Source organism: Gobio gobio (assembly GCF_949357685.1).
Source record: "Gobio gobio genome assembly, chromosome: 21".
Taxonomy (NCBI): domain Eukaryota; kingdom Metazoa; phylum Chordata; class Actinopteri; order Cypriniformes; family Gobionidae; genus Gobio; species Gobio gobio.
Genome location: NC_137117.1, coordinates 3,366,303 through 3,510,481, shown reverse-complemented (window position 1 = coordinate 3,510,481; position 144,179 = coordinate 3,366,303). Strand labels below are relative to the sequence as shown.

At 41.9% G+C, this 144,179-nt stretch overlaps 3 protein-coding genes across 3 annotated transcripts; all 3 read left to right on the top strand.

Annotated features, from left to right (window-relative positions):
* The first annotated feature begins 8,331 nt into the window (after positions 1-8,331).
* Positions 8,332-34,616, top strand: LOC307117665 (uncharacterized protein). The gene is made up of 7 exons (XM_079802653.1): positions 8,332-8,448; positions 9,857-10,404; positions 10,584-10,712; positions 20,756-21,520; positions 21,597-21,735; positions 30,688-30,714; positions 32,140-34,616. Exons 2-7 carry the CDS (start codon positions 9,859-9,861, stop codon positions 32,679-32,681), a joined length of 2,148 nt encoding a protein of 715 aa, XP_079658779.1. The 5' UTR covers positions 8,332-8,448; positions 9,857-9,858; the 3' UTR covers positions 32,682-34,616.
* Positions 34,617-75,156: 40,540 nt separating this feature from the next.
* On the top strand, positions 75,157-133,539 carry LOC307117679 (E3 ubiquitin-protein ligase TRIM39-like). Its single transcript, XM_079802672.1, has 5 exons — positions 75,157-75,260; positions 92,337-92,893; positions 131,255-131,405; positions 131,744-131,770; positions 131,887-133,539. The coding sequence occupies exons 2-5, from the start codon at positions 92,339-92,341 to the stop codon at positions 132,432-132,434; spliced, it is 1,281 nt and encodes a 426-aa protein (XP_079658798.1). The 5' UTR covers positions 75,157-75,260; positions 92,337-92,338; the 3' UTR covers positions 132,435-133,539.
* Positions 111,071-115,138, top strand: LOC307117983 (uncharacterized protein; the record flags this gene model as incomplete). The annotated part of the gene is made up of 4 exons (XM_079803276.1): positions 111,071-111,370; positions 112,232-112,378; positions 112,795-112,939; positions 115,088-115,138. The coding sequence occupies exons 1-4, from the start codon at positions 111,201-111,203 to the stop codon at positions 115,136-115,138; spliced, it is 513 nt and encodes a 170-aa protein (XP_079659402.1). The 5' UTR covers positions 111,071-111,200.
* Positions 133,540-144,179: the final 10,640 nt, after the last annotated feature.

Here is a 144,179-nt window from a genome sequence, read left to right as displayed (position 1 = left end):
ATGAATAGAATGTTAAGTGCTATTCTTGATTGGTCAGGTGCTGCTGGAAGAGATGCGTCTTTAGATGTTTTTTGAAAATGGCTACAGACTCGGCTGCTCGAATTGAGATAGGCAGGTCATTCCACCAGGTGGGGGCAGTCCAGGAAAAGGTCTGTGACAGTGATTTCATGCCTCTCTGGGATGGCACCACAAGGCGTCGTTCACTGGTAGAACGCAAACTCCTGGAGGGTGTGTATGTCTGAACAAGCGAGTTAAGGTAAATTGGTGCAGAGCCAGTGGTTGCTTTGAAGGCGAGTACCAGTGCCTTGAATTTGATGCGAGCAGCTATTGGTAGCCAGTGGAGTCTGATGAAGAGAGGCGTGACGTGCGCTCTCTTCGGCTCGTTAAAGATCACCCTCGCCGCTGCATTCTGGATCAGTTGCAAGGGTTTGATAGTGCATGCCGGAAGGCCTGCTAGAAGAGCATTACAGTAGTCCAGTCTGGAGAGAACAAGAGCTTGGACCAAGAGTTGTGTGGTCTGCTCAGATAGGAAGGCTCTAATCTTCCTAATGTTGTATAATGCAAATCTGCAGGACCGGGTTGTTGCAGTAATGTGGTCAGTGAATTTTAGCTGATCATCGATCACAACCCCAAGATTCCTGGCTGTCCTGGACGGGATAATGGTTGATGAACCTAGCTGAATGGAGAGATTGTGATGAAGTGCTGGGTTGGCTGAGACCACAAGCAGTTCAGTCTTTGCAAGGTTGAGTTGCAGGTGATGCTCCTTCATCCAGGCAGAAATGTCTGTTAGGCAGGCAGCAATACGAACACCAACCATGGGATCATCTGGTTGAAATGAGATGTAGAGTTGAGTGTCGTCTGCATAGCAGTGATAGGAAAAGCCATGTTTCTGAATGACCGATCCCAGTGATGACATGTAGATGGAGAAGAGAAGTGGTCCAAGCACTGAGCCCTGTGGAACTCCAGTGGCTAGATGATGTGACTTAGACACTTCACCTCTCCATGACACCCTGAAGGACCTACCTGAGAGGTAAGACTTGAGCCACTGGAGAGCAGTTCCTGAGATGCCCATCTTCATGAGAGTTGACAGGAGGATCTGGTGGTTAACTGTGTCAAAAGCAGCAGACAAATCCAGTAAGATAAGTACTGTGGATCTGGAAGCCGCTCTTGCCTGTCTCAGTGCCTCCGTAACCGAGAGCAGGGCAGTCTCAGTTGAGTGGCCGCTTTTGAAGCCTGATTGGTTGATATCCAGGAGGTTGTTCTGTTCAAGAAACGTAGAGAGCTGGTTAAACACCACTCGCTCAAGTGTCTTTGCAATGAAAGGCAGAAGGGATACCGGTCTGTAGTTTTCTAAAAGTGCTGGGTTCATAGAGTGTTTCTTAAGCAGTGGGGTTACCCGAGCCTGCTTAAATGCTGTGGGGAAGGTCCCGGTGTGAAGAGAGGTGTTGTCAATGTGAGTGAGTGCAGGAGTAACAGAAGAAGAAATGGACTGAAGGAGGTGAGTGGGGATAGGGTCAAGCGGACAGGTAGTGGGGTGGTTGGAAAGGATGAGTTTGGAGACTTCAGCTTCAGAGAGCAGAGAAAAAGAGGGGAGTGTATGTGTTATGGTTGTTGAGATGTGCGTGTCGGTTTGTGGTGCGGAGAATTGGCTGCTGATGGAGGAGGTTTTTTGTGTGAAAAATTATGCAAAGTCATCAGCTGTAAGAGTTGATGAAGGAGGGGGGGGAGGAGGACAGAGGAGCGAAGAGAACGTTCTGAAGAGTGCACGAGAGTCAGAGCAGTTGTGTATTTTGTTGTGATAGTATGTAGTTTTAGCAGTGGAGACGTTACTAGAGAAAGAAGCGAGAAGAGACTGATACAGGGTCAGGTCAGTAGTGTTTTTAGTTTTGCGCCACTTCCTCTCTGCCGCCCGGAGCCCAGAGCGATGTTCGCGGAGAACATCAGACAGCCAGGGGGCAGAGGGAGTGGTGCGGGCTGGCCTGGATGAAACGGGACAGAAGATGTCTAAGCAAGATGTTAGAGTGGAGCAAAGAGTGTCAGTAGCACTGTTAGTGTCCAGTGCTGAGAACTGAGCAGGTGGAGGGAGTGAGGAGGAAACCATAGTGGATAGACGGGAGGGAGAGAGTGAGTGTAGATTACGCCGAAAGGTAATCAGCGGAGGAGTGCGTGTTGTGTTAGGAGTTAGTAGGAGGTTAAGAGTGATGAGAAAGTGATCTGAGGTGTGTAAAGGAGTAACTAAAGTGACGTCTGTGGAGCAGTAGCGTGTGTAGATAAGATCAAGATGGTTACCTGATTTATGAGTAGCTGTAGTAGATACTCGCTTAAGATCAAATGAGGTCATAAGAGTGGTGAAGTCTGCAGCCTGGGGTTTATCAAGGTGAATGTTGAAGTCACCGAGCAGTACCAGAGGAGTGCCATCCTCAGGGAAGTGAGAGAGTAACATATCCAATTCCTCCAGGAAGTTACCCAGTTGACCTGGAGGACGATACATAACTACAACATGGATTTTAGCAGGGTGAGTGACAGTGATTGAGTGCGATTCAAATGAGCAGTTGCCAGATAGAGAAGGGATGGGCTCAAATTTCCAATCCTTTGAGATGAGCAGACCAGTACCTCCGCCCCTCCCAATCTGGCGAGAGGTGTGTGAAAAAGAGAAATTATTTGAGAGGGCAACTACTTTAACTTACTTTAGAGACATGTAAGCAACATGATGTAACTACCCGTGTACAAACACGAACACATCACCAGAACTCACTACACACCACTGATGCTGCCAATAGAGAGAAACTCACTGTTAACCTGAAATTATTCCAATTAATAATTCATCATTATATTGTCATCTGTGTTCACAGGGTTGACGTGGGCTCAGAAGTTTCCAGGTACAATGTGACTGACACAATACACTCACAATACTGTTTATAATCTGTATTATATACTGTACATCTGAACATGTTTGTTCTGAAGTTGATTGATAATGTCTGATCTCTCTCAGTGGATGTGACTCTGGATCCTGATACAGCGAGTCCATATCTCATCCTGTCTGAGGATGGAAAACAAGTCAGTGATGGAAACATTGAGCAGGACGTCCCAGAAAACCCAAAGAGATTTGATGAGGTTCTTTGTGTTCTGGCAAAGCAGGGATTCAGTTCAGGAAGATTTTACTATGAGGTGCAGGTGAAGGGAAAGACTGAGAGGGTTTTAGGAGTGGCCAGAGAATCCATTAACATGAAGGGGGATATTATCCCGAGTCCTGAGAATGGAGTCTGGGCTCTGGGTCTGATTGATGAGAATCATTATGCAGTTATTGATAGTCCAATGCATATAATCCCTTATAGAGAGAAACCTGAGAAGGTGGGTGTGTTTGTGGATTATGAGGAGGGTCTGGTCTCTTTTTATGACGTGGGCTCCAGATCTCATCTCTACTCTTTCACTGGTCAGACTTTCACTGAGAAACTCTATCCATATTTCAGCCCAGGTGATAATGATGAAGGTGAAAACTCAAACCCACTGATCATCTCACCTGTCAGTTAAAAAAAAAACTAAAAACAAAACACTTGAAATCTGAAAGGATTAACTATGGATGTGCTGTTTTGTTACACATATATTTCCAATTTTTTTCTTCCATTAATACTTAATTTCAAATCTACTATAACATTTTACATGATTTAATATGATATGTTGAATTTCTACAAAATATGCTAAATTTCCAAACTTTCCAAAGTGTTTCTATGATTTTACCTTTCTCTCTCTCATCTCCAGCTGTTAACATTGAATGTCTTGTGAAATGTTGTGTTTTTGGTTTATATTGTAATAACTGCAGCATCTGAATAAAGACAAGTGTTCAATGCTAGTTTGGACGGATATTTCTTGTAAACTCAACAGCTTGCTAATTTTTAACCAAACACACATTGGCTAACGATCTGCTCACATAGACATTACAACAGACAGGATATGAATAAAACATGCGGGATCTTTACTGTTGACTTGAATTGGTTCCATATGACAGTACTGAATTATCATTTAGTGTAGATGTCTCTTCAATCTAGTGCATATTCTTCTAGAGAAGCGAGAGCATTAGAAGCTTCACAATGACAGTGTTTTTGACTTTGGTTTGAGCTCAATATCAGTGAATGCGTGCACCTGAGTGAGCTGACGGCAGTCCATCGATGCCAGGAGCTTCTGAGAGCCGGAGACGGTGGGAACAAACTTCTCCATCAGTGTAACCGTCGCAAGCTTCTCCACATCACTGACACACAGAAAGACAATATCAACTCTCTGGAAGATGTTCACTCTTTAAATATCATATTTAATGCAGTACAATCTATGTTTCTGAACCAATCTAAAGTGCATGAACACGTCACAGCTGAAATTAAACTGCTGTTAAACACTGAAAGTCTTACCCATACGGGATCTTCCTGACGCTCTGCATTCCCAATCCCTCTATACGGAACAAAACGTTCCTCAACACTTGTGACAGCGGGTTCAGGAACGGGATCTTGACTGTCAACTCTTTCCCCAGCACAGCGTCCTCTAGAGGCTGAAACAGCACAAACACAATCAATGATGGAGAGTTTCTTTATGATGAACTGAATCCAAATACGACGCCTTTAGATGTTTCACCAGGTTGAGCATCAACACTAAACGCAATGGATTCTCACACGTGACGTAACCGAACGCATTATATGCTCTGACCTGAACCCCACTGAACATTTCTGGGCTGAATCTGAATCAGGCGTCATCATCAAGTGATTTTTAAGAAGTGCAACTTCTAACTCAGACATTCTGGGCCACAATTATCAGAGAGAAAAGTCAGTGTAATAGTCAAACTCACTCACTCTCTTGTGGTTTGAGGTGGACAGGAATCCGGTCCTTCTTCACGGTGTCTTTCATCGCTCCGGTGTAATTCATGACCAGCTTCTCATACAGCAGACTGGCCCTGCGCTGCTTTGAGCTCTTGTTCTTCAGGACGATGGAGAGTTTGGCGTCTCTACCGATACGAGGTCCTGCCCCGTCCATGACGATCTCAACGCTCACGTCGCTGTCGCTGGACGACGGATACAGAGTCGGCTTGGAGCCGAAGCGGGCGGCCATTTTAGGACAGTATTAAATGCAGATCACAACCCTGACTTGTGCGAATACTGTCATTTTATATCGATAGACATTAAATACACATCAAAAGATTAATAGTCTACATTCTTCTCATTTGCACAGATTCTCAGTGTTTTACTGCTCAGTTTAAATGACTTTACTCCAGAGTGAATTCAGAGATGATGATCTTTGACAGTCTCTGCCCGAGTGAAACTCTTTCCACACTCGTGACATGAATACGGTTTCTCTCCAGTGGGAATATTTATATGCATTTCAAGGTTTCCTCTTTGTGAGAAACTTCTCCCACACTGATTGCATTAGTACGGTTTGTGATGTTAATCCTGGAACACCTAAAAGACTCTATACCATCCACATTGGACTCACACCAGTTTGCCTACCGCAGCAATAGGAGCACAGAGGATGCCGTTTCCATGGCACTGCACTCTATGCTCACCCATCTGGACAGTAAAAACACTTATGCACGCATGCTGTTTGTTGACTTCAGCTCAGCATTCAACACTGTCATCCCATCCAAGTTAATTGCCAAACTTGGAGACCTGGGCATCAACACTTCAATGTGTAACTGGATTTTGGACTTCCTAACTGACAGACCCCAGAATGTTCGATCAGGATCCACCTGCTCCACATCCATCACTCTTAACACTGGTGTACCACAGGGCTGTGTGCTAAGTCCGTTTCTCTACTCCCTCTTCACCTCCGACTGCAAGCCTGTGTATGGAACTAATTCCATCGTCAAGTTTGCGGACGACACTACGGTGATTGGTCTCATCAGCAACAACGATGAGACTGCCTACAGGGAAGAGATCCAGCACCTGGCCACATGGTGCGCTGATAATAACCTGCTCCTCAACACCACCAAAACGAAGGAGCTCATTGTGGACTTCAGGAAGGAGTCAAGAGGCACACACGACACCATCCACATCAATGGAATGGCTGTTGAGCGTGTCTCCAGTTTCAAGTTCCTGGGGACCCACATCTCGGCGGACATGTCGTGGACGACCAACACCTCCAGCCTGGTCAAGAAGGCTCACCAGCGCCTCTTCTTCCTGAGGACACTGAGGAAGAATCAGCTCTCCTCGGCCATCCTGGTGAACTTCTATCGCTGCGCAATAGAAAGTATCCTGACCAACTGTGTGGCAGTATGGTATGGGAGCTGCTCTGTTGCGGAGCGCAAGGCACTGCAGCGGGTGGTGAAAACTGCCCAGCGCATCACAGGGACTCCACTGCCTGCCATCGAACACATCCAGAGGAAACGCTGTCTGCATCGAGCTCGCAGCATCCTCAAGGATTCCTCTCACCCAGCCCACAGACTGTTTTCTCTCCTGCCCTCCGGCAGGCGTTTCAGGATCCACCGGACCAGGACCAGCAGACTTAAGAACAGTTTTTTCCCCAGAGCTGTCTCTTTATTGAACTCAAACCCCCGTTGATCCACTTCCCTCATAAACTGATTACTCTCCTACCTCACATCTGCCTTCACTTTGTTATTTGCACTACTGACTGTTTATTACAGTAACAACTGTTTACTTATGCATTCTGCACCACCATACCGTAACTGGATTATGCTCATTTGCACTGCCGACTGTATTTACAGTAACAATGTTTACATTTGCATTTTGCACCGTACTTCTAACTGGAATATGCAACCACTTTCCACTGCACTTTTACACTTTCTTTCGGATAGCTCTGTCCATAATTTATTGTACTAACTTAATCCACTGCTATATTCCTCATATTAGCCTAACATATTATTGTATACCTCTAACTGTAAAATTCTGTTCAAGTAATAACCGTCTGTATATTTATTCATAGTACATAGTCACCTGTAAATTCTGTTTATAGTAATAGCCATCTGTATATTTATTCATAGTACATATTCACCTGTAAATTCTGTTTATAGTAATAGCCATCTGTATATTTATTCACTGTATATATTCATCTGTAAATTCAGTTCTACTTATAGTAATAACCATCTCTCTACTTATACATATTTATATATATTCAGAACATTTTTATGTCCTGCACTTACGCAACCATTGTATATCCTGCACTTGCTGCTATTGCACTTCTGGTTAGACCTAAACTGCATTTCGTTGCCTTGTACTTGTACTTGTGTAATGACAATAAAGTTGAATCTAATCTAATCTAATCTAATCTAATACCTTTCTGAATGAAACTCTTTCCACGTTGATGGCCTTTGAAAGACTTTTCTTCAGTTCTGAGATCATGAGGTTTCTGACGCTGATGTTTCTCCTCCACTTCGCTCAGTTTTTCACATCCATCAAGTCTAAAAATGATCACAGTAAATTGTCAAAAATCAATTCTATTGTGGAAAATGTAAAGAAAAGAGAAATGAGAAACTAAACCAGAAACTGAAGCGTTTATTTTTACACGCTTAAGGTCAATTCTGTCATGTTTATACAATCAAATATAGTAGAAAACTGCTTTTCAAGACCAAGAATCATCATTATTTGTGTCACTGCCCACAAAAGAGACTAATCCAGATTCACTAATGAATTCACAGTTACTGAACTCAATCTGTTGAGAGATTAATAACGTGTTTTGTCTTAATAAAACAAGAAATAAATGGCAGATAATCAAAATAGCCTCAATTGCAGCCCTTAATAATGAACCTAAAAGCCAGTTTTTACAAGAGTTTTACAGAGATGAGGGGAAAAAAGTGACTTTAAAAGCAACTCGAGTGATTTGAAACCTTCAGTTACTGACATAGCAGACAAATGTCATGAAAAGGTAAAAACATTAAAGGAAGAAACACACCTGAAGGATTAAATCATCATGGCTGTGTTGTTCCTCAGCTGTGGTTTCTCTCTTCATCTTCATCATCTGCTGTTCTCCAGTCTGAACCCAGAGACTCTGTGCAGGTTTGATCGGTGGATCCATGACTGTCACACACACTCTCCTGAGCGTCAGTGTCACAGAGTAAAGTGAGTCCTGTGTGTCTCTGGATCTCTGACGATCTTAAACTACTCAATAGTGCATTAGCGCCGCCACTGGCAGTGGAGAAACACAACACCTTCATCTCTGGAGGATCAGGGCTCAGGTCTCGCTTTCTCCTCAAGTCAGTCCACACTGAGACTCACACACCGTCCAGAGCAAACACAACATTGAGGAACTAATCACAACTACACACATATTCTAATAGTTTCTTACACTGTTTCAGGAACTGCTTCATATTCATGATTATGGGCGGAGCTCTATGACATCACTGCAGGTGTGTGAAGACTTCAGTGAAAGTGAAACTGAACAGATGAACCTGAAGCTTCTTCACAACAACATTCAGAAACTCTGAAATCAACGATCAGATCTGATATTCACTCACAGGTAAGCGATGGGAATGTAAGTTCACTAGTTTAATGTCATGATGCAATATAAGAACGTTTGTCAAATCAAAGTCTGTGTTCATGTCACATATCAGAAACAGGAAGTGTGTGAACTGCAGACAGAATAAACAAAGTTCAGAGAAAATCATAACTCCATTAAACAGAAATGACACTTGGTGTTTATTTAGTAATTGTGTTGTCTTTTATAAAAGAACTTATGATGGTATTGAAATTAAAAACCTGTTACATTTGCTGTTCTGTGGCTCACACATATTTAGTTTCTGTTTAGTTTCTTCAGTTTGTTCTACTCAATAGTATCAGCTGCAGTGCCACAGATGCATCAGAAACGACAGACCAGCGTCTCAGACCAGAAGTTAAAGTGTTAGTTCACCCAAAAAGACCTTCGTTCATCTTCAGAACACAAATTAAGATATTTTTTTATGAAACCTGAGACTCTCTGATCCTCCATAGGCAGCAATTTAATGACCACTTTCAAGGTCCAGAAAGACATTGTTAAAATAATCCATGTGACTACAGTGATTCAACCTTAATTTCATGTTTTTCTTCTAACTCATACAAAAAATGAGTACAAATCTGCATACTAGCCTTTTAACCACTTTGTGTGTATGAAGGGAAAATATTATAGCATATAAGACCTAATATTGTTTAGTTAAATAGCTCTACTTTGCAAGTCAAAACAGGACAAACTATTCGAGAGATTTGTCCACTAGGTGGCGCTTCATGTTAACATTCATCATAGGAGATGCTTCCTCAGGTTCAACATTGAAACCTTTGACGTAGAAAGCATTTTAATAGCTGGCCAACATATTTTGCACTGAACTCTTATATTTGCGCCCTTTTATGATTTCTACATGATGTGAAATGAAATTAATTTTACATTTCCAGCACTGGAATGCATTTTTATCCCTGGTGGCAACTCTCAGACAGATTGTAGCCTAAAGCTTTCAGTGGCAATGTGGATTGATGTGATTGGCAGATGTGTTGCTGCAAATTCAAACAAGAGAACCAATCAAAAGCATCAGAATAGCATCGCTTTACTAAACAACCTTTAAATCACAGGAGACCTCGCGCACATCAAAAACAGGCGAAGCAACAAACTAATATTATTCAACATATCCTAGCGTTTTACAGCAAATATTCAGATCCTTTTTTAATCATTAACATTTTCATAAGTAACTGAAATTTAATTACACTTTTTTTCTCAGTAACTGATAACAGTTACATTTGTTTTGTAATTAAATTACATAACTGCGTTACATGTCACTAGTTACTCCCCAACATGTATTTAACATGCAAAATAATTAGCCTAATATATTCAGTGCATATAATTATCAAAATCCCTCTCTTCAGCCGTGTAGATGATACATTTTCATTACTTATCTTTTTAGTCATGGCGTCCTCCAGTGGTCCAGCACTAAATGAGGAGCTCCAGTGCTCCATCTGTCTGGAAGTGTTCACTGATCCAGTCACCACTCCATGTGGACACAACTTCTGCAGAACCTGCCTGAGCAAGTGCTGGACGGACACAAAGACCTGCTTCTGTCCACTCTGTAAAGACAAATTCAGCAAAAGACTTGATCTTGAGATTAATACAACTCTCAGAAAGCTTGTGCAACACTTTAAGCTAAATCAAGAACCTGAGGTGTTCTGTGACGCCTGTGGTGAAAGAAAGCAGAAAGCTGTGAAGACCTGCCTTACGTGTCAAAGCTCTTACTGTGAGACTCATCTGGAGCCTCATCTCAGAGTCCCACGTCTAAAGAAACACAAACTCATCAATGCTGTGGAAAATCTGGAGGATTATATATGCCAGAAACACGAGAGACCTCTGGAGCTGTTCTGCAGAGATGATCAGACGTGTGTGTGTCTGTCCTGCACTGAAGGAGAACACAGGACTCACAACACTGTTCCTATAGAGGAGGAGAGTCGAGAGAAGAAGGTAAAGAGTTAAAGACAAAACACTTTAAACATCCAACATAAATTTTTTCACTTTTTGAGAATTCAATGTTACCTTCAAAGTTCACAGATGATCAGCAGAAGTCTTGTAATTTGGGCCACAACTCTTTGCTATTGTTCTTAAAGAAGTGTTTCTTGAACTGACTCTCTCTCCTTTTGCAGACTCTTGCCTCCAATGACTGTTTCCTTACTTCATCTCGAACCGTCCATATTTCAAACGGGATGATTATTGGTCTGGGTATCCTGTTGGTAGCAGCATTGATCATCTTGCCTAAACAGTATACCATAAATGTGAGTGATTTTGTGTGTGTGTGTGTGTGTGTGTGTGAGTGCATTGGTTTAAGGTTGTGGGGTGGTTTGGTGTGTCTTCTTGTCTTGTCATGGTGAGTGTGCACTTCACTCGCTTCTGTCCATGTGAGCTGTTTTGTGTGCAGAGTATGGTGTTCGGATTCCGATGCCCAATGGTTGCCCACTGAAGCTAAGCCGTATTGAGCCTGGTCAGTACCTTCATGGGAGACCTCCTGGAAAAACTAGATTGCTGCTGGAAGAGGTGTTAGTGAGACCAGCAGGGAGTGCTCACCCTGTGGTCTGTGTGTGTCCTAACTAATGGGGACACTATACAGTAACAAGTACTATCCTTTGGATGTAACGATAAACCGAGGTCCTGACTCTCTGTGGTCATTAAAAATCCTAGGATGTCATTTGAAAAAGAGTAGGGCTGTAATCCCGGCATCCAGGCCAAATTTGTCCATTGACCTCTGTCCATCATCATGGCCTCCTAATCATCCCCATATACCGATTGGCTTCATCACTCTGTCTCCTCTCCACCAATAAGCTGGTGGGCATTCTGGCGCAGTATGGCTGCCGTCGCATCATCCAGATGGATGCTGCACATTGGTGGTGGTTGAGGAGATTCCCCCCTTCCTGAGACGTGGATAGCAAAAATACAAAAGTTTATTTCTACAATATTCAGCAATGATCATAAAAAAACATTAAAATACTATAGGGCCAGATTAGAAGAGACATATATGGAAGATATTGGAACCAAGAGAAGGAGACCGAGGCTTACCAATGGCAGGTGAGCTAGTTTAGTGAGCACCAAGCTCCTATATCAATATCTTCCCACCTTGTGTACAGGTCTCACACCACACACACGTCGGGTCAGACACAAAACGCACTGCTCTCTGTGACAAAATCCCACCACCGCACGCAGGGGCCTACTAGCGGCCTGCCCTGAAGCCTCAGCTCCTGCAACAAAAGACAAAATTAATCCAAACAGTTTCAAAATAAACAAGATAAATAATACTGTTTAACCTAAATGATCCGAAAAGGCATAACAAATCATAATAACACAAAAGAAAAGAAAATGGCACCTCCAATGAGGTTCAAACTCAAAACATCGAATTGGAGGTGGATAATTACAGCACTTTCACAAACATACAAACTATAAACCAAATCAACGTAACAGATAAAGTAAATGCTAACTAACAGCAGCGTTACACAAAAACAAGGGAAGGAAAACTCTGACAACCCAAAATTAATAAACAAACTAAAAAAAAAAAAAAGGAAAACAAGTATAACAAAACAACAAATCAAAACAAATACATGCTGAAGAGCAAGTGTAATGCCGGACACATAAACCAACCAGCTCGTGCTGCAGAGCAGGTTTAACATGAAACACATAGATCAAGCGACTGGCGCTGGAGTAATTCAAAGTCACCGGAGGAACAAACGTCGACAGAGCAGCTCACGTTGGAGAGTAATTTACAGTCACCGGAAGAACCAATGAAGACAAAGCAGCAGCATCGAAGAATGTTGCCCCACAGGCTGTACTGAACACAATGGGTCCCGACTAGTTCTCCTAAAATGAATTAAAACGTACAATTACTTAACACATAAATGGATGTGCGTGTATAGCGGCCATTACACAAACCTTTGTGTCGCTATAGTTGCAAGTCCGATTGTGCACAAACAGACGTCAGGCCAATAAGGCACGGGAATATAGCGGGAGAATGTTGAACAAGGCAGCCGCCAACAACCCACAAAACAACATAATTTAGCGAATGACCTCAAGCCACACATCTCCATATTACTAAGAAGCCCAACAACATAGCCTGGCGAAACCGGAAAGGCCGGTCCACGGGCAATGCCGCACAATGGAGTTCTGACACACGCGCAGTGCCTTGAAGTCCCCGTTTATATACCCACTACACTGTATGTGATTGGGTAACATGCATACAAGTTTAATTAAAAACTCAAGGCACCGTTTATCCCACTACACATTTGTAAAGCTCTATATAAATGAAACAATTATTCATGTTCCATATGTTTGTCTTCTGTGAGGAGCACAAGCGACGAGCATTTGCTCATTCTCCATGTGCTGTCTTGTCGTGTGAGTTTGCAGTTTCAAGTTCACTCTTCTGTTTGCATGTACAACACTGTGTTATGTGTAGTACGCGGTAAATGTACTACAACATGCTTTCTCATTGTGATGCACGCAACTCATGTTTTCATCGCCACTTGTTTTCCTGTTGGGTCTTGTGTGGACATTTGGCTTATGTTCTCATTAGCTCTGTTTGTGTCAGTTGCCCCACCTGCTCTACCTCGTTACCTGCCTAGTTTGCCCCCAATTTATTCTCCTTGTGTTTTCAGTCCATTGTCTTGCATTCCTTGTGTCCTGATCTCTGAAGCCATGTCATGTATCGCTATATTGCTATATATATGTATTTTTAACAGCGACCTGGACAAGCCCGTCAGTGCCTGGGAGATGGGAATGCTGGGGATTTTGTCCTTATGGTAGTTTTTTGGGATAGTTGTGGTGAAGAAGGTGGCCTGCCTCCACTTGGGCCCCTCCACCTTCTGTCCACTGACTGCCAAGTCCCCATACTTCTGATGACCTCTCTTCGGGGAGAGGGAGGAGGAAGGACGGGTCTGTCTCATTGCATTTGCCTCATTGCCACCTGCCCTTCCAGTGACAGCTGTGACCACTGCAGTTTCTCCTGAGGCACCTGTGATTACTACATCCACCCCCCAGAGGTCCAGAGGTGGCTAAAGATGCTGCAGTTTCCCCAGAGGTGGTTGTTCCCACATCGCCTCACTCACGTAAGCAGAAGACATGGAAGAAGGTTTCCTCTATTTTACAAATTCCAGGGTCCTGAATCTGATGGTCCTGGAGGACCAGACTCTGGTGACCGTCTCCCAGCCACAGAGGCCATCACAGAGCCGCCCAAGCATCTTGCCTTGCCGGCACCACCCTTGTTCCCTGCACAGTCCTGGCCCTCAGCCAGGACTCCAGACCCATAGGAGCTACCCTGGTCCGTTCCTTTGGCTCTGCCCTGGTCCACAGCCAGGACTCCCATCCCCTCAGAGCCTGCCTGATCCATTCTTCCAGCTATTGTCAGTCTTGTCTTGTCCTCTGGCCTTCTGCCAGTACTCTAGAACTGAATGAGCCTACAGGCCCAACACTTTCATCCCTCCCTGGTTTCTTCTAAAGACTTCCCTGTCACATGTATGTCCTGTCTCGTTGGATCACATGTGGGGTTTTGTTATTTTGACATGTGCTCTTGTCCTTGTATGACTCCACCCTTCTTGTTATCCAATCATTGATTATTTGCCCCACCTGTTGTTCCTCATCACCTGTCTTTTGTTTGTTTGTCCCTTATTTAAACTCATTGTGTTCTCTGTCCTGTGCTGGTCCGTTGTCATTGATCCTGGTGGTGTCGTGTCCCTATGTCTTCGGTTTCCCTGTTCCTTGTACCTCAATTTCCCCCTTGTGGGTTTTGTTTTGTAGTTTTGTTTGTTTAATAAAGACCCTCCTCTGCATTTGAGTCTTCCTCCCTTTTTCCTACGCACACCCTGACATAACGGACCAGCCATGCCCAAGACTCAGCAGAGGAAGGACTCCTATCGGGAACCTCTGAACACCTGTCCTCAGTTCGAGAGGAATCTGCGGTTCAAAGTATTACAATTACTCCGCCAAGAAAGGATGGAGATGGGAAGGTTTGCCCTGAAATTTTGCAGTGTGACAAAGGGGCTGAGATTTAATGACTCTGCTCTTAAGGACCTTTTTAATCATGCTCTGGACAAACCGTTCGAGTGGGAGGTGACAAGAGCTTTTGATTCAAGCTCTTTTGAGGAGGCTGTGGACTATTTCGCTCGCCAGGCGGCTGAAGAGACTGCAGAAGTTCCAGTGGACCCAGTTCCGGTGGTCCCTGTTCCGGTGGTCCCTGCTCCGGTGGTCGCAGTTCCGGTGGTCCCAATTCCGGTGGTCCCAGTTCCGTTGGTGGATCGTGTTCCGGTGGTCCCAGTTCCGGTGGTCCCTGTTCCGATGGACCCAGTTCCGGTGGTCCCAGTTCCGGTGGTGGATCGTGTTTCGGTTGTCCCAGTTCCGGTGGTCCCTGTTCCGATGGACCCAGTTCCGGTGGTCCCAGTACCGGTGGACCCTGCTCCGGTGGTCCCTGCTCCGGTGGTCCCTGCTCCAGTGGTCGCAGTTCCGGTGGTCCCTGCTCTGGTGGTCGCAGTTCCGGTGGTCCCTGCTCTGGTGGTCCCTGCTCTGGTGGTCGCAGTTCCGGTGGTCCCTGCTCTGGTGGTCCCTGCTCTGGTGGTCCCTGCTCTGGTGGTCGCAGTTCCGGTGGTCCCTGCTCTGGTGGTCCCTGCTCTGGTGGTCCCTGCTCTGGTGGTCGCAGTTCCGGTGGTCCCTGCTCCGGTGGTCCCTGCTCCGGTGGTCGCAGTTCCGGTGGTCCCTGCTCTGGTGGTCGCAGTTCCGGTGGTCCCTGCTCTGGTGGTCCCTGCTCCGGTGGTCCCAGTTCCGGTGGTGGATCGTGTTCCGGTGGTCCCTGTTCCGGTGGTCCCTGCTCTGGTGGTCGCAGTTCCGGTGGTCCCTGCTCCGGTGGTCCCTGCTCCGGTGGTCGCAGTTCCGGTGGTCCCTGCTCTGGTGGTCGCAGTTCCGGTGTTCCCTGCTCTGGTGGTCGCAGTTCCGGTGGTCCCTGCTCCGGTGGTCCCTGCTCCGGTGGTCGCAGTTCCGGTGGTCCCTGCTCTGGTGGTCGCAGTTCCGGTGGTCCCTGCTCCGGTGGTCGCAGTTCCGGTGGTCCCTGCTCTGGTGGTCGCAGTTCCGGTGGTCCCTGCTCTGGTGGTCGCAGTTCCGGTGTTCCCTGCTCTGGTGGTCCCTGTTCCGGTGGTCCCAGTTCCGGTGGTGGAACGTCTGGACGCCTGAACTCTGCAGGCCGCCCTGGCACCCTGCTCTGCCTGTGCCGCCCTGGCCGCCTAAACGCTGTGGGCCGCCTGAACTTTTAGTTTCCCCCGTCCCTCCCTGGTCTGTCCCTCCCGTCCCTCCCTGGTCTGTCCTTGTGGTTCTCCTGGGTCCCCTGGTGGAGCGTCTGGTAGCCGCTCCGTAGGGAGGGGGTAATGTCACATGTCTGTCCTGCCTCGTTGATCACATGTGGGGTTTTGTTATTTTGAGCATGTGCTCTTGTCCTTGTCTGACTCCAATGATTGTTATCCAATCATTGATTATTTGCCACACCTGTTGTTCCTCACACATGTCATTGTTCCTGGTGGTGTCCCGTACCTATGTCTTCGGTTTCCCTGTTCCTTGTTCCTGATCCCGGTGTGTGTTTTATTATGTTTGAATTTCCCCCTTGTGGGTTTTGTTTTGTAGTTTTGTTTGTTTAATAAAGACCCTCCTCTGCATTTGAGTCTTCCTCCCTTTTTCCTACGCACACCCTGACATTCCCGGGCTGTTCTGCTGGCACTGGCTTGGCTACCCTCCCTCCCCTCCTTGTCTCGGTGTTTTGATCATCCTGTCATCCTTTCCAGTTGAGGGCTGGGGAACACAGATAAAGAGAAATCATTCAGTGTTGAGCTCTGAGATGTCAGTCTGAGCAGCTGAAGATGATAGAGAAACAGCAGAGAAACAGGCTGAAGATCTCATTAAAGTCCCACTGAAGTGCCTTAAAACACTCAGAGTTATTCAATGTGTTGATGTAATTTCCTCTGAAACAGGAAGAAAGGGAGTGACATATCAAGCAGCTCCTTCCTTAAAAAAAAAAAAAAAACAGCCAATGTCATAATGTCATTTAATGGAAAACGATGCGAGTGGCGCGGCAGGATTTTGAACATCCTCCGGTCAGGTAGCTGGACTCATAGAAACAAACTGCTCGAGGACGCTCTGTGTCATCCGTCAGACCACCTTTAATATTCTCCATAACTCAAATATTGTAGTACAGCTGTATAATAAATGTCAAACTTGTTTAAAAGTCAGTGGTCCGTTGTGTTCTGTTTATTGCGTGAGATTTTGTAACTATAGCAACTGCTTCTCCATTTCTGTGTTTTGCCAGAAACTCGAAAAGCTTAGTTTAAACACTTAGGTGAGGGTGACGGTTAAGACGTTTGTTGCAAGGCTCTTAAAGAAATCCCTTGCCTCAGGGATTTTTCCCCTTTATGGATACAACCACTTAAGAGGTTTCATGCAACCGGGCCCTGGAGTTCGCCACCCCTGGACCAGAGCATTTCAGCTCAGTAAAGCCAGTTTCCTCCTAATCTCTAATCGTTTCTCATCATAATCTCACCCATATCGCTATTTTAAATAAAACGTTCTGTGCAGAAGTCAAGTGGTTCAGATATGTTTTGTTTGCTGTGCTGCCTCACGCATGTGATCCACTCTGTGCTCTCGTCTCTGGACCGGAGCAGACTGTGTGTGTGTGTGTGTGTGTGTGTGTGTGTGTGTGTGCGCTGCGCGTGAAACTAATTTGAAACCCGACATCATTCGTCTCAACTGAAAGCATATTTACACTGTCTGAATTGTTCCCTATCCCCTATATAGTGCATTATGTGCCATTCGCCATGTAGAAAATATTCAATGTGTGAACAAGTGACCGATTTCAGATGCAGCTTCAGGGTCTATTTAGGGGGCGGGGCGCTTCAGATTCTAAAGAGCATTTGATTGGACAGAAGATGTGATGAGAAGCTGAAGTCTTGTGATGTCATAAAAATCTGCGGTGATGTCATGATCCATTTTAGATTAGATTAGATTAGATTCAACTTTATTGTCATTACACAAGTACAAGTACAAGGCAACGAAATGCAGTTTAGGTCTAACCAGAAGTGCAATAGCAGCAAGTGCAGGATATACAATGGATGCGTAAGTGCAGGACATGGATATGTACTGAATATGTATAAATATGTATAAATAGAGAGACGTTATTACTATAAACAGAACTGAATTTACAGGTGAATATGTACAGTGAATAAATATACAGATGGCTATTACTATAAACAGAATTTACAGGTGAATATGTACTATGAATACAATATACAGATGGCTATTACTATAAACAGAATTTTACAGATAGAGGTATACAATAATATGTTAGGCTAATATGAGGAATAGCAGTGGATTAGGGTAGTGCAATAAATTATGGACAGAGCTATCCGGAAAAAAAAAAAGTGTAAAGTGCAGTGGAAAGTGGTTGCATATTACAGTTAGAAGTACAGTGCAAAATGCAAATGTAAACATTGGTACTATAAATACAGTCGGCAGTGCAAATGAGCATAATCCAGTTAAGATATGGCAGTGTAAGATGCATATGTAAACAGTTGTTACTGTGATAAACAGTCGGTAGTGCAAATAACAAAGTGAAGGAAGATGTGAGGTAGGAGAGTTATCAGTTTATGAGGGAAGTGGATCAACGGGGGTTTGAGTTCAGTAAGGAGACAGCTCTGGGGAAAAAACTGTTCTTTAGTCTGCTGGTCCTGGTCCGGTGGATCCTGAAACGCCTGCCGGAGGGCAGGAGAGAAAACAGTCTGTGGGCTGGGTGAGAGGAGTCCTTGAGGAGGCTGCGAGCTCGATGCAGACAGCGTTTCCTCTGGATGTGCTCGATGGCAGGCAGTGGAGTCCCTGTGATGCGCTGGGCAGTTTTCACCACCCGCTGCAGTGCCTTGCGCTCCGCAACAGAGCAGCTCCCATACCATACTGCCACACAGTTGGTCAGGATGCTTTCTATTGCGCAGCGGTAGAAGTTCACCAGGATAGCCGAGGAGAGCTGATTCTTCCTCAGTGTCCTCAGGAAGAAGAGGCGCTGGTGAGCCTTCTTGACCAGGCTGGAGGTGTTGGTCGTCCACGACATGTCCGCCGAGATGTGGATCCCCAGGAACTTGAAACTGGAGACACGCTCAACAGCCATTCCATTGATGTGGATGGTGTCGTGTGTGCCTCTTGACTCCTTCCTGAAGTCCACGATGAGCTCCTTCGTTTTGGTGGTGTTGAGGAGCAGGTTATTATCAGCGCACCATGTGGCCAGGTGCTGGATCTCCTCCCTGTAGGCGGTCTCATCGTTGTTGCTGATGAGACCAATCACCGTAGTGTCGTCCGCAAACTTGACGATGGAATTAGATCCATACACAGGCTTGCAGTCGGCGGTGAAGAGGGAGTAGAGAAACGGACTTAGCACACAGCCCTGTGGTACACCAGTGTTGAGTGTGATGGATGTGGAGCAGGTGAATCCTGAACGAACATTCTGGGGTCTGTCAGTTAGGAAGTCCAAAATCCAGTTACACATTGAAGTGTTGATGCCCAGGTCTCCAAGTTTGGCTATTAACTTGGATGGGATGACAGTGTTGAATGCTGAGCTGAAGTCAACAAACAGCATGCGTGCATAAGTGTTCTTATGGTCCAGATGGGTGAGCACAGAGTGCAGTGCCATGGAAACGGCATCCTCTGTGCTCCTATTGCTGCGGTAGGCAAACTGGTGTGAGTCCAATGTGGATGGTAGAGAGTCTTTTAGGTGTTCCAGGACCAGCCGCTCAAAGCACTTCATAACGATGGGTGTGAGTGCTACAGGGCGGTAGTCATTAGGGCACCTCGGGTTAGAGTGTTTTGGCACTGGAACAATGGAAGTGCGTTTAAAGCATGTCGGTACAGCTGCTTGGGCAAGAGACAGGTTGAAAATGTCTGTAAAAACCCCAGCGAGCTGCTCCGCACATGCCCTGAGCACACGTCCAGGGATGTTGTCTGGTCCAGCAGCCTTTTGCGCGCTGATCCGGCTCAGTGCCTTGCAGACATCTGTGGAGGAGAGTGTGATTGGTGGGTGGTCAGCTGAGGGTTTGAGCTTGGTGGCAGTTTTTCTGTTGTCTCTTTCAAAACGAGCATAAAAGTAATTTAGCTCGTTCAGGAAGTTGACATCAGTGGCTGCGGGGGTGGAGTGGGTGGGTTTGTAGTCACTGATGGCCTGGATGCCCTGCCACATGCGTCGAGGGTCAGAGTTGGAAAAGTGACCCTCTATCTTTAGCTTGTAGCAGTGCTTGGCCTTTTTGATGCCCCTCTTCAGGTTTGCCCTGGACGTACTGTAGGCTTGTGCATCACCTGATCTGAAGGCAGTATTGCGTGACTTCAGCAGGAGTCGAACTTCCCTGTTCATCCAAGGCTTCTGATTAGGGTATTTGGTGATCTGTTTCTGGGTTGTAACACTGTCGATGGTGGTATTGATATGATCCAATACAGAGGAAGTGAATGAGTCAATGTCCGTGTGAGCGCCACTGGTGGCTTGAGAAGCAAACATACTCCAGTCTGTGTTTAGAAACCTTTCCTGGAGTGTGGAATCTGCCCCCGCAGGCCACACCTTGATGGTCTTTACTGATGGCTTCACACGGTTGATGAGGGGTGAATATTTGGGTGATAGAAACAAAGAGAGGTGGTCTGACTGTCCCAGGTGGGGGAGGGGTGTCGCAACGTAAGCGCCAGCCATGTTTGTGTAAACATGGTCTAAGGTTTTGTTTCCTCTGGTGTGGCAGGAAACATGCTGGTGAAACTTGGGTAGCACTGACTTTAGGTTTGAATAATTAAAGTCACCTGCAACAATAAACGCAGCTTCCGGGTGATCAGTCTGTTGTTTACTGATGGCTGCGTGAAGTTCTTTCATAGCAAGCTTGGCATCAGCATCCGGAGGAATATAGGCCGCAGTGATAATAGTGGAGGTGAACTCACCGCGGTAGATAAAACGGTCTACATTTAACCATGAGAAACTCCAGGTTAGCTGAACAATGACTCCCAACAATAGCAGAGTTTGTGCACCAAGCTTTGTTAATATAAATGCACAATCCACCCCCTCTGCTCTTCCCGGAGCCATCTAGTGTTCTATCCGCCCGGAGTGTGTGGCGTCCCGCTAGCTCAATAGCGGTGTCCGGTATTCCGCTGTTTAACCAGGTTTCAGTGAAGAAGTGGAAGTGTTGTATCTCCTAAATTAGAATTGTATCATTGTTTTGGAACACACCAGCTTATTCATAACCGTAAGGCTAACATATTCATACTAAAAGCTAAAACACTTAAATTTTGATTCCAGGGGGCCTTTAAAGAGCTGGAGCAGGACAACACTGAGCTGAAGAGGAGAAACACTGAGCTGGAGCAGGACAACACTGAGCTGAAGAGGAGAAACACTGAGCTGGAGCAGGACAACACTGAGCTGGAGCAGGACAACACTGAGCTGGAGGAGGACAACACTGAGCTGAAGAGGAGAAACACTGAGCTGAAGAGGAGAAACACTGAGCTGAAGAGGAGAAACACTGAGCTGAAGAGGAGAAACACTGAGCTGGAGGAGGACAACACTGAGCTGGAGCAGGACAACACTGAGCTGAAGAGGAGAAACACTGAGCTGGAGGAGGACAACACTGAGCTGAAGAGGAGAAACACTGAGCTGAAGAGGAGAAACACTGAGCTGGAGCAGGACAACACTGAGCTGAAGAGGAGAAACACTGAGCTGGAGCAGGACAACACTGAGCTGAAGAGGAGAAACACTGAGCTGAAGAGGAGAAACACTGAGCTGGAGGAGGACAACACTGAGCTGGAGCAGGACAACACTGAGCTGAAGAGGAGAAACACTGAGCTGGAGGAGGACAACACTGAGCTGAAGAGGAGAAACACTGAGCTGAAGAGGAGAAACACTGAGCTGGAGCAGGACAACACTGAGCTGAAGAGGAGAAACACTGAGCTGGAGCAGGACAACACTGAGCTGAAGAGGAGAAACACTGAGCTGGAGCAGGACAACACAGAGCTGAAGAGGAGAAACACTGAGCTCTCACACACTGACGATCATCTCCACCTCCTACAGGTCTGTGAACATCTGTCTCATCAACAATAAGGTGAAATATAATTAATATTTAATAGTATTCTCTCTCCTGGTGTAGATGTACTCATCCCTGTACAGCCTTTCTCACACCAAGAACTGGATTGAGATCAGTAGTGACTCTGATGTGGACGTGTTCACTCTGAAAAGAGCTCTGGCTCTTCTGAAGGAACAGCTAAATGAAAAACTCACTGAAACTGGTATGTTAATATCCAATACAATACAATTAAGCATCTGTGATGTTCTGGTGATTACCACACTATAAAATCACTTAAAGTTATCTCTTCAACTCATGTCATAACCAGTTAAAGAAGTATCATGTGAACTTTAGTGACATGTAAGGCACATTACGAAACTATCCCTGTGCAAACTCTGTTTGATTTTTAATATCTTTATTGTTCACCGGAGTGGAAATTTGTCTTTGGCTCACCAACACAAAACAACTACAGAGAAACTAACTCTATAGCGCCTGCCAGATTTCAGCGGCTCAAACTGGCTGAAGAGAGGATGGGAGATATCTGTCAGAAAACTCCTCGCCTTCTTCTTTGCCCTTTCTGTCAAAAGTTGTGTTAAGGACTTCTGGGGTTTACTAACTATTTTACTTGCCATTGACACAATTCTAGAAAGTTTATTCTTAAATCTACAATTTATGTGACCATACCAGGCAGGGAGATGAAAGGTTAACTCTTAACAATAGATTTACACACTGAGATAGTTCTGAGATATACGGAATAATACCGTTGAGTTTTCTGAGAAGATCATCTTTTGAAAACATACTGTGTATTTCCAGAGAAGCTCACCTGGGAGCCCAGAATTATACATAGATATTTCAAGTTTTCCACAATTTCAACATGTTGGCCATTAAGTGAAACTGGATCAATTATCATATCTAGTTTTGTGCGACTAATCAATTCCTTTGTTGGATGCAAACTGGCTAGAGCAACACCATGTTTCCTGTGTGAGCCAGATAGGCAGCATCACCTGAGGGGTTAGTTTTCTCTAAGGCCATGTCATCAGCATATTTAAACAATCTAAAGTGTTTCTCCTTGATCAAAAATGCATTAGTAAAAAGAGAAAAAGCACAGGGGCGAGAACACAGCCTTGCTCACAGTGAGCATGTCAGTCCATCTTTACACCTGTCAGAACACACCAGTATTTGCTTGGTGACAGGATTCATTCTCTTCATTACAGCCTTCATTACAACGAACACACACAGCCCTCCAATGGATTTAAGTGAGCTATGCTTGCCTCTGTCCGCTCATGTTGTTGCATACGTATCATGATGATGATGATCTTTAAGCCAAGTTTCTGTTGGGCAAATGAGGTTGCTCTGTCTGAATTCACAATCATGTTCAGCTCTTACCATAAGTTAATCTAGTTTGTTGCCTACCGAACGCATGTTTGACAGGGTAATGATATGTAAAGAAAACTTGAGTAATAGAGAAATATCCATCGTGGCGTCCCAAAATTTGTCTGCTTGTTTGAGAGCTTAAGTTTGTTTTGAACAGTTCTTTTTCTGATGTGGATTACACCTTCTGGAAATGTTATTTCACCCTGTATTCTGTCATGAACTTCACACCTGCCTTTACATGCACGTGAACTTTAATGACATCCCGTTCTTAATCCGTAGGGTTTAATATGGAGTTGGCCCACCCTTTGCAGCTCTAACAGCTTCAGCTCTTCTGGGAAGGCTTTCCACAAGGTTTAGGAGTGTGTTTATGGGGATTGTTGACCATTCTTCTAGAAGTGCATTTGTGAGGTCAGGCACTGATGTTGGACAAGAAGGTCTGGCTCTCAGTCTCGGCTCTAATTCATCCCAAAGCTGTTCTATCGGGTTGAGGTCAGGACTCTGTGCAGGCCAGTCAAATTCCTCCACACCAAACTCGCTCATCCATGTCTTTATGGAGCGACGCATTGTGCACTGGTCAGTCATGTTGGGACAGGAAGGGGCCGTCCCCAAACTGTTCCCACAAAGGTGGGAGCATGAAATTGTCCAAAATGTCTTGGTGAAGCATTAAGAGTTCCTTTCACTGTCCCAACCCCTGAAAAACATCCATACACCACAATCCCCCCTCCACCAAAATTTACACTTGCCAGACAGAGAAGCGTGATTGGTCACTCCAGAGAACACGTCTCCTCTGCTCTAGAGTCCAGTGGCGGCGCGCTTTACCCCACTGCATCCCACGCTTTGCATTGCACTTGGTGATGTAAGGCTTGGATGAGCTGCTCGACCATGGAAACCCATTCCATGAAGCTCTACACACTGTTCTTGAGCTCATCTGAAGGCCACAGAAGTTTGGAGGTCAGTAGCTATTGACTCTTCAGAAAGTTGACGACTTCTGCGCACTGAGACCCTCAGCATGAGTAGTTATTGCACTGGTGGCAACCGATCACAGTACCACGCTTGAGTTCACTCTGAGCTCCTGAGAGCGACCCATTCCTTCACAAATGTGTGTAGAAGCGTCTGCAGGCCTAGTGCTTGATTTATACACCTGTGGCCATGAAGTGATTGAACACCTGAACTCACTGATTTGGAGGGGTGTCCAAATACTTTTAGCAATATAGTGTAGCATTACATTTCACGTTCCACTCAGCTAATTAATTACGGTGACTTAACCTCTTATCATTCCTGCAAAATTTCCCAAAAACGCCTAAAAAAAACATACCCAAAGTAAATTGCATGCTGTTCTTGAACCATATGGAGTATATTGGAGTATATAAGGTGACAATCTAAGGTTTGTTCCTAAACAGTCAGAATCACTGCAAGTCATACTGGTATTGAGTAATAGAACTTTTAAAACACTGAAAAAAGAAAATATGTAATTCCGCTAAAAAAAATGTTGTAAAAAGATGCCTGCATATGACTGTAGCTGGGAGCTATTAGCTGGAAAACACAATGGGATCACAGCATGAAGCCTTACCAAGTCCAATTTCTTATTTGATAACTATACCTTTAGAAAATTAGTGTTTTGCACATGCTTATCTAAGTTCATGTCTAGGCGCTTTCCAAAAAAAGCCACTTGGAGACTCCAAATGACCCTTTGTAACCATTGACACATACAATGCTGCTATTCTTGAATGCTTTTATGTACAGACATACTTTTGGGCTCTAATGAAAGGTTACACTTAGAGCTGTTCTATTCCTTATCCAGATTTAAAATAATTTTGTGAATAATTGCTGAGACATGAACATTATAGTGTTTTTGCAATTCATGAAACTAAACTTTGTGCAAATAAAGACAAAACAAGTGTTATAGTATTTATAAAGCTCTTTAATATTACAACTCACACTCATATATAATAAGAATATATAATATCAAACTATTAGCACACTTTACATGTCTCTCTTTCCTCTTCTGCCTCTGTGGGAATGTGGCATCTCTGCAGGCGTGCTCCCCTCCGTGTCTAAAATGCTCTCACGGTCTCAAAGATGATAACCTGTGACATAAAAAAAACAAAGAATAAATAAATACATTTAAAAAACACTAACACGCAGACATGCACGCACGCAAGCACACAAACAAACAAAAACACACACACACACACACACACACACGCCTGCTGTAACAGGATTATCCAAACAAAAACGGCAGAGGTTAGCCGAAAAGAACACACCAAACACAGTACAATACAATAAAACATGCAGTTATAATATAATAAAACACTAACACGCAGACATGCACGCACGAAAGCACACAAACAAACAAACACACACACACACGCGCGCGCGCGCTCGACACACACGCTGGCGTTCGACACACACGCTGTATCCAAACAAACACGGCAGAGGTTAGCCGAGAAGAACACACCAAACGCAGTACAATACAATAAAACATGCAGTTATAATATAATAAAACACTACCTTGTTGGTTTGGAAGTCCACCTCGGGCAATGCATCCTCTTCTGACGAGTCAATATGGCTCAAAACTTCCCTCTTCTCATACCTGCCAACTTTTTTGAGATTTTGTCAGGGGAGATCAAAATTATGCCGCACACGCAGCCACACAAGTTGGTGGCTCAGATATCAGAGAATTGGAATTAATTTGATGTTGTACCCATGTCTACCCTGCATTCTGGTGGTTTGTGGGGAGGCCCAAAGCCGTTGATATGGGCAGCCTACTGGAGATGGACAATATTGGTTACATTCTGTGAAGCAGACATAGCTGAAGGTCCACCCCCAGGAAATTTTGGATTAAGTAGATGTGATTTCCTGCATTCTAGTGGATTTTGGGGTGGTCTGCTAAAGATGTGCAACACCTGAACTTATTCTGATTCATGTTCGGCATCATTGTAGAGCAGTGGTCGCCAACCCGTCGATCGCGATCGACTGGTCGATCTTTATCACTGTCCCGGTAGCTCCCAATAAATAACCGAAAAATAATTAACAACATGTAACAAGTAGAATTAGGTACTGCTCCTTTAAGGCAGAACGCATGCACTCACTCACTCGCTGATGAGTGGGCAGTTCGTGGATGGAGCGCGAGCTATGAACATCGCATGTATGCGTGTATTTCTGTTGCTCTTTGCACTGTTTGTTTTCTGTTCAGTAACGCTGTTGTTAGTGGAGTGTTTTGCAAACTGCCCCTTGTGTGCGTGGGATCGACAATGCTGATAATAAACCCCTGTGAAATATCAGATACGTGAGTTTTGCTTACACTTGGCTACAACCATTCAGGCCAGCTATCCGGCCTCTCTGTGTACGAGCGTTACAAACACATTATCAAGGCACGAAATAGCTACATATGCTCCCAAAATGTATTCTCTGCAACATCAAAATTCGCACAGCACAAATCGACCGATGTTATAGTTAGATAGGACAGCGCTACTGCAGCACGCATCGCCGCAGACGATCAGCTGAATATCTCTTCAGCAAACTGACGCAAATTAAAGTAAAAGTTGCAGACGCTCAATACACAATCATCATCATCATTAAAGGTAAAGAAACTAACTGATCAGTTCTTATGCCACTCTCTCTCTCATTTCGCGGTCCTTGAATTAACTGTTGATCAATAAAATGTTGGTGATGTGAACTCATATACATGATGAACAGGCATATAGCGTGGGAATTGAAGATTAGATTTATATCCGTTTTGTGGAGACACATTTATGTGGCCAAGTGTAAATGGAATGGTTATAAATCAGATAAATATCTGATCTGTAAAAACACATGAAGTGGACCAGCCTAATAGGCCCAGCAAGATCACTCTTTGGGAAGCTTGAACTATAGGAAGAAAAATATAGATATTGAATTGGGGAGGGGGGGTTACATGAATGTATCCCTGAACAAAACTGACTGTCTTCAGAATAGTTTCTATGGCATTTTACAGCGGTACCCAAATAAACGCTTGTTTTCCATAAGCACCTCCTACTGTCAGAGAGTGAATTAGCATTTTTATTCAGTCCATCTGTTTTTGTTTTGTGCAGGTGTGTCTTATGTTACAATTTCACAAAGCTAAAGTCAGAGCATTCTGTATTTACTCTAAGTCTTGAAATTATGCAATCATTTAAATAAAAAACAACTGCTCATGCCACATATGTGTATCTTTGTTTGGATCGTAATTAAAATGCAGTGGTTGCCTCACATTTCAAATCGCAATTTTTTTTAAGGTCAGTTTGGCCTGTTATAGAGCTAATAAACAACAAATAAATTTGCTTAAATAAAGAAAAAGAAAAAAAAAACGACAGATGGTCTCGGAAATAAAAAAAAACTCTGAATCGGCCATGAAAAATCTATAGGTAGATCTTTCCTTTAATCAAGGCTGAGGTCAGGGATCTTTGGCTTGAAAAGGTTGGTGACCACTGTTGTAGAGCCTTCTACACTTGAGCTAAACATTCAACCAGAAAACTATTGTTGTGCCTAATGACTTATTAATAGACCAGTGTTTAAGGTTGATTAGGTTGATTAGATATTTTTTGATATTTTTTTGATATTTTGATTAGAATGGTATTAGCTTCATGTATTGTGCTAGTTTAGCAATTATAATGTTTGGATCTACACAAAAACACATGGTTCACGGTTCTTGAATTTCAGACACAGTATTCAAGGACTGGCAACTATGTGAAAACAAACATTGGTCTTAGAAAGTGCTTAAATTAAACAAAGTTTAAGAGTAGTTAAAGAAGAGAAACCGACATATTTCTGCTTTTTCATTCAGGGAGTCTGCTGCCGAATTCAGACGAATGCAAAAGAAAAAACCCTATTTTTACACAGTTTACACATAGGCTACACACAGTGTTGTAAATGTTTGTTATGGTAAATGGTAAATGGACTGCATTTATATAGCGCTTTTAACAGACCTACGGCCATCCAAAGCGCTTTACATTTGCCTCACATTCACCCATTCACACACCGACGGCGGTGTCTGCCATGCAAGGCGCCATCCAGCTCGTCGGGAGCAGCTGGGGTTAGGGGTCTTGCTCATGGACACCTCGACACTTGGTCAGGTGGAACCGGGGATCGAACCACCAACCTTCCGGTTTGTAGACAACCTACATGAACCACTGAGCCACTGCCGCCCCTTAAACTTAAACGCCCGCAAACTTAAATGTTTGTTAACTGTTGGATTGATAAGCTACGTGCATTCAAATAATGTAGAATAATAATGTATCTAGAATATTATATAAAATCATATTTTAAATAAATGTATAATTTATCATTTTGACTCCTAGTGTATAATTTTCCCTGTTCTTAAAATTTTTTTAAATTCAGTTATGTGATGTTTTTTACAAAACAGGATGATTTTTGAGAATTTAAGCTTTCAAATAATACCAAAAATGATTAGGCATAGGGCCTACTTAAAACTTGGTTTGAATAAATAGTCTATATTGATGTTTATTAAGCTAATTTATTACTAATTTTATAAATAATTAATTTTGATGGCTGATTGGTTTATGGTTTATGATTTATTTCCAATTAACTTCTCTGATTATATAATATTAACGATGTTAAAATAATGTTAAGATTTTAGCATATGCAGAATTATCTACCATTAATGATAAACTAAATCCTATAAAATCCTCTGCTTCAGTCTATTGCAGATATAGATATTCATACATGCAGCATGCGTATAACTACGGTTGCAGACGCACAGGCAACAATTGAATGTTCACAAAGCGCGTTCACGAATGGCTTTGACAGTTCGAAAGCAGCCCATAGAAACACTCGCTAGGCATCTACTTGTATATGGACAGCAGCGCATAGGGTTCAGTGGCGCTCATCAGCGCCATACCGTCAGGGAGTTTGAAAAGGACGAACGAGTCTCGGCCCAAGATCTGACTTTTTTTTTTTGCGTGAGAAATTGGATGTGTGGCGTGAGTGCGTGTGAAAACAGGCAAAACCGTGTGTCACACAGCGAAAGCGTGAGAGTTGGCAGCTCTGCTTCTTTAGAAATTTCCTCCTCCAAGTGATCACTCACTCCGATAGCATTGCTCAATTGCCTATTCGAGTGAGAACCGTGCATTTCTGCGTTATATTTAGCATCTAACACGGAAAACCCCTGGGTATCCTCTGTCCATGCGCTCTTGCGCAAGACCAGCCTCAGCGCGCGCAGTGATGACGCGCAGCCAAAATAAGAACAAAGGTCAACCCTCCCACTAAAACACAGTGTTAATCTTTTTAGAAGTTCATTGGCTATAAGAAGAGTCAGTCATTTGCAATCTCTGATGCAATTGGATTGAAACACTGTCAATCAAAGAGAGTGAAGGTGGCCGGGCTTTAGCTTGGATACTCCAGCCTGACTGGCTCTCTGAGTCTCCAAAGCCCTCACAGCTTGCCCCAATTGGTTGAAATGAGCTGTCAGTCATAAGTGCAGAGGTCAAGCGGCCATTTTAGATTCGCCGAACTTCATTGTTTACCTTTACTCGTGAAGTATTTCACATCACATCTAGTGCTGACAGAAGACTGGATAGCACTCTCCGCTTTTTGGAAATGGCACTACTACATTCTGTGGCTGTTTATTGCTATATAAATGTGTTATGGACTAAATATTTCACTGAATTTGGATTGCCTGGACCCTAAAGAGTGGAATTACAGCGTTTTTTCATGGATACAGATGATGTTTGGATGACAAGGACACTTTTAATTTGAATTCATAAAAATTTGTTGGCGGTCAACGTAGTTTGGTGGTCTGACAAAGACACTGATTGTGCCTGCTGTGTTCACTGCATCTTGAAATGGTTTACACCATTCGATTCACAAGAATCTCGGCTTTCCAAAGGTATGTGGCATGTTTAGCTTTTATATTTGAGTTGTTGAGTGTCACTCACTAAATAAAAAAAAAAAATCCAGTGTGACGTCGGCGGCACGACGCACGTAAACGGGATAATAAAGTGTGATCAAACATACAGTTAATACAAAAACTACTAATTAATTACCTCATCCGAGAACATGATTCGTGAATTCCACACATCTCCCATTGTTCCACTCTCCTTCATAGCGTCATCAAGCTTCTCCTTTGTTGTTGGTTTGAAAAGGAGCCCTCTGGCGGATAAACTTATATATTGTGCCTTTTAACAGCAAAAAAACCCCAAAAAAAACCATATATATTAGGGCTGTCAAAAGATTAATCGCGATTATTCGCATCCAATAAAAGTTTGTGTTTACATAATATATGTGTGTGTACTCTGTTAATTATTATTTATATATAAATACACACACATTCATGTATATATTTAAGAAATATTTGCATGTATATACTGTATATACATTTATATAATCTATAATATATATAAATATAAATGTTTTATATATAAAAATAATATTTATTCTTAAATATATACATGCTTGTGTGTGTATTTATATATAAATAATAATTAACAGAGTACACACACATATATTATGTAAACACAAACTTTTATTTTGGACAGCCCTAATATATATATATATATATTTTTACACTAAATTATTATTATTACAGCTTATATATATATATATACAAATTTGCCATTTCTGCTTTTAACCCCTCTGGTCTGATTGTCTCATAGACCTTCATTGTAAGAGCATTTATGTTAAACACATTCTGCATTCTGTCTTACAAACGGATGAACAAACAACATTTACACACCACTGATGCTGCCAATAGAGAGAAACTCACTGTTAACCTGAAATTATTCCTATTAATAATTCATCATTATATTGTCATCTGTGTTCACAGGGTTGACGTGGGCTCAGACGTTTGCAGGTACAGTGTGACTGACACAATACACTCACAATACTTCTGTTCATAATCTGTATTATATACAGGGTTGCCCATAACTGGTGTGCATGCGTGGTACAAATAACGTGAAGCGTTAATGCATGTGTGCAATGCTCAGCAGAAAACATGGAGGGAAGCGCTTTTGCACATGTTTACTTACTGGAGAAGGATTTGGATATCTAATTATGATAATAACAATTTACATTCAATATATATCTAAATATTAACATGTTATTGTATTGATGTTATATAGGCTGATATGAAGTAACTAGTAACTAGCTACTCAAGTAGATTTTCTTATTAGATACTTTTTCACTCTTACTCAAGTAACTATTCAGATTTACTTTTACTTTATATTTCTATAAGTACTGGTACTTTTACTTGAGTACAGTGTTTGGATTCTCTACCCGCCTCTGTCTGCGTATCTCTGTGTGAATGAATGGCACAGTTTTCAATTACCACACACACACACACACACACACACACACACACACACACACACACACACACACACACACACACACACACACACACACACACACACACACACACACACACACACACACTCGTGGTGTTTTCAGCCTCACTATATGAGGACATGAACACATGAACTTCATCTCCAGAGCCGCTCTGAGAGTCACTTCATGAGCATTTCACAGTTTCATTTGAGAGAAACTACAGTCACATAAACACACAGAAACAGAAACGTCACCGCAATGAGTCAAAATAAATTTGGTTGAATTTAAATACGTCTCAATGTAATAATAATACTAACACTAATAATAATAAATTCTTATTAATAATATTTTTTTTAAGGAATAATCACAATGTTTCTTCCATGTTTTAATTTGAACAGTAAAGCTCATTGTGCAGAACAGATTGTTTAATTTCACATGATTAAAAGATCAATTAAAAGACAAATCTTCATTTGATTACAAGAAAATACATACAGAATTTGTGGATAAATTGAAATTTATGTTTTAATAAATTAGACATGCTTTTTGATTATTAAAATTGAATTCAACCATCCAGAAATATTAAAAACATAATTTGGTCAAAATGAAGCAGAATTTGAGGGGAAAAAAAACATATTTCATAGGGCCCTACATTTTTACTAAATTGTTAGTTTCAATATTTCAATTAATTAGACATGCTTTTTGAGTGCTAACATTTAATTTGACCAAAAATAAATTAACCGTAATATCATCTGCCATGTTGAAGAGAAAAGAAGACGGTGAGGAGAGCAGTCAGGAGGAAAGTGATGATGTCAGCGTGTAGGATAAGTGTGAGCACCAATCAGCTTCTCCCCTTGAGAACCAGACCAAACGAGTTATGTGCACCCCTGAATATATACTGTACATCTGAACATGTGTGTTCTGAAGTTGATTGATAATGTCTGATCTCTCTCAGTGAATGTGACTCTGGATCCTGATACAGCGAATCCATATCTCATCCTGTCTGATGATGGAAAACAAGTCAGTCATGGAGACATTAGGCGGAACGTCCCAGAAAACCCAAAGAGATTTGATGAGTTTCCTTGTGTTCTGGCAAAGCAGGGATTCAGTTCAGGGAGATTTTACTATGAGGTGCAGGTGAAGGGAAAGACGTGGACTTTAGGAGTGGCCAGAGAATCCATTAACAGGAAGGGGGAGGAGATCACACTGACTCCTGAGGATGGATTCTGGGCTCTGATTCTGTGGTATGAGAATGAATATTTTATTTTTGATGATCCATTTGTCTCTTTATCTCTGAGAGTGAAACCCGAGAAGGTGGGTGTGTTTGTGGATTATGAGGAGGGTCTGGTCTCTTTTTATGATGTGGAGTCCAGATCTCATCTCTACTCTTTCACTGGTCAGACTTTCACTGAGAAACTCTATCCATATTTCAGCCCATGTGATAATGATAAAGGTAAAAACTCAAACCCACTGATCATCTCACCTTTACTGGATTAGAATATGTGAAAGAAAACCAAAATTTGTACAAGTGCAGGATGAACTGTATATTCAGGCCCTTAAAACTTTCCAGAGTGTTTCTATTGTTATTTTGTAAGGAAATCTCTGAAGTCATTTTCTCTCTTTTCTCTCCAGCTGTTAATATTGATTGTCTTGTGAAATGTTGAGGTTTTTGGTTTATATTGTAAAAACTGCAGCATCTGAATAAAGACAAGTGTTCAATTCTAGAACTGATATTGATTATAATCTAAACACATAATTATTATGATGAATATCTGCTCACATAAACATAAACAACACAACGGATATGAATAAATCAGAGGATCTTTATTATTGACTTACATCAGTTGTGAATGAAAATACTGAATTATTATTTAGAGCAGATGACTCTTCAATTTAGGGCTGTCACTAACAATATTTTGGTAATTAAATTTTTTTTGTGATGATAAAAATAGACCTAAGCCTTTAAAATGAATTAAAGTACATATACAATAACAATGAGGCAGTAATATTTGGTTCAATTATCAAGTTATCATATTATAGTTTATAGAAACATGCTAAAATGCATAATATAATATACATAACATAACATAAACAATCATCGTGTGTATATTATGTGTGATAACAAATGTCTGCAGAGCGAGCAAACGGCACTTTACAGCCGATCAAATCCTGGTTTAATTTCATTCAAATGTTCACTTAATCTTTAATATTTGCCAACTTCTTTAAAATAGAAACGCTACAGCCACTGTAATTTCTCGAATAAGAACGTGGACATCAAAACATGCAAACTCAGAGCGAGGGTTTAGACGTTTATTTAGAAATCGTGATGTTTTTTAAATGGTTTTAATACATTGTGCATCTTCAGAAAACGGTCTAATAATGCGGTTCATGGATTCTCGTGTGTGGAATGAGCCACTTCCGGTGCTTTGACAGTTACTCGACACGGGTAAATTGCAATCGAGACTTTTTCCGCAATTATGAGTTTATATCTCGCAATTCTGACTTTTTGCACAATTACGAGTTTATATCTCGCAATTCTGACTTTTTGCACAATTACGAGTTTATATCTCGCAATTCTGACTTTTTGCACAATTATGAGTTTATATCTCGCAATTCTGACTTTTTGCACAATTACGAGTTTATATCTCGCAATTCTGACTTTTTGCACAATTACGAGTTTATATCTCGCAATTCTGACTTTTTGCACAATTATGAGTTTATATCTCGCAATTGTGACTTTTTACGCAATTACGAGTTTATATCTCACAATTCTGACTTTTTGCGTAATTATGAGTTTATATCTCGCAATTCTGACTTTTTGCGCAATTAAGAGTTTATATCTCACAATTCTGACTTTCTTTCACAATTACAAATTTATATCTTGCAAATCTGACTTTTTCTCCATTACGAATTTAGATCTCGAAATTCTGACTTTTTCCGCAATTATGAGTTTATATCTCTCAATTCTGACTTTTTTCTCAATTACAAGAATTTCTTTTTAATCAAGTACTCAAATTTAATCGAGGAATCGTGACAGTCCGACTTCAATCTAGTGCATATTCTTCAGGAGAAGCGAGAGCATTAGAAGCTTCACAATGACAGTGTTTTTGACTTTGGTTTGAGCTCAATATCAGTGAATGCGTGCACCTGAGTGAGCTGACGGCAGTCCATCGATGCCAGGAGCTTCTGAGAGGCGGAGACGGTGGGAACAAACTTCTCCATCAGTGTAACCGTCGCAAGCTTCTCCACATCACTGACACACAGAAAGACAATATCAACTCTCTGGAAGCTGTTCACTCTTTAAATATCATATTTAATGCAGTACAATCTATGTTTCTGAACCAATCTAAAGTGCAGGGACGTGCACAGGAATTTTGAGGGGCAGTTGCTCTGAACCAAAAAAAAAGGGCACTTCCCTACCAACACCTCAACCCACCCGAAAAAACAAACAAAAAAAACCTCACGGGCTATATGAAGGACTTAGAATAACAGGGTCTTTATTAAAATATATATACACAAAGAAGTAAAACACTAAAATACAGCACTCAATCACCTTAACTAGGGGAGCGCGGGGCACAACCTAACGCAGGGTTAGTTGTAACACGCATGTTTTAACCCTTTCCACACATGCCAGAATGACGAAACTTACTGTATTTACTAGTTGCCATATCAACATTATTTAGAGAAAAAATAGTGCCAAAATTAAAAAATCTCTGGAAGATATCACTGAACCATATTACTGTCTTTAAGCATAGCAAAAGTACATTTCTTACTTAAGTTTAGTTTTCATCTGTTTTTGTGTTTATTTAAAATAAGACAAATCCGATATTATTTTAATCTTATATCTGTTGTTTAACAGTTGAGATGGTTCTTTAATGCTGATCTAACAGCAGAAGACACGAGCCGTGGTTTAATTCCCAGTTGTGCAGATGGTGTGTGTGTTAACACTGCGTTACAATGAGCCCCTATTAGAAATACGCCATTATATTCTATACTTTTATGAATTCTTTTGAGAAACCATGAGAAAAGGGTGAATAATGACTGAAAGTTAATGTTCAGAAATTATTAATTATTATTATTATGTTTTTAACTATGCTGTATAGCTGTATTTAGCGATGTGTTTGTAGTCAAACTCAAAAATGCTTATATTTTAATGATTAAAAAATGCCATTATTTTATTTTAAAAAGTTAATAATTGTATTTTGTTGACAAAATATTTTAGTTTGTCTTGTATTTTTTTATTACAACAGGTAACATTTTAAGCTGTTATTTGGTCATGTTACAATGTACTCCACCTATGGGGCATGTTGTCACATTTCACTTCTATTCTTTCGGGGTAAATCAAGAAAAAAGTATACACTGTATTAATGAAACAAAACCACATAATTGTACTAGACATGTGTGCAATTAATGTGGGAAACAATAAATACTTGTGGATTTACACAAACTGAGAAAGTCAAAAAGTGTTAGGTTGTGCCCGCTCTCCCCTACTACTAATAATAACAGAAAAACATGACTTGAGTCATGAAAATCCCTACATGTGACTGCTCCTCCTCATCTTAAATTGAATGTAATTATGAAACATTGCCATTAGTAGGCTAAAATATGAGTCTGATTAATTAATCAATTCACCTACACAGTGTCATGTCATCTTTATCACAGTGTAAAGTCTCTGTCTCACCTGCTGGTGGGCTTTTTTGCAGCCAATCCTGCAGTTAAGTGCTGCCCTTTGCTGCCTCCCTGAATCATCTCTCCCTCTCCTGAATCATCTCTCCCTCTCCTGAATCATCTCTCCCTCTCCTGAATCATCTCTCCCTCTCCTGAATCATCTCTCCCTCTCTCTCCCTATCCTGAATCATCTCTCCCTCTCCTGAATCATCTCTCCCTCTCCTGAATCATCTCTCCCTCTCCTCCTCTCCTGAATCATCTCTCCCTCTCCTGAATCATCTCTCCCTCTCCTGAATCATCTCTCCCTCTCCTCCTCTCCTGAATCATCTCTCCCTCTCCTGAATCATCTCTCCCTCTCCTGAATCATCTCTCCCTCTCCTGAATCATCTCTCCCTCTCCTGAATCATCTCTCCCTCTCCTGAATCATCTCTCCCTCTCCTGAATCCGCCTCTTTTCAGTGGGCATCTTGGCTTCAAACAATACCCAAAATAGTGATAGGATTTAGGCATTTAACCATTTTGAATAAAATAAATAATGTTGTCACCTTCCTAAAATAATTGCCTAAGTCATTTTTCCAGGTTTCTCAGAAAACACAAAAAACTGAACCAATAATTGAATATATGATATTTATTGATAATGTCACTCAAAAAGTTAATGTCAGAAGATGACTATTGACATACTAATAACAATGCATGTCAATTATGTAACGTAACAGGAATAAATGACTTAGGCGGATTTTTGAACATGTCTTTGTGACTTAGGCAATTTTAAATGTTCAACTCTGTCAACAATAAAACACTAACAAACAAACTAAACATCATTCTGAGCAGGCATGTGCATCTCATCAATTCCACCTCCAGCTCTTCTTTGTTGGGTTCTTGCCTGATGCCTATTAATGTGGCAAATTATCAAAGTAGTGATGACACTCAACAGGCATGATGTGTTTCATTGACTGGAGGTCCTGGAACTTTCTCTCCTTGATTGGCAGAGCACATGGAAATATTCTTATCCATAGTATTGGCTCTTTTGGCAACTGCACCCTCTGTGGCAGTTCTTCCCACACACAGTCCCCCGAAAAGGAAAGCTTGAAATTGTAACAAAGTATTTACTTGAGTATTTATTTGGAATATTTTTACTCAAAATGAAAATAGTGTCATCATTTACTCATCCTCAAATTGTTTCAAACCTGTATGAATGTCTTTCTTCTGCTGAACACAAAGAAAGATATTTTGAAGAATGTCAGTAACCAGACAGTTGATGGTACCCAATGACTTCCATAGTATTTTTTTTCCTACTATGGAAGTCAATGGGACCCATCAACTGTCTGGTTACTGACATTCTTCAAAATATCTTTATGTGTTCAAAGCTTGAGGGTGAGTAAATGACACAATTTTCATTTTAAGGTGAACTATTCCTTTAAGAGTAGATTTAAATGTGGGTACATTTACTTTAAGTACATTTCTAATGAAAAATCTGTACTTTTACATTGGGCAACATTCCTCTCGTTACTTTATTTTAACACAATAAGTTGTTAAATGCATATTTTATTCCAAGCGTGCTGTATCTTTATTGTCTGGGCATGAGCGATGCTCAATTCACAAATTAATCACTCTTTTGAGTCGATTCTGTTCAAATTCAAATAAGTTGGCAGAACTGCCTTAAGGAGGGCATACTGTGCGATGTCCTTGTGATTTCAGCTCGCAAATCAGTTTGAATGATTTGTTTGTTTTCCTGCGCGCACTGAATCTGAAGCAGTTTCACACTCTGTCTCGTAACAGGAAGATTTAAGAACTAGATTCGGTAGCCTATTCAAATCTTTCTTAACCCTCTGGGGCTCTTCGGTCATTTCTGACCGGAACATTTTCTGTTTTGAAATGTTAAAAATCACAGCCTCATCGGAATGATATGAAATTTGGTGACTTTTCTTGCATTAGGTATGTAAACACACCAAAAAAATTGAGGGCATGATTCGAGCATGCTAAGGGGTCGTAAAAAAAATACTCCCACTTGTGCTCTTCGGTCAAAAATGACCACCATAGGAAATGAATGGGAAATCTGCAAAAACACAAATTCACAGAAAAAAAATCTATATTTATAACAAAAAAAATATCTAAAACTTTATAATAAATAGTCTTTGAGATTTTTTAAATATATATTCAAATCCATCAACAAAAAATCATTAAATGTGTTCAAAACAGAACTAGGGAATTCTCCATAGAGACTTCTAGTGGTTACACACATGGTTGCATGATTTCTTAAATAATTCCAAAAGAGGGCGCTAATCTGCCTTAAAAAATATATATTTTGAAGGCCTAGTCTCTATTTTAACCTGAAATACTGCAATAATAATAATACTTTAAAAAAAATGTTGTATAATTTTCAATGGCAAAAATAGACCATAATTATTGCATAAATATTAAAAAAATATCATCAAATAATCTCAAAATTAAAAATAAAAAATATTTTTGAAGAAAAATAAATTGCATTGGTTTTACTGGGGTGGAGGAAGTTTAATTTTTAGGTGTCCGGTCACTTATGACCGGGAAGATGACCAATCCAACCCCTAAACCAAGAGCAGCAGAGGGTTAATTAGATCATGTAATGTGGAAAAAATTAGACAAAAAGATGAAATATTGTTTTTAAAGAGTTAACTGAAAGCCTAATGCTAGCTTTATTGACTTAGCTATTTTTCTTGACTAAAATGCTGACTAAAAAGACTCAATAAAAAGACAAATAACTATGGCATATTTATAGTCTAGCCTATATTATAGTAAACCTCATCAGTTACCAATAGGGGGTGAGCCCTGAATCATGGAAATAACTTCAGAGGTTGAGTAGCTTTTTGATCTTCTTGATGCACCCGCCATCTTGAAAAGCTTGTAAAATTGCCTAAGTCAAATTACCTTTTAAATTACTGCTTCCTGCTTCGCTACTGTTCGGACGCTCTTGCTTACTGCTCCGCGCTTTGCTCTATCGCTTCTATATTTTACAACTTCAGCAAATCAGCACATTGCTCAAACGACAAAGCTTGACTCCAATGATAAAATTAGAAACTCTGGTGACTGAATTCCTAAACAAAAAGCGGAATATTTCAACCGACCAGCCTCCCACTGCCTTCAGCTTACATTCCGGAGAAGGGAAAACACAGCTGCCTACATTCAAAAGGATAAGAAAATGCCTCTTCTAGAATCTACTTGCTGCACAAACTGCCACAGACTTTTACAAAGGATTGCAGTTCTTGAAACAAAGTTATTTGCGGAACCATCCAACCAGACGAATCACACAGCAGAGCTTCATCATGATCGCCCTCTGCACACTGCCGGTGAGTCCCATAAATGTAGTGCTACTCAACATGTAGAGAAACAAGTAACTGATCAACACACTAATCAATGGAACAAACAGGGAGCAAGACCCAAAGGCACTCGAGACATCAGATTGTCACGAGCATCACATATTGCCGCAGTAGCATGCTCTACCCCAGACACAAGGATTGCAAACACTAGTTTTCTACCACCAAATATACATCTTGAAAACAGATTTGAAGTGCTAATGAATGTGGGTGAGGAATCCCCAAACGTGATAAATGTGACCGAACACAGATTGAATCAGCCCGTAGCTAACACTAATGCTAACAGGCGCTCAAGGTCAAGCAGACAGCGGCCCTCAGCTCAGAGCGCAGCCGAGCCCAGGACTCTGATAGTGGGCAACTCCACAATCAGAAACATTAGCAGCAGGGATAATACCACATGCTGCCTTCCACAAGCAACAGTTTCTGATGTAAACAGGGAACTTAAGAACATTCTGATGAAACATAAGACTGCAAATCGACTCATCATTCATGTGGGAAAGAACGATATTCAGAGAGAGGAGTCAGAACTCCTTAAGAGGGATTTTAATGAACTTTTTGAAACACTTAGAAAACTGAAAGTTCAGCCGTTCATCAGTGGACCACTTCCAGCAAAAGGAACAAATAGGTTTTCACGGCTACTTGGGCTTAATACATGGCTGCAAAAAACCTGCAACATGAAGGGAGTGAACTTTATCGACAATTTTAATCTCTTCTGGAGTCAGAGACAACTGTTTACATCAAATGGCCTCCACCCAAACAAACTCGGTGCAAGAGTGCTAAAGGACAATATTTATTTTTCCCTTCATCATCCTTCAGCTGTGTGTGCTAACCCACTCAACCTGGATGGCACACACACACCAGTAAAGTACGATCACAGGACTTCATTTCAGCATCTGAATGGACATGCGGTTGATACACCCCACAAGGACAATGATAACACCACGCAGCCACAACAACCACTTCTCATGGACACACTCCCAGCTGAGCCCCGCCCTCAGAGCTCACCACAGATAGACTGTGACGAATTAGAACTGCTCCAAATGACACAGATCGAGCCACTAAACAGTAACATCTCAGCCCATACTGTGGAGTCTGTGGAGGCACTGGTAAAAATGGGGACCATCAGGAGTGACACTGGTGAACTTTTAAAACTTATATGTAATATAAGCAATAGGCTGGAAGAAATGTCACTCCTTGAACCGGACGATAACATATTGCAGTTTCCGGTAACACCAGAGAAACAGCCCTCCTCACCAGACATGTTATTCCTCTCTACAGCATCCCCGCCTCTGAGCTTCACAGAGAAAATGGATTTTGTTTATACTGGAAACAGACAATCACACTCGATCGCTGCGAGCCCACAGATATCAACCAAAAAGCGTCAAGGCCCACAACCACCAAAGACTGTAGGCCCAGCTCGCTCTGCCCCTCCACCTGTGAGATTTCTTCGGTCACAACGTCAGGGCACACACCCTCCTCCATCTGCACCAAAAACAACTGATACCAGCTCTCAGTGACGTGTTCTGGGTCCTCGCAAAGTCACCAGCAATCTTATCAAATGTTTACAAAACATGCGTGAATCCAGTGTGTCTCTATCTTTCTCTATTTCTGTTCTGTTACGTGATAGAAAGTCCAAGGCTTTCTCAGGCCGTATGGCAAACCCATCTAATCTGCTGCCTGTTAATTGTCAAACTAAGATTACTATGGGGGAAAAAATAAAAATTAATACTGTTAAGTTAGCACTCTTAAACATCCGTTCACTTAAAAACAAATCATTTCTAGTCAACGACTTAATATCCACAAACAACCTAGATTTTTTGCTTCTAAATGAAACGTGGCTAGAAGACAGCAGCAGTGCAACAGTCCTCAATGAAACAGCCCCTCCTAACTTTACTTTTATGAGTGTCTGCAGACCACTCAGGAGGGGTGGGGGGGTCGCAGCTCTATTTAAAGATGTTTATCAATGCAAGCAAGTATCATTTGGTGACTATTTGTCTCTAGAATATCTGGGCATTGTGCTAAAAGGTGCACCACGCATCCTGCTTATCATTATTTATAGGCCTCCGAAATATTCTCCGGCCTTTATTGATGACTTTACAGAGCTGTTATCAGCAATCTCATCTGAGTATGACTGTTTTGCTATTGCTGGGGATTTTAACATTCACATTGACAATGCTGAATCCAGTACAACAAAAGATCTCATGACTGTTCTTAACACTTTTGATTTGACACAACATGTTCACGGACCCACACATGATCGTGGACACACTCTAGATTTACTTATCAGTAAGGGTCTAAATATTTCATCAATAGTTATTAAGGATGTGGCACTGTCTGATCATTTCTGTATTTTCTTTGATATATCAATCTCTCCTGCCATTGAAACTAGATCTGTCTCTATCAAAAAGAGATGCTTAAATGAGAACACTAGTGTGCTGTTTATGAAGGCTATATCTCTAACACCAAGCATATCTGCAGACTCTGTTGATTTTCTCCTTGACTCTTTTAACTCAAAAGTTAAGGGTGTAATTGATGATATTGCTCCTGTAAAAGCCTGGAAAAAGAGTGGCAAACAAAAAGCACCCTGGAGAAACTCAACAGCAGTGCAATTAATGAAAAGACAATGCAGGAAATCGGAACGCATGTGGCGAAAGACAAAACTTGTAGTCCATTATAAGATCTATAAAGACAGTCTTCGTGCTTTCAATGTGGAACTAGGCAAAGCTAGACAGACCTTCTTTTCAAATATTATAAACAGAAACATAAACAACACGCGCACTCTTTTTGCTACTGTAGAGAGACTAACAAACCCCCCGAGTCACATTCCCAGTGAAATGCTCTCAGACAGCAAATGCAGTGAGTTTGCTTCCTTCTTCTCCGAGAAAATCATTAATATCAGAAATGCGATCAGCACATCCTTGAGTTTCTCTGGGGTGAATCAGATCAGACCACAGCCTCAGAAAGTTACTATGACTGATTTCGAAGCAATTGATGGTAAAATTTTAGAAGAAACAGTACAGCACCTTAAAACATCAACCTGCGCCCTTGACACACTCCCCACTTCTTTTTTCAAAAGTGTGATTAACTGTTTAGAAGCAGATCTCCTAGAAGTGGTAAACGCCTCACTTCTTTCTGGGACTTTTCCAAACTCCCTAAAAACCGCAGTAGTAAAGCCTCTCCTGAAAAAGAGAAATCTGGATAACTCCATACTGAGCAACTACAGACCAATCTCAAATCTCCCCTTCATAGGCAAGATCATTGAAAAAGTTGTTTTCAGTCAGCTGAACAAATTCTTGAACTCAAACGGATACTTTGACAATTTTCAATCTGGTTTCCGACCGCATCACAGCACGGAGACAGCGCTCATAAAGATTATAAATGATATTCGTCTCAATACAGATACAGGCAAAACATCAATTCTGGTACTACTGGACCTCAGTGCTGCATTCGACACTGTTGACCACAACATACTTCTTGATAGGCTAGAAAATTGGGTTGGGCTTTCTGGAATGGTCCTCAAATGGTTCAGGTCATACTTAGAAGGGAGAGGTTATTATGTGAGTATAGGTGACCATAAGTCTGAGTGGACATCCATGACATGCGGAGTCCCACAAGGGTCAATTCTTGCACCACTCCTATTCAACCTGTATATGCTGCCACTGAGCCAAATAATGAAAAATAACAAAATGGCTGACCACAGCTATGCTGACGACACCCAGATCTACTTAGCCCTATCACCTAATGACTACAGCCCCATTGACTCTCTATGTAAATGCATTGATGAAGTTAACAGTTGGATGTGCCAAAACTTTCTTCAGTTAAACAAAGACAAAACTGAAATTACTACATTCGGAAACAAAGATGAAATTCTCAAGGTGAATGCATATCTTGAGGCTAAAGGCCTGAAATCGAAAAATCAAGTCAGGAATCTTGGTGTGATTTTGGAGTCAGACCTGAGTTTCAATAGTCATGTCAAAGCAATAACTAAATCCGCTTACTATCATCTCAAAAATATATCAAGAATTAGATGCTTTGTTTCCAGGCAAGACTTAGAGAAACTCGTTCATGCTTTTATCACCAGCAGGGTGGACTATTGTAATGGTCTCCTCACCGGCCTTCCCAAAAAGACCATTAGACAGCTGCAGCTCATACAGAACGCTGCTGCCAGGATCCTGAGCAGAACCAGAAAATATGACCATATCACACCAGTCCTCAGATCTTTACACTGGCTTCCAGTTACATTTAGGATCGATTTTAAAGTGCTATTACTTGTATATAAATCACTCAATGACCTAGGACCTCAATACATTGCAGATATGCTGATTAAATACAAACCCAACAGATCACTCAGATCATCAGGATCAAGTCAATTAGAAATACCAAGGGTTCACTCAAAGCCAGGAGAGTCTGCTTTTAGCTATTATGCCAGCCGTAGCTGGAACCAGCTTCCTGAACAGATCAGATGTGCTCCAACAGTAGCCACTTTCAAATCCAGACTCAAAACACATCTGTTCAGCTGTGCATTTACTGAATGAGCACTGTGCCACTGTACGTGCTTTGTCCGAACTGCTTGCATTTTAATTTATATGCTTAAATTTAACCCTGTTTTTATTTTTATTTTTAATTATACTCTTTATTTTTATCTTTCAATATTTTCTTTATTTTTATTTCTTTTAATTCCTATTATAACTGTAATATTTTTATTTCATTTCTGTGTAAAGCACTTTGAATTGCCACTGTGTATGAAATGTGCTATACAAATAAACTTGCCTTGCCTTGCCTTGCCTTGCCTTAGGCAAAATAAAACGGCCTAAGTCACACACTTGACATAGGCCATTATACTACAGGGGTAGAATTTTATGATCTGTTCAACTGAGGATGTGGAGGATTTTACCAGAGGTGGCCCGCATCATGAGGAGATGACTTACGCAAAAAAAGCATTTTTGTCAAAAAATGACTTAGGCAATTATTTTAGGAAGGTGACGATGCATTACTTCCATCATTCATTCTTCTTGCTAAAACGAAATGTGAGAAACTACTATCAGCAGACATGTAGCTTAGTTTGCCTTATGCCTACCAAAACAATAGTAGCCTAGGCTGCTTGTCTGCAAGCTATCTGTCTGATAATTTAGGCTAAACGTGGCAAACTCATCCTGGATTTATGAAGATTGTAATTCATTTCATAAAACTTGATGATGATGATCGTCCGTTTGTTATACCTTTCGTAATATAATATAAGTCGTCTCACCCGACAACCGCTTCAATCTCCTTCTAGTGGCAATCATAGGCCTTTATCACACTTCCTATACTTCCGGTAAGTGAAGCAGTGCACCTCTACTTCCGGTCCCATCGCGACTCAATCAAAACGCGGGTGTAACTGCAGCGATCCCGTGCTCTAATACTAAATAATGACATCCTTACCTCAGATTTGACCATTTCCTGACACTAAAAGAATAGAGGAGAGCATGGGTGAGACTGATATGGTGGGATGAAGTTGTATGTTTGTGTGTTGTTGGCCTATGCATTTCCAAACTGCGGATGTTTACGTCTCATATCGTCAGCCTGCTGAAATGTTCCCATCCAAATGTGCATTCTGAATAATAAATACATTTCTAACCTGCCGCAGTCCAGTGATTGTCTTCTCATTAACAGTGTTTCTCTTACTAATCATATTTCATACCTGTTGTGACATTGTTCTATTAATTTGACTGATAAACACCCTTACGAAAGTTAACCATGGTTTTATTATAGTAAGAATGTAGTAACCATGTTTTTTTTTCGTGGATTGACTACCATTTGTATTAGTTTTACTACAAATACCATGATAAACTACAATAACCATGTTTTATTTTATTTGTAATAAAAACCATGGTTCATTTTCTTGTAATAAATAGATGAATGAATGCGCGGTAACTGCCTTAAAGAAAGTAAACAATGTTAAGCATTTAATTAATCTTAAACAGTAATACGTTAACAGCGTGACTGAATTTTGGCATAATTGTGTAAATTACATATACTGTAGGCTACAGTGAAATGATTGTCACTGAAAAGTGACAGAACAATGACTAAAATATTAATACAAATCAATATGTTCATTCAGATCTTATTCGTCAGGTCTCACACACACTTAATCGCGGACACTATTTAGACGTGCACTGACACCGTGTGGTGAAATAATCACGTATGTTTACGACCCTCGGCTTATGTCGGATTAAAAAACGACAAGTTCAACAGAGTTTGGAAAATCCTGTACACAGTAATGATCAGTTTATCTCTTCTTCTGTCTCGGAAAATGTCCGGATTTTTAAATCATCCTCCAGATGCTTATTTTAATGGTCGTTTGTTCAGCTAGGTGTTCACAGCACATTGAAAACATGCATAACCGGAAGAATCAGCGCACTTCTCCACTGCTTCGACGCGCACTTCCGGTATTCAATTCCTCTGTGATAAAGGCCTATTCAGGCTCAGCTCAGGTGCCGGTCGCGTGCAGCGCTGCAGCCACGCAAACAGAGTTTGCCCTTCCCCCCTACTGACTTTCACTTTCGGACGTGGGCTCGAATATGGAAGTGAATGAGGCTTTGCGATTTTTTTTTTTTTTAAATCTAGGCCTACGTGAAATTCTGCATCCATTTACTTTAAGTACATTTCTAATGAAAAAACTGTACTTTTACGTTGGGCAACATTCCTCTCGTTACTTTATTTTAACACAATAAGTTGTTAAATGCATATTTTATTCCAAGCGTGCTGTATCTTTATTGTCTGGGCATCAGGGCCGTGCAGAGTGTTCTTCAGGGGCAGGGGCTCAAATGTAAAAAAGGGGCATATATATATATATATATATATATATATATATATATATATATATATATATATATATATATATATATATATATATATATATATATATTCACAATATTGCTGTTTTTTATTAAATAAATGCAGGCTTGATGAACATAAGAGACTTATAATGCTGCATAATATTCAAAAATGGTAAGTTAATATAATAAACGTCACCATTTCGCCAGCCTACACTTCAGCCGGCACTTGGGTTTTGTTAACTTTGATAGTTTCATGAAATAGTAAACGGTGTATCAATATACATCAATACAAGTGAATTTAACACTACTTACCATTAATGCGACTTTTGCTGCTGTGGTTTTGTGCAGGGATTTGTTTGTTGTCAGTTAAAATCCATTTAGTTAGTGATGGAATTTAAAATATGACACAAACCACAGGAAATCGTTCCACAAACGTTAGTTAGTCTGTCCATGTAATTTTCAACCGATTTATGAATAAGAACAGAAAATTACCGCTCCACTTTACATCGCCCAATGGAATTTGAACTTGCTTTGCCAGATCACGATTGGTTGGTGTAACATATGACAAACGGGCATTGGTGAATTGTGTAATACTTATATAATATATAGATTTGTAGTTAAATCAACACATTAGCTCTGATTATGGATGATAAAAAAATATTGGTTTACTTTTTTCCCGTGAGGCCACACACTCTCTGAAAGGACCATATTTGGCTCGAGAGCCGTTTCCGAGCAGTGGAAAATCAGCTGTCAATCAAAACGCACGCGACCCATAGCAACGCGTTATGGCAACGCCTCAACAGAAATTGTCCGACTTTTGAGCCGTTCGTTACTATTGTATACATTGTCATGTTATTATAATCACATTTATTTAGTTTTATTGACCACGATATTATCATTGATATTTGTCTGAGAGGGGCACTTTTGATTCATTTTGAAAAAGGGCAGGGGCTCGAGCACCCAAAGCCCCCCCCCTCTGCACGTGCCTGCTGGGCATGAGCGATGCTCAATTCACAAATTAATCACTCTTTTGAGTCGATTCTGTTCAAATACTTTTTTTCTGGGCACAAGCAATGCTCAATTGACAAACGAATCACTCTTTTGTGTCGATTCTGTTAAAATTCAAATAAGTTGGCAGAACTGTCTTAAGGCGGGCATACTGTGCGATGTCCTTCTGATTTCAGCTCACAAATCAGTTTGAATGATTTGTTTGTTTTCCTGCGCGCACTGAATCTGAAGCAGTTTCACACTCTGTCTCGTAACAGGAAGATTTAAGAACTAGATTCGGTAGCCTATTCAAATCTTTCTTAACCCTCTGGGGCTCTTCGGTCATTTCTGACCGGAAAATTTTCTGTTTTGAAATGTTAAAAATCACAGCCTCATCGGAATGATATGAAATTTAGTGACTTTTCTTGCATTAGGTATGTTAACACACCAAAAAAAAACTGAGGGCATGATTCGAGCATGCTAAGTGGTCGTAAAAAAAATACTCCCACTTGTGCTCTTCGGTCAAAAATGACCACCATAGGAAATGAATGGGAAATTTGCAAAAACACAAATTCACAGAAAAAAAATCTATATTTATAACAAAAAAAATATCTAAAACTTTATATAAATAGTCTTTGAGATTTTTTAAATATATATTCAAATCCATCAACAAAAAATCATTAAATGTGTTCAAAACAGAACTAGGGAATTCTCCATAGAGACTTCTAGTGGTTACAGGAATTGAGGAATTGAATACCGGAAGTGCGCCGTGAAGCAGTGGAGAAGTGCGCTGATTCTTCCGGTTATGCATGTTTTCAATGTGCTGTAAACACCTAGCTGAACAAACGAAATTCTGCATCCATTGTACAATTTTTTTATTTATTTTTTTCCACCTCAGAAGGGCAACGTGAGTCGAGAAGGGCATATGGGCAGTTGCCCGGGCAACCTGAGCAACCCCCCTGTGCACGTCCCTGCTAAAGTGCATGAACACGTCACAGCTGAAATTACATTATATTTTACATTCATGCATTTGGCAGACGCTTTTATCCAAAGCGACTTACATTGCATTCAAGGTACACATTTTCCATTTTGTCAGTTCTTGCTTTCCCTGGGAATCGAACCCATGACCTTGGCGTTGCTAACGCCATGCTCTACTGTTTGAGCTACAGGAAAGGTTTATTAAGGAAACAGGAAATTAAACTGCTGTTAAACACTGAAAGTGCACTGTAAGGTGTTTTATTACATTCATGTGTTATAATGAGTGTGTATTGCAGGGAATTAAACTGCATTTTCTAAATTCTGAGTGGCAGTTGAGAGTTTGAGAGTTACCATGACGACTGTGGCTCATCCTCAGACAACACAGAGTTTGAATAAGACCAACTCTCGTCTCTCTCGCGCTCATTTAATGCTAAAGGTGAGTAAAAATCATCAGATTTCAGAGCAAACGTCAAACGCTTTAACGTCTAACTATTGTATTTCAAGAGAATGCTCATTTTATTACAAATTTTAGTATAGTTATGCCATAGAGAAGTCTGTTAGTGTATCATTTACCTGAGATCAGTCTGCTGTGTGAAAGTTTATTTATATGTGTATTTATATATTTATTCAGAGTTAAAGTCCCACTGAAGTGCCTTGAAACGCTCCGCGTTATTCAATGTGTTGATGTCATTTCCTCTGAAACAGGAAGACAGGGCTTTTTTAAAAACAGCCAATAGATGAAGTGTAAAGCAGCTCAAGCGTTCACACAGTCCCAAACACTTTTCTCAACTATTGCTGCATGAGCTGTGGATGTCAAACGCAGCAGATTCAGTGAAAAATGTGTGATTTACACGACACTTACAGAAGAAATGTTCTCTCAGAATATACGGCTACTTCTGAAGGGCCGTCAGTGGAGAAATACTTCAAATCTTTGAGTGTTAGTGATATCAAACTTGCTCTCTTGCTTCTCTTCATTGTTCTGTCAGTCATGGCGTCCTCCAGTGATCCTCCAGTGTCCTGTGACGTCTGTGATGAAAGAAAGCAGAAAGCTGAACACAGGACTCACAACACTGTTCCTGTAGAGGAGGAGAGTCCAGAGGAGAAGGTCAAGAGTTAAACACTTTAAACACACTTTAAGACATTAGCAGCAGATCCTTTAAACGGCTCATGAACGGCATTTTATAATGTTCTCTGAGCTCCACTTATGATATTATCAAGATTTGTAGATACAAAACATCTTAATTTAGAAGTAATGAGCTATTTTCTGTCCTGTTTTTGACCCTGTCTTTCAAATCCTCCATTTTGATGGGCGTCACATTCAACACTTGAAGTTCACGCCCACTGCTGTGATTGGGTAACAGTTTTGCATATTAAAATAATTGTAAACGTCCCGTCATCACACGTGTGGAATTGTTTTGAAGCGTTTAACATTCTTCCGATAATCCGACACATTAACCCTATAAATGCAGAAGAAAATGATTATTGAAGAGTTATTCAGTTTGACTGCGGCGCGACTATAAATACTCAGTTCATATCAAACGATCTGTAAAAGACAAAGTCACACTGACACATGGTAAAAACACTGTTACTCACACGAGACTGTGTTGCGTCATTACTGCCAGATCCAATATAGCAATCACAGCATCATCTTTTATTTTCAGTCTCTCTGAAAAGCCTGTGTTGAACTGTGTCTGGTTTAAAAACGGATACGCAGTAAAATTAAGAGAACAAACGAACAGTGTGTGTTACTGACACCATCTGGATCTGGACTGAGATCACAACATTAAGAAAGCTTGCTCAGCTGGGGACACTAAATATTCAACTATATTACTGATCAGCTCATTTCAATTATCAAAAAGCCATAATATGATTTTAAATGTCCTCATTGTTAGATAAAAAGTCAAAAATATGACATGCTAAGTCATAATTATAAGATTAAATGTTGAAAATATGATTTTAAAAGTCCTCATTATTAGATAAAAAGTCAAAAATATGATTTTAAAAGTCTTCATTATTAGATAAAAAGTCAAAAATATGATTTTAAAAGTCATAGTGAGATAAAAAGTCAAAAATATGACATGCTAAGTCATAATTATAAGATGAAATGTTGAAATTATGATTTTAAAAGTCATTATTAGATGAAAAGTCAAAAATATGATTTAAAAGTCATAATAGTGAGATAAAAAGTCAAAAATATGATTTTAAAAGTCCTCATTATTAGATAAAAAGTCAAAAATATGATTTAAAAGTCCTAATTATTAGATAAAAAGTCAAAAATATGATTTTAAAAGTCATAGTGAGATAAAAAGTCAAAAATATGATTTTAAAAGTCAGTGAGATAAAAAGTCAAAAATATGATTTTAAAGTCCTCATTATTAGATAAAAAGTCAAAACTATGATTTTAAAAGTCAGTGAGATAAAAAGTCAAAAATATGATTTTAAAGTCCTCATTATTAGATAAAAAGTCAAAAATATGATTTTAAATGTCCTCATTATGATACATTTTTTTGAGAATATGATTTTAAGCCATAATAGTGAGAAAAAAAGTCAAAAATATGACATACTAAGTCATGATTATAAGACAAAAAGCTGAAATTAGATTTTAAAAAGTCTAAATTATGACCAAAACATTTAAGAGATGAAATCATGCTTATTTTTTTAAATGCGCTTTAAAAAAAATGTATTCACACTTATAAACTAATAATATTTACATTATTTTAATTTTGTGCAATATATATTTTTTTACATGCGTTTTTACATTTTGAAATCAGTTTTACAAGAGAAATGAATCAATCAAAAACTGACTTTAGCTCTTCATCTAAAACTAAATGAATTTCCTCTCATCATGTGAAGCTGCTGTGAAGCATCTGTGTGTGAAGAGCTGGAGAAATAAAGCTGACTGGACTTGACAAGGAAGGCGATGCAGAGACGGTTTCTCCACTACTTGGCTCTTCAAAACGTCTTGTAATCCTCAGATTGTCTCTGGTTTTGTTTCTGGAGTAATCCTGTGTTTGAGTCTGTCCCGTATTCACGACTACATGACATGCGTGAGTCGGTGGGCGGGGCTAAAGAGGCGATGATGTAGAAGTGGGCGTCGATCTTCTTCTGCAGAGGCGTGTCTTTCGTCGCATTATTACATCATAATGTGACGAGATCCAAAACGAGCCGTTTGAGCAGCTTGACTTCAATAAAAGATGTTTTTGGACTGACAAGGAACTTTTGTGTTCTGAAACTTACAGGATATTTTTATAGTACAATGACCTCCACTCTTACATGTCAAAGGAAAGTTTGATTTGAAATCTGTATAAATTCAAGAACTGCTGTTCAATCCCTGCCTGATATACAGCATCCATTGACAGGCGCCATTGTGACGATACAATCAATGTTATTCGCTTCTCCTCTCAGCGGTGATAATGTTGTGCTGATCAGTGCACGTCATTCTCAAAACTGGACTGAAAGACACAAAACTGAAAAGTTCAAAATCAATATTCAAAAGAGACTGAAGTGTTTTTCTCAGGTTCAGACACAGACAGACGTTCATCAGATGATCCAGGACAGAATGAAGAAGATTCAAGAGATCCAACACTCAGTAGAGCTGAGAAAAGTGAGTGTCAAATATTACAACTAATAATATTACACATCATAATATTTCAGTTTGATTATTAATAAAGGAGCTAAAAAAATGTGTTTCACTTTATTTTGATTGTCCCTTTAACACGTTCTGTTGACTATAAGTAACGTTGCACCCGGAGGTCATAATCTATTATTACCCGTCATTTTAATTTTAATATTTTAATGATAATAAGCCATTTTACAGGCTCTGTTTTTGTTCACTTTTACAAACTTACAGGACATATAGTCTAGATTATGCATTGATTTATTCATGAAGAGAAAGTTGAACAGAGACTGTGGGTCACTTTTCAGGTTTCATCATCAATGTTTGTCCAATAAATCACAAAAAGGGTCAGAGTAACGATTCACAATTCAGTTTTCAAACCAAAAATGCTAAATATAATTTTCTTTTAACCCATTTTTTTGTGTACTTCATCAATAGACACTTATTCTAACGTGTGACTTCAGAAACAATCATTTGAATGAATGAAATCTAACGGATTTTTTTTTTCTTTTTTTTGTCCTGTATTTGCTCCGTTGGTGTAAATGCGTCCCTCTGACCAAGAGTACAAGGTATATTAATAAATAAAGTAATAACGCATAAGTATGTAAATACAAACGCCTGGGCGATGTGTGAAATCAGTCCCAGTGCCCGGTTGCATAAAGCACCTTAAGTGTGATTTCCCCTTAAGTTCGCCCTTATGTTTCCCTTAAACCTTAAGGCCTGTACACACCGGGACGAATACCGCGCGCGCTTATCGCCAGCGTTTTTCGTGCCGTTTTTAGGCGCGTCTTGAGTGTTCAGCACTGGCGCTGCGCCGAGTGAACGTGCACATTCAGTCGATGCGCTCCCGGTACACAAGATGGTGCTGCGGCACTTTAAGCCTCTGACACTCGCTTGTCACACAGAAGGAGAAGAGAGACAGTATTTACGTGCTTGCCAAAACCATAGACATATTATGTATATGGACAAAACCATTTACACACTTTTTGCTAACTGGCAAGCAGCATTAGCAGTTCATCTTCTTCTTTGTCTACTTACTACTTCTTCGTCGTATCAATGTGTGCTCGGCAAGACCGTTTTGTGCTTGAGCGCCACCAAGTCGTGTTTTACTGTCACTTCAGCAGCTTCAGGCACGTGAACAAAAGCGCCGATCTCATTGGTCGGACAGTTTTTTACGCCCCGCGTCAAAATAAAAAAACGAACCCGAGGCGTTTTTTTTAAAATGACGCTTTTACGCCTGGCGTTTTGCGCGTCGGTGTGAACACTCACATTGGCGCCCATTGTTTAGTCCCGAGGCGTTAAACGTCGGCGATAAACGCGTGCGAATATCGTCCCGGTGTGAACAGGCCTTTAGGCTGTTGCAGAAAAAACTTAGAATCCCCCTTAAATGCTGTTTTTTCACTTAAGTAACCCCTTAAAAAGCGTTAAGTGTTGCATAAAACCCCTTAACGCTCATTTCCCTGGGTATAACTTAAGGTTTGGAAATCGTAACCTTAAGAGTAACGCAGACAAAAATAAGACGACATGGCTGAATTTATGGAACCAGCTGAATATCATTATGTGCCAAGAAGAATTTTTAGGGATAGGGAGAACCCTTCTGACCATCTTAGCGCTGAAAAATTGTTGCAAGAATACAGATTTGACCATCACACATCGCAACCACTGACACTGAACACTTGCAGTCATACGTACATTTCTGAATGAGATAGAGAAAAACTCACATCATTAAAGAAGTCGTTTGACGTTATAACAAGTCATTCATGTTTTTTTAACTTATATGTTTCATATAATAGAACCGAAGCTATAGATTGTGAATTTAAACATTTCTCGTTTACCAGCGGCAAAAGTCAGGAGGACTAGCCGAGGTCAGGCTGTTCCAGGCGGGTTACATGAGCGCGAGGCGATCGCCGGGATCTCACAACATTTTTAAATAGGCGCTATCTTTACAAATAAACCACAGATTTGAGCTTTAAACAACTACATTCTCGACTGAACAACTCTTAAAACTACATTTCGTGACACAATAACAGTAGTATTTTTCAATTTTTTAAACTCCTCACGTGCATGCAGAGTAAATAAAGCAGTTACACCAATGAGATGATAGCAGTCCACGGCCACACCCCCGTGATAATGATCAGCCCACGGAGCAAATAACACGACAGAAGATTTCATTTATTCAAATGATTGTTTCTAAAGTCATAATTTAGCCAAAGTAAAATTGAAAAAAGGGGAGAAAATGGCAAATATCAATTGATGATGTAACCGAAAAACAAGAAAAACGAACGTCCGGTTTCAATATGTCATTTGTAGGGCTGTAATCTCCCAGTCGATTAGTCGATTATTGGTCGATACGTTCTGGCTCGACCAAAATTCTGATTGGTCGATTTTTTGCCGCGTTCATTTAATCAGTTTTGCTGCGTTCATTTAATCAGTTTTGCCGCGCCGCGTTCATTTCGTCAGGTGGAAAGCACTAATTGCTAATGGGGGTGTTTTGAGAGCACCCCTGTTTCACAGGTAACAGTCTGCCTTCAGAACACCCCCATTGTTTCCACTTCTTTTGGATTAGCCCAACCCGCTGGAGAAGAGAAGTCTCTCACTGGTCCTTTGTGTTTCATTCCCCGCTGGCTCAAACGTACACCCAAAGTGGTAAACTTGAGGAACGCCCATCAACATACACATGAGGGGAAGCGTCACAACACCGCGCTATTAGTGGATCTGTACTGTCAGTTTTGCCGCGTTCATTTCATCAGTTTTGCCGAGCCACGTTAATTTCATTAGTTTTGCCGCGCCGCGTTCATTTCATCAGGTGGAAAGCACTAATTGCTAATGGGGGTGTTTTCAGAGCACCCATGTTTCACAGGTAACAGTCTGCCTTCAGAACACCCCTATTGTTTCACTTATTTTGGATTAGCCCAACCCGCTGGCGAGAGAGACAGATTGAAGAAGGCTAGTTTTCTTGTATATTATTTATTTAATTGTGATAGCGTTTTTTCTGCTCTTGATCTGGCTTGTTTAATAAATATTCCTTTTTTATTAAAGAGGACGTGCCTTTTGTGTTTAAGAGTAAAAGCTTTAAGTTAATAGTCTATTCGTGTCTCAGCCGCGAAGCTGAGCTCATATGTTTGAGCTGCACAGAGCGGCTGAAATGAGTGTCTGTCAGTTATTATAATACATATGACAAAAACAATTGTCTAAATTATGTTGCATATTCCTCAAAAGTTCTTGTGATGATATCTAGTTGACAACACATAGTGCTATATTTTCGGAAGTCATAGTCTATGATATTGCGCAGGTGCATGCGATGCGACGCTGTCAGAGCCGACAGACTCGTGTGTCAGACTCATTTCAGTGCAAAATAATCAGCTCAAAAACTATTTAATATAGCCTACTAGTTTTTTATGTTTATTTATAATTAATTTAGGGAGACAACAAGGCTACCAAGTACTGCGCACAGTGTGCAGCTTATTCATTTAAGTTTTTTTTTTTCCTAACGTTATTTTAGTCGATTTTTAGTCGAAAATTTCAGGACTTCAGTCGACCAAGATTTTCTTTGGTTGATTACAGCCCTAGTCATTTGCATATGAATGTAAAAAGCGTATTTCATGTGATTTTTTGGGCTGTTCAAATGGATATGCACAAAAATATGCTGTGGACTGACAGTCTGAGCGTAGCCTAATACTCTAATGAGCGTTTGCTGACGTGTAGGTGCATAGACACTTAAGCCCAAAGTATACTTCAGCCGTCCACGTGACGTAATTGTGCCAAGAAGAATTTTTAGGGATAGGGAGAACCCTTCTGACCATCTTAGCGCTGAAAAATTGTTGCAAGAATACAGATTTGACCATCACACATCGCAACCACTGACACTGAACACTTGCAGTCATACGTACATTTCTGAATGAGATAGAGAAAAACTCACATCATTAAAGAAGTCGTTTGACGTTATAACAAGTCATTCATGTTTTTTTAACTTATATGTTTCATATAATAGAACCGAAGCTATAGATTGTGAATTTAAACATTTCTCGTTTACCAGCGGCAAAAGTCAGGAGGACTAGCCGAGGTCAGGCTGTTCCAGGCGGGTTACATGAGCGCGAGGCGATCGCCGGGATCTCACAACATTTTTAAATAGGCGCTATCTTTACAAATAAACCACAGATTTGAGCTTTAAACAACTACATTCTCGACTGAACAACTCTTAAAACTACATTTCGTGACACAATAACAGTAGTATTTTTCAATTTTTTAAACTCCTCACGTGCATGCAGAGTAAATAAAGCAGTTACACCAATGAGATGATAGCAGTCCACGGCCACACCCCCGTGATAATGATCAGCCCACGGAGCAAATAACACGACAGAAGATTTCATTTATTCAAATGATTGTTTCTAAAGTCATAATTTAGCCAAAGTAAAATTGAAAAAAGGGGAGAAAATGGCAAATATCAATTGATGATGTAACCGAAAAACAAGAAAAACGAACGTCCGGTTTCAATATGTCATTTGTAGGGCTGTAATCTCCCAGTCGATTAGTCGATTATTGGTCGATACGTTCTGGCTCGACCAAAATTCTGATTGGTCGATTTTTTGCCGCGTTCATTTAATCAGTTTTGCTGCGTTCATTTAATCAGTTTTGCCGCGCCGCGTTCATTTCGTCAGGTGGAAAGCACTAATTGCTAATGGGGGTGTTTTGAGAGCACCCCTGTTTCACAGGTAACAGTCTGCCTTCAGAACACCCCCATTGTTTCCACTTCTTTTGGATTAGCCCAACCCGCTGGAGAAGAGAAGTCTCTCACTGGTCCTTTGTGTTTCATTCCCCGCTGGCTCAAACGTACACCCAAAGTGGTAAACTTGAGGAACGCCCATCAACATACACATGAGGGGAAGCGTCACAACACCGCGCTATTAGTGGATCTGTACTGTCAGTTTTGCCGCGTTCATTTCATCAGTTTTGCCGAGCCACGTTAATTTCATTAGTTTTGCCGCGCCGCGTTCATTTCATCAGGTGGAAAGCACTAATTGCTAATGGGGGTGTTTTCAGAGCACCCATGTTTCACAGGTAACAGTCTGCCTTCAGAACACCCCTATTGTTTCACTTATTTTGGATTAGCCCAACCCGCTGGCGAGAGAGACAGATTGAAGAAGGCTAGTTTTCTTGTATATTATTTATTTAATTGTGATAGCGTTTTTTCTGCTCTTGATCTGGCTTGTTTAATAAATATTCCTTTTTTATTAAAGAGGACGTGCCTTTTGTGTTTAAGAGTAAAAGCTTTAAGTTAATAGTCTATTCGTGTCTCAGCCGCGAAGCTGAGCTCATATGTTTGAGCTGCACAGAGCGGCTGAAATGAGTGTCTGTCAGTTATTATAATACATATGACAAAAACAATTGTCTAAATTATGTTGCATATTCCTCAAAAGTTCTTGTGATGATATCTAGTTGACAACACATAGTGCTATATTTTCGGAAGTCATAGTCTATGATATTGCGCAGGTGCATGCGATGCGACGCTGTCAGAGCCGACAGACTCGTGTGTCAGACTCATTTCAGTGCAAAATAATCAGCTCAAAAACTATTTAATATAGCCTACTAGTTTTTTATGTTTATTTATAATTAATTTAGGGAGACAACAAGGCTACCAAGTACTGCGCACAGTGTGCAGCTTATTCATTTAAGTTTTTTTTTTTCCTAACGTTATTTTAGTCGATTTTTAGTCGAAAATTTCAGGACTTCAGTCGACCAAGATTTTCTTTGGTTGATTACAGCCCTAGTCATTTGCATATGAATGTAAAAAGCGTATTTCATGTGATTTTTTGGGCTGTTCAAATGGATATGCACAAAAATATGCTGTGGACTGACAGTCTGAGCGTAGCCTAATACTCTAATGAGCGTTTGCTGACGTGTAGGTGCATAGACACTTAAGCCCAAAGTATACTTCAGCCGTCCACGTGACGTAATTGTGCCAAGAAGAATTTTTAGGGATAGGGAGAACCCTTCTGACCATCTTAGCGCTGAAAAATTGTTGCAAGAATACAGATTTGACCATCACACATCGCAACCACTGACACTGAACACTTGCAGTCATACGTACATTTCTGAATGAGATAGAGAAAAACTCACATCATTAAAGAAGTCGTTTGACGTTATAACAAGTCATTCATGTTTTTTTAACTTATATGTTTCATATAATAGAACCGAAGCTATAGATTGTGAATTTAAACATTTCTCGTTTACCAGCGGCAAAAGTCAGGAGGACTAGCCGAGGTCAGGCTGTTCCAGGCGGGTTACATGAGCGCGAGGCGATCGCCGGGATCTCACAACATTTTTAAATAGGCGCTATCTTTACAAATAAACCACAGATTTGAGCTTTAAACAACTACATTCTCGACTGAACAACTCTTAAAACTACATTTCGTGACACAATAACAGTAGTATTTTTCAATTTTTTAAACTCCTCACGTGCATGCAGAGTAAATAAAGCAGTTACACCAATGAGATGATAGCAGTCCACGGCCACACCCCCGTGATAATGATCAGCCCACGGAGCAAATAACACGACAGAAGATTTCATTTATTCAAATGATTGTTTCTAAAGTCATAATTTAGCCAAAGTAAAATTGAAAAAAGGGGAGAAAATGGCAAATATCAATTGATGATGTAACCGAAAAACAAGAAAAACGAACGTCCGGTTTCAATATGTCATTTGTAGGGCTGTAATCTCCCAGTCGATTAGTCGATTATTGGTCGATACGTTCTGGCTCGACCAAAATTCTGATTGGTCGATTTTTTGCCGCGTTCATTTAATCAGTTTTGCTGCGTTCATTTAATCAGTTTTGCCGCGCCGCGTTCATTTCATCAGGTGGAAAGCACTAATTGCTAATGGGGGTGTTTTGAGAGCACCCCTGTTTCACAGGTAACAGTCTGCCTTCAGAACACCCCCATTGTTTCCACTTCTTTTGGATTAGCCCAACCCGCTGGAGAAGAGAAGTCTCTCACTGGTCCTTTGTGTTTCATTCCCCGCTGGCTCAAACGTACACCCAAAGTGGTAAACTTGAGGAACGCCCATCAACATACACATGAGGGGAAGCGTCACAACACCGCGCTATTAGTGGATCTGTACTGTCAGTTTTGCCGCGTTCATTTCATCAGTTTTGCCGAGCCACGTTAATTTCATTAGTTTTGCCGCGCCGCGTTCATTTCATCAGGTGGAAAGCACTAATTGCTAATGGGGGTGTTTTCAGAGCACCCATGTTTCACAGGTAACAGTCTGCCTTCAGAACACCCCTATTGTTTCACTTATTTTGGATTAGCCCAACCCGCTGGCGAGAGAGACAGATTGAAGAAGGCTAGTTTTCTTGTATATTATTTATTTAATTGTGATAGCGTTTTTTCTGCTCTTGATCTGGCTTGTTTAATAAATATTCCTTTTTTATTAAAGAGGACGTGCCTTTTGTGTTTAAGAGTAAAAGCTTTAAGTTAATAGTCTATTCGTGTCTCAGCCGCGAAGCTGAGCTCATATGTTTGAGCTGCACAGAGCGGCTGAAATGAGTGTCTGTCAGTTATTATAATACATATGACAAAAACAATTGTCTAAATTATGTTGCATATTCCTCAAAAGTTCTTGTGATGATATCTAGTTGACAACACATAGTGCTATATTTTCGGAAGTCATAGTCTATGATATTGCGCAGGTGCATGCGATGCGACGCTGTCAGAGCCGACAGACTCGTGTGTCAGACTCATTTCAGTGCAAAATAATCAGCTCAAAAACTATTTAATATAGCCTACTAGTTTTTTATGTTTATTTATAATTAATTTAGGGAGACAACAAGGCTACCAAGTACTGCGCACAGTGTGCAGCTTATTCATTTAAGTTTTTTTTTTTCCTAACGTTATTTTAGTCGATTTTTAGTCGAAAATTTCAGGACTTCAGTCGACCAAGATTTTCTTTGGTTGATTACAGCCCTAGTCATTTGCATATGAATGTAAAAAGCGTATTTCATGTGATTTTTTGGGCTGTTCAAATGGATATGCACAAAAATATGCTGTGGACTGACAGTCTGAGCGTAGCCTAATACTCTAATGAGCGTTTGCTGACGTGTAGGTGCATAGACACTTAAGCCCAAAGTATACTTCAGCCGTCCACGTGACGTAATTTCCATCATCAGGAGACTTCACGAGCGTCCGCTCACCCCGTCCACATGCAGCCCAATTTCTGAGACTGTCCGCGTACAACAGCGCATGCGAAAGAAAGGCAGAAGAGTCACAACAATTGCACCGCATGTGTCGAACTCGGCCATCACAACTCACACACGGTTGAGTAAACGTCTAAAGCTGTGCGGACACGACTGCACACGAGACGCGTCCGGACACGGAAACTGAAGTATACCCGGGGCTTTATAGTCGACAGAATGCGGAGCATCAAAATAAAGTGTTACCAAAAATTTTTTAAATGACATTCAATTTTAATTGAACTATCCCCTTAAAATAAATATGCAAATACATAAACGATATGTTAATTGATCTCATTCATCAGAGAAACACAGAGGAAGAGAAATCCTCCAGTGTTGAGCACTTCACTGATCTGATCCGCTCCTTTGAGAGATGTCAGTCTGAGCAGCTGAAGATGATGGAGGAACAGCAGAAAGCAGCAGAGAAACAGGCTGAAGATCTCATTAAAGAGCTGGAGCAGGAAATCACTGAGCTGAAGAGGAGAAACACTGAGCAGCTCTCACACACTGACCATCATCTCCATGATACACAGGTGTGTGAACTTGTAACGCGTGTGTTTAGGAGGGAAAGGGGAAAGCTCTCCTGACTCGAGTGGCAGCAGGAAACATCTCACAGAAACATTTCACAGTTCATGCTTTATTCCAACCTCCAAGGTGAACTCGTATAACTGTCTTCCACAAACGTCCTACAGTCAACAGCGTTACTTATTAAATTAAATCACTTAAATGAGCACCAGAAAATAAAATAAACACACTTACATGCTGTACTCATGACTCGAGGCACACATGCGATGCCAACAGTTCAGGGAAACAACTCGATTTATCCACTCATACATGACTGCGTTGAAAAGCTACCAGGGTAGAGGAATAATGCACATACAGTACAAGCATACATGTTAGCACAGCGTACATTAGTTCAGTAACATTTAAAGGTATGACCGCAACACAAAAGTGAAATGCTCAATCTTCCCTAGATGAGAACCATGAAAATGCACCAAGAACATTAATAACTAACACTCAAGCAACACTGTAACTTCGTCTGTCCGTATGGTATGGGTCAGTCCACTTATTCACCGTCCAGTCAGAAGTAATCTTAGGGACTCTTCTCTGTCTCAGTGCATAATGACCCAGACCTTGTCCTGAGGCAGTGGAGAGGGGTACGATAGCAATAGTGTCAGGCAAAGAGTCACGTGAATTGGACACAACCCCCACATCCGTACTGTCTGGTGTAACGCCAAGTGCTCAGTCAAACGTCTTTTAACACTATCATCTGAAAGTCTGTTTGAGCAGTCAGCACTTACACAATGGTTAACATCAACAGATTATTCTCTGTCCATCTGGGAATCAAAGTCCTCATCCAAAGGTAGTGACATCCCATCATTACCAAAGGAACGTTTCGTGGCAGACCTCCATGGCCGTGTCTCACGAATGAAATAGCACGCCAGCATATTCTCCAGTGTCCATGTCTGAAAGTTTGTAATTGACACTTGACAGTTTCTTAGAGACGTGAAATGGTCCAGCATATACTAAGGCCAACTTGGCTGTAGAGTTTGCATCAGCATCAGATTTGGGGAGGGTCTTAACTCTCACCAAGTCATTCACAGCTGGTAATAGTAAGGTTTCTCTTTTGTATGCTTCGCACTGAGAGCAGGGATGCTCTCAAACTCTAAGGATAAGGTACCTCAGGATCATCTACTCCTGCAGAAAATGGTTGTGTTTTTAAATTATGCGGCGTCTCCAACTCGCCGGGGAGTGACCTGTGCTCTCATGGGGCGCAGTACGAAGAGCAAAACAGATTTGTGGAAGATACTTGTCCCACGAAGTGTGCTTGTCCCCAACGTAGGCACGGATGGCAGTTTTCAATGTGTGGTTTACCCTCTCGGTGGTGTTAGTTTGTGGGTGGTACGCCGTTGTCAGCCGGTGTTCAGTGCCAAGGGCAGGAAACACATGCTCACAAAGATTCCTCTCAGATGGGGTGCCACGATCTGATATGAGGAAGGTTGGTGAAAAGGTTTCGCTAAGAAACTTAATTACTGCCACTTGAGCTGTTGCTGACCGCACTGCACTCACCTCCACCCATTTTAAAAAGTAGTCAAGACGATTAGATGTTCGTTGCAACTCTGAGTACATGGAGGCAGACCCACAAAATCCACTCCTATGTATTCCCAGGGTTTCATTGCTTTGATCGGTACCATCAGGCCTGCTAGTTTTATTTGGCTCGGCTTCATCAGCTGGCACACAGGACATTAAATAACGTATCTTTTCGCATCTGTCGCAGTTTTGCGCCAAAATAACCTTTGTTTCAGTTTGACCAGTATTTTTGTCACAGAGAGGTGGTTAGCGGTAGGATAATATTTGAGTACAGTCGGTCAAATTACTGTTGGAACATATACACTATATTGCCAAAAGTTTTGGGACGCCTGACTTTACATGCACATGAACTTTAATGCCATCCCATTCTTAATCCGTAGGGTTTAATATGGAGTCAGCCAACCCTTTGCAGCTCTAACAGCTTCAACTCTTCTGGGAAGGCTTTCCACAAGGTTTAGGAGTGTGTTTATGGGAATTGTTGACCATTCTCCTAGAAGTGCATTTGTGAGGTCAGGCACTGATGTTGGATGAGAAGGTCTGGCTCTCAGTCTCCGCTCGAATTGATCCCAAAGGTTTTCTATCGGGTTGAGGTCAGGACTCTGTGCAGGCCAGTCAAGTTCCTCCACACAAAAACTCACTCATCCTTGGACCTTGCTGGAACAGGAAGGGCCATCCCCAAACTGTTCCCACAAAATTGGGAGCATGAAATTGTCCAAAATGTCTTGGTATGCTGAAGCATTAAGTGTTCTTCATCTGAAGGCCACACAAAGTTTGGAGGTCTGTAGCTTTTGACTCTGCAGAAAGTTGGTGACTTCTGCGCACTGTGACCCTCAGCATGCGCTGACCCCAATCTGTGATTTTACATGGCCTCTCACTTCGTGGCTGAGTTGCTGTTGTTCCCAATTGCTTCCACTTTGTTATAATGTCCCCGCCATTCCACCTTGGCCTGTTGCCCTAACACCTCGACCGCCATTCCTCTCTCCTTCAGCTCCCCAGTCGACCATCGTACCTGCGACATCACAGGGCTCCCTCGACCAGCCAGCTTCGCCTGGGTCGGACATCACCAGCCCTTTGCCATGCACTTGCGATCCTGTCGCTACACTCCAGCTCTCCACCCCTGTGGTTCAGTGTCAGTCCTCAGTCGCACCAGTTCTGCCGCAGCCCTCCGGTCTTTCAGTTCCACCTCGGGGGGATCGTCGTGGCAGCTCCATCGTGGCCGCCGATGCCTACGGTGTCCCACACCTCCATCTACGCCCAGGGCTCTACCCCCATCTGCGCAGTTACCATCGCTCGTCCCCATGGTGGCGTTGAACTCCACTACATCATGGCTCCTCCCTCCGGCAACGCTGCCATGGGGCACCACCAGGGCTGGATTCTGGGTTGCCTACCCCTATCTTCTTCTGTTTGGGACATCTCCTTGGCTTCTCCCACAATCTTCACCACCCTGGCCTCTTTTGTCACCTCTCCGGGATTCACATCCTCCACCAAAGCCTCCTCCTGTCATCGAACTGTTGACACGAGGTTGTGCTTTTCCAGGAGGGTGCGTACTGTCACGGTTCTGTTGTGTCTGGACTTTGTTTTCGGTCTTCAACGTTTCCCTGCTTGTTTGAGTTCCTCATTTCTTACTATGATTACCATTTTCAGTCGTCATTCAGTTCTGGTGTGTGTAATGAATCATCCTTGTTTCCCATTGTATTTAAGCTGCTCTGTTTCAGTTGTGTGCATCCGGTCTCATCTATGTAAGTTGTGATTGCCTGCTGCCTTCTGTTATATTACCTTTTGAAGTATTATTAAAGACTGTGCCTATACTCCGTCTTCATCGTTGTGTGATCTTCCTGCAACCTGTGAGTGACAGAAGCGCTCTGCTCTTAAAGGAGCCACATTTTATTCCACTCGTTACAAACTTCTCTCTCATCAGTCAACATGTACAATATTACAGGAGCAACACTGTTCCCAAACCTGATGAGCAGACTGACCATTTATTTTTCCAAGAGTCTTTAGAAATTGTACAAAAGAGAACAAAATCATAACAATGTATTTTTTGGGGAAATAATAATAAAAAATTAACTGTGTAAAACATTAAAAATATAAGAATATCATATTTAACACCCCTTTCTCTCTCTCTCTTCTCTCTCTCTCTTCTCTCTCTCTCTCTCTCTCTCTCTCTCTCTCTCTCTCTCTCTCTCTCTCTCTCTCTCTCTCTCTCTCTCTCTCCTCTCTCTCTCTCTCTCTCTCTCTCTCCTGTAGATGAGCTCATCTCTGTACAGTCGTCCACACACCAGGAACTGGACTGAGATCAGGATTGACTCTGATGTGAATGTGAACTCTCTGTATAGAGCTCTGACTGAACTGAAGAAAACTCATGAGACACTAAATGAAAAGCTCAGTCAAACTGGTATGTGAATGATAAATACAATGTATAGTTGTTGTTTACTTGCCAGTAATTAAGAACGTTTCTCAGTTTCTCATTACTCTCGGTTAAATCCAGTTTCAGCATCGGTGTGATGCTGTTGATCACTGCAGATAATGTCAGTCTCAGTCAGCAAAGGATCACAGTTAGTGACAGATCTAGACAAACTTCTAGTTTGTTTACTTCAGAAAAACAAGGAAAAACAACGGCCGGAGTGCTTGACAAGGCTGAATCAGTGACAAAGATATCAGCGCACTTAGTATGCACTTACAATAACCATAACATATCTTCAACTTCCATGTTAGCATTAGACTGACATAAAAAAGACTCACTAATCCCAGTAAAGTCCTATCCAAACTTTAACTCATGCCATAACCAGCTAAAACACTATTACTGTAACTTACTTTAGAGACATGTAAGCAACATGATGTAACTATCCGTGTACAAACATGAACACATCACCAGAACTCACTACACACCACTGATGCTGCCAATAGAGAGAAACTCACTGTTAACCTGAAATTATTCCTATTAATAATTCATCATTATATTGTCATCTGTGTTCACAGGGTTGAAGTTTGTGCAGAAGTTTGCAGGTACAGTGTGATTGACACCATTTTTTTCAATACACTTGATAATCTGTATTACATACTGTACATCTGAACATGTTTGTTCTGAAGTTGATTGATAATGTCTGATCTCTCTCAGTGGATGTGACTCTGGATCCTGATACAGCAGATCCATATCTCATCCTGTCTGAGGATGGAAAGCAAGTCAGTGATGGAGACATTGAGCAGGACATCCCAGAAAACCCAAAGAGATTTGATGAGGGTTCTTGTGTTCTGGCAAAGCAGGGATTCAGTTCAGGGAGATTTTACTATGAGGTGCAGGTGAAGGGAAACACTGGGTGGGTTTTAGGAGTGGTCAGAGAATCCATTAACAGGAAGGGGGATATTATCCCGAGTCCTGAGGATGGAGTCTGGGCTCTGGGTCTGATTGATGAGAATCATTATGCAGTTATTGATAGTCCAATGCATATAATCCCTTATAAAGTGAAACCTGAGAAGGTGGGTGTGTTTGTGGATTATGAGGAGGGTCTGGTCTCTTTTTATGACGTGGAGTCCAGATCTCATATCTACTCTTTCACTGGTCAGACTTTCACTGAGAAACTCTATCCATATTTCAGCCCATGTGATAATGATGAAGGTGAAAACTCAAACCCCCTGATCATCTCATCTGTCAGTTAAAAAACAACAACCTTGAAATCTGAAAGGATTAACTATGGATGTGCTGTTTTGTTACACATATATTTCCAATTTTTTTCTTCCATTAATACTTTGCATTTGCTTTTCAGATCTACTATAACATTTTACATGATTTAATATGATATGTTGAATTTCTACAAAATTTGCTAAATTTCCAAACTTTCCGAAGTGTTTCTATGATTTTACCTTTCTCTCTCTCATCTCCAGCTGTTAACACTGAATGTCTTGTGAAATGTTTTGTTTTTGGTTTATATTGTAATAACTGCAGCATCTGAATAAAGACATAAAGTGTTCAATGCTAGTTTGGACTGATATTTCTTGTAAACACAACAGCTTGCTAATTGTTTACCAAATAAACATTGGCTAACGATCTGCTCACATAAACATGACAACAGACAGGATATGAATAAAACATGCGGGATCTTTACTGTTGACTTGAATTGGTTTCATATGCCAGTACTGAATTATCATTCAGTGTTGATGACTCTTCAATCTAGTGCATATTCTTCAGGAGAAGCGAGAGCATTAGAAGCTTCACAATGACAGTGTTTTTGACTTTGGTTTGAGCTCAATATCAGTGAATGCGTGCACCTGAGTGAGCTGACGGCAGTCCATCGATGCCAGGAGCTTCTGAGAGCCGGAGACGGTGGGAACAAACTTCTCCATCAGTGTAACCGTCACAAGCTTCTCCACATCACTGACAGACAGAAAGACAATATCAACTCTCTGGAAGCTGTTCACTCTTTAAATATCATATTTAATGCAGTACAAGCTATATCTAAAGTGCATGAACACGTCACAGCTGAAATTAAACTGCTGTTAAACACTGAAAGTCTTACCCATACGGGATCTTTCTGACGCTCTGCATTCCCAATCCCTCTATAAGGAACAAAACGTTCCTCAACACTTGTGACAGCGGGTTCAGGAACGGGATCTTGACTGTCAACTCTTTCCCCAGCACAGCGTCCTCTAGAGGCTGAAACAGCACAAACACAATCAATGATGGAGAGTTTCTTTATGATGAACTGAATCCAAATATGTAGTGGACAGCACATTCCAGGGCCCGGTTTATGGCCGGGCCACTCTCTGTCCATAACAATGGACAAAGGTTTGCTACATTTTGATTGGATCTTGGTGGACTTACACAAACAAACTGTCCAACGCCATCAGATAAGATGCTATGACAACATCCAGACACCTCTTAGAGGCCAAAAAGACCAGCTCTTGTACCAAGCCCAGGAAGGACAAGACATCTCATTGGCCCACATGCAGTTTCTGGCCTTCACCCACATCCCTAATGTCCTGGTCTATGACTGCCATAAAAATTCCACAGGACCTCAGCAGTAGTGGGTGAAAGAAAGACCAAAATGATCTATCCAAATCCAGTCATAACTATGTTTGGAAACCTTAAGACTGATGTAAACTACACACATCCATTTCATACTTATTCAGAGAAATAAGTATTCTCAGTGACAGCTATTTGTAATGCAACATCTTACACAGAATCAGCTGTCAATGAACAAATTAATGAACAGTTCAATCTTATCCCATCATGTTTGGTTTCTATTTGTTTAGAATATTGCCACGGGTATTCTGATGGTGGTTTGGAAAGTGAGAAATGCATTGGTAAACTTTAAAGAAACTTTAAAGACTTCTAACTGTGTACAGTATGCAAATGAGTTCCACAGGAGAAAGGAGGGTGAGTCTCACTGTGGACCCCCTCTGATGCCAGCAGCCAATCGCAATACTGGAATGGAGAAGCGCCGAATTGCAATCTCCTCCTATTCAGAAAAGGATAAAGGTACCCTTTCAACAGACACACCTTGTTCTGAGTCTCCCCAGCAAGGATGAGACTGTAACAGTTCACCAAGTTCTGAGTCTCCCTTCAAGAGAGACATAACAGATACACCGTAATGTTCTGAGTTTCTCCTTGAGAGAGACAAACAGTTCACCAAGTTCTGAGTCTGTCCGGCGAGGATGAGACTGTGACAGAGCAACCAAGTTCTGAGCCTCTGGTTCATCCAGAGAGACAACAAAAGATCCAAGGATCTGAATCTACAGCTTGTGAGGCAGCAACAGATACGACCACGTTCTGAGCCTCCAGCCTGTGAGGAAAGAGACATTAACAACCACTACGTTCAGAGTTTTAGTCCAGCGAGACTACCGCACGTCCCGAGTCTCCATGCCAGAGAGACCAAAGCAGATTGACCAAGTCCTGAGTGTCTGACCCACAGAGTCAGAAGACACACAGAGACATTTGCAACAAGGTTAAGCTCAGGAGAGCAAACCTTCACTTTGAGGTTCCTTCATCTGCGTGTTCCAGATTAAGGACCTTCTGCACCTACTTCAGGGCCTCATCTGCGTGTTCCAGATTTTAGGACCCTTTGGTGCTCCAGGAGATCAGCATCCCACAGATCTTCGTGTTCAAGACTGTTGAAACGGATTTCCAGCTCCTTTCCCACTGCATTGTCACCCAGCACAACCAGTGGAAGAATCACCTCCATCGGACTGCTTACTCAACCACGTGGAAAGTAAATATCACTTAACCAAACCTCTTTCCAGAAACCTTGGCATTGTTGTATATTATCAGTATATGATTTTCTAATTTACATTAGAGTTAATTTAACTGATGCTAGTTAATAACAAATAATCTTTCGTTTATTTGTTTGAAGCATAATAAGTTTCTTCACCTTAGTTTCAGAGAAACAACAGTTTATCTTTCCATAAGATAACGCAACTCTTCCATAGCCACACTCAACTTAATCACATGTATTTTATGTATCTTATGCACTTTATTCCTTTATCATTCATTGTATTCATTTAGTAGTTGTGTTAGCTATTCTTGTTTATCTTTTGCTAATAAAATCTATTTTATTACAATTGTGTGTTACTTGTGTTGATAATACAGAAAAGGCTCTACAAGTTAGAAATCTCACCAATCTTTCAGATAAATCAGCTGACCAACTCTCCCCACTTTACATTCAATCTAAAATGATTGAACAGCCTCCTGTGTGGAGTGTTCTCATAGGGCCAAGGTAAAAGACCTTGACTAGTGTCCCCAACTAAGAGAGGGGGAAGGTGGTTATCTGATGTACTCATAACCACACCTTAAGTGACGTGTGATCCAGAAATCACAACATCAGCGGTGACGTGAGTACCAATCACTTCCTTACTTAACGTCCTTGGATGGACGAAGGTAAAATCACTACATATTTGGCGTCCCTTGTTTGGGCCCAAAAGTGAAATTATTACAATAGCATTTATTTGGATTAATGAGAGAGAGAGAGAGAGAGAGAGAGAGAGAGAGAGAGAGAGAGAGAGAGAGAGAGAGAGAGAGAGAGAGAGAGAGATTCGTACCTGTGTGACTGAGTCTGTTCAGCGTCTCTCTTAACGAAGATGTGCGTTTATTACTGAAAAATAGCGATGTAACCCCATCGTTGCTGAGAAATATACATGCACATGCACACTTTTATGTCATTCCGATTTAAATCATTCCGATTGAACGATTCTGTGGACAGTTTACACGAGACGTTATCTAAACTGATCTGGTGTTGCTGTAAGAAACACCTCAGAAAAATAAATTCTTCTGTCAGGCGCAGTTGAAGTAGAAAGTGCCTGGGACAAACGCTGTCAGATGAGATGGCGTAGCCAGGCTATGTCTGTGTCATCATTCCAACACTTATCTTCATAACTTGTTACAAAATAAAAAGTTTTACACTTCAGAAATATTAGTGTATCCTTATGAAAGCAGTGTTTATATGCAGCACATTTCATTCTGACTTTCAGACTTTTAAACCGATTACAGTGCTCCGTGTAAACACACCTGAAATGAAAACAGCGCATTAATATAGAACGAGGATTCATCTGACTTGGAACTACCTCTGCATTAAACGATTTTATTGCACACCTTCCAGCCAATCAGAATCAAATATTCAGACAGACCATGGCATAAATTACATTAGTTATTGTTAAACTAAAATGTTGTGTTATGGTTTTGTTTGCACTAATAAATGCTGCTGCCTACCAGCTGCAATAACCAATAAAACTTTTTTCCATATTTTTTTGTCTATATCATCATAAATATCGTTATCGCAAATATTCTTGAAATATCGTGATATCATTTTGAGGCTATATCGCCCACCCCTAGTCGACAGCCCACTTGGGTGGAGACAGTGACATTAAACTAACAGTGATTTGTAGTTGATGAGCACAAAATCATGTAGGTGTGTATCTCTGCAGAACACTAGTGGGTGTTTCCCAATCAGTGGGGCGTTTTCAAACCACAATGGGTATTTTCAATCGCTTTACCTGATATGCTCTAATCCACTGGGGGCTTGGTTTAGAGGTGGGCTTTAGCAAGTCTTGAAAAATGGTTGAAAAACATCTATTGTAGTTTGAAATTGCCCACTGATTGGTAAACACCCATTCTGGTTTAGCATGTGTACTTCTCAGTAGCCTAGCTGATGCTTCTTCATTAGAGAGAAAACACAGGTTCTTCCTCTACAGTCTTGTGTGTTGAACCACCTGACATACATGACTTCATGACTTTCAAACAATGCTCCATCTACCTTATTATTTATCTGTTCCTTTATTTTGCGTGCTTTTTATTTGCGTTTGATTTGTATTGTTACTGACTGTAATTAGTAGGGGTGTAACGATTCATCTACTACATCGATGTATCGATTTATTTTCCTATGATCTAACTACATCGATCTGTGCTCGGCAAGTTGGCCTTCCGGACGACATATATTGATCTAACATCGTTTTAAAAGGTAATCAATCGATTGTATCGATCATAGGAAATAATGCATTGGATTTAAGCACTTCAGACTTTATATGGATGTTTTTTCTTAGCACATTTAATGATAAAGGCGTTAAACATTACTCGATTCAGTCTGCCTATCTGTGACATCATCGCAACGCACCAGCGCTAAAAAAACAAAACATAGCATGGCGGATGGCAGAGGAGAAGATAACGAGCGAGAAATTATCAAGCAACCAGGAGAAAGAGCTAACGTTACCTGTACTTTCAACCCTTGCTTGTTACCTGTGCATTCCTGACCCCAGTGTGCCAGCAGAGCGAGTTTTAGTACTGCTGGCGACATAGTGAACGCACAGAGAAGAGTTCTGCGGTCAGATCATGTTGATATTTTTGAAAAAGAAATCTGTAGAGTCATTGAAGAGTAGTTGGTTACATTTTATCTTTTGTTAAATATTGTTTGTTTATTAAACTGAGAGTAGTAGCAGCTTCAGCCAGTTTATTCAACCTGAAGAAATGCTGGTTGCACTTTATTTTTGATATTAATATTGTATTTGTATTATTTTAATGTTGAAAAACAACAGCAAAAGTAGCAGGTTAATCTACTGTTGAAATGTTGGTTGCACTTACTGTGCTTTTATTGAAAATGTATTGAATATTGAAAATGAGAGCAGAAAAGGTTAATGCTTCCTGTTAATTCAACCTGAACTGTTGGTTGCACTTTATTCAAATAAAATTTGAATGCATTTGCCATTAATTGTTGTTTACTTGTTTGTTTATATCCATAACTAATTGATTTACCGGATTCCCTTACAAGAAACAACAGGAATCTAGGAAACTTCACCTGCACTGAGCAGTATCCAGATATTTATTTCAGTCACACAATTTTTGGCTAAAAAGTTACTGAATCGATTTCAAGTCACTGAATCGTTTCGGATCGTATCGTTCTAAATGAACCAATATCGTCCTTGAATCATATCGACAACCTCAAATCGTGATACGAATCGAATCTGTGTTAAAACGAATCGTTACACCCCTAGTAATTAGACATTTTTGCATCTTGCTTTAGTAATGTTTATATGGAAATTTAACATCATTTAACAGATTTCTTGAAATGCAAGAGACAAACATGAGCAGGAATGTCACACTGCACACAGCCCTTGTCTTCAGTGCTTGCAGAGCACATTGCTCCCATGAGTGAAGGGAGATTAAGATGGACAATTTAAAAAATGAGAAGCACCTCCTGATAATGCTGACATTGATTATACATTGAGTTATTGTCGACAGCATAATCACCTGACCTGTGACTTATCTCCTGCTCACTTAATTACTAATCAGATTATTATTCATATTCCTGAATCACTGTTCAATTTAGGGAATATAACTGGTCTCCATTCAGTTTAGCCTGTTTCCACTGAAACACAAATGATAAAAAAGTCTTGTGTTTATTGAAAGTGACTGACGTGGCTATTTTGTGATGTTTAAAGAGATTAAGGTCTACATAAGGTGAATCTGCAGCTTTAAAGGGATAGTTCACCCTGAAATGAAAATTCTGTCATCATTTACTGACCCTCAAGTTGTTTCAAACCTGTATGAGTGTCTTTCTTCTGCTGAACACAAAATATATTGTAATGAATGTTGGTAACCAGACAGTTGATGGCAGCCATTGACATCCATAGTATTTTTTCCTATAGAAATCAATGGCTACGGTCAACTGTCTGGTTACCAGAAAGACACTCATACAGGTTTGGCACAACTTGAGGGTGAGTAAATGATGAACTATCCCTTTAACAATTTTTTTTGTTGAAAAGAAAAAAAACCTAAGCTCTTTTATTCTTCAAGATTAACTTGAATGCTATGTAGTTTTACAGAAAATGAAGTGAGATTTATGTAATGGTCTATGTTCATAGCTCAGAGGTGTTTATTCCTCTACATGTTTAGCTCAACACGCCTGCCTGAAGTGTTCATTGATCCTAATGACCTTGATCAGCTGCTTCAGGTGAGTTTAATTAAGGCTGGAGATAAACTCGGTGGGAAAAATAAGACACAATTTCTTTTGATATTGAAGCATTAATAGATTTTTCGAAAACTATAATAACTATACATAATTTAATTTAATCATAGTTTGAATATTTTGTGTTAAGCAACTTTTTTTTTTTAAGTGAATCATATTGTGATTAGTATATTAACATTCTTGAATGTGACTGCAGCCTATGTATGCTTTCTTTGTCAGATTTCAGAGAACCCAAAGGAAAAGAGGCAGTCTCCTGATGCAAGCCAGATTTTTAAACCTGAACCGATGGACCGCCAGTAGTTATAATGACATCAGACTTCTGAAACTAGTTTAATTTTTAAACGTTGTAATGCTTTTGTCCTATTTTAACCCCTTTCTTTTTTAAAGAAGGATCTTTTATATCTTTTTTGTCACCGATTGTGGTAAACTGTAAAATAAAATAAATTGACTCAACTGCTGAGAAGGTGTCATTTATATTTTAAAAGGTTTTCTCCAAATTTGAAATGGTCCAAGTGTAGTTGAAATATTAATGTTGTTTTAGCATTAACTTCAGATGATCAGATGACAACATTGTTTAATGTTGTCATTACATTTCAGTTGTATTTTCAGTTTTGTTGGGAAACCGGTATCGTTCCCGTTCCTGATTAACCCTTAAAATACAATGTTAACCATTGTAAGCAGTCTTTTACTGTCAGGTCAGAATTAGGCCTAAACCTACCTAGCTCGTTTTCATTATACCAGCAATCTAGTGATATGAAACCAATCCCTCAATCAAACAATATAGAATCAATAAACAGTCAATAACCTTCTTAATAAGAGCATGCTCACCGTCCAGCTGAGTTCCTCGTCGAAGGTTAGTTGACTTTGGGCTTTGTAAGGTGTAACAAAAAATGCTCTGTCTTATTCTTTATAGAACTGACTTTATAAGCTGAAGTAAAGAACTAAAAAACAATACTTTGTCTTTATAAAAAGAAAATTTATTTATACAAAAGATAAAATACTGGTTATACAATGACAAAAATTAGATTAGCAAAAATAACAAAAGGTTACAGATAATACTTCAGCTTAGCCATTCTCAAACAGACAATTCTGTATGAGTGGATCAGTATACAGGTGGTTACCTTGTATGCAGTTCAAAAGCAATAGATGTAAAAAACTAACTTGTTCTCGTCCGAGCAATTCAAGTTAAGATAATACAGCAGAGCAGTTAGAGCAAAATAATCATAGAAAAATAGTATTCACCTATGATGGTACATCAATCAAAAACCAAAAAGAATGCACACCGAGTAGTAATTTCTCCGTAGTATTTATACAGAATCAAAAGGTGATGAAGGCATCTGGGTTTTTCCAAAGAGGAACTAAAGTTCATCACGAGTCTCTTGAGCATGACCATCACCTCTCGAAAGAGGAACTGAAGTCCATTTTAGTCTCTTGAAATTATAGCATGATCATGGCCCCTAGACAGACGATGCCATCTTCTGCAGTTTCTTCCATGCCTTGATATTCTTTCGACCTTTTCTCCCCTCTTGTTTAGGATCTTGTCTTTTGTGTGTGTGTGTGTATGTATCTGGAAGTGTATTTGCAAGTTCACTAAGATTAATAAAACAATTTTCCCGAACAGTTTCAACAAAAGTAATCTATTGATTCAACAATATTACCATTGATTATTTTTTGTTAATTTCAGTGTTGATTCAACATCAGTGATGTAGAATCCATCATAACGTAACGTTGATTCAACAATATTACCAAAGATTATTTTTGATCATTTCAGTGTTGATTCAACATCATTGATGTAGAATCCATCATAGTGTAACATTGATTCAACAATATTACCATTGTTTTTTTGTTGTTGTTGTTAATTTCAATATTGATTCAACATCAGTGATGTAGAATCCATCATAGTGTAATGTTGATTCAATCGCATTACCATTACCGTTTTTATCTCACCATTGATTCAACATTAAATGCAGGTGCAAACATGATATTGAATTAACATCAGTTCATAATGTTGATTCAATGATATTACAATAGATTTTTTGTTGAAATCTCAACATTGTTTCAACAGTAACTGAGGGTGCAAAAGTGATGTTGCGTTTGTCTTAATAAAACAAGAAATAAATGGCAGATAATCAAAACAGTCTCAATTGCAGCCCTTAATAATGAATCTAAAAGCCAGTTTTTAAAGAGTTTCACACAGATGAGGGGAAAAAAAGTGACTTAAAAAGTCACTTGATCAAGTGATTTGAAACCATCAGTTACTGACATAGCAGACAAATGTCATGAAAAGGTAAAAACATTAAAGGAAGAAACACACCTGAAGGATTAAATCATCATGGCTGTGTTGTTCCTCAGCTGTGGTTTCTCTCTTCATCTTCATCATCTGCTGTTCTCCAGTCTGAACCCAGAGACTCTGTGCAGGTTTGATCGGTGGATCCATGACTGTCACACACACTCTCCTGAGCGTCAGTGTCACAGAGTAAAGTGAGTCCTGTGTGTCTCTGGATCTCTGACGATCTTAAACTACTCAATAGTGCATTAGCGCCGCCACTGGCAGTGGAGAAACACAACACCTTCATCTCTGGAGGATCAGGGCTCAGGTCTCGCTTTCTCCTCAAGTCAGTCCACACTGAGACTCACACACCGTCCAGAGCAAACACAACATTGAGGAACTAATCACAACTACACACATATTCTAACAGTTTCTTACACTGTTTTCATCAGGGATGAATCAGGAACTGCTTCATATTCATGATTATGGGCGGAGCTCTATGACATCACTGCATGTGTGTGAAGACTTCAGTGAAAGTGAAACTGAACAGATGAACCTGAAGCTTCTTCACAACAACATTCAGAAACTCTGAAATCAACGATCAGATCCGATATTCACTCACAGGTAAGCGATGGGAATGTAAGTTCACTAGTTTAATGTCATGATGCAATATAAGAATGTTTGTCAAATCAAAGTCTGTACAGCTAACACACGACGTAACGGTTACGTAATTTATTCGTACTTTTTGGTAATTTCACGACTTACCAACTGACAACGTAGTCTTGACGTCGCATGCCTGTAATTTCCTTACCATAAAATTACCTTCTCACAATTGTGAGATATTGGTAATTCCATGACTTACTGGCAACGTAAATGCAACATCACCTGCTCCTATAATTTCATTACCATCATTTGCAGGTTCTTTATGTTCTGATTTATTATGTTCTGATAATCAGAATTTGCTATTTAATTAAATGTCAGACACAAGATTGAAATCCCCCTTAAGATAAATGTTTCTTTTCAACAATTAAGAATACGGACAATCTTTTTATATACATGTTACGTGACATGTCACGTGTGCCTCCGCATGGGGCGTGCACAATATAATTTAATATAATAAATATTTTTTATAAATATGACAACAATCACATAACCCACAGAGAGATCGCCTTTGTTAGAGAGTTTGGGAATATTCACACATAAAAACATGATCTCAGAGTTTTAAAATCACACATTTAAAAAAAAGAACCATACATCACGGTTGTTTACACCAATAAGCATTAAGCTGTGTCGTCAGCAAGTTGTTTCCCATCATGCTTTTGCTCAGCGCAGTCGGTGGAGAGCAAATGCGTTCAACTGCAGAATCCGACACATCATCCTTTCGCTCGCGAGAGTTTTTTGACATGTACGTCAGCATGACATCAGAGCAAGGCGGACCGCCCTCGGACACTTTTCTAACCGGAATGCATCTCGCGCTGATCACCGGTGATCGGTTCTGCGCAGATTTCGCTCATCTCAAACAAGCCTAATATTATTATCAATATTATTATTAACAATAGACCCTTTTCACATTTCCAGGTTTCTCAGAGCGGAAGTCGTCATAGTTGGGTTAAATATTATAGCTGTGAATGAGAGAATACATTACATTTTTTTTTTGTGTGTGCCCATTTGCTCACATAGCAAAAGAAAAACGCCACAGTACACTGTAAGACATTTATAAGAGATTTTACAGGCCAGTAAGTTACTGTATTTGAGATTTACAGTACAATAACCGCATTTCAGTTTACAGTAACTACATGTTACTGTAATTTTGTAATACAGTACTGTTACTGTAAACCTTGGTTAACAGTGCATTAATCCTAATCCTATTCAATAATTAATACTTACTGAATTACATTAATTCTTACATTAATCTATCCTACAGAAGTAATCCAAACAGACAATTATTATGAAATATAAAATTCTTTATTTAAAACATTTTAAGTGCTTTAACTTAAACATGTAAATGTGTGGAAAAAGTTCACTTTAAAACATCCTCGAATCAAATCTTATTTTCAGAAAATCATGTATAAAAGTAATCAGAGTGCATTCAATATCAATTATTTTACATTTTATTTACATTTACATTTATGCATTTGGCAGACGACTTGCATTGCATTCAAGATACACATTTTACATTTTGTCAGTTCTTGCTTTCCCTGGGAATTGAACCCATGACCTTGCTAGCGCCACACACTATTGTTTGAGCTACAATTTTAAAAACTCTGCAGAAAATAGTTGGTAGAATACTGTAAATAGTTGGTTGAAGAATACTGTAACTTTGGTGCAAAATACACATATACATGAATAAAATATAAACAAAGAGCAAATTAATTCTGAAACAAGTTATCACAACACAAACACAAGTTTCATGTCTGTACCGATCTGTGCCATCTTCCACATTGGATGATTTCAAACAGGAACCAGGATTCTGCTCCATTATGGCAAGAAGTCCCTCTAGATAAGAATGATATGAAGTTAGTCATACAATTTGAGTATACACAAACATTTTACACTGTTGGAATTTAATAAAAAATAATAATCCCATTACAATTCATCATAATGGTAAAATACTATTTTATAGACAGTTAACACTTTGAGGTACACCTAGCTAAACGTACGCTGTCTAGTCTAATCCAGTCCTGCAATGCCTTCATGAAGATGTGAAATGAAATGTTCAGTTTTTGTTTTAGTTGGTGATTCAATGTTATGAATATTTTGAAGAATGTACTTTGTAGTGATGCTGAACCTGATTGCATATTAGAGAAGTGTCTGTTATTTAGTTTAACAAAATTGATATTGAGTAAAAAACTAAAGAAAACTGTTAGTACATAATAGTAGCAGCAGCACAAACTACATGCTCCAAAAAAGTAATATTACTGAATCACCTCAACATGATTTCACAAACTATTTAATCAAAAACAACAATGTAACCTTTTATTGCAGGATGGATTACATGTATACTGCATTAGCTTTAGTAAGGTATCCTCAAACTTAATGCTGCATTCACACAGGGCACCGGCGTTAACGCTTCTCATTTACTTTGAATGGTTGACGTCATGCGTTGCTGAACTGAATTGTGGGTTCTGTCGCGTCGCTTCACTCACGTTGCAAGCGGCAGAAGTTGAAAGGTGTGTTGGACATCAGCTGTGGCTGGATGCAACCAATCGGCGAGAGTAGCCGCGTGCAGGCGGGGAGGAGCTGCAAACGGAGACGTGAAGTCGGACACTTTCTGCTTCCCGCAGTGATGCTTGCACTGTGTTTGCACACTTTATCAGCTGAAGTGAAATAAATGCAATATTTGTCAATGCACAGATGTTTCAGAGACATTTTTTGTCATGTAATACTTTATGCACTACTTAATACAGCGTGTGTTTGTACAAGAATAAAGTTAACATACAAGCCTAAACTATCAATGAAGTGGGGGTCTACGTTTTTCATCTGTTTTATTTTGATAAACATGACAATATAACAACGCAACTACATGAAAAGAGATTTAACTGTTATAAAAAAGAGATTTGTGCGCATTAGAGGAACTGAAGGTTTTAGAATGAACATGAAACACATGTGATCGCTGTCATGCGGAGAATCTGGCCAATCGTGGAACAGCTGTGTCATCATCAAAGTCCGTGCAGTCGCTCTGGAGAAACTGCACCGGCTGTATTAGCCGACTGCTCTCGAATTGCTCTCGAGGTGCTTTGATGCCATACGTCACTGTCACGTGGCGTTGGCGCTGTCTCAGGTCAGACAAAATTTCTAACCGGCATGACGCCCTGTGTGAATGCAGCCTAAGTGTCTGTGTACATTACATATCCTATTAAAAAAGTGTCTCACCTAGTCCAAGTTTTTCCATTCAAACTCCATTAGGTGGCGAAGGCAGGATGACACTCTGTTGTTGACTACAGTTGTCTTCCTGTTCACAACTTCCCCGGTCTTCCGACTCACTCCGGTTTTGGTGGTGCATCTTGTTCCCTCCTCTAAGTTTTTCCTCACGAAAAAAACTTAAAGCAAGAGAAAATTAAGAGAATAAAGATATTTTAAATTTCATCACCCTTAGTGCCTTTGCTTTAAATGTTTTTGGTAACACTTTAGAATAATGGTCCGTCATTAAACGGATAGTTCACCAAAAAAAAAAAAAAGTAAATTCTGTCATTTACTCGCCCTGTTGTTCTAAACCTTTTAAAGAATGTTTGTAAACAGACAATTTTGAGGCACCATTCACTTCCATGGTAGGAAAAAATTACTATAGAAGTGAATGGTGCCTCAATCTGTTAGGTTAAACATTCTTCATCTTCTTTTGTGTTCAGAAATGTATTCAGGTTTGCACTTGAGCAACATTATTGTAAAGTTTTGCCATTTTTTTTTCATAAATTATATTTCATCTGCCAAAATCATCCAAAAATTGTCCAGGACTGCTTCAATTCCAGAAAATAAAATTATAATCTGTCAGTCCTGGACAAACACAGTTTTGGATTATTTTAGTATAATATAATTTATGAAAAAAAACATGTTACATGGCTAGTTACAGCTAAAAAGAGGTGGAAAAACTAAATAATTTTGTGATTCTGTTAAACAGACCCGACTAAAACATACAAGAAAAACTTTGAATTATCAGTAATATGTGGAGAAACGTCTAAGGTTACGTATGTAACCTCTGTTCCCTGAGAACAGGGAACGAGCGCTGCGTCTAGCTGACGCTATGGGGAACGCCCCTCGGCGTGACTGGTGTCTGAAGCTACTATCGAATCACGGCAAAGTCTTTGACCGACGTCAGCCCATGACGTCATCAACGTGCGACCCGGAAGTATAAAAGGGCGCCGTGCCAACACATACACATCTTCTCGTCTGAAGGGACTGTATGGCAGATAGGCCCTGAAGCATGGCAACGCGACGCAGCGCTCGTTCCCTGTTCTCAGGGAACAGAGGTTACATACGTAACCTTAGACGTTCCCTTTCGAAAGGGAACTCTCGCTGCGTCTAGCTGACGCTATGGGGAACGATATACCAACGCCGCCATGCTGAGGGGAGTGTCTGCCCATTGGCAGTGACAACTGTCAACTCAAGTAATTCATAGAAAAACCTGAGCGACTCCCCCTCAGGTCCTGGGCTGACAGTGACAGCACTCCCTACGGTCATAGCCCAAGCTATACAACTAAACGGAACCCTAACGCACTGCGTGGAGTTCCATCCAGACAGCTCCAAGGCCCGGGACCACTACTTCCAATGAAGGGGTCCCTTCAAGGGAATGTGGCTAGGGGACCCGAAGGAACCCCAGCCAGTCACTACTCGGGAAAAAGTTCTCCCGAGTGCCACCAGGGAGGCCTGACCTGGTGCCCTAAGTGTTATGGACACTTCGGTTTAGCCAACCCTGTCTGTTCAAAACAGAGCCTCTGGATGGTGCCCAAAGGGCGTCCAAGCTAAGGGACTGAAACACAGGCAGTCTTACTTAGCCCGGAACTCAGAGACGGGTTATCCAAGAGAGCAACACTCAGCGTAGTGCTTTTCAACCCTTGCTATCGAGGGGAGTCTGCCTGCTCAAATCAAGGATCTACCAGGTGCTTGTGTTTCAAAGCAGTAGGGAGGCCGAAAGGGCCTAATGACTGATCTAACAGGGAGGCCTCATGAGAGGCCTACGACCGTCTGACCAGGCTCAGGCGGCTGAGCACTCATAGACGACCCTCATTGAGGGGAGCAGCTGAGCCTGCCTGGCGAGTAACCTCCAGCTATAGGCTCAACTACCACAAGTTCTCACAGAGAACTGGTAATCAAAGTGCCTAGCTCAGGAACTTCAACTTCAAGGAGGCCCTGTGGGCCTACTACTTGATAGCGGGTATTCCAGGGAGGCCTATAGAGGCCTACTACCTAACCGCAAGCCATGCTGGAAACCCAAGCATCCAGGCTCGGGACTCCGTCCTCAGGGAGGCCTTAGTGAGGCCTACTACCTGACAGCAATACCGCCTGCTGAGGTTACCCTTGTTTTCTCAAGGAGGCCTAATGGAGGCCTACTACTTGACAGTCAAGCTACGCAGGCTAGTCGGGCATCCTGTTTAAGGAACCCGTCCTCAAGGGAGGCCTATTAAGGCCTACTACCTGATAACCAGCCTTTAGGGAGGCCTGGAGAGGCCTACTACCTGATTGCAATACGTGCTAAATGACTGGGTCCCAGGAACACCTTAGGGAGGCCTGATGGGGCCTACTACCTCTTTCGAGTGACCACCATCTGGGACTCGACAGTCAAGCTACGCAGGCTTTTCGAGCATCCTGATTAAGGAACTCGCCCTCAAGGGAGGCCTATTAAGGCCTACTACCTGATAAGCAGCCTTTAGGGAGGCCTGGAGAGGCCTGCTACCTGTTTGCAATGCGTGCTAACTGTTTCAGATGACTGGACCCCAGGAACACCTTAGGGAGGCCTGATGAGGCCTACTACCTTGTTCGAGTCAGGGAGGCCTATTAAGGCCTAGAATTAACAGCAGGCTTTCAGGGAGGCCTGATGAGGCCTACAACCTGCCTCTGAGAGCGACCACAATCTGGGAACTCACCCTCAGGAAAGCCTAGTAAGGTCTTAGAGTTAACAGCAGGCCTTTCAGGGAGGCCTGATGAGGCCTACAACCTGCTTCTGGTAGTGATCACAACCTGAGAGCTCACCCTCAAGGAGGCCTAGTAAGGCCTTACACCTACCAGCGGGCCTTCGGGGAGGCCTGATGAGGCCTACAACCTGATAGCCTCCAGGCTAGCTGTCCTGATGCGCACATCGGTACATACCTCCAGTGAGGCCTGTTTGAGGCCTTCCAACTGATAATGCGCCTTGTTCAAGAGGCCTACTGAGGCCTACAATTGACAGCCGACCTTCAGGAGAGCGTATTACCCCTATTTAACCTGATAGCCAGCTAGGCTAGTAGTACCTTGATGCTTAAGCATTGTCACCTGCCTTACTAGAGGCCTGATAAGGCCTACCACTGTCACCGTTTACTCTTGAGAACGGTGCAATCCTTCCTGCTAACTGGGACAGCCATATTGAAAAATGTGGGTTGTAGTAATATTAGACCCTACGGCTCGTTTTCATGGAGGCCTGCTGAGGCCTAACACATGATAGCTACCCATTACTATGGGGACCCGTTCCAGGGAGGCTTGTAGAAGCCTACAAGCTGTACGAGTTTCGCAAAAAACGATAAATAACTGCCAGACAAACAAACTGACTGCTATTAAAACCAACGACTCTCAATGAGAGGAGGCCTCCGATCTAAGTACAACAAAAAAAGGTGACGGTGCCTCAGCAACGCGCCTCCTTCATCCACATACCAACTGACGCCGTAGCGCTCAGTCGTAACAGAGACAAACTAATCCAACCTGCAGTGGCTTAGGGAACCGAAGACACATAGTAACCCTAGGCGGTAGACAAACACTACATTCTATCAGAAAAGTGTGCTACCGCCTAGTAATCCGCAAATATTTCAAAGAAAAGAGCGGCGGCCTAAACACTACTCTCAAAATGAGAGGAGGCCCATCTTCTGATAACCATAAGCGGTGGCCTATCTGGCGCCATCTTGACCAACCAGGGAAAGCCAACACACGCTCACAAACATAGCCCAGATAATGGTGCTGTGTTAAAGCCTAACTAAGCAGGGGAATAGACAGTTCTCTCTGATGAATACCCAACTCTATACAGGAACCTGGGGTCTGTAAGAAATACATATTTTTAGTATAACACACAAAAATGACCACTCTCACCTGCGGCATGCTGAGCGAAGACTCATTGTGCGGTTCTCACCACCATGTTCTACCGCCCTTGAATGCCTGAAAGGGGCGTTCTCACTGAGCAAGTCCGGGCGGGCCATCAGAACATAGTTCTACTCACCATAGGCCCGCCTCAGGCCTGATGTAAGAAGCGCCTGGGTAAAAGTCATTAAAAAGGAAAAAGGAGAGGGCTATGATGTAATCGCCCTCAAGGGAAGTGATCCATCACCAACGCCTTCGTTGAGAACGTTTGTCCTGGATCACCTCCCTTACATCCTTTTTCCCCCGGGAATCCCATCTCCTCTGTACCCTGCTCCTCCAAGGAGGGGGGGCACGAGAGGAGACGCTAGCACTCTGGTCCTGCCTACGGTCCTCAGACCGTGAAGGACCAGGTCCCGCCTGCCTGGGTGGGGGCGCGGATCTCAGCGGTATGCATGTTTTATTCTTAAATGCCGCTGAGCGCGCCTTCGCCTCCCTGAACTTTCCAACCACCGCCTACACGGAGGTGCCGAAAAGTTCAGTAGGCGAAACCGGCGAATCGAAGAGAAAACCCTTTTTCTCTCTCCCCGATATAAGCCAGGCCCAACCACAGATGCCTCTCCGTAACCACCATAGCCGCCATAGAGCGGCCGATCAGCCAAGCAGCAGTCTGCTTGGTGGCCCGGAGAGACAGATCTGTGGTGTGGCGCAGCTCAGCAACCGCCTCAGGGGACAGCCCGGCCCCCTGGTCGAGATCCTCCAGCAGGTCCGCCTGGTACGCCTGAAACACCGCCATGGTGTGAAAAGCAGCACCAGCCTGACCTGCTGCCGTGTATGCCCCTGCCATTAAAGCACAACGTGATTTAGAAAGGCAGAGTTTGAGCTCTTCAGTGTTGATGCCCACGAAACGCGAGAAAAGTTCGCAAACTTTCCTCGCCAGTCGGTAGCCTCAACACATATCCATATTCCCCTATCCCCTCGACATCAGCGAAGTTAAAACGCTGATGTTGATGAACATTGGGTAGAATATGGATTCTTCCATGCCCTCTTGATCTCTGTAAGAAGATCAAGAAGGAATGGAAGGCTCATCTGAGCTGATGGTTTATGGCCAAGGAGAAATCGATCGATCAATCTACCACGAGCGATCTCTCCTCTAACGCGCCAACATGGCAGCAGCAGCCTGCCCGTAGCACGTTCCATAACATTCATCAGCTCAGCATACACGGTCAAGGTGGCTGAGAGGATTCATACCACTCTCACCAGCCATCCCTAAGAGCACTTGCTGTTTAGTCTCGTTAGCCGCCAGATCGTCGCGACGATCGGCGAGCTGCATCTGAGAACCCATGATGTATGCCAACGCTCAGCCTCAGCTTGAGCGGGACAGCATCATCCAGTCCCAGATGCCAAACTTTCTTCCCTCAGGAAAAAAAAAAAAAGCCAGACTAGAGTGGAGCGATCTCAGATTGAAAACCGCTCACACTCACACACAAACAACTTCAAATGAACTTGACTGTGCATGCTCTTGATCCCAGGCAGTAAATACACACTCGTGTGTATTAATAATTGAATTTGTTTTACCTTAACTCGTATAGCAGTTCAAACAGACAGTCCCTGAAGACGAGAAAGATGTGTATGTGTTGGCACGGCGCCCTTTTATACTTCCGGGTCGCACGTTGATGACGTCATGGGCTGACGTCGGTCAAAGACTTTGCCGTGATTCGATAGTAGCTTCAGACACCAGTCACGCCGAGGGGCGTTCCCCATAGCGTCAGCTAGACGCAGCGAGAGTTCCCTTTCGAAAGGGAACAAAGAGGGGTAACGTTACTTACCGTTGTATGAGTTCCAGTGTCGCACAGCACAGGCAGGCTCCTGGTATTCTTATCTAAAATGTAAAATAAATAATGTCAATCCAAATGTAAACTTTGTTTGTTAACGACATTATTTTTGCAACTAGTGGCCAACGTTAATTTACTAACTAACGTCGTCCTAAATGTACGCTTAATATGCTCGATAAACAAAATCTTCATTGTATTGGTAAAGTTAATTCAATAAACTCACTAACGTTAAGTCTTTTTAAAAATAAAACGTTAGGTTTATGTTACCTCAGTTTTAGTACCAAAGTTTAAGCAAATGATAACCTAACGTTATGTAAAGTATGTTGTCCGGGCCGTGAGCTCTCTCCTCGGGCCGTAACGTTACACACGACGCTGGCTGCACTGGTTCCTAATCTAATTCAATAAACTCATTTTTAAAAAAAAATAAAACGTTAGGTTTGCCTCAGTTTTTAACAGCAAAGTTTAAGCAAATGATAACCTAACGTTATGTAAAGTATGTTGTCCGGGCCGTGAGCTCTCTCCTCGGGCAGTAACGTTACACACAACGCTGGCTGCACTGGTTCCTAATCTAATTCAATAAACTCATTTTTTTTTTAAATAAAACGTTAGGTTTGCCTCAGTTTTTAACAGCAAAGTTTAAGCAAATGATAACCTAACGTTATGTAAAGTATGTTGTCCGGGCCGTGAGCTCTCTCCTCGGGCAGTAACGTTACACACGACGCTGGCTGCACTGGTTCCTAATCTAATTCAATAAACTCATTTTTTTTTTAAATAAAACGTTAGGTTTGCCTCAGTTTTTAACAGCAAAGTTTAAGCAAATGATAACCTAACGTTATGTAAAGTATGTTGTCCGGACTGTGAGCTCTCTCCTCGGGCAAAACTTACAACGCTGCATCGGTTCCTAATCTAATTCAATAAATTCATAAAACGTTAGATTTACCTCAGTTTTTAGCACCAATGCTGACAAGCTAAAATTGGGGTGCAGACAACCGCGGATAGTTCAAATCACACTTACCTTGCTTGTTTGCCGTTCTCACGGGGGATGAAAAAATCTTCGCAGGGTGTCCGGACACAGCTCATATGTTCTCTGGAACCGTGAGCTCTCTCCTCGGGTGAAACTTTCAACGCTGCACTGATGGTTCTTAATATGAATCTAAAGCAAATCCTGTCGATCCCAATTGTGCCAAATAGGCCGTTGTGGTAAATACAGTATTATACTTTATTTTTAAAAAATACAGGAAATCACTGTATTTGGTGTTTGACCTCATAGAAAATACCCATGATGCAACGGGAATTACAGTTATTTACTGTAAAGAGAATTTACAGTATTATACTGGGTGATATATAGTAAATAACTGTACAAATTACAGAAATGTCTAACAGTGTAGTGATTTCACTTTTAAAAAGAGGGAAAAAATAAAGTGAGATTGGTAACGGCAGTGAAAAGAGAGAAATATGTTAATTTTTACCATCACTCCTATAGACGCCATTACTAAACACCCTCACAGCAGTGGTAACTTTTTTATTGTAATTTGATGCAAAAGTAATAAAATACAAAGTATTAGTGTTATAAATGTACATTTAAAAAAAAAAAATGATAATACAAAAAACGTAGTTTTTTTACGATATTGATGACCATTAAAACGCGTCATCACAGTCTGTGAAAAGGGTCTATAGTTAATTTTTCTGGGGTGTTAAACTTTTTATTGCATAATATCCATCCATCCATCCATCCATCATCTTCCGCTTATCCGGGGCCGGGTCGCGGGGGCAACAGTCTAAGCAGAGACGCCCAGACTTCCCTCTCCCTAGCCACTTCCTCTAGCTCTTCCGGGGGAACCCCGAGGCGTTCCCAGGCCAGCCGGGAGACATAGTCCCTCCAGCGTGTCCTAGGTCTTCCCCGGGGCCTCCTCCCGGTGGGACGTGCCTGGAACACCTCCCTGGGAAGGCGTCCAGTAGGCATCCGAAATAGATGCCCGAGCCACCTCAGCTGGTCCCTCTCGATGTGGAGGAGCAGCGGCTCTACTCCGAGTTCCTCCCGAGTGACTGAGCTCCTCACCCTATCTCTAAGGGAGCGCCCAGCCACCCTGCGGAGAAAGCTCATTTCGGCCGCCTGTATCCTGGATCTTGTCCTTTCGGTCATGACCCACAGCTCATGACCATAGGTGAGGGTAGGAACGTAGATTGACCGGTAAATCGAGAGCTTTGCCTTGCAGCTCAGCTCCTTCTTCACCACGACAGACCGGTACATCGACCGCATTACTGCAGAAGCTGCACCGATCCGTCTGTCAATCTCCCGTTCCATCCTCCCCTCACTCGTGAACAAGACCCCAAGATACTTAAACTCCTCCACTTGAGGCAGGAACTCTCCACCCACCTGAAGCTGGCAAGCCACCCTTTTCCGACTGAGAACCATGGCCTCGGATTTGGAGGTGCTGATTCTCATCCCAGCCGCTTCACACTCGGCCGCAAACCGTCCCAGTGCATGCTGAAGGTCCTGGTTAGAGGAAGCCAACACGACAACATCATCTGCAAAAAGCAGTGACGAAATCGTGTGGTTCCCAAACCGGACACTCTCCGGCCCAAGGCTGCGCCTAGAAATTCTGTCCATAAAAATTATGAACAGAACCGGTGACAAAGGGCAGCCCTGCCGGAGTCCAACATGCACCGGGAACAAGTCTGACTTACTGCCGGCAATGCGGACCAAGCTCCTGCTCTGGTTGTACAGGGACTGAACAGCCCTAAGCAGGGGGCCGCCGACCCCATACTCCCAGAGCACCCTCCACAGGATGCCACGAGGAACACAGTCGAATGCCTTCTCCAAATCCACAAAACACATGTGGACTGGTTGGGCAAACTCCCATGAACCCCCCAGCACCCTGGAAAGGGTATAGAGCTGGTCCAGTGTTCCACGACTGGGACGAAAACCACACTGTTCCTCCTGAATCAGAGGTTCCACTATCGGCCGAATTCTCCTCTCCAGTACCCTGGCATAGACTTTCCCGGGGAGGCTGAGAAGTGTGATCCCCCTATAGTTGGAACACACTCTCCGGTCCCCCTTCTTGAAAAGAGGGACCACCACCCCGGTCTGCCAGTCCAGAGGTACTGTCCCCGACCGCCATGCGATGCTGCAGAGGCGTGTCAGCCAAGACAGCCCCACAACATCCAGAGACTTGAGGTACTCAGGGCGGATCTCATCCAACCCCGGTGCCTTGCCACCGAGGAGCTTTTTAACCACCTCGATGACTTCAGCCCGGGTGATGGACGAGTCCACCTCTGAGTCCCCAGCCACTGCTTCCTCAACGGAAGACATGTCGGTGGGATTGAGGAGATCCTCGAAGTATTCCTTCCACCGCCCGACGATATCCCCAGTTGAGGTCAACAGGTGCCCATCTCCACTGTAAACAGTGTTGGTAGGGCACTGCTTCCCCCTCCTGAGGCGTCGAACGGTTTGCCAGAATCTCTTCGAGGCCGACCGATAGTCTTTCTCCATGGCCTCACCAAACTCCTCCCAGGCCCGATTTTTTGCCTCCACGACTACCCGGGCTGCAGTCCGCTTGGCCTGCCGGTACCGGTCAGCTGCCTCCGGAGTCCCACAAGCCATCCAGGCCCGATAGGACTCCTTCTTCAGCTTGACGGCATCCCTTACTTCCGGTGTCCACCACCGGGTTCGGGGATTGCCGCCTCGACAGGCACCGGAGACCTTACGGCCACAGCTCTGAGCGGCCGCAGCGACAATGGAGGTGGAGAACATGGTCCACTCGGACTCAATATCTCCAGACTCCCTCGGGATCCGGTCGAAGTTCTGCCGGAGGTGGGAGTTGAAGATCTCTCTGACAGGGGGCTCGGCCAAACGTTCCCAACAGACCCTCACAGTACGTTTGGGTCTGCCGGGTCTGTCCAGCCTCCTCCGCCGCCATCGGATCCAACTCACCACCAGGTGGTGATCAGTTGACAGCTCCGCCCCTCTCTTCACCCGAGTGTCCAAGACATATGGCCGAAGGTCTGATGACACGACCACAAAGTCGATCATCGACCTCCGGCCTAGGGTGTCCTGGTGCCACGTGCACTGATGGACACCCTTATGCTTGAACATGGTGTTCGTTATGGACAAACCGTGGCTAGCACAGAAATCCAATAACAGAACACCGCTCGGGTTCAGATCAGGGGGGCCGTTCCTCCCAATCACGCCCCTCCAGGTGTCACTGTCACCGCCCACGTGGGCGTTGAAGTCCCCCAGTAGAACGACGGAGTCTCCAGTCGGAGCACTTTCCAGCACCCCTCCCAGAGACTCCAAGAGGGCCGGGTACTCCGCACTGCCATTTGGGCCGTAGGCACAAACGACAGTGAGAGACCTATCCCCGACTTGAAGGCGCAGGGAAGCGACCCTCTCGTTCACCGGGGTGAACTCCATAATATTGCATAATATTTAATAGAAAATGACAAGGAAAAGGAATAATGACAGACATGGCCTGTTTACATCTCATCTAACAGTAGTAGATACTGAATGAGAACGCGTGTTTGCCTGGTGGCCTTGGAGAGTTGCCATGGCAACCATAAACAACATTTCTCTCTGTTTTATCCATAGACTGTAAAAAAATATGGACGTAGTGTCCGTGACGTCACCCGTAGGATTCTGATGAGCAGTTTTGAAGCGCAAAGTATGGACAAGATGGCCGTTGCCATCTTGGCAGCGCGTCACTCCCGGATAACAGAAAATGGGCAAAGAGGCGGGACGTGGGCGGAGCTGAGGTGACGTGATGACTAACAGACAGCAGACAAACAACAATCCACCTGTCACTCAAAGTGGCCACACCCTTAATTATGCAGAACTTTAAGGCTTTATATAATGTAAACGGATGAGTTATACAAAAATTCACCCATCAAATCATGCAGCCATCAAATCCTGCTTTCTAAACATATATTATAAAATATTTAGCTAATGTCAAACGGGGCCAACGGCTCTTGGGCTAGTAAATCAGCGCATAGGAGAATGTAAAGTTGCACGTCAACTAAGCAGGAGCACTTTTTTTTGTATGTGAAGCTGTTTTACGTGAATATTATGACACGAGTGAAGCACAAAGCTTAATTTACAAAATAAATAATAGGTTCGCAATTAAATGTTACATCACAGCCATGGAAACATATGGATTTGTGCCGAACGAGAGAGGAATTAAGCTTTCTGTGGTGAGCCAAGTTTAAGTTTGCTTGCGTTTTGCGATCTGGTCACACGATTTTCCACGAATTTAACAATAGGCTTACTCCATTTTATTCTACTGGACATGGAATCTCTTTGAATCTCGGATTAAACGTTTCTTCCTTGTTTGATTTATTTAGGGCTATATTTGCATCATTTACTGTGGTAAAGTAGAAAACGGAGTAGGACAGATACATTTTACTTCAAACTTTATTTAACACAGTTTTTGCTTGCTATTAGACTTGGTCAGGTTTTTGTGTATAGCGTATTTCATACACGCCAGAGAGTTTTAGTTTCGCTTTCTCTCACAGCGCATAATCAAACAAAGCCTAAGTTCTTGACCCTGCGGAAGATAATTTCGTTTTTCACATTTTACTATAAGTTGCCTATCAGTTTTGGAACATCAGGAGAAAACATGAAGATATTAGAAAACGATGCTTCTTTCCTGCTCGTGTCATCCCTTTCAGCGCAAATTAAGAGGCATGACGCACATCTGTGGGGAAATCTAAACTAATTTTTTCTTTAACTAATATTTAACTTATATTATTTATATTTCGATTATTTACAGATATTTATTTAAATGTTTTACAGGCTGTAGTAGGCTATGTTGTTTCACTGACGGAAGTAGGCCTACTAAATAAACACGCATGTTTGAGCCTTGTTTATATTTTTTATTTTCAAAATGTAGGCTATTTAATTGAGGAATATATATATACACACCTCAATCTCAATTAAATAGACTACATTCTGAAAAGATAGAAACGCTTTATTGCCCTGGCTCTGTTGTTCTGGCTCCATCTCTACCTCTAGCTCCCGCTGCTCTTCCGACTCCATTGTGACTGATCACGCAAACCGTGATTTTTTTCATTTTCATATTGGGGCTTCTGGGAAATGCATTGAGTTGCCTTAATTTATTTAGAGAGTAAATAAACTCATGAAACAGAGAAGTATCGTTAATGTTATCCATTGATTTCAACAATGTAACTGTATTCTAAATATCAACTATTTAAATTGTAACTGCAACGGAATACAGCTACTCATAATATGTATTCTGAATACGTAATGCCGGTACATGTATTCCGTTACTGCCCAACACTGAACACGACCTATTAAAGCACTAAGACATGGGAACAGTATAGCTAACATGCACATTTGAATATTTATCGCAAGTCATATCGTCATCGCAATATTAAACATTGTTATCGCACATCACAGCTTTTCCTCATATCGTGCAGCCCTATTACCAACACACAACTATTGATCCGTGACGTTGCCACGACGTTGCAGTTACTAACTGGCAACGTTACAAAGTTACGTTGGGACAACGTATCCGGGAATTTTACTTTTCCAGTTGCCACAAAGTAACTAGTTACGTCACCACAACGAAAGTTTAGTCAGCAGATTACGTTGCAGTTACGTAAAACTCACGTATCTGTGTTAGCTGGGCGTGTTCATGTCACATATCAGAAACAGGAAGTGTGTGAACTGCAGACAGAATAAACAAAGTTCAGAGAAAATCATAACTCCATTAAACAGAAATGACACATTGTGTTTATTTAGTAAGTTATTCATTTGAAAAATTACTGTTCCGCAAATTTCGGGTGTAGTCTTTTATAAAAGATCTTATGATGGTATTAAAATGTTGTTGTAAAAACCTGTTACATTTGCTGTTTTGTGGCTCCCAGAGACGCATATTTAGTTTCTGTTTAGTTTCTTCAGTTTGTTCTACTCAATAGTATCAGCTGCAGTGCCACAGATTCATCAGAAACGACAGACCAGCGTCTCAGACCAGAAGTTAAAGTGTTAGTTCACCCAAAAAGACCTTCGTTCATCTTCAGAACACAAATTATATTTTTGATGAAATCTGAGACTCTCTGACCCTCCATAGACAGCAATTTAATGACCACTTTCAAGGTCCAGAAAGACATTGTTAAAATAATCCATGTGACTACAGTTTTGTATCTTCTAACTGATACAAAGAATTAGTAAAAATCTGCATACTAGTCTTTTTACCACTTTGTGTGTATGAAGGGAAAACATTATACCATATAAGAGCTAATATTGATTTCTCACTAACAGAAGCAAGACAAGATTAAACCCCTGATGTTTTTTTTTAATAAAGTTATATTCCACCTAAAATATTGTTCAGACTCAATGACCAACCGTTGTTTGGTTAAATAGCTCTATTTTGCAAGTCAAAATGGGACAAACTAATCAAGAGATTTGTCCACTAGGTGGCGCTTCATGTTAACATTCATCATAGGAGATGCTTCCTCAGGTTCAACATTGAAACCTTTGATGTTGATAGCATTTTAATAGCTGGCCACCATATTTTGCACTGAACTGTTGTATTTGCGGCCCTTTATGATTTCTGCATGAAATGATTTTTACATTTCCAGCACTGGAACGCATTTGCATAATTTGCCATGGTGGCAACTCTCAGACAGATTGTAGCCTAAAGCTTTCAGCGGCAATGTGGATTGATGTGATTGGCAGATGTGGTGCTGCAAATTCAAACAAGAGAACCAATCAAAAGCATCAGAATAGCATCGCTTTACTAAACAGTCTTTAAATGGCAGGAGACCTCGCGCACATCAAAAACAGGCAAAGCAACAAACTAATATTATTCAACATATCCTAGCTTTTTACAGAAGATATTCAGATATATTATTTTGTAATCATTAACATTTTCATAACTAACTGTAATTTAATTACACATTTTTTCCTCAGTAACTGATAACAGTTACATTTTTTTTGTAATTAAATTACATAACTCCATTATATGTCACAAGTTATTCCCCAAAACTGAGTATTTAACATGCAAAATCCATAGCCTAATTTATTCAGTGCATATAATTATCAAAATCCCTCTCTTCAGCCGTGTAGATGATATATTGTCATCACTTATCTTTTCAGTCATGGCGTCCTCCAGTGGTCCAGCACTAAATGAGGAGCTCCAGTGCTCCATCTGTCTGGAAGTGTTCACTGATCCAGTCACCACTCCATGTGGACACAACTTCTGCAGATCCTGCCTGAGCAAGTGCTGGACGGACACACAGACCTGCTTCTGTCCACTCTGTAAAGATAAATTCAGCAAAAGACTTGATCTCAAGATTAATACAACACTCAGAGAGGTTGCGCAACACTTTAAGGAGAAGCTCAATCTAGGAGAACCTGAGGTGTTCTGTGACATCTGTGATGAAAGAAAGCAGAAAGCTGTGAAGACCTGCCTGATGTGTCAAAGCTCTTACTGTGAGACTCATCTGGAGTCTCATCGCAGAGTCCCACGTCTAAAGAAACACAAACTCATCAATGCTGTGGAAAATCTGGAGGATTACATATGCCAGAAACACGAGAGACCTCTGGAGCTGTTCTGCAGAGATGATCAGACGTGTGTGTGTCTGTTCTGCACTGAAGGAGAACACAGGACTCACAACACTGTTCCTATAGAGGAGGAGAGCCGAGAGAAGAAGGTAAAGAGATACAAACAAAGCACTTTAAACATCCCATGAAATGCAGTTCCCTATCAGTCAGTCACATTCAATGTTACGTCGGACTGAAATGACTTATAGGGATCTCGCCTGAGAGCCCAATCACCTTCGAGTGGCAACAGAACAAGCCAACAAGTCAGATTTGCATCGCAAGCCACTCCCCGCTTCCGGGTATATAAGGCAGCATGCAAACTCGCACATTAAGCTGTTGCTTCTGTCAGGGAAAGATACATAGGATCCAATAGCAAGTAAAATGGTGCTTTATTTAGCTCTCAGAACACACAGAGGAAGATCACTCAGGAAGTCCGTAGTTACAGAGGAGGACCAGGATTTCCAGGCAGGCAGAGGAACAGGCGGATGAAACACAGGGCTGGGACGCAGGGATGCAATGGGCAGATCCACAGCGGAGAATTCCAGAACCGAAACGGGCAGAACTCCCAGGAGAAACACACACACACGACACAGCGAAGCCTGTAACTAACTGACAACACGTAAGAGTGAGTGAGGTGAATATATAGGGAGAGGTAATCAGGTGCAGCTGGATGTGATGATCAGAGCAGCAATCAGTAACCACGCCTCCAACACAACCACACAAACAGAGAGAGAATGAATCAATGAACCCATGAACCATGAGAGCTTCAGAGCAGAGCGGACATTGTTTCACTCTGCTTTTCGATCATAATTCAGTGAGTCTACTGAACAAGAGGGAAGCTGTTCCTGTGTTGGTGTGACGGCACATTCCAGCGGAGATTGCGGCTGTTGATTGCTTGCACGGTTAAGTTCAGCGGCTGTACCCCTGGGCGCTTCAACATCTAAAGAGCAATTTATGTAAAAGAGTAAACATGCTGATGCTGCATCTTTTTTAAGATGTCATTCCACCCGTTTATTTCTGGATGTGTTTATTTCCTGGCCTCGTCTGACAGCCCGAGCATGCTGAGGTAGCATTTGTTCATGAGTCATGCACCCACTGCAGGAAGATGACCATTGCAATGCTGAGATAAAGACTGAGATATGAGTGTAGAAAATTAAGGGAGAGGATGTTTGGTTGTGGATGTGGCTGATCTAAAATCCACAGTGCGTGTGGGTGAAAACTGACTGCTGATAGTTGTTGTTTTGTTTGTGAAGAATTGGGCAAAATCGTCTGAAGATAGGGAGGTGGTGGGGGAGGACAGTTAAATGTTCTGAAAAGTGTGCTTGAGTTTGAGGTGCTGTTGATCTTGTTTTGGAAATAAGAAGATTTAGCTGCATGTACTTCATCCGAGAAGGATGAGAGCAAGGACTGATACTTACCTAGATCAGATGGGTGGTTAGATTTACGCCATTTTCTCTCTGCTGCCCTGAATATCGTCCAGTGTTCACGAATAACATCAGATAACCAAGGGTTAGAGGGAGTAGCTCGTGCTGGCCTAAAAGAAAGAGGGCAAATACTGTCTAGACAAGAAGTTAAAGTGGAGCATAAAGTGTCACTTGCAGTGTTAACATCCATAGAGGAGAATTGTGTGGATGAGGGAAGGGAGGATGACAGAGTAGAGGAGAGATTAGAAGGAGAAAGTGAGCGCAGGTTTCGCCTGAATGTAACTGGTGGAGGAACTGGTGGTGTGATTGTTACAGTCCTGCCCCTGTTTTTAATATTAGTTTCTTTTGAGTCAATTCTAGGTCCAATTCCTCCTCGGTGGGCGGAGTTGCCTTATTGAAGATCAGCTGCACCTGTGGCAACTTATTTAAGGATTTCCTGGAGTTGGTCAAGTCTCTCATTTGTTTTGTGTCTTTGTGTGAAGGGTGGGTTATTGAGTTTGTGTTCCCATTATGTTTTCCACCACTCTACCCAAATCCATTTCCAACCATTTATTGATTTGATGTTGTAATGAAATTTGTTATCATTTCCTTATGTTTTGACCCTAGACACGGTTTGTTTAACTTTAAATAAACGTATATGTTTCTTTAAGTAAACTCATTTTGTGGATTGTCCTCTTTATGTTATGACTTGGAGCCGGGTCGTAACATAAATTGGAGACTCGTCCGGGATCAATAGTGGTTTGGAGTTGGGGTTTTATTTGTTGAGTGGAGTGTGGAAAAAGTTGTTGGATTATTAGAGGTCTCCGGTTAGGTAGAGTGTTCCAGCTGGGTTGCTAGTCAATCCTTCCAACGGTATACTGTTTGTTTTTTTAGTTTGTTTTGTTAGTTTGTTATTTTTGAAGGTATCCCGGGTGGAGATTTAATCTCTGTTGGGGGTACGCTATTCAGGGCCTGGTTTTTGCCAGGTGACATGAAGTTCAGCATTTAAAGTGGCCCCGAGCCTGGTAAGCCTTTGAAGATTAGATAGTTTTTCTTATTTTTTCTGATGTACCGGAGTTGTTGTCTAAAATATCCAGGTTCATTGGTGGGGTGTTGAGCATCAATGATGAGTTTGGGGAACTTGTGTTTTGTTTGAGAGAGCAGGTTTTTTTTTCTCATACCCACTTCCTTCAAATTGGTAAGTAATTTTGCACCAGTAACCAAAGTTGTTAGGCATGTTGAAGTTTTAGTAACATGCAGTTTTTGGTAACATGCAGTTTAATGCTAGGTTGTTGAATTTGGTCAGCAATTTAGGCATGATTTTGTGACTTGTGAGTTGTTGTTTTTTTAGTAGGAGTCCTATATTGTTAGCATGTTACTTATTGATAGGGTTTTGTTAAACCTTTTGTAGCCTTCGGGTAAGTGATTGACTGGTCAACTTGGTGTAGAGTAAATTACTGTTTAGTAGCTTGGTGGAAATGGAGTTGTTCATAAGTTTAAATCCTTTTTTTTGTGGAATATGTTTGAAGGGATACTGTGGTGTTTATGGAAACTCATAAGGTAGCTACTGTTGTGAAGGTATAGAATTTAGCCATGGCTTCTAATGTGGAAGACTTTTTGAAAGAACCTTCTGAGGAATCACTTGAGAAGTGCACTAAAGAGCAGCTGTTACTAGTTGCTGCTCATTATGATATTGAGCTCACTAGTGCGGATAAGAAATTGAAAGAGTCGATCTTAAAAAGCTTAAAGGGCACTTTAGAGAAAAAAAAAGTTTTTAGTGAAAAATTGCAAGTGCCAGGTATTGTTGTTAGCAGTGAAGTTAAGCTGAAAGAGATGGCGTTACGAGAAAAAGAGCTAGATTTGGAGTTAGTGAGGTGTCGTCTAGCTCAAGACCAAATCGCTTTGAAAGAGAAAGAGCTGCAGGGAGAATTTGAGATGAGGAAATTGGAAGGAGAGGAAAGGGAGCATGAGCGTGCTTTTGTCCTTAAAAAAATGGAGTTGGAGTTGGCAGGTAGGGGACTTGAGGGTCAGCCGCCTGTTTCACCTTATGGGGGTTCCTCTGAGTCTTCTCCAAGGGTAGAGCAAGTTTTTGATATTGGGAGGCATATTAAAATGGTTCCTCCTTTCTCTGAAAGGGAGGTAGAAAAGTATTTCTCCCACTTTGAGAGAGTTGCGACTACGTTGAAGTGGCCGAAAGAGGTTTGGACGCTGCTTTTACAATGTGTGCTTACGGGTAAGGCTCAAGAAGTTTATTCAGCCCTTAGTTTAGAACAGAGTGCTGTATATGACACTGTTAAAACTTCCATCCTTCATGCTTACGAGTTAGTGCCCGAGGCATATCGGCAACGTTTCCGAAATTACATTAAAAGCGAAAAGCAGACGTTTGTAGAGTTTGCTCGGGAAAAAGAGAACATGTTTGATAGGTGGTGTGCTGCTAAACAGGTCGAAACTAAAGAACAGCTTAGGGATTTAGTTCTTTTAGAGGAGTTTAAGAATTGTGTCCCTGAGGGTCTAGTTACTTACTTGAATGAACAGAAGGTTTCCAAGCTATGTGATGCAGCAGTTATGGCTGATGAATTTGCCTTAACCCATAAGGGGGTGTTTGGAAACCGTGACCCAAAAGGAAACAACTATCAGGGGCGAGTTAAGTTGGTTCTGTCTGGATCTAGTTCTGTTTCAACCTCTTCTAGTAAATATGAGGCAGTTTCTGCTAGGGCAAACGTTATTTGTTTTTATTGCAAAAAACCGGGGCATAAAATATCTGAGTGCTTTGTTCTCAATAAGAAAGCAAAATTTACCAAGGCTGTTGGGTTAGCCACTGCCGGCCAATTTCCTTTTTTTGATAGATGATGAAGGTTTTGAGCACTGTTCTCTGAAAGGTGAGAGCTTGGAAAGTAGAGATAGTGCCTCCGATTATACTCCTTTTCTAACAACTGGAGTTGTATCTTTATCAGGGCAGGATGGTTGTGTTCCAGTGCGTATTCTCAGGGATACGGGAGCTGCGCAATCGTTACTTCTTGAGGGGGTTTTACCTCTTTCTGACCAGACTGATACCGGAGCTCAAGTGTTGGTAAGAGGGGTTGAAATGGGTTGTACTATTGTCCCTCTACATCATATTGTGATAAAGTCCCCCTTGGTTTCGGGTCAGGTAGTAGTGGGGGTACTACCTTCATTGCCAATTGCTGGGGTTTCCTTCATTTTGGGGAATGATTTGGCTGGAGTTAAAGTTATTCCTAGCCCTCAAGTTACTAGCATACCTAAGGCAAGTGAGAGCCTTGATGAGCTGTCTCAGTCTTTTCCTGAGGTTTTCTCAGTGTGTGCAGTGACACGTGCTATGTCTAAACAGACTCTTAAATCCACCGATGAAGGGGATCTAGGTTTTAATTTGGCCGATACTTTTTTTGGAGAGTGTGATTGGAAGGGTGGAGATAAAGATGGGCCTGTTGAAACTCATATAGTGATGGGTAAGGACGAGTTAGAAACATCTAAGGAGATTCCATACAAAGAATCATTGGTCACAAGGGATCAACTCATTTCAGAGCAGGGTAAAGACTCTTCTTTATCTTCGCTGTTTGATGAACTGAGTACTGAAGAAGAGGTGAATAAGCTGTCATCTGGGTTTTTCCAGAAGGGAGGTGTATTAATGAGAAAATGGCGCCCTCAATCTTTATCTGGACAAGATGAGTGGTGCAATGTCTTTCAGGTGGTGGTACCTCAGGTTTTTCGCAAAGAAATCTTCAAACTAGCGCATGACTGTAATATGGCAGGGCACCTTGGTATAAATAAGACATACAATCGTATATTGCAGAATTTCTATTGGCCTGGTCTAAAAAAAGATGTAGTTTCTTATTGTAAGACATGCCATATTTGCCAGGTGACGGGTAAACCCAACCAAACCATACCGGTTGCTCCTTTGCATCCCATTCCAGCTTTTGAGGAACCTTTTGGTAGAGTTTTAGTGGATTGTGTTGGTCCATTACCTAAAACCAAACGTGGCCACCAATATCTGTTAACGGTTATGTGTGCTTCTACTCGCTTTCCCGAGGCCATTCCTTTAAGGAAGATAACAGCTCCCGTGGTAGTACAGGCCTTACTGAAGTTTTTTTCAATGTTCTGGCTTCCTAAAACCGTTCAGTCTGATCAAGGGTCCAATTTTATGTCCAAGATTTTTAAGCAGGTGCTGGATCAGCTAGGTGTTTCACATTGCAATTCTAGTGCTTACCACCCAGAGTCCCAAGGAGCCCTTGAGAGGTTTCATCAAACCTTGAAGACCATGTTAAGAACCTATTGTCTTGAGTTCAAGAGGGATTGGGATGAAGGAGTGCATTTCATGCTTTTTGCAGCCAGGGAAGCTGTACAGGATTCTCTGGGGTTTAGTCCTGCTCAATTGGTCTTTGGACATAAGGTCCGTGGTCCTTTGCAATTGTTGAAGGAGAAATGGTTGGCGGAGGCATCCGATTCTTCTAATCTACTGGACTATGTTAGTTCTTTTCGCTATCGGCTTAGTAAAGCATGGGAAATTGCTCATGCTAATCTTACTGGGTCACAGAAAAAGATGAAGAGCTGGTATGACAAGCGGGCTAAAGAGCGGCATTTTTCAGTAGGAGATCAAGTTCTAGCTTTGCTTCCTGTCCACGGTTCTTCATTACAGGCACGATTTTCAGGGCCTTACACCATTGAGCGCAAGATTGGTGATCTGGATTATGTCATTTCTACGCCGGGCCGACGTAAACGTAGTCGTTTGTGTCATATTAATATGTTGAAGGAGTACTTTGTTAGGGCAAGGAGCTCTGTTGGTTTGACCAATAGTGTGGCGGTATTGTCAAGTGCTCCGGTCCTTTCAGAGGACCATGGTGAAGTGGTGGTTCCTGCACCACGATTGAATAATTCTGAAATTCTTCATAATCTTGAGGCTCATCTTTCTCATTTGCCCCAGTTGGAGAGGTCTACTCTTGTAGAACTGATAAGCTCATATGTTCCTTTGTTTCCGGATGTGCCTAACCAAACTAAACTTGTTGTGCATGATATTGATGTTTCAGGTGCTGAACCCGTGAAACAACATCCATACCGGGTTGGTCCTGAAAAGCGTGCTCTCTTGAGTAAAGAGGTGACCTATATGGTTGAGAATGGAATTGCTGTACCAAGCCAGAGTGCCTGGAGTTCTCCATGTATATTGGTACCCAAGTCTGATGGTTCTCAAAGGTTCTGTACAGATTTCCGGAAAGTTAATGCTCTAACTAAGGTAGATTCTTATCCTTTACCTAGATTGGATGATTGTATTGACCGGGTAGGCCCTGCCAAGTATGTAACCAAATTAGATCTTTTGAAGGGTTATTGGCAGGTTCCTCTTTCTGACCGAGCCAGAGAGATTTCTGCATTCGTGACCCCAGATGGGTTATGGGAATATCAGGTTATGGCTTTTGGCATGCAAAATGCTGCTTCTACTTTTCAGAGATTAGTTAATCAAGTGATATCAGGGTTAAGCAACTGTGAGGCATATCTGGACGACATTGTAGTGTATAGTCCTGATTGGAGTACTCATATAGCCCAAATAAAAGCCCTATTAGATCGTTTATTGGATGCTAATCTGACTGTTAACTTGGCCAAGTGTGAATTTGCCAAGGCTACCATTACTTACTTGGGCAAAATTGTGGGGCAGGGACAGGTGCGAACAATTCAGGCTAAAGTTGAAGCTATAGACCTTTTTCCTGTTCCTCGGTCACGTAAGGTTTTGAGGAGGTTCTTGGGAATGAATGGCTATTATCGCGCTTTTTGTCCAAATTTTGCAAGTGTAGTGAGTTCTCTCACTGACTTGTTAAGTCCAAAAAAAGATTTTGTGTGGACGAGCAGTTGCCAGCAGGCCTTTGATAATGCCAAGGCGTTGTTAGTGAATGCTCCTGTTTTGTCAGCCCCAAATTTTGACACTCCTTTTAAACTGGACGTAGATTAGCAGTGTTACAGTGCCGTGAAGGCCTACGTGTAATAGTGGGGCGTGGTTGAGAGATAACGGGAATGGACTGGACACACATGGTTAGAGAGAGGAAAGGGAGGTGAAAGAGGACAAGAAACCGAGATAACTCTGTGCCTTACTGGAGTCCTTGCATCAGAGGAGTCGCGCAGAGGAAGAGTCGAATACAGATGTCTTTACCAACGTCGGTCTTCACACGCGGAGGCTGAAAATGCGCAGCTTCCGCGCCAGCCATGGAACGCTCGTTAAATAGAAACTATTCACTGCTTGAGTGAGCTCAGCAGGCTCTGATAATAATACTTAAACGTGCAGATAGCCCGTGAATGGCTTCAAATCAATACTAATCTCTGCCTGAATAGGGCAACTTACGCTCGCTCAGTAATAACGAAGTCAAATATTATTCAAATGCAATTTACTATGACAGGATAACTTCCTGACAGACAGAATAAAATACAATACCAGTAGGAGAATCAACACTGCTCTAGCAAGTACTACTTTAAGCCGTGCAACAGAACTGCAGAATATGTTTAAACATAGTAGAATATGTTCAAACATAGGTAGTTCTAGTGCAGGGTTGATGCAGGAGCTTTAGACAGTGACGGACCTCGCCCTCAGGGCGATGAAAGTCACTGCAGTTTCTTGGGCAGACGTTGTCCACGCTAGTGGTCCAGGAATGCCTTCTCTGGCTGAACCTGGCCGAGATAAACAAAGTTGACAAAGTTAGCTTTCTCGACTACCCCATCTCCCAGGCTGGCTTCTTCAGCGACTCTGTTGAGAACTTTGCCCAGCAGTTCTCAGCAGTACAAATGCAGACAGAGACGATAAAACTGCCCCGGCAGAATGCTGCTGCTGTCTGTGGTTCGATGACACAATGCCTTCTCATGCATCTCAAGCCTCTCCCTCACGGGAACTGTGGAGCCAGGTAAGTTTGCCACCACAATCATGGCCCCCACACCTAGACACTATCACTTCAGCTGAAGCTCCCTCGATGAGGCATGCTTACGGGGGCTGGTTTCTTCCTATGTGGCATATTACCCGGCATATTACCTTGGTACAAACAGGTAATATGCCGGGTAGGCTGGCTCAGTGTCTCTCTTGCTGCACCATTCCCCTCTGAGGACGGGATACGAGTGCCTATTCTGCTCCTCAGGTGAGTTCTCCAACTGTTGAACCCTGGAGTTCCTCCAGCATTCTCGGCAGTCAGATGCTGATGCCAGGTCTAGTACTTGTGTGTATGCCCGGTTGGTCGGCCCCTGTACTAGACTAGATGCCTCCTAGGTGATCCTCTACCAACTCTGTAATGGTATTGACTCCACCCCTGAACAAGGCGGGTTCTGCCCATAGAGATCTTTCATATGTAGCACTCCCCAAATCGTCAGTCTATATGTGTAAGTCCACATGTTACCTCCCTACGGGCAGGATGTAGTCTCACTGTATAGGGTCAGAAGGAACACAAGTGATCGACATAGGGCACTTACTCAGGGCAGTTGTTGTAGCACTTTCCATCAATGACTGATAGGGAAGGTCTAGATTACTAATGTAACCCTTGTTCCCTGAAAGAGGTAACAGAGACATAACGTTCCATAGCCACAACTCCACTGAAACGGCAGGGACTCCGTCTCGTCTCCTCAGCAGAAAACTTAATGTGAGAGTTTGCCTTATATACCGGAAGCGGGGAATGGCTTGCGGTGCAAATCTCATTTGCCAATATGCTTGTTCTATTCACTGCTTGAAGTTGATTGGTAAAAGTCACTCAGGTGAGATCCCATTATGTCAGTTCAGTCCGACGTAACGTCTCCATTCCCTCCTTCAGGCAATAGGGGTGACATTAGTAACCTAAATGTTTTCTTTCCTCTTTCCTTAGTCTTGACATGTGGAAGAACCTGACCCTTAACAAAAAAACCCAGCTAAATCCAATAGTCACTCATCAGAGAAATACAGAGGGAGAGAAATCCTCTAGTGTTGAGCTCTTCACTGATCTGATCTGCTCCATTGAGAGATGTCAGTCTGAGCAGCTGAAGATGATGGAGGAACAGCAGAAAGCAGCAGAGAAACAGGCTGAAGATCTCCTTAAAGAGCTGCAGCAGGAAATCACTGAGCTGAAGAGGAGAAACACTGAGCTGGAGCAGCTCTCACACACTGACCATCATCTCCATTTCGTACAGGTCTGTCAACATCTGTCTCATCAGCCATCATGTACAATATTATAGGACAAACCAGAGGTGGGGGACTTGAGTCACATGATCATATTCTGTTTTTGCTATATTACTCCAATGACAATAGTTCCAAACAAGCCACAGCAAAAGAGGTGCACCGAAGGTGCTATATCCCCTATGGTAATTGTTAGTTTTATTATTATTTTTTCCGATTGGGAGTCTATGGCAGCCCTAATGTGAGGAACGAGACTGAGGAATCTGATGCAAGTAAAACAAGTTTATTAATCGATGAGGACAGACAGCAGATAGCTCAGAAGTAAATCCCATCCGCTTCTCAGGGTAAACAGTCACACGGTACAGTCCTCCACAGTCCACAGATCAGCGGTAGAAAACTCAGATATGCGGTGTTCTCTGGAACACAATGAATGTTCAACCGGCTCCAGTCTAAAGACAAGACATACCGATGAGCAACATAGAAAAAGAGACAATTGTTCACAGGATACACAGTACCGAGAGAAGATGAAGATGCCAGCTCCAGTCTAAAGGCGAGACACGCTGACAGCAGATAAGTCCAAAGTTCCACAGAGATAATCCACTGGAGAGAGAGGAACCCACTGAGATATACAAACAGAGCAGGTGAGAGGAGAAACGGACCGAGGCAAACACAGTCTCAGCAAAGTCCTGGAGGCAAAACAAAGGTGAATAACAAAAATAAACACGATCAAGACCAACAAGAGCCGGACAACACACGGCAGCGATCACCCGGGAGAAAACAACGAACGCGCAATGAACACAGAACATCAGGACATTAAATAGAGAGACGAACACAAGACAACAGTGGAAAACAATCAGGGATAACGAGGAGGGAGGAGACAGAGAGTGCACATGTGGAACACAGAAGGTAAACAAACAATAGTGCAGTCGATCACACAGGAATCCTGACAGTACCTCCCCCCCCAGGGCCGGCACTGGACGGACCCGGGAGGAGCTCACCTTGTCGACGACGGAGATCCTCGATCAAACCGGGGTCCAGAATGTCCCGAGCCGGTACCCAACACCTCTCCTCCGGACCGTATCCCTCCCAGTCCACGAGATACTGATAACCTCTGCCCCTGCGGCGAACATCTAGTAACCTCCTGACCGAATAGGCAGGAGCACCATCCACTAGTTGCGGGGCAGGGGGCTTAGGAGCAGAGATGGGGGAATTAATGTGGGCAAAAATCACTGGTTTAACCCTGGATACATGAAAAACAGGGTGAACCCTGTTGGGAAACCGGTATCGTTCCCGTTCCTGATTAACCCTTAAAATACAATGTTAACCATTGCAAGTAAGCAGTCTTTTACTGTCAGGTCAGAATTAGGCCTAAACCTACCTAGCTCGTTTTCATTATACCAGCAATCTAGTGATATGAAACCAATCCCTCAATCAAACAATATAGAATCAATAAACAGTCAATAACCTGTTAATAAGAGCATGCATTAATAACCTTAATAAGAGCATGCTCACCGTCCAGCTGAGTTCCTCATCGAAGGTTAGTTGACTTTGGGCCTTGTAAGGTGTAACAAAAAATGCTCTGTCTTATTCTTTATAGAACTGTCTTTATAAGCTGAAGTAAAGAACTAAAAAACAATACTTTGTCTTTATAAAATGAAAATTTATTTATACAAAAGATAAAAATACTGGTTATACAATGACAAAAATGGATTAGCAAAAATAACAAAAGGTTACAGATAATACTTCAGCTTAGCCATTCTCAAACAGACAATTCTGTATGAGTGGATCAGTATACAGGTGGTTACCTTGTATGCAGTTCAAAAGCAATAGATGTAAAAAACTAACTTGTTCTCGTCCGAGCAATTCAAGTTAAGATAATACAGCAGAGCAGTTAGAGCAAAATAATCATAGAAAATAGTATTCACCTATGATGGTACATCAATCAAAAACCAAAAAGAATGCACACCGAGTAGTAATTTCTCCGTAGTATTTATACAGAATCAAAAGGTGATGAAGGCATCTGGGTTTTTCCAAAGAGGAACTAAAGTTCATCACGAGTCTCTTGAGCATGACCATCACCCCTCGAAAGAGGAACTGAAGTCCACTTTAGTCTCTTGAAATTATAGCATGATCATGGCCCCTAGACAGACGATGCCATCTTCTGCAGTTTCTTCCATGCCTTGATATTCTTTCGACCTTTTCTCCCCTTTTGTTTAGGATCTTGTCTTTTGTGTGTGTGTGTGTATGTATCTGGAAGTGTATTTGCAAGTTCACTAAGATTAATAAAACAATTTTCCCGAACACCCCCTCTTGAACTTAAAAAAACACTTTCACCACTCTCAGGGTATATTACATCCAATTTGTCCAGTTTAACATTAAAAACATAAACAGTCGGAAATACATAATCCAAACAACACTCATTAAATCGATACCTAGTTTCAGACTCCTTACAAAAGAAACCAATCACAAGGGTCCCAAACTGTGCCGACAAACTCCTCACTGTCTCCCGGTACCACTTTGGGCACACAGACATCCACCGGAATGAGTTCCTTTTCCTCGGGGCCCGATCCATTGTCATCAGCACTTGTGGAGATAACGCCAACTCGGCACCACTCTCCACTAAGCCTTCGTCCACCATTTTCGGCACCCAGTGGGTCCGAGACAGACGTTGAAAGCAGAGCTGTTGGATCGAGCACATAGACAAAGACAATTTGGCCGTTATTACGCGCCTGTCTCGTGCAGAACCCCGGAACCACCATCCCTCTCCACTCATAAGTCTGAATCCAAACACAGCAAGAACCCTTAGAGATTTTTTCCCTTGTCCCGATCAAAAGCTCAACCGCTTCGTTTAAGTCTACAATTATCCATTTCATAGCAAGGATAAATTCCATTGCCCGGCTATCCAAATAATGAGTGCTCTTTGGGTCAGTAAAATCCACTTTAGCCTTATAAAATGTTATACATCGAATTTCCGCCATGTAATACCCCTTTGTAATCACACAATCTGTACAATAATATTTATACATAGAAATCTCTCTTTTAAAAACTTCTAATTTCAACGGGTAACAATACTTTTCACATTCATTGCATCTTCGTTCAATGCATGGGTTACTCTTATTTGTTTTTTGCTCTGTTCCTCCAGATGTCCGTTTGTCTATAGGCACCTATTATAACACAAAACCATAGAACAAAATTGCCATAAATTATTCAATTCAATTATAAATGTCATAGGTCCCACAATAAAACAAAAACTAATGCCCAAAAATGACAATAAAATAAAATCGAAAAAAAACCCATTGATACCCACAATTATGTCCTGTTTGCTTTCTGTTTTTATTTGGCCAGAATAAAAACAGAGAACAATTGTGCTTAACTTTACTTCAAACAGTAAAGCCAACATATCTCTAATATTTGATAAGAGAGAAACCCAAACAAAAATCAAGAGAAATAAAACAAAGTAGTCCTCAGATCAACATTTGTCTCAATCAAGACCTGATTTCCAAAACTATTATCAATCACGTCTTAATTATTGGTAACTCATTTATCCCCAAACAAGTAATATTGAAAACCAAATTTAAATCATTTGTAGTTCAATAAAAGTAATGATGAAAACAAAATTTAAATCATTTGTAGTTCAATAAAAGTAATGATGAAAACAAAATTTAAATCATTTGTAGTTCAATAAAAGTAATGATGAAAACAAAATTTAAATCATTTGTAGTTCAATAAAGGTAATGATGAAAACATAATTTAAATCATTTGTAGTTCAATAAAAATAATGATGAAAACAAAATTTAAATCATTCATTCATTTTACTAAATTATGTAATAATCAAAACGAAAGGTAATTTGTTTATCCTTCATAAAACAAAATACAACAAAGATGACTTTTAATCCTTAGTCATATCCTTAAACCATTTTAGGTTCTTACACATTAACAACACCAAAATTTACTCCTGTCCACAAACTTAAATAGTCTGCTGTAGTCGTTGACACCCACAAGAATGCAGAGCATAAATAATTTTGGCTCCTCTAAATGTCGAGAACTGGCGGCCATAAGTATCACTAAGAAATATAGTACCGCCAGTTTCACCACAAGAGGCCTAAGCATATCATTTCTCTGATAACTTAATGTGATCAGAAAAATATATGTCAAAATAGCAATAACTATTCCGACATATTTCAACCAAAAAATGTCGATGTAACATTTAGAAAAATTGTACACGAAAATTGCAACTGCAAAAATCATTACTGCAAAAATGCCTCGATGGCCGAAAATTTTTACATATCTAGCACTACGCAACAGCTGAGATACTAGGATTAAAACTAAAGAAAAATCATTTAGTACATTGTACATGCCTAGGCTCAAACACATCAAAAAAAATTGTTGTCGGTGATTATAGAAAAGCCCAGATAGCCAATAGATAATCAACCAAATGTTAATAATAATTATACTCACGATATCTCTGTTCGCGTTTGCTTGACAGGGCCAGACCGAACTAGTGTTTGAGCAATTTGAGTAAGCCATTTCGTTTTGTGAAATGTCTGCCGTTGCAATTCTGAAGTGATCAATCAGCATCCGAAGTCTTCCACCTCCACCTTACTAAAACAACCTGCTCTACTTTTAAGCGAGAGAGGGCCCCTCAAAATTACATAACCTACAGTTCTTTCAAAATCTTCCACCCCCCCCTCCAGTCTTAATCTGCATCGGTCATCGGCAAGAGGGCCTCTCGATCTTTAGCTGAATCATCCATTTTCGAAATTTGGCTGCAAACCACCCCCAACTTCGAAAATTTTATAATCAACATCACTAATACTATTATCACAAAGATGACAGCAAGACAGATTAAAGCTATCTGTATGTAGAACCATGAATCCTTTAATAAATCCCACACTGAGATAGCAAATTCTTTAACATTGTCAAACACCCACAAAATCGCTTTGGTCTGCAATTTCCAGTAAACTGTAAACAGATTCCCATTATTTGACCTTACTAATTGAGATGAAAAATCTGCAGCAAACAAAAAATGTGGGCCCATAGAAAATCCTTCCAGATAATCGTCTACTAAATCAAAAAATCCTCCCAATTCCTGCTGAGATTTTATCAGAGATGAAAAAGCACATTTCTTCAAGATTTGATTTTTTGCTATCAACATTAAAGGAGCCCCTGGCGTAATTAGGCTGATATCATCCCATCCTACTTCGCTTCCAAACTTTTCCTGTCCTATTTTTTCCAAATCTTTAAAGGTACAAAATACATGTTCCCCCTTATGTAACCAAGTTCGATTAGGGCTAAACACATCACCGGGAGTTTTAACGCTCCATTCGTCAAACATCCGCTTGTCGCAAGTCTGCTCGTGAGCTGGAAACCATAAATATTTAACAGACTCATCTCTCCTAAATTGGAACTTGCCAATTCCAAAATTCCAGATGCTTGACTTAATTTTATTCACATCCTTCAGATATTCACTAGGTCTTAAACTGTGCCTTGAAAATGGGCTTGTTCGTTTTATATCAAAATTAGGTGAAGCAATCAATACTTTATAGTCTATACCCGTGCTACCCCGATGTTCACTGGGTTTCAACATAGGCAAATAGTATTTGGTACTCCAGTACCCATGAGTCAACACTACCCTCTTTAGACCTCTAGACGAGCTATTACCTCTATAATAAATAGTTATGGGGAATATTTTTCCACTTTCATGTCCCTCAAATGATTTCCATGTGATTGTTCGGCTAGATATTTCATCCAAACCCATCGCTACAGGGAACACATCCCAAACTCGATACTGAAAGTTTGAAAGTCCGATCCATCTCAATGTTCCTTTATTAACCCCGTCGCTGTGATTACTCCATATACCTTGGTTCGTATAGGTCACACGAAGTGGAGCTTCCATTGCCAAGCAATAAAGTACAATTGCTGACCGATATTGCTGATCGGAAATATTATGTAGAATATAACTCATTATCCCTGATGCATTCGCCAGCTCCATTGACAGTCCAGCTCGTGGCGCATAATCCAGAGTTAGCGGGTGAAGTCTACTTCCCCCTACCCCGTTTTTCCACAAAGTATCATTTATCGACCAGGTGGTGCGCTTAGATTCCGCTTTAACCATTTCATTGCTTTGGTCTTGAAAACTCATCCAATCATGCCACAGATGAATGACATCCCTGCCATATTTTTCCATTTTATCATTATCCCAATTTGAGCTGCTATCTAAATAACAAATCCAGGCCCTCGTTTTACCGTATTCAGATTTACAATGTATATCCAAATTATACCAAACCTGGTTTTCCGGTTTACTACTCAGAAACATATTTTTTGTCAAATATGGGCAATCTTTACGATTTTCACACATCTTAAGTGGCATAACCATATTCTCACAAGTTACCCACTCCAACTCTTCATAGGCTGGTTTGGGTTTATTTTTAAACACGCCCAAAATTAGTACATGTGGCTTCAAACCTATCGGCCAATAATTCTTTTGTACTGGGTCGTTAAGGTCTGCGTTATTCCATGTGTTTTTAGTTATCCTAACTTTATCAGCAGATCTGGTACCTCGTTTTTTATTATTCGGGCGGCTATCCGCTATGTCCATAGTGACGGCTTTTTCAATGCCACTTTTGCCCATCCATGTTTCCCGAACTATATCAATGACCCGTTTTGTCAAACAATCCCATGTTTCCGTCTTTGATATGGCTAAAATAGAACTATTCCATATTTTATAAACATGTAAGCTAGACGTCAGATTGGTCACATCGGTGAGGTTGTACGCTAGACCCTTCAGTCTTACATGAGTTCGATTATGGGCCTTCAGACTATTCCATTGTAACCTGGTTTTGTTTTTTATTACCTTATTCCCATAAAGAATAGGCCCTTTTGTGGCACTAATACGTTTCGTACCATTGCAGTTCCAAAATGATTTATCTATGTCCGCAATAAATCCTCTGAACATATCTCTTATCATTTTTGGCCCATATATCTCACCATTTAGAGTTACGTTTTGTCTATAGCAAATTTTACCAACGACTTTTTCTATTTCAGTACATGACGCCATGCCCATTATACTATTTTCATTTTCTACCGATAGGCCTAGGCAAATTATCACCAAGGCTAATATCAGCGATACTAACGCTGATAATATAAAACGACTCAAGGTCCTTCGTTCCATCTGTAATCTCTTCTGCTTTCTCCTCAGCTTCGCTCCATTCCTCCTCATCATGACGCTGCAAAACACAAGAAGAGAAACATATAGACACATCAACCTAAACTTTCCCTAACCGCTTCCTGAACCAATTAGTTACCTTATTCATCGGGCTGGTTTTAGTAATTAGTAACCTTTCCACCTTGACCCCCTCTATGGATCTTCCAATCCCCATATAGTCTGACGTGGTCGTCAGTGAGACTTTCACTTGCCACACTACCCTTTGTTTTTCTGTCCCTAACCGGGCTTTCACAATTTCAGACCCTGTAAACGTTTTCTGTCTACGTGCCTGGATCGTTAGGTCCGTTTCCCAGACATAGTGACTATATTCTCTTGGCACATAAATAGGGAAATCTTCTTCAAAAGACATTCCCTCTATTACCTCCGTAATTAGCTCATATAATGCCTTTTCCTGGTACTCACTATCTTTCTTATAGGACACCAGAACATCAGAGTCTGTTAACGACTCTTTAACCACAAGTTTCCATAGATTTAAGTCAGTGTCTCTGGACAAAGTTTCGTCCAACACTTCCCCTTTCCTAAAGGGGTCCGAATCTAACGGGATCTGCTCTCCACAAATGTACAACCTATCCCATAAAAATGCCTTTTCTTTGTCAGAGATTAAGGCCAAGGGGTTCACTTCCCAATCCGTCATGATCTTATCATTCTGGAAACACCCCAGGCTGGCACCACTCTTCCTGGTTTGCCACACCCCTTTCTGGCTGGTCACCACCATCCAGCGTTTCTTCAGGAGCAACTCACACCTCTCACAACGTCTGAGCTGACCTTCCTCGACCAATGTACACTTACATTCTTGGCCCCTAAGATTGTATCTTAACCCCTTTGTGTTCAAAGATCGCCGACGGCCCCGCGTTTGATAGTGTTTACATTGATCGCTAGTTTACAATATCATTTTGTCAATTAATAAGGTCAACCAGTCAATTGTTTGAAAGATAAGAGACTGCAGATTCGTATCTGTATAAGCATTATACAATCAAGATAACTTTGCAACGTTTTTTTGTCATTCTGTATGAATCTAAACAATGTGATATGACAACAAAGAGAGGGAGGTCCCTTACCTTTTTGTGCTTTGGAAATGTAATGTTTGGCAGAATAATGGTGACTTCGACCTTTTTTCCATGGGAAGAGTCCAGTGTACGATGTCCATAGTAAATATTTGTCAAAAAACAAGCAAACTGGTAAAAAAAAGCTATAGAACTTCTGTTGTTTACTTCCTGAAGTTTACTAATCACGAGGACGCTGTCCTGTTTATTTGATGAACTGTACGCATGAAGCGCATTATTCAATGAAATATAACGTATCAATGTATTTAGTAGAGTGTCTGGAACTGAATGAGAACCGCCCAGAAGATATCTGATGAAAACTAGCCACGCAATTTTAGAAAAGATTGAAAGATGACAGTCACTTTTGGTGACGCATGATTATCCACATGTAAATGTGTTTGGTAAACAGCAATGGGAAAGTCTTGTGTTGTCTTCTAACATGTAGTCTATGCAATAATGAATACGCCGATGTGTTGATTAGCATAAATCTCGCGAGTATCACATTGTATTTTTGTTTGCGTAACCATTTGCATCCTGGAAAATTACTCACGCACGCCCCTCGTGACGCACAGAGGTTCCATTGCTACACTTGCTCACTAGCGCTCGCTCTGTTAGCATTCGCCTGCAATGGATCCACGTCGAGGACAGAAGTTATTTTCTCCTGCTGCTGCATTGGAAGAACTTTTGCGAAGCAGTGATGAAGAAAATGTGGAATATTCAGAAGAGAGTGCTGTATCCAGCGTCGACTCTGAAGAAGAGGAAATGTTTTTGGAAGGTCTCGATCCTGTTTTAGATCGGTAAGTGTCTACATTTAGTACGTTTTTGTTGCTTTGTTTTGTAGTTTTGTGTTTCTACACTATTACGGCTTATTAGTACATTCAAGTACCGCAAAATTCCTTTTTTATTCAAGTTCTGAGTTAGAAGCTAGTGATGTAAGTTGTAACAATGTATCGTGGATAGTGAAAATCTGTATTGTGTATATTTCACCCAAAATAAAAATGACAGTGTGAGGAAAAAGTTAAATTTCACAGTGTTTTAGTGTCAGTACTACATTCAATTACTATAAAATGTTGAATATAATGTATAGTAATGCAATGGGGGAATATTTGTGGGACCTGATAATGACAAAAGTCTTATGTTGCCACTAAAAAGTGACCAGCAATATTTAAATATATCTAGTCAGTGAGTGGGTGAGAGTGTAAGCATATTTGTCCAAAATAATTCAGTCTTTTCGGCTATTATCACCAGAATAGTTTTTACTATGTTGTCACCATTGTCCTGTGCGTTTGGTTATCAGCACCAGGTCCAAGCCTATTCATATCCACCCCTAATGTAATACCAAATTTAGCATTTCGGTATATTTTTTGTTATCCTTTTTACAATATGCCTTGGAGTATCGCAATAATATTGTATTGTGAGTTCAGTATTGTGCTATTTATCGAAATGTGACATGGGAGTATTGGTAAACCTCTAGAAGAAACCCTGTACAACGTACTTGAGCATATAACTTTATGTATGTACAGTTGTGTATGTAGAAAGCAGGACAAAGTTCAGACCAAATGTGTCAGAGGAAAAAATGCAATAATATGTGCTATTTTCTGTGCAAGATAATCTGTTATGTTGGGTTTATTTCTAATCCTTTTTGTGTAATTCAACAGTGAGGAAACTTCAGATGATGAAAGGGTACCAGAGGCCTCTGGAAAACAGACAAAACGTTCCTGCCTGGCTGCAACATCTCTCGCTGCCTCCAGAAATTCCAGGGGAGGAGGAAAGAAAGGAAGACAGAGACAGCGCAGTACTTTGTGGTAAGCAAATAATGTGAAGCAAGTAATGTTTCTTGAGAGAAGAAACTGTTTTGGTGTATGATTATTGTCTGATTACAGTCTGAGTCATTAGCTGGTAGTGTAAATGTTTCAAGAAGGGAAACAACAGAGTGGGTATGGAGGTCGATCACTGTATGTGAAAGATCCTTTGAATTTGTATAGAAAATTTGTAAGCTTGTGTAAATGTGCCATCAGGGCAACAATAGAGTGTGTATGTAGGTAGATCACTGTATGTGAATGATTCTTTGAATTTGAATAGAAAATCAGTAAGCTGATGTAAATGTGCCATCAGGGCAACAATAGAGTGTGTATGGGAGTAAATTGCTGTAGTTTTTTCTATGTGTAAGATAAACAGTTGTGATGGGTTTATTTCTAATCCTTTTTGTGTAATTCAACAGTGAGGAAACTTCAGATGATGACTGGGTACCAGAGGCCTCTGGACAACCGACAAAACGTCCCTGCCTGGCTGCAACATCTCTCGCTGCCTCCAGAAGTTCCAGGGGAGGAGGAAAGAAAGGAAGACCGAGACAAACTCAGTACTTTGTAAATTGTCCTTTTTTGGGTTTTTTTTTGGGGGGGGGGTTATCACTGTGTTGAATAACTAAGGAACAGATGTTTGTTGCTGTATACAATATATACATAAATAAAACTTTTTATTTGCTAAATAATGTATGTCATCATTCTAAACCTTTAAATTAATGGAAGTGAACAAAGACTTTGTTAAACGTCTTATACGTTACCAAGTGTCACTTTGGTGTCCTTTTGGAGCTCTTTCAAAAAAATATTATTTTACAAAAAAATATGCACATACATGCATTTTTATAAACATTTAGGGGTGAAAAATATACCAGAGAAAGTATATAAATTGAGCTTTGTCATGTTGTAATGAGAAAATAGATTGAAATGATCAAACAAACTGGTTATACCTCATGGTAAAAGGTGGTTACCAAGTGTCCCTTTGGAGTCTCCAAGTGGCCTTTTTGGAAAGGTGCCTAGACATACTCAGAACTAAATGCTTGTAAAAAAGTCATTTTGGCTTGTATCAACTTCAAATTTGAAACGTACATTTAAAAGACATGTGGCTTTAGTTTACTTGTGTTTCCAGATCCATATATATTTCTGCCTTATGTATTTTTCTTGTTCATAAACCGTTATAATTTTTTTTTTCAATTGTCCATTGTGTTTGAGCTTATTTATCTCTCTACTAGTAATTTCTAGAGTAATTTTGAGTCTTTCATGGTAAACTGTCAAGTGTCAGCTTTCAAATGATACCTTTGATTTGTGTGTAGTCAGAAGGACTCATTAGCAGCAACAATTTTATTTTGGGTATGTCATTTTGCACTCCTTTGCCAAAAGTGGGGGTGACTGGTAAGGGGTTAATTTACAATCCACACAGTTTTTACAACCACAACTTCCTGTGGTTATTTCGTACTGCCAAACGATCCAATTTTGCGTTCTCTTCCTACATGCTCCACAGATTGTAATGTCTCCAATTGCACACGGCCCAATGTTCCTGTCACTACAGAACCATTTCGGCACACTTTCCACCTGCGTCTTCAGCCAGGTAGGGCTTTCCCTCATTTCCCGAGGGCCTGCCCAGAGGAGCTTGCAAACATCATGTCTGCCACAGATCACACAATCAGTTGGCTTCCGTCTAACCGAGGAAGTTCCGTTACGACATTCCTCATGCCAAACCTTAACCAACAATGAATCACTAAAATCTTTAAACACCACCACAGCGCCCTCTGCTGGACACTTAACGTCCTGCTGAAAGGTCACTCTGTGTTTGTTCATTTTAGGTCTAATTTTTGCTTCCCACAAGATTTCTGATTGACCAAATTCCGTTTGCCTCAAGTCTAACAGTAGTATTTGAAGTTAATTCAACTACTTTATCTTCAGTGCCCGTTTTACTCCGAAAACGTCCCTGTTTTTGTTTGGACAATATATAAACAGATTGTCCTACCTGAAACGGATTTTTGCTTGTGTCAGTAGGTTCCGTAATTTGATTTGGCTTTGAAACCCTATAATTCAGGAAATGGATGCATTCTGGAATTAGCATGTCCCACTCTCCCAGATTTTGATTTTTAATAAACCAATTTTTACATCTCTTCACACAATTCTCAGCTATTCCATTCGAACTTGGCTGATATTTAACTGCTTTAATTAGTGTGATGCCCTGTTCCTTACAAAAGTGTTCCACTTCTAGGCCTGTTAAATTATGTGCATTATCACCGCGAACGCGTTCTGGAGCACCTCTGTACTTTATCCAGTCCTTTAAACTATTCACCACCACCGAGCTTGTAGCCTGCTGACATGGATATATTTGTGCGAAATTGGTGCAATTGTCCACTATCACTAGGAAATAAACATTATTTCTTTTTGTTTTAGGACGCAACGGACCAGCGTAGTCCATACTTATTTCTATGTTTTCTTTATCAGTTTTGATTTTTCCAAAATCATGATAAACACTTGTCATAACTTTCCTACAGTCAGGACAGTTAAGTTTAATCTTGTGATAGTTTGTCTTTAAGTTCTGAACATTTAGTCCCATCTGGTGACAATATTTCGCAAGATAGGTTGTTGAGGGATGTTTTAGCTTGTCGTGCAGCTCTTTCAACAGAGTCCCTTCACTCGCTTTAGTGACTGCGCGCACACGAATATATTCATCTATTTCCTTGTTCCCTCTTGCAGCTTCCGTTTTTTGAACAGTGTGAGAGGACTGATGCAACACCCTCGGGTTGACAATTTTATAGTTAGTTTGAATATTTATCCATAATTCTTTCTGTGCTAAAGGTTTTCCTTTTGCATTATGGAAATCATTGTTCTGCCATGTTTCCAGGTTCTGAACAATCCCTAAATACACGTACTCACTATCAGTCACTAATATACAATCTTTGTGATTGTTATTTTTCATATGTGATATGGCCCTGTCCATAGCGGTAACCTCAGCTTCCTGCGCGCTTTTATGGTCTTCTAACCTACCTTTTTCTCTGTGGATAGTTTTACCGTTCAATTTGACCAAAAATCCCCACCAAACTTGTCCTTTTTCTGAACTCCCATCAGTAAAATAACACAGTTGTTTTGGATTTATTATGGTCCGTTTTTCCCTTTTTGGAGTTTTTTCATTACGAAACTCTATCTGATTATCAAAGAGCAATTTTTTCCATCTTGCCCAGGTAAAGACGTGTATCATCTTTTGTTCATTGACCAGATTTTTGGCTTCTCTTACCAATAAATCAATACCTTCGCCTTTAGCCATTACAATTATCATTTTATCTGCAGCTAATGATTTAATAGTGAGCAGATTTCTTGCTATTGTGGCCAGGATATCCACTGATGACATATTTTCATGCTTTTTCTGGTTCGCCGGTTTTTCGTGGGAAATGAACATTACTGGTGATTTCATATTACCTTCGTTATATAAAATAACTTCCATTTCTTCAGGAGTGTTTGTGACTTTAACCACCAGGTTTTTGTCATGATCTCTTCTGATAATCCTCCCTGAGTTTAAAGCCATTTCTATGAGTTCCCGTTTAATTTTTTCCAAGTTTTCATCCCAGTTAAAACTGTCGCCAGCAGTTGCTTTATATAATATTTTAGCTTTAGCACTATATCCTGGAATTAAATCTCGTATAAAATTCAATCTACCCAATAGACTCTGCAACTGTTTTAAGCTTTTTATCTCTGAATCTTTTAACTCTGTCAGCTTCTCTTGGGTTGATTGTGCAATTCCTCTTTCAGTTCCTGAAACCTCGAACCCTAGGAAGTTGACTCTTGATTTTCCTAATTCTAGTTTTCTCAGGTTCAATAGAAACCCAGCGTCCACCAATCTTCTTATAGTCTCTGACAAGACTGTCATGTGCTCTTCCACTGTTTCGGTGGCAATCAACACATCGTCAATGTACACGGTGATTGGTAAACCCTCCAAGATTTCTAATATTATTGCCTGAAACACATTTGGAGAGTTGCAGAACCCTTGTGGTAATCGATTATAGACTAGCTGTTTTCCTTCAAAAGTGAAGGCCGTACGAGGTCGGCTTTCTTTTGCTAGAGGAACTGACCAGAACCCATTAGCCAGGTCGATTTTAGACAATATCTTCCCGTTTTGTAGATTATTCGTTGCATCTTTTGCATTAATAAGATATCTAGTATCAGGTACTGTTACCTTGTTTAATGCCTTGAAATTGTTTACAAGACGGAACGTCCCGTCCCCCTTCTTCACTGCCTGGAGGGGGCTGTTGGTTGGACAATTTTCCTGTATGCTAATTACCTTCTTACTAATTAGTTCCCCTATGGTTTGCCTTATTTCTTCATAAGCTGCTTTGTTCAGAGGGTATTGTCTTTGTGGCGCAGGGATTCCTCCCATTATAGTATATTCATATTTATTCGATAATTTTCCACAATCATTTTTACTCTTTGCGCAGTTATTTTTATATTTCTCGAGTAATGTTCTCAACTCGTTTTTTGGTAATAGAGTCTCGTTTACAACCCTATTTATTTCTTGCCCCAGGTCGACCGTTTTAAGCCAGTTAACTTGTTTAACTTTATCTTGGACTTTCTCCCTCATTTCCTTAATCAAAACAGCATCTTTCAGACACATTAAATTGGAGCTATCTACAAGGCAGTGTATTCCTTCCCAGAGATATCTATCTCTTAACACAGGCTTCATTTCATCACTAAAGCCATATACCCTATATTTCCCTTTTAGTTTAATGGCCTCTGCAGGCAATTGTTTTATTGTCGTAACTTCTGCTCCTGTACCCAAAAGGAACCGAACCCCTTTATAATTGATATAGAGGTCTTTATCTTCTGTTTCTTCTACTAAATCCGAGGCTATGGCCGCTTTTCCCGGGGTTTTTTCATCCTATTGCGTATTCTCTCTCTCCGTCTTATTAGATTTGACTTTTTTAGGTTCTGTCTTCTTATTTTTCTTTTTGTCCATGTGGGCCTTTTTCTGTTCATCAGACATCTTAGCCCATTTTTCTGGTTCAATATAATTATTTGTTCCACCCGTGTTTTTCAGCTGCGCGGGTCTAGCCTGAGGTTTAGATTTTTGATAGTTTGGTGCATTAGGCCGCTTTCCACTAGGTCTGAATTTCTGTCTGTCATTTGACCCGACTTTTTCTTTCTGAAAATTAGATTTTTGCTTGCCCCTAGCTTTCTCTGTGGGCCTATTCCTTTCCAGTCCTGAACTGTCCTTCATACTTTGTCTTCTAATCGTTTCTCGATCATATCTTGCTGCAAATTTAGATAATTCGGACCAGTCAGTTTCTGCCCCCCAACTTGCAATCTCTCTGCAGCCTGGCAGTTCTGCTGCTATCTTTTTTAATCTGGCTAACATTTTTGTTTCAGTCCACCCTTCTCTAGCTTTTTCAGAGAGATAAGGCCACAATCCTGTTGTTTTTACAATCTCTACCTCCTTTCTAAATTCAGCTTCCTTATCAATTCCAATTACCTGTGAACTGTTGTCTTTTAAGGTTTCCAATCTTAAGGATAACCCAGTGTGGTATTTAATCATTTGTTCAATTAGGCTTTTTGTGACATTCAGCGTTTCCCCCAATTCGGCTACCATATTAGCTTTAATCATTAAATTATTTTGTGCACCTGGGAATCTCATATTCTGCAATAGCTGAATGGAAGTAATGCTGTTGGTCTTTGCCTGTCTTTTCGGACCCCGTCTTGGTGGAGGCCTAACTTCCTCATCTGATTCTGAATTTACTCTTCCCTTTTCTTGCCTAGAGATGGCGGCCATAAGTGACAAATCTACTTGTGCTTTGGGAGGAAGTAACCTCTTCTTGTTGCTCTCCTCCTCTCTGTCGGAAGTTGAGTAATCAGAATCAGACAGAGGCTCGGATGATTCATCTGTATCATCTATCCCTTTTCTATATTTTCCCCTTTCAAAGTCCTCCTCACTACTCTCCCTGAAAACTTTTTTAGTCTTATGTTCGTCTTTATCAGGTTTTTGTTGTTTTCTGGGAGCTTTCTCTTTAGTGGGCGGTAACTCTCGGTGGGTAGCTTCTCTTAACTTCCAAACATCATTGATGGTTGGTTCCTGCCTGTCTTTCCTCTTTTCATCTAGCAGCATATAACACAACGATTTTTGCATACAATCTAATTGTTCTGCTAACATATCTGTTTTAGCTTTTGAGCTAATTCCTGGCATATCTAGGATTTCATCAGCAGTGGGTCCACAGGCTAGTTTTAATATTTTCTGACCTGGTCCCTTAACGTTTGCTAGGTACGAATCTCCCACATTGAGAACAATACCGGGACAAGTCAAAAAAGTTCTTCCTCCCAAAGTGTCATGTTCTCTTTGGTGGGAGCTGCTTCGCCTCTCATGTGATTGGCTTCTAGATTTTTTATAATTAATTTTTTTTCTACGAGGTATTTCCTCATCTTCAGTATATTCTGAACTCGAACTTTTATCGGATTTTTCCTCTACCCTTATACTATAGTTATCTTTATTTTTCCGTTCAGTGGATGTCTGATACGGCCTAAACGCATTTTTTCCTATTTCCCATGATCCTTCCCCTGTTATCAGGAATCTGAATACGGTAACGAAGGCATTGTGTTTAGGAATTGTTCCTGTCTCTATTGATGCCATTCTACACTCTTTGTCGAAATGGCCATAGTCATTTCCTGCCGCTCCCTCCCTGTCAGTGTATTCTGAAGGGGTGGGGGAGTCGGCCTGAACCAATGCTTCTGTATTGGGAACACCATTTTTAATTACTCGTATAGTAACCCCTTTAACAATTGGAACTGTAGTTTCACTGCATCCAATATCTACAGTAACTTTTTTACTTCTACTTGACGCCCCCACGTTTTTAACTAGTTTTCTTAAGCTTCCTACGTTAGCGGTGTACAAAGTATCTCCAATGGTTAATATTTCCTCGTTTCCTTCAAGACCCGCATTTTTTAGTCGTTCAGATAATTCATCTTGTGAGAGCAAATTGATATTAGCTATCTTATCCATAACTGTGTATCTGTTCCTCTGAAAGTTACTTTTGGTAAAAATCCTTTAACAATTGAGGTTCTAGTATTGGGTACTCTCTGGTCCCACAGCGCTGTCCTCCAGATTATTACCGGTTTAACAATAGAAATATTCTCCTCAGGCGTCCCTGAGATATATTTCTAAATGTTAAATGAGGAAGTTACTTTCCTAGTAAATTCCCCCCTGTGCATATGAGACTCTGTTAGAGCATTTGAATCGAAACGCTTTATTGATTCTTATTTGTATTGTTCAATCGGATTCAATTAGGTTGGGCAATTTAAATTGCTACCATCCCGGACGAGCCCCCATGTTGGGAAACCGGTATCGTTCCCGTTCCTGATTAACCCTTAAAATACAATGTTAACCATTGCAAGTAAGCAGTCTTTTACTGTCAGGTCAGAATTAGGCCTAAACCTACCTAGCTCGTTTTCATTATACCAGCAATCTAGTGATATGAAACCAATCCCTCAATCAAACAATATAGAATCAATAAACAGTCAATAACCTGTTTAATAAGAGCATGCTCACCGTCCAGCTGAGTTCCTCATCGAAGGTTAGTTGACTTTGGGCCTTGTAAGGTGTAACAAAAAATGCTCTGTCTTATTCTTTATAGAACTGTCTTTATAAGCTGAAGTAAAGAACTAAAAAACAATACTTTGTCTTTATAAAATGAAAATTTATTTATACAAAAGATAAAAATACTGGTTATACAATGACAAAAATGGATTAGCAAAAATAACAAAAGGTTACAGATAATACTTCAGCTTAGCCATTCTCAAACAGACAATTCTGTATGAGTGGATCAGTATACAGGTGGTTACCTTGTATGCAGTTCAAAAGCAATAGATGTAAAAAACTAACTTGTTCTCGTCCGAGCAATTCAAGTTAAGATAATACAGCAGAGCAGTTAGAGCAAAATAATCATAGAAAATAGTATTCACCTATGATGGTACATCAATCAAAAACCAAAAAGAATGCACACCGAGTAGCAATTTCTCCGTAGTATTTATACAGAATCAAAAGGTGATGAAGGCATCTGGGTTTTTCCAAAGAGGAACTAAAGTTCATCACGAGTCTCTTGAGCATGACCATCACCCCTCGAAAGAGGAACTGAAGTCCACTTTAGTCTCTTGAAATTATAGCATGATCATGGCCCCTAGACAGACGATGCCATCTTCTGCAGTTTCTTCCATGCCTTGATATTCTTTCGACCTTTTCTCCCCTTTTGTTTAGGATCTTGTCTTTTGTGTGTGTGTGTGTGTGTGTATGTATCTGGAAGTGTATTTGCAAGTTCACTAAGATTAATAAAACAATTTTCCCGAACAACCCGACCAAGAGAAGGAGATAACTTAAGCTTAACTGCCACTGGACTGACGACCTTGACAATACTGAATGGCCCAATGAATCGCGGAGCCAGCTTACGAGATGACTCACGGAGAGGCAGATCCTTGGAAGAAAGCCAAACCTTTTGTCCACAAATGTAACGGGGAGGAGGTCGCCGGTGGCGGTCAGCCGCAGCTTTGTTTCGTCTGGAACTTTGTAATAAGAGTGTTCTAGCTCTCCTCCAGGTGCGTTTGCACCTTTGGACAAAAGCTAGAGCAGACGGAACCGCTGCATCGGGTTCTTGTGATGGGAACAGAGGAGGTTGAAACCCAATAGAAGATTCAAACGGGGAGAGATTGGTCGAGGAAACGGGAAGTGAGTTGTGAGAATACTCGACCCAGGGTAGCTGTTGGCACCAGGAGTTCGGATAACGAGACGACAGACAGCGGAGCGTACGACCGAGATCCTGATTAGCCCGTTCACATTGTCCATTGGTCTGCGGGTGATAACCAGAAGACAAGCTGGCAGTAGCGCCGATCTGTCTACAAAACTCCTGCCAGAAACGCGAGATGAACTGAGGACCCCTATCTGAAACCACGTCAGTCGGAAGACCGTGTAAACGAAAAACATGGTTAATCAGAACCTGAGCCATCTCTTTTGCAGAAGGAAGTTTGGGCAGGGGAATGAAATGAACTGCTTTAGAGAAGCGATCCACCACAGTCAATATAACAGTGTTACCATCAGACGCCGGTAAGCCGGTGACAAAATCAAGGGCTATGTGAGACCAGGGGCGGGAGGGCACGGGCAAAGGTTTAAGCAGACCAACGGATGGTTGATGAGAGGCTTTATTACGAGCACAAACCTGACAGGCTAACACAAACTGTCTGACATCCGAACCCATAGAGGGCTACCAAAAACGCTGACGGACGGTTGCCAACGTTCTCCGAACCCCGGGATGGCCGACAAACCTGGATTCATGACACCACCGGACGACATCGGAGCGCACCGCCTCGGGAACCCACAGACGACCCACCGGGCACCCCTCAGGGACCTCCACCCCTCGACCGGCCTCTCTCACCCGCTGTTCGATGCCCCAGACGAGAGCCCCAACCACCCTCCCCTCCGGGATGATGGTCTCGGACCGCTCAGACTCTGTGCCACCGAACAGACGGGAGAGAGCGTCAGGTTTAACGTTCTTAGAGCCCGGCCGGTACGAGAGGGTGAAGTTAAAACGATCAAAGAAGAGCGCCCAGCGAGCCTGTCTGGATGTTAACCTCCTGGCTGAACGGATGTATTCTAGATTCTTGTGGTCCGTCCAGACCAGAAAGGGCTCCGAGGCTCCTTCTAACCAGTGGCGCCATTCACCCAAGGCGAGTCTAACCGCCAGCAGCTCCCGGTTACCTATGTCGTAATTACGTTCAGCTGGGTTTAACCGGTGAGAAAAAAAAGCGCACGGATGCACTTTCCCGTCAATGGGGGACCGCTGAGACAAAACGGCGCCTACCCCGACATCAGAGGCATCTACCTCCACTATAAATTGGTAAGCCGGATCAGGAAAAGAAAGAACAGGCGCAGAGATGAAACGGGACCTTAATTCATCAAAGGCTTTCTGAGCTTCGTTATTCCAACGGAAACCTACTTTAGTGGAAGTAAGAGTAGTAAGGGGTCTAGCAATCTGACCGAAATTTCTGATAAAACGCCGGTAAAAATTGGCGAAACCCAGAAATCGCTGTAACTCCTTACGTGTGTCGGGTACTGGCCAATCAGCGACTGCTTTGATCTTAGCGGGATCGGGACGAATCTCCCCAGCTGCGATAACAAAACCCAAGAACGAAACCGACTCCTTGTGGAACTCGCACTTCTCCGCCTTGACAAATAACTGATTCTCCAATAACCGTTGTAAGACTAGGCGAACCTGCTGGGTGTGTATCTGCATAGAAGGGGAGAAGATGAGAATGTCATCTAGATACACAAAGACAAACTTGTTAATCATGTCTCCCAACACTTCATTTACCATAGTCTGGAAGACAGCTGGTGCGTTCGCGAGACCGAACGGTAAAACGGAGTATTCCCAGTGTCCCGAAGGGGTATTAAACGCTGTCTTCCACTCATCGCCCTCCCTTATGCGAACCAAGTGATAAGCATTGCGCAGATCTAACTTGGTGAAGACACAAGCTCCCTGTAATAATTCGAAGGCAGTCGACATTAATGGTAAGGGGTACTTATTTTTGACAGTAATGTCATTTAACCCTCTGTAATCAATACACGGACGGAGGGAGCCGTCTTTCTTCTTAACAAAGAAAAAACCTGCCCCAGCGGGGGAGGTGGAGCGGCGAATGAGACCGGCGGCAAGAGCTTCGTTAATGTATTTATCCATAGCCTCTCTTTCAGGACCAGAAAGGGAAAAAACGCGACCCCTCGGCGGAAAAGTACCTGAGAGGAGATCGATAGCACAATCATACGACCGGTGAGGAGGCAGGGACGTAGCTCGAGCCTTACTGAACACCCGATGTAGATCAGAATACTCCGCCGGAACTCCTGAGACATCGACCGCAGGAACCTGTAAAACAGGACAAACAGGACCAGGACCAAGACAAGAGACATGACAAGACGGTGACCATGACAATACAACACTATTCTGCCAATCAACGTGAGGATTATGCCTAGTCAACCAGTCGTGTCCTAAAATGATGGGTGACTGGGAAGAATGTAACAAAAAAAATTTGACATCCTCAAGGATGATTGCCAGAAACTAAAAAACTTACAGAGGGAGTGCAGTGACTGATCTCTGCCATGTGTTGACCCTTCAACGTAAAAGCAGATAATTTATCAGTAAGGGGCACAGCAGGAATGCCCCAAGACTCGGCTAAAGACACGTCCATAAAACTCGCCTCGGCACCGGAATCCAGCAGAGCCTGTGAGTGAAACACATGATTATCGAAGTAGATGGAGACAGCCAGTAAGGTACGAGATCCGAGAGAAGAACTGATCTGAGACACGCCCACCGATACTCCCGGAACTACCGGCGGGCGTACCCTTTTACCGGGCAGTTTAGAGCCTTATGCCCCGGTTAACCACAGTACAAACAAAGGCTGTTGACGAGTCGGTGTTGTCTCTCCTCAGCGGTAAGCCGGAGCCGACCCAGTTGCATAGGCTCTCCCGAGGAGGAAGATGGTGTAGAGGTGTTGTCATTCGCACGCAGCGAAGGGTCGAGAAAAAGATGTTGAACCGAGCGACGAACCCTCCGCTGTCTGTGACGAGCCTCGACTCGGAGAGCCAGATCGATAGCTGCTCCCAGAGAGACGGGAAGATCATGAGACGCAATCTCATCCTGTATGTTCTCGTTGAGTCCTCTCAAGAACTGAGCTTTCTGGGCTGCATCATTCCACCCGCTGGAAACGGCAAGGGTCCGAAACTCAATAGCGTAATCTGTGACAGAAAATTTGTCCTGGGTGAGATGGGTCAATTCGGCCGCAGCTAAATCACCTTGCACTGTCCGGTCAAAAAGCCTGATCATCTCAGAACGAAGAGACTCAAATGATGAACAACAAGGTTCCTGTGCCTCCCAGACTGCCATTCCCCAGTCTCGCGCTCTGCCCGTGAGAAGAGTGAGAAGATATGCTACCTTCGACACCTCGGCGGCATACCTCCGAGGCTGGAGCGCAAAGACTAGGGAGCACTGTGACAGAAAAGCTCTGCAGGTCTTGGCGTCTCCGTCGTAATTAGGAGGATTAACTGCCTGAGGCTCACGTTCGGATCCGCTCGGAATCTCAGCTAATGGAGTGGAACCCTCTCTCTCTCCAACAACCTGTGCCACCTGCTCCAACCTGTTGTGGATCTCAGTTAGTCGACCAGATAGTAGTTGAAAATCATGGGAAGCATCTGTGAGTAAGGAGGAGTGCTGATCCAATCGCGCCCCTTGCTGGGCCAAGACCGCCTGAACAGACTCTCCGCTCGCCTGACTTGCAGACTCCATTCTTTGGCGCGTTCGTCCTGTGAGGAACGAGACTGAGGAATCTGATGCAAGTAAAACAAGTTTATTAATCGATGAGGACAGACAGCAGATAGCTCAGAAGTAAATCCCATCCGCTTCTCAGGGTAAACAGTCACACGGTACAGTCCTCCACAGTCCACAGATCAGCGGTAGAAAACTCAGATATGCGGTGTTCTCTGGAACACAATGAATGTTCAACCGGCTCCAGTCTAAAGACAAGACAAACCGATGAGCAACATAGAAAAAGAGACAATTGTTCACAGGATACACAGTACCGAGAGAAGATGAAGATGCCAGCTCCAGTCTAAAGGCGAGACACGCTGACAGCAGATAAGTCCAAAGTTCCACAGAGATAATCCACTGGAGAGAGAGGAACCCACTGAGATATACAAACAGAGCAGGTGAGAGGAGAAACGGACCGAGGCAAACACAGTCTCAGCAAAGTCCTGGAGGCAAAACAAAGGTGAATAACAAAAATAAACACAATCAAGACCAACAAGAGCCGGACAACACACGGCAGCGATCACCCGGGAGAAAACAACGAACGCGCAATGAACACAGAACATCAGGACATTAAATAGAGAGACGAACACAAGACAACAGTGGAAAACAATCAGGGATAACGAGGAGGGAGGAGACAGAGAGTGCACATGTGGAACACAGAAGGTAAACAAACAATAGTGCAGTCGATCACACAGGAATCCTGACACCTAAGTATCCATATGTAGGACAATTATGAAACCAGGCCCACTTGTAGTGATGGCAATGAATAGTAATCTGACCAAATCTGGGGTCTTTTGAACCAGCTCTTTAGCCCCACAACCAGCTCAAACATTAACTTTTCAAATGGTTATAACTTTTAAACCTTTTGTCATAGAAATCATTTTTAGACCTTTACACCTGATTCATCGTCTCATGCTGTTCACATTCAATATCTCACATTAAGCCCATTACAGTAGTCGCCATTATATAAAGCACTGTAGCAACACCTATGGGTCAAGAGATCCAAAATGGCTATTTTTGCTCATAACTTTTGAAATATTTACCAGAAAATTATGCTTTGTGTCTGCGGATTCCTTGGGTCATGCTGAATGCGTCAATACTGACTCTTTTTAACACTTTGACATATCGACACAAAATTTGGTAGGATTCATTGTCAGCATGTCCTGAAGGAACCTGAGAAGTTTGAACACAGAGCCACCTAGTGTCCCAGAGATATAGGGTTTTTAATGAAAAGGTTCTTTCAGCTTTACAGTTTTTGTAAGAATAAAAATCAACAAAGACTTTTTGCTTTCCTGTTCAAACCCACTCTTTCTTACCACCATTTGTAATTCCTAAAGTCACAAGATCAAGGCTTGTTGGCCAAGATGTGTGTACATCGGAGGTCTGCTGACGGTTACACCTTTAGTACAGTGGGTGAAGCTGTAATTTGCTGATTGGTCAGTTTGAATGTCTCACATTGTGGTTTCAGTCACACAGTCAAGGAAGGGATAAAAGAAGATTGTAACTGTTGCTCTGTCTCTTCATTTTCTAGGCGCTCTTTTCTTGGGGCCTTCTCTTTGGCTCTTCTCTTTCTCTAGTTCTAGTCCCGGGGCTCTGGGGAACCAGAGCTAGAGAAAAGTAGTGGCCTAATGGTTAGAGAGCCGGACTGGTAACCTGAAGGTTGCGAGTTCGAATCTCAATACTCAATTCTCTGCCCACTGCTCCGGGTGTGTGTGTCTACGGTTTGCAGTGTGTGTTCACTACTCACTGCTACTATTGTGTGTGCACAAACTTGGATGGGTTAAATGCAGTGGACAAATTCTGAGTACGAGTTATTATTCTTGGCCTTCACGACAAAACGACTTATTGCCAACGACAGAAATAAGTTAGAATAGCAAAATAGCAAAAGTGGTATCACTTTCACACTCACACACAACAACGCTCTCGTGCACATTTTGCTATTCTAACTTATTTCTGTCGTTGGCATAAGTAGCAATGGGGGGTAATAGACAAGAATTGTACAGTTTTACACCATCATGCTAATAACGTTTCTTTAGTCGTTTGTCAATCCTTTAGCCTGAGCCATCCTTACAGTTCCCAAACCTGATGAGCTGCTGTAAAACAAAGGTTCTGGTTCTCTCTTAAGCAGTTATTTAATTTAATATTTTAGTAATTTAGTTAATATTTTAATAACTTTAGTTAGTTTTAGTAATTTATTTTAATGTCTATAGTTTTTACTTATTTTTATATCTTAGTTATGTCTTAGTTATTTTAGTACATCAAGTTACATTAAACGAAAATAAAAAAAAATGCAATTCACCTAATCTGCATGTTTCAGTAGGGGAAACTAGGGATTTGTGCGTTTGTGTGGTTTTAGTTTCAGTTAACTACTGTGTAATAAATCTGGCACAGAGTCAAAAATCTCCACTTCTACAGCACTTACTCACACACCACACTTTAGAGTTATTACTAAGAGTTCATATAACATTTTCTTCACTAAGCTCACAATACTTTGAACATTTTATTCCTAAAAACATGAAAATTATTTTGACAGTATTTTCTATTTTATGGAGTGATACAAAGAGAAATCCAGAATTTCCTCTGTAAAAACCTTTAAAGGGTCATAACACACACAGTTTCTGCCAGTTTCATGTTAATCTTGAGTACCTATAGAGTAGTGTTGATCCTTCATATCTCCCAAGAGTCTTTAGTTTTATCAGATTTTATCAGACAGATACACTGTACCGATTCTTTCAAAAAACAGCCGATCTCGTGGAGGCGTGCAGTGGGCGGAGCTAAAGAGTCACACACACACACACACTCACACAATCCCTGGATACATTTTTATTCACTATATGTTCGTGTTGTTCACATTTTATGCACTTACATGCTGATTGCCAACAAAACACACATTTGATGCAGTTTCACTCACCGCCTGTGGTTTCCACTTATGACCAGTGTTGGGAGTAACGCGCTACAAAGTAACACGTTACTGTAATTCCACTACTTTTAGCGGTAACGTGCAAGTAACTAAATATTTTTTTATTCAAGTAACGCAATTACAATAACTGAAATTTAAATGAGTTCGTTACTCGTGTTACTCTCTTTTGTGAAAAATGAACGCTTGCAGACAAGAAGCTCAGATCTAGGCCCTAGCCTGGCCCGTGTTTTTTTTTTTTCTTTCTTTTTTATCCTCCCAATTACACATTGTTGCTGCCATTAAAATAGTTCAGTTTTGTTTTTAATGTTAAAATAGTTATATTTCGTTTCGTTTATTTATTAAGTTAATTTAGAATTTTTTTTAGCATTTTTTGTTTGTTAAATTAAAGTTTTTGTTTTTCAAGTGACAACCAAGCGGCCAGCGGCCGACAGTGAGTTAACCCAACGCTTTAGCCTCTCAAATCAACACTTGACTTGTCTTGCCTATAATAAAATCCATAGATATCAAACACTTCAAGCATCACAATGTTAGTTTAAACTACTATCCCCATCACCACCACAGTAAAAAGGCATTTTTTTATAAGTTGAGGTCAGGCGTAGGCGCTCACAAACGAAACAGGCTACACAATCTTAAAAAAATAAAAATAAAAACATGTAGGTTGTCTTACCTTACATCTCTCTGCAAAACGAATATAATCCGATCTTCTATTCCCTCGCTATATGCACATTTAACAGAGTTCACGTCAACGAAAGCAAAAGATATGAGCTGCATTTTATTTATCAGTTAAAAGATCAAAGGCCGCAATATGAGAGAGCGAACTAAGCACTGCTAAGATCATTCAGTCTCATTAGTTTTAATGAAGATGATTGTGTTTTTGAGCGTCTAAGACTTCCTTTCAGTTTCACTTGCGGCAGGTTGCGTGTTGGCTTGCTTTACTCATTTGCGGCAACGCATGTTGCACCTTCTGAATTGGTTGTTTGAGTGATCGGATTTAAATCCGTATCGAAAAAATCTCAGAAGGCATTTACTTCTGGGGTCTCATTTATAATGCGTGCGTACGCACAAAACGGGGCTGGAAACATACGTACGCCAGTTGCCACGCAAAGGTTGTGATCTATAAAAAACAAACTTGACGGGAGAATGTGTGCACCTTTAAGCAAACTTTGAGCCGTGCGTACGCACATCCTGGAGACAAAGGGAATTGGCGACACAGATGGTGAGGTCGTGAACTGAAGTTAGATTTGTAGAAAATAAATGTGAGAAGAACGATTATAAGAATTAATGACATTTAATTTTCACTCCATTTCATACGTTATATCCACATTATCATGAAGATTAAATCCAACAGTGTTATTTGTGCCGATTGTTTTAGGCTATATTCCTGTAGTAAAATCCAAACGTAATTCAAAATGTATTAAGAAAAATGCGTACGAACTCTTTTACAAGAGTGAGAAAAGTAATGAAGTAAGAACAATTTAAAACTCTGTTTTCATATTGATATACACATTTACATTAATTTTCCAGTTTCATTAATGGCGATATGCACTGAAATTACATAAAGTCATTACTCAGAATTGAAACAAAAATTATATAAATTTAGATAGACATGTGGAGGTGCTACTTTGATTAGTTTTCCTGTGACACGCTGCTTTAATGACAGCAAGGATAGGTTCATTCCAATAATTCATCTTTAAACTAAACTGCAGATCTCATGGTATGACAAAATATGTTTTAGTGCGAACGATGATCAGTGATGCACACTTACTTCGATATCACAGACACTGCAGGATTCGGTGGTCGAACGGTCCATTACCCGGTTTGAATAGGTCCAATGATAACAGCTTACTTTAGCCTACAACCACAGCTGCACGGACACGGAGTGTAAAGACATTTTCACAAAATTATGAAAAATACCAAAAAATTAAGATTTGCATGTTTCCTTTTTTTAAATACATTGTCAGTGACGCTCTGAGTCAGATGATTGTATTTATGCTGCAATAAATAAGTAGGCCTATCTGTTTAAATTAAAATAGCCTAAACATTCTATATGTTCACATTATCAGCAAAACTGTATGAATTTGAGTTAAAGGGTTTAAAATTAACAAAATATTTTAAATTAAAATAACATTTGGCCCGTGGAAATTAATGAATAAACTTTATTTTAAAAAAATATCTGAGAAGTATTTTATACAATTTTGTTTTTATGGATATTTTGATATATTTATTCTAAAACATAAAAAAGATATTGGATGATTGTCAGCAATGTACTGTGTAAGGCACAAATGGCATTTATAGTCTGTATCTAATATTTTTCCATGTCTTGTACCTTTGACAGGGTTAAACATGGGGTCACGTGGATGGTAATGTGCATGCAAATGATATGCAAATGAGGTGATGCATAGTAAAACTAGGCGTTGTAAGCTCCATATATGGTGATTTCTGCAGGAGACGGGGTGGAGATGCACGTACGCACAATCTTCTGCTGGCTGTGATTTATAAAGGGATTTTTGCGCAGGTTCTGACGTACACATGGTTTATTAAATCTGATTTTTTTTGTGCGTACGCAAAATCTATCTTTTGTGCGTATGTACACTTTTAGTAAGGTTTATACGCAAAGTTTTTTAAATGAGACCCCTGGTCTTTTCACAATCGGATAGATATCTGGTCAGAGAAAACGAATGAAGTGAGCAGGTGTAAAAAGGCCATAACTCTCCCAGTATACTCTCCCAGCTGCGCCGAGGGAACGCTCACTGCTGCTGCTGGACACTAAACACTTTACTACTGCTTGATTTGAAGGCCTTTTGCCCTGTTGATTACAATAAATAGGTCTAAAATTTATGTTTGACTGGTCAGTACTGTTCAAATTTACATTTAAAAAGCAGACATAAATGTAACTGAAAAGTTACTTTCCCTAGTAACTAATTACTTTTGATATTCAGTAATTGGTAAAGTAATTCAATTACTTTTAAAAGAAGTAACTAGTAACTGTAACTAATTACTAATTTTCAGTAACTTGCCCAACACTGCTCATGACTGGGATCTTTTACCGCTGGGACCGTTCTGTCTTTCAGTTTCAAATCCAGCGCCAAACTCTGCCTTCTTTATAAAATTTTCTTCAGTGAAATGTCGGGAACAAACAAATACACATGCACAACTCTGTTGCTGCTCTGGAAACACAAACTGCATCCACTGTTTCCTTAACTCTGGGTTATTTGTGAAGCTGAACAAGGTGATCTTTCCCTCACACACACACACACACACTTCTTTAGTGACTGTAGATTTTGTGGTCTAAAAACAAAATGACAGCGGCTTCCATAACCCGAACAAAGCTTGTTGATGGATGCGCTCTTGCTCTCGCTCTGGTTGATAATGTGTGTGTGTGTGTGTGTGTGTGTGTGGGTGTGCGCGCGCTCATCCGGTAGAAGTGCCCATACAAGGAACCCCCCCTCAATGTTCAGATGTCGGTTCTGAATATTTAATCTAATCAGTGCATATTTAATTAGACAATGCCTCATTTATTTAAATATTTCAGAAAAGCTCCTGCATAAAACCAATTGAATTAACAGCTTTAGAAATAATGAACACATTTAACAGTCCTCTCTCTCTCTCTCTCGCTCTCTCCTGTAGATGAGCTCATCCCTGTACAGTCGTCCACACACCAGGAACTGGACTGAGATCAGGATTGACTCTGATGTGAATGTGAACTCTCTGATTAGAGCTTTGACTGAACTGAAGAAAACTCTAAATAGGACTCTACGTGAAAAACTCTATCAAATCGGTATGGGAAAAGTTTATATATATATATATATATATATAGTGAATATTGTATAGATATTGTTAATAACTAATAAAATATGTTTTTACAAGGAATATTAAGGGTTAAATATTATTTTGTTTGCATTGGTGACCTGCTGGTGGTCACCACAGACAATTATTTTATCTCTGTCTGCAAAAGATCACACTGTTGATAAATATAACCAAAACATAACTTCAACTTGCCATGTTACCATTAGACTGGTGTGATAAAATCACTAAACCCAGTCTATGTAAAGTCACTGTTAACCTGAAATGATTCCTATAAATAATTCATCATTATATTGTCATCTGTGTTCACAGGGTTGAAGTTTGTGCAGAAGTTTGCAGGTACAGTGTGACTGACACAATACACTCACAATATTTCTGTTTATAATCTGTATTATATACTGTACATCTGAACATGTTTGTTCTGAAGTTGATTGATAATGCCTGATCTCTCTCAGTGAATGTGACTCTGGATCCTGATACAGCACATCCATCTATCATCCTTTCTGAGGATGGAAAACGGGTCATTGATGGCAGGAAGCAGGACGTCCCAGAAAACCCAAAGAGATTTGATTATGATTTGAGTGTTTTGGCAAAGCAGGGATTCAGTTCAGGGAAATTTTACTATGAGGTGCAGGTGAAGGGAAAGAATGAGTGGGATTTAGGAGTGGCCAGAGAATCCATTAACAGGAAGGGGAGGCTCACACTGACTCCTGATAATGGATTCTGGAGTCTGATTCTTAGGAAAGAGAATCAATATTTTGCTTGTGAACGTCCACCTGTCTCTTTATCTCTGAGAGTGAAACCTGAGAAGGTGGGTGTGTTTGTGGATTATGAGGAGGGTCTGGTCTCTTTTTATGACGTGGAGTCCAGATCTCATATCTACTCTTTCACTGGTCAGACTTTCACTGACAAACTCTATCCAATATTGAGCCCATTCGATAAATATAAAGTCAAATACTCAATCCCACTGATCATCACACCGGTCTCACCTTTAATGGATTAGAATATGTGAATAAAAACCAAACATAAATTTGCACAAGGCAGAATCAAGAAGATTTTAAATACAATTGTAAAGAATATTAATGTGATACAAGTGAACAAAATTAACTGTATATTCAGGTCTTTAAAAAAATCAGTCACTGATAAAACAGCAACTATTGTGAAATATTTTTGTGTAGGATTGAAAATAATCAAAGATATTTGAAAATGAACAAAGACATTTGCTTTAATGTTTCAACCCCCACAAGAACCATTTGGAATTCCTAAAGACAAAGAGATGCTGAAGGCCTGTAGGCCAAAATGTGTGTCACACCTTTACAGTGGGGGAAGATTTAAGAATTATATGATCGGCCAGTTTGAATGTCTCATATTGGGGTTTCAGTCACATTTAAATTAAAGATTGGTATCAAAGAGCACACCCAGGTTCCGACGACGAGCACTTGACAGAGCAGCCATCAAGTGTTAGACAGTATTCTACTTGTGGAGAATTTAAAAAAATATTTTTTTTCTGAATTGAGTTGCAGGAAATTACTAGTCATCCAATGTTTTATATCAGCTATGCATTCCGTTAATCTTGTGAATTGGTAAGTTTCTCAGGGCATGAAGAAATACAAAGCTGAGTATCGTCAGCATAACAATGAAAACTAACGCCATGCTTCCTAATGATATCTCCCAGTGGTAGCATGTACAGGGTGAAGAGCAACGGTCGTAGCACTGAGCCTTGCGGTACTCCTGTCACGGTTCATGAATTCACTGAATCATTCTCTCTCCATGTGTTTGTGGTTGTGTTGGAGGCGTGGTCACTGATTGCAGCTGATCAGATTATCAGAGCCAGCTGCGGCTGATCAATGTGTCTATTTAATGTCTCATCATCCACCTTGTGTTTGTCAGATCATTTCTGTTCTCCTGTGTGCATGTCCTGTTCCTGGCTGTCTCTGAATCCAGACACGAAACACAAGAACACAGTGTTCAGTGGTCATCTGTTAGGCTGGTTGCCCATTCGTGTCCCTGCGCTGCCAAGAGAGGACTGCCGAGCACCTTGATTCATCTGACCCACTGCTACCACTCTTATTGGATTAATCTCATTAAACACTGTTATTGTAACTCGCATTTGAATCCTCCCTTATTGGACCTGACAACTCCATACTGAACTTGTGATCGGTGTGACATCTCTTCATTTACTGCTACAAACTATTAACGGTCAGATAAGTATGATTTAAACCATGCCAATGCAATTCCACTAATGCAAACATCATTTTCGAGTCTATTCGAAAATTATTGCAAATGATGTGCTAACTAGTTCTGATTCGGTATTGACTTTGAAGTGCTACCTATTACAATATTCAATTCAATTCACATTTATATGTATAGCACTTTTCACAATACATGTCGTTTCAAAGCAGCTTCACAGAAAATGCATGCGTCTACTAGTGTTCGACCAATATATCCGGCCGGCCGATATATTGGGCCAATATTTGCGTGTATCGGCCGATACAAGGTTGCTGCGTTCGCCGATATTTTTTTCTCTGCATTATTTACAGACAGGCGTCCACAGGCAGCTCTGTGCTGCTGGAGACGCTGCAGTTCTAGCAGTGCTGGAATCTGCTCTTCAAGACAACGATACTTTTTAAACTTTCAAAGCATCTTTTATTTTTTTGACTTAGTTGAAATATTGCCATACACTTTGAAAGTGAAAACACGTTGCTCTATATGTGCTTGCAACTATAGCTAAGCAAGTTTGTGCGTCCAAATGGAAAGCGCAAATACTGAATGCCTCGTCTATAAAACGTCTCGGTTACGTATGTAACCCTCGTTCCCTGAGGAGGGAACGGAGACGTACGTTAGTGACTAACGAATGGGGGTTTCGCTTAGAAGCCAATCATCTTCGAGAATTCAACAGCGCCCAATGGCAGTGCCAATGCCATGGGCATGCGGAATTTGCATGCGTAACTCCGCCCCACCTCGTGGGTATATAAGGAAGTACGCTGGCAACGTCGCATTATGTTACTGCTGCAGGAGCCAAGACTGAACTCCGCGTTCCAGGCAGCACAGTTGACGTGGCAAAGGAAACGTACGTCTCCGTTCCCTCCTCAGGGAACGAGGGTTACATACGTAACCGAGACGTTCCCTTTCGTTCAGTCACTACGACGTACGTTAGTGACTAACGAATGGGGGTTCCAATACAACAACGCCACTCAGCTGTCATCCAGTGCCCTGCGTAAGTGTGAGTACCCTGTCGTAAGACTAGTACGGACGAAGGACTCCCACTTATCACAGGATTACCAAGGTACACTGGGAAGCATATCCCAGTGAGGGAATGCCAAGATGCCTACCCGTAGGGAGGGCTTAAGAACACACATATGACCCGCTAAGGGCTGCATATGGAAGATCTCTAGGGTACCAGCCGAAGGTGGATTTTTAACCCTAGGGGTGGCAGGGACTTGCCAAGGGAAAGACACCTGCTCGCTGAGGAGGCTTACGGTGGAAATACTCGTGTGGGGGTCGCCGGAGGGGAACCATGCACACGGAGCACCTGGCCGGACATGAGGGTCCGGGCTCGAAAGGGCAGACTGAACTGATGTCGGCGTAAGCAGTGCTGGAGGAGCTCAGGGCTCTCGGGGAGCTCACCTGAGGGAAAATATCGCACGTATCCAGTCCTTGGAGTGGAATGGCGAGCAAGCGAAGACACCTGAGCCTGGCCCATTACCGGCCACCCGTAGGGGCGAGTACATAGTTGGACACTGGCTCCACTCGGAGATTGTAGAATCTGGCGAATGTGTTGGGTGTCGCCCAGCCTGCAGCTCTGCAGATGTCTGTTAGCGAGGCGCCATGCGCAAGAGCCCAAGAGGAGGCCACACTCCGGGTGGAGTGTGCCCTCACACCAAGGGGACATGGTCGACCTTGCTGCTGGTAAGCCAAAACAATGGTGTCCACTATCCAGTGAGACAACCTCTGCTTTGAGAGAGCACTTCCCTTCCGCTCTCCACCATAACAGACAAAGAGCTGGTCTGAGGTCCTGAAACATCGCGTACTGTCTACATAGGCGCGGAGAGCGCGTACTGGACAGAGCAATGCCAAGGCTGGGTCTGCCTTCCTCCAAAGGCAGCGCTTGCAGGTTCACTACCTGATCTCGGAACGGAGTGGTGAGAACCTTGGGCACATATCCGGGCCGGGGTCTCAGGATCACGTGAGAGTTAGCCGGCCCGAACTCAAGGCACGCTTCGTCAACCGAAAATGCTTGCAGGTCCCCGACCCTCTTAAGCGAGGCCAATGCGGTCAGCAGAGCCGTCTTCATAGACAAGAACTTCATCTCAGCCGACCGCAAAGGCTCAAGGGAGGCCTCTGCAGAGCACTTAAGACTACTGAGAGGTCCCAAGAGGGAACGAGAGGAGAGCGAGGAGGATTCAGTCTCCTCGCCCCCGTCAGGAACCTGATGATCAGGTCGTGCTGACTTACCTTTTTGTATAATTTGTATAATACAGGGAGCAATGGGAAGAGTCCTGGGAGGCAAACAGATCTACCTGTGCGTCGCCGAACCGTTCCCATATCAGCTGGACCGTCTGGGGGTGGAGTCTCCACTCTCCGGGGAGAGGCTGAATCCGTGAGAGCTCGTGGGCTGCACGGTTCAGGTCTCCCGGGATGTGGACAGCACGAAGGGACCTCAGGCGCTACTGACTCCACAAAACGAGATGGCGGGTGAGTTGAGACATACGGCGGGAGCGTAGACCGCCCTGGTGGTTGATGTACGCTACTACGGCTGTGTTGTCTGTCCTGACTAGTACATGTTGACCCCTCAGCAACGCTCGGAAGCGGTGCAGGGCGAACCGTACTGCCAGCAACTCGAGGCAATTGACATGCAGAAGGCGCTGGGGTCCTATCCAAGAGCCCGCGGCTGCTTGTCCATTGCACATGGCACCCCAGCCCGTGGATGATGCATCTGTTGATACAACAACATGCCTGGAAACTCGTTCTAAGGACACTCCGGTCCGTAGAAAGCTGAGGTTCGACCACGGGGTGAGAGTCTGTAAGCAGGCCCGAGTCACTTGTACCCGGAGCGTGCCAGACCGCCATGCCCATCTCGGGACTCGATCGCGTAGCCAGTGCTGAAGCGGTCTCATATGAAGCAATCCGAGCGGCGTCACCGCGGCTGCAGATGCCATATGCCCCAGGAGCCTCTGAATAGTTTCAGTGGAACCGCACTCTTGCCCTCGATTTGACGAAGGGAAGTCAGCAGAGACTGCGCGCGCTCGCTCGAAAGCTGCGCGCACATGGCGACCGAGTCGATATCCATACCGATAAAAGAGATCCTCTGCGCGGGGCAAAGTTTGCTCTTCTCCCAGTTGACCCGAAGGCCCAGACGGGCTAGGTGATGGAGCACCAAATCTCTGTGTCCGCAAACCTGCTCTCGAGAGTGACCCAGTATGAGCCAGTCGTCGAGGTAGTTCAGGATGCAAACCCCGTGCTGCTGAAGGGGCGCAAGGGCTGCCTCGGCAATCTTCGTAAAGACGCGAGGGGACAGAGATAGCCCGAATGGTAGAACTGCGTACTGATATGCCCGCCCCTCGAAAGCAAACCGTAGGAACGGTCTGTGTCGAGGTAGAATGGAGACATGGAAGTAGGCGTCCTTCAGGTCGATCGCTGCAAACCAATCGTCTGGACGAACGCATTCGAAAAGGCGTTTCGCTGTCAACATCTTGAACGGAAACCGGTGAAGGTAACGGTTCAAGACGCGAATCATAGTGGAACGGACTCCCCGGAAGCAGGGAGGAACCTGCGCGAACTGAATCGCGTAGCCGCACCTGACTGTCTTCGCGACCCAGCGGGACAGCCCTGGAATCTGAAGCCAGGCTCCCAGGAACTGCACTAGCGGGGTCAATCGGACTACAGGTGTACCCGGTGTGGGGCAGCGATGCAGCGTTACCAACCCGGACAAGGGAGGCTGTTGGGCGTCCCGGTGTGGGGGTGCGGTTAACGGCTGCGTCCTGACAGAGGAGACCAGGGAAGGACGCACGTTCCACTGGGGTCTGCTCTGCCAGGAGGCTGGCGACAGAGAGGGATGCGAGTGGCGGGACCCGTGGGTGGCGCGCACTGTCATCACCGGTCTCTGGGTCCTCAGAGACAGGGACATGAGTTCTTCCCAAGCGCTGCTAGCCCGGGGGCCAGCAGCGGAAGGATTTTCCCCCCGGCCCTCCACCGGGGGAAGGAGAGGCCATGCTACCATCCCCTGGGAAGAACTGGAACCCATCTCTGAGTTGTCCACCTCCAGCCTGGCGTTTAATCAGGCTGGGGAGCGGACTGGGCGTCATCCTCGACCACCTGGGTGAAGGCTGCTGCTGGGGCCGGGCGGGAGGAGGGAGGGCGCCCTCGGCGGCGAGCGGACTGAGGCGACTGAGCCGGCAGCTGGTGCAGCAGCTGGCCGCCGGGGCAGTACGTGTTACAGCCTCAGTCTGCTCTGGGGCGGCCGAGAACCGTTGGGCGCAGTTCTCAGCCGCGCCGCCGAAGAGGCCAGCCTGGGATATGGGTGAGTTGAGGAGGCGGGCCCGCTCAACGTCCTCCACATCACCAGGTAAGGCCAGGTGTTCTCCCGGACCACAGCTGTGGACATCTCCCGACCCAGGGAGCGTGTGGCCACCTTCACCGCCCGGGGGCGGGATCAGTTGCGGCACGCAGCTCAATGAAGAGCCCTGGGTCGGCTCCACCCTTGTGCATGTGCAAAGGGGCGGCGGCCTGCCCGTAGCTCTGCAGGACCACGCCACCGAAGTAGACGAGCCCACAGGCTTTCGGAGGGTGCTTAGGACAGCCACACCACGCCACGTCAAGCCCTCTGTGGACACCGTAGTGCGCAACAGAGAGTTCAACAGTGGGGGTGAGGGGGCCCCAGTGTACCCTAGGCCGCGGCCCCATCAAGGGCAGAGAAGGCGGAGGAGGCCACCAAATGATCGCGGGAAGCACGGGGACTTCCGGGACCGTGTGATCTCCTCATGCACCTCGGGAGCGAAAGGCATTGGGGGCAGGGCCCAACAGCTGTCGGGTGCCGTCCCCAAAAACCAATCGCGCAACCACGAGCACTCGCGACTGGGCGGAGTTCCACACCAGCGCGAGACTCGCGGCTGCCCGAGATAACATGGCTGTCAACCTTAGGTCGGATCAGGCAGCGCTGACACACCCGGAGGCGGAGCACAACTCCTAATCAAAGGACTCGAGCCCACCTTGGGATGCGGCGATCGACATCTCACTGCTATCTGGAGCGTGAACGAAACGAACGAGCCGTCAGAGACGGGCCGCTGTTTCAGTCCAACACTCGCGGGTTTAAAGGGGGGGGGAAACACTCAGTTTCAGTCAGTCTCATGTCAATCTTGAGTACCTATAGAGTAGCATTGCATCCTGCATATCTCCGAAAAGTCTTTATTTTTATTATAATTATAAAAGAAAGATGCACTGTTCTGAGTCTTTCCGGAAAAAGCCGTGCGGCTGGGGGCGTATCGTGTGGGCGGAGCTAAAGAATGTCGAGCGCGCGCCGCTGTTACTGTGTTGAGTGAGCCTGAAAGCTGCGTCATCCCTAAAAGCGGAAAAAAACTTTATTCAACATAAAAAATGGCTTTTAATCAGATACAGCCATACATCTATGATCCGGAATCAGACCCAGAGGCTGAAGTTGAACAGGAGCAGCAGCAAAAACGACTAGAGCAGGACGTCGACTATGTGGTATAAGTTACACTAACTATATAATATGTTTAGCGGCTTGTGTTATTTAGAACACCATGTCAAGCGCGAGTGTTACAATGTGTGTGTGTGTGTGTGTGTGTGTGTGTGTGTGTATACGCGTGGTTTGTGAAGACATGATTTGTAGTAAGCGGACTGGTTTTGCGCGTCAGGCTAGTGTTTACATAGAAAGACATGGAATAGTAGCGCATTTGAATGAAGAACCGCGCTTATTTAGTTCAACATATTTCCCCACTCTTTGTGTATTGTTGTTTGGAGTGCTTTTACAATACACAAACATATAGTGGCCAGCTAAACAAATGTACACACACTATACATCGCATGCTCCATTGATCAATACGTGATCATGTTTGGGCTACTTGATGGGCATAGGCAAAAACAGACATTTGAAGCAGTCAAACCTGCGGTTCCAACGTTGGGACCTTTATCGTTGGGACCGCTCCATCCTTCAGTATTAGGCGATCTGAAAATCCGGCGTCGAACTGGGTCTTGTTTATAAAACAATCGGCACCGAAATGCAGGGAACAGACATAAATATTTGCGCAACTCAGTTGTTGATCCGGAAAAGCAAATTCCATCTGTACGAGCCAGCGCTCTGATGGGCGTAGCCTATTGCTTTCACGCTCTCTCTCTCTCTCGCGCGCGCTCTTCCGGTAGAATTGTCCGTACGGCCCATATAAGGAAATTCCGCCCTGTTGACGTCAAGCGGACCCATGATCGAAAAAAACTTTCCGAAACTTATGACTAACAGGAAGTACTAATTTTGGCAAAGAAATACTCCCATCAAACGTCCACCTTAGCTTATGAAACGGTGTCCATGTTTAGCATGGGAATCCAAGTCTTTAACAGTGCCAAAAGATCAGTATGCATGAAACAGCATTTCACCCCCCCTTTAAGCAATGTGCGAGAGGGGGCGTGGCCCAAGGAATGATCGTCGGGGTTCTTAATAACACGGCACCGCACTCAGGTCACCCTGGCCACCAGCCAAAGTACCACCTCTCTCGGAGACGGTAGATTGGGGTGTGGCAGAGGGGACTCTCTCTCCTCACGGAGATCACTGAGTCTCGACCGCAACATCGCGATGGTCACGTTCCCGCAGTGGGAACATGACGCATCCACAAACACTGCCCGAACGTGCTGAAGCCCAACACATCGAGCAGTGAATGTGCCCATAGACAGCAACGGAGATCGATCGCACCCGGAAGTGCACGGGCGAACCGTCTTGAAAAAGACGTGCCACGCGCAAGCTCTTTTTGTGAGAGGAAAGCTCTGCAGAGTGCCGAAGCGCCCAGGGAAACACACACACAGCTGTTGCAGATCACTGCACAGATCAGCAGGCAGGCAGCATGAGATCGCTGGAACGCGCCGTCACACCAACACCCTGGAGAACCGCTGGTCTCGAAGACTGAAGAGAAGACTTCAGAATTCAGGCTTGTAGGAGTGAAGAGATCCTCTTGGCTCCAAAGCAGAAACATAATGCGATGTTGCCAGCGTACTTCCTTATATACCCACGAGGTGGGGCGGAGTTACGCATGCAAATTCCGCATGCCCATGGCATTGGCACTGCCATTGGGCGCTGTTGAATTCTCGAAGATGATTGGCTTCTAAGCGAAACCCCCATTCGTTAGTCACTAACGTACGTCGTAGTGACTGAACGAAAGGGAACTGCTTGCCATTGTATTTAGGGAGCTGCAAATAGCGAAGTTGTAGGCTATCCATATGCATACGGTAGCAGTTACGAACACTGGTCATAGGATTAAAGGAACTGTATGTAAGAAATGTATTTCAATTAATCATAAAATGGCCCTGATATGTCACTAGACATTAAAAAATCATGTTAATTTCAAATATTTATATCACTGACAACGGTTGTCCGGCCAAGATATTGTCATTTTAAAAGTGAAGTTGCAGCCCTCAACTGATGTTGATGTTGTCATGTTGTGTTTTGGCCTGAAGCCCCACCCTCCACCTGTCTACCAATCACGAAGTCAGTAGTGTTTCTGCATTCGGGTTGCCAGCTCTGCTCTAGTTAACACAGCTGCAGCTACAAACTTTTTGGATAAACAATGTCTAACTTTACGAAACCTAAACGACCTCGTTATGAATCAGAAAAACGTCATGACAGTGTCCGAAATAAAACAAGGATTTGAGATGCCTTTGAAAGATAGAGACGGCTGAAAACGGAGAATAATTTGAAGACTGATGCCAACGTTGCCAATTTTCTCCTGGACAGGTAAGGTTCATCTATGTTTGGCTAACTTGTACTTAATGTAAATGGACATTTCAAATATTCATGACAGTCGAACAAAGATATGCATGTTCGTGCAAAGTAACGTTAGGTTAGCGCAGATGGAGGAGGTGGGTCATTGAATTGAAAAGGTAACGTTAAGGAATTGTTTGGTAAATAAAAACGGCGAGTCGTCATTGCTAACATTAGTAATGCATTATCAGAGCCCGTTTCTCTGTCATTATGCTGGGACGCTGAGGAAAACAACATTAGCACGCCTATTAGCACTGTGTAAACGTATTTGAGACAGTAGCCTAACGTTACCTCAGTAAAAATGATTCCTCATTCGTTCTTCGCATATATAGTGGACAAAACATGCTGCAAGTTGACCTGTATGATCATTGCTAATGTTATTTAGCTTTGCTGTAATTTTACTATAGTATTTTTTCATGTGGGAATGTACTGTCACATACGAGCGTTCATATTTACGATTATATTTGGCTAATCGCCATTAGTACATTTTTGAGATTCATAATTACTTCACAAAACATCGCTTTTGAAGCATAAACATAATTAACAGAAAGAAAAAAACTTACTGTGTACGACTCGTCACTTGCCATTGAAAGCTCCGTGTAGCAGCCTACCTTCCTGCTGCATCCTGCAGCCTATCTGGCAACCTCGAGTCAGGGGGAGGGGGAGAGGGGATACACCGCTCTACAGTAATTTGAAAGTGATTGCAGTACCAGTTTTGGCCACAGTCCTACATACAGCTCCTTTAAGTAATGCCGAAGTTGTTCTGTGGTATTTGTGGGAGTTTTATTCAGCGACCACCTGGCTGAGGTTTGGACATGTGGTGTGTGTATCTCCAGTGTTTCCCACACAGACTAATTTGTGGCGGTGTGCCACAGAATCAACACCGGCCACCACATATTGCATTTTTTGGCAGGTGCCAAAGCAAAATTTTTATCCCGCTAAAGCCTTATTTGATCGGTGAGTGACGTAGAGACCGACTGCTGCGCTTGTGACAGGTCGCAAGTGTTGCTGAGAGAACGAGAAGAGAGAACGAGCAGAGAGCACTCTCACTGTCTTCAAACTGTCTTGCTCTCCCTCCCTCGCGCATATTAATCAAGATCAATTGAGAAATGACACGATGGTAAAAGGTCGGAAGACTGAAGTTACTCGTGGAGCATTGGGAGATTTTTTTGTCCTGAATTACCGCTGGTGTTGCTCTACAAGAGATTAAGTTAAGTGGACCTAAGCATTAAATGACTAGGTTGTAAATAGTTGGTTACTTTTAAAATTAAGTATAGTACAGTCAGTGTTCACTTTATTATGCTGCTTGCTTGTTGCTACTGTGTGCAATAGTGTAATTATTTTATTTATGCTTAAATATTTATTTTCAGAATTTTAATTATGCTTAAATATTTATTTATACTTTTTTACTTGTTCTACCTCACCTGTTTTTACTATTAGTTAAATATTGTTTTTTTTAGTTCAATAAATGTTCCTTTTTTAAATTGAGACTTGTAACATTGTTATCATCATGATCGTGTCATTTTTATGATGTAAATTGAGGGAGCAAAAGCAGTATCGGCTCCAAATATCGGCTCAAGAAAATCTGTCATCGGCTAAGGCTGATGAAAAAAAATTATTATTGGCAATCTGATAACATTTCTTTAGTCATTCGGCAACCCTGCAGCCTGAATCGCTGTAGGCGATATATATATATATATATATATTTCATCTCTACATTTGAATGGCCAATTTGTTATGATTCTATATATTTTCCAATCAACTTTTGTCTTTCATTTATACTTTGCTTTAGCAGCAATCAATCATAAAACAATGATCGTGCGAGTTAAAAAAACAACATTTTTTTTTCTTTTTTTCTCCTGATTGGTTATAGCTGCCTTTTGGGCGGCACCTTGAGCTCTGATTGGTTAGCATTGCCAGAGCATGCGGTCCAAAGTCCAAACCAAAGAACAGAGAAAATGGCTTCAAAGTCACATAGTGATGTCTGGCTTCACTTTGACAAAATAGAAGAAAATACAGTTCAGTGCAAAACATGCAGCGCCAATCTGTCACACAAATCTACCACAAGTACAATGTGTTATCGTCTAATATTTGTTAGGCAACTCTTTGACTAGCATCGCATCTTTTACCATCAGACAGAAATGCCGCGCAGCCAGAGCTGAAAAGATGACACAACTAATCACCGATAGCGAAAGATTTGCTGCCCATTCATTTCGAAGGAGAAGGATTTAAAGATGTGATGCATTACGTTGAGCCCCAGTATAACGTCCCATTATGCAAAACAGTCACAGGAAGAATAGATGCTATATGAAAAGACTGCTTCTTGCGCCTCTCAGAAACCTGATGATCAGGTCATGCTTGCCTATCGATTTACCATCTACTGCATCGTGATGTGCAGGGGCCAGCTGTGTGCCAGCGCATCCATGCTGAGGGTCCCCTTGGTCCGGGAGTAAAACAATTGGCAGCGGAACATATCTGGAAAGGCAAACAGGTCTACCTGTGTGGCCCGGAGCATCTCCAAATAAGCTGGACCATCTGTGGATAGAAGGATCTCCACTCTCCCAGAAGCGTAGGCTGTCGTGAGAGCTCGTCGGCTGCACGATTGAGCATGTCGGTAATATGAATGGCACGAAACGACCTGAGATGCTTCTGACTCAATAGGAGGAGATGGCGGGCGACGGGAGTGTAGACCTCCTTGATGATTGATGTACGCAGCGGCCGTAGTGCTAGTCGAGGTAGTTGAGCGAATGTTCTCTCATGGGAACA

Excerpts from the sequence above, each read along its gene's own strand:
- LOC307117665 (XM_079802653.1), top strand. The coding sequence starts at position 9,859 with ATGGCGTCCTCCAGTGGTCCAGCACTAAATGAGGAGCTCCAGTGCTCC. Across the intron at positions 21,736-30,687 it reads TGAAAAACTCACTGAAACTG|GGTTGACGTGGGCTCAGACG; the intron begins GTATGTTAATAT and ends CTGTGTTCACAG. Across the intron at positions 30,715-32,139 it reads GTGGGCTCAGACGTTTGCAG|TGAATGTGACTCTGGATCCT; the intron begins GTACAGTGTGAC and ends GATCTCTCTCAG.
- LOC307117679 (XM_079802672.1), top strand. The coding sequence starts at position 92,339 with ATGGCGTCCTCCAGTGGTCCAGCACTAAATGAGGAGCTCCAGTGCTCC. Across the intron at positions 92,894-131,254 it reads AGGAGAGCCGAGAGAAGAAG|ATGAGCTCATCCCTGTACAG; the intron begins GTAAAGAGATAC and ends TCTCTCCTGTAG. Across the intron at positions 131,406-131,743 it reads TGAAAAACTCTATCAAATCG|GGTTGAAGTTTGTGCAGAAG; the intron begins GTATGGGAAAAG and ends CTGTGTTCACAG.